Source organism: Sparus aurata, chromosome 3 (assembly GCF_900880675.1).
Source record: "Sparus aurata chromosome 3, fSpaAur1.1, whole genome shotgun sequence".
Lineage (NCBI taxonomy): Eukaryota > Metazoa > Chordata > Actinopteri > Spariformes > Sparidae > Sparus > Sparus aurata.
Window position 1 is genome coordinate 3,382,185 of NC_044189.1, and position 142,797 is coordinate 3,524,981.

The following is a 142,797-nucleotide window of genomic DNA, read 5'->3' on the forward strand; positions in this document are numbered from 1 at the left end:
TCAACATCCGTCCCTCTGAAATGAAGCCCACAAAACCATGACGCTGCTTTATGTTTTTGTCTCTGTGTCCTCAGCGTCCAGAGGTCAGTACACAGTGACTCAGCCTGGAGCAGTGAGCTCTGCTCTTGGAGGCTCTGTCACCATCAGCTGTAGGATCAGTCAGAATATTTATTCAAACTGGTTAGCCTGGTACCAACAGAGAGATGGAGAAACTCCTAAACTTCTCATTTACTATATTAGCACTCAAGCATCAGGGATTCCAGGTCGTTTTACAGGCAGTGGATCAAACTCTGCCTTCACTCTGACCATCAGTGGAGTTCAGGCTGAAGATGCAGCAGTTTACTACTGTCAGAGTGGTCACTATCCCAACAGTCAGCTTGTGTTCACACAGTGAAAAACCGTCGTACAAAAACCTCCCTCAGTCAGACTGAACAGAAACTGAACTGACTGCTGCAGCTGGAAGCTACTGCAGAGACTGATACACTTCACTGAGGACACACACACACACACACACACACACACACTCCCTCTCTCTCTCTCAACACCAGTAATTGGCTAAAAGGCCACATACATGAATCGCAGTGTCTCTTTTTGGATTGAAAATTGAAAATAACAGAGGATCCAGTTGTATGCAGATGACATCCTGTTACACGTCACAAAATCCTGACATTTCACTAAACTGAATCATGGTAAAACTCAAGAGGCAATGTTGAATTTCCCATGACTTTCCCCCATCCAGTAAAAAATATGAATGCTCCTAAACAGCAAACTTTTGGTGGCAAGTCCCAAAGGATCAGGTGATTTAGCATTTGTTGGCCAAAACAAAAATATGAGAAAGGATATGGCACACAGTTATTTGAATACAATTTTTGTCTATTTTTAAATTTTTAAATTTGGAACAGGAAAGAAATAACTGATACATGTTTGGTACTGTGAATCATTGTGAATGAAAATAAAGATGTCGTGTCAATGATCAGAGATCATTTTACAGGAAAAAAATGAAAAAACCAACAGAACTTAAAAGGTAACTTCATTGTAATTTTTTATATTGTGATGTGATGGTGTGTTAGGACTAGGTGGTATATGACGATGTGGTGGCAGATGGGAACGTGGTGGTATATGAGGGCAATTAATAGGTGTAATGAGGACATAGTGGTATATGAGGACATGGTGGTATGTGAGGACTTGGTAGTATATGAGGATGTGGTGTATGGGGACATGGTGGTATGTTAGGACTAAGTGGTATATGGGGATGTGGTGGAACATGGGGACATGGTGGTATGTGAGTACTAAGTGGTATATGGGGATGTGCTGGCTTATGGGGACATGGTGGTAGGATAGGTAAGGACTATGTGGTATATGAGGACATGGCGGAATATGCGGACATGGCGTATGTGAGGACTTGGTAGTATATGGGACGTAATGGTATATGGATACCTGGTGGTATGTGAGGACTAAGTGGTATAAGGGTATGTGGTGGCATATGGGGACATGGTGGTAGGTAAGAACTATGTGGTATATGAGGACATGGCGGTGTATGGGGACTTGACCAATGTGAGGACTAGGAAGTATATGAGGACATGGTGGTATATGGGGATGTGGCTTTATGTGAGGACTAGGTGGTATATGGGACTTAATGGTATATGGGTACCTGGTGGTATGTGAGGACTATGTGATATATGGGGACGTGGTGGTACATGGGGACATGGTGGACATGGTGATATGTAAGGACTATGTGGTATATGAGGACATGGTGGTATATGGGGACATGGTGGTATGTGAGGACTATGTGGTGTATAGGGACATCGTGGTATATGGGGACGCGGCATATGTGAGGACTATGTGGTATATGAGGTCATTAAGGTATGTAGGACGTGGTGGTATATGGGGGACGTGGTGGTATACCGGGACGTGGTGGTATATGGGGATGTGTGGTATACGGGGACGTGCTGGTATATGGGGATGTCACGGTATGAGTACTATGTGGTATTTGGGGATGTGGCGGTATGTGAGGACTCTTTGGTGTATAGGGACGTTGTGGTAAATGGGGACGTGGCATATGTTAGGAATAGGTGGTATATGAGGACATGGTGGTATATGAGGACATGATGGTATATGGGGAATTCACGGTATGTGAGGACTATGTGGTATATGGGGACATGATGGTATATGGGAACGTGGTGGTATACGGGGACCTGGTAGTATATGGGGACGCATTGGTATATGGGGACATCACGGTACGTGAGGACTAGGGTGGGAATTTCACGGCGGCAACGGTGACCATGGCCGCCATTGCCCCGCACTTTGGCCTCGATGTCCTGTGAAAATAAAATAATTGTATGGCAGTTCGCGCAGGTGGAGTCTCATCATCACGATGATCTCACATAAAAGCCTCTTACACAGCAGCAGCATCTCAAAACGGAAGAACGACACTTACAGCACAGCAAGCAAGCTCAGCCGGTTTTGATGTGATACGTAACTGACTTATGTGGTAGGATTTAGTTCGATAAATATATTCACAGATTTAAACCTCCCGGACCAATAACTCATAAGCAAAACATTGTTGAAACACAAATGATGACTCTTAACTACCATAGTAAGGTAGACAACGAGCCACAACCGTATTTTCCACAAAACAACCGCTCCTCCGGGTTGGACATTAACATTGGTCTCTATGGTCAGCCATCTGTGAGACGAGGGCGCAGGGACCGTCTACGAAGTGCAACACCGAAAAGACATTCTACAAAAAATATTCAATAACTTCACTATTATTTACTGTTGTGTCACCAAATTCACTCCACACATTAATGGTCTCCTGCTGGTTATTATACAATTTTGTGTTTTGAAAAAATGTGCTTTGCCATAATTTGGTGGAATTTCTATTGGGAGAAATATTCAATAACACTAATATTCAGAGTAGTGTCACCAAAATCACCTAAGCACAACCCTACTGAAAAAAACTGTATTCTAATGTAACAGTAACTTGATATTGGTATTAAAAATGTTCTAATACATGATACAGGTCTTATTATATATATACATACAATCTGAAAGGTAAATCATCGAATTTTACTCAATGGCTCTTGTGCCCATAAAAAAAAGTGAAGGCCAAATGGCCTTGCCCCTAAGGTGACGAAATTCCTACCCTGGAAAGGACTATGTGGTATATGGGGACATTGTGATATATGAGGACCAGGTGGCATATGGGGACGTGGTGGTATATGGGGACTTGCTGGGGAACATGTTGGTATGTGAGGACATGCTGGTATATGGGGACGTGGCAGTATATGAGGACCAGGTGGTATTTTGGAACGCGGAAGCATACACCAACATTGCTTTCTTTTCACCACCTTCCTCTTCCTCAGCTGGTGGTCTTGAAACTGTGAAGCAGACTAGAACATTTGGTCATGATGTTTTATGACATAATCAACATAAAATGAATAGTTTGTCTGTGGACCACTGATTTATCCCCATAATTAAAACTTGTCAACTTTAACAATTTTAGTGTCATAAAGATGATTCATTGTCATTTAAGAATACTTGTTTTTAAATTGATTAATGCAACATATTTGTGATTTTTGCTTCGATAACTGCACATATAGTACAGCCCAATTCAAGTTCATCAAGCTGCTGCAGGATTTCTAATTAGTTTCTCTGACTTTCAACTTGTCAGTTTAGAAAGTGAAAGCTTTCAACTGTGGATTCTACATCCTCAATGTAACCCTAAAAATACTTGACATATTCGCTAATTTGCACATGTTCAAGTGTATTGTAAAGTATCAGTTATGTTACAATTGTCGTGTAGACAAAACCATCTAAAATTAAGAGAATAAGCTTGTTATGATACATAATGGTCTTGAATTTGTGTGGCTTGGCCACTGGTTGCCATTTCTGAACCAGACAGTTGTGGTATTCTCAGGAAGATAGCATGGTATGTCACATGTTACAGATGGATTTTGTCCTTTTCTCACAATGTCAGGTTCTACATAGGCAGACAGATCTATGATACATTTGAAGAAACAGAGTCATATACACAGGGACATGGGTCATTCCATTCCAGCTCACACTGAATTTAAGTTAATTTTGTCAATTTTGTACAGTATCATGTTTATATGCATACAAGTCTATTCTATTTCTTACCTTTTTACTTATATTGTTTATTTTTTGCTATTGTTATTGTTTTTTGTATTATGTTTTGTATCATTCTTTCAATATATCAACTAGTTTTCACATTGTTCCAACAAATGCTGATTCTGTGCATCTAGAAGTTATTTGGTCCTGTTGCCACAGAACTTGGTATCAAATGTGGTTTTCCACCTACCAGGACTTGTTGTAGGAGGTGAAGGAACTGAAAAACATAATCTTTAGATTGTTCTGTTACAGTTACACTATTGTCTGTGGTAGCTTTACTTTTTGTTGAGCATATGTGAATCCCATTTGAAGCAAGCTGTCACTGAGGTTTCAGTGTTGAAAAAATAAATGAAGGGTGACATCTTCTGGTCCAAAAGTGACATTGCACATGTTTAGGAGCGCACTAATGATGACAGCTGCTCTGCCTTCAGATACTGTATGTGTGACTTTACTCTGTATTTTATTTCCTCAGTTTTAGCTCCAGTACTAGTTCTACTTTATGTTTGCATGGGCAAACTTTGCCATTCACACGGTGGGAATTTCATGCTGAAGGGTCTTCTTTTCAAAATGAAATAATACCAAGAAATACTTTTCGTATTTTAAAGATTTAAAAAGGTTCAGAGTTTTAAATTGCATTTCTGTTCATACTGTACATCTCGAAGGTTGTGAGACACTTAAGTGCTGTTTTACATCACTGCCACAATCCCTGCTGAAAAAAAACAGCACAGACCAGTCACACAGTATGTGAATGAAGAGCTGCTGTCATCATCAGTGCACCCCAAAACATGTGCAATATCACCTTTGGACCAACACAACATATACTGGTCTTGCTGGTGTCTGGTCACCAGCAAGACCAGCATATGTTCTGTTTTGGTGCTGTTTTTGGTGCTGGTTTTTTCAGCAGGGATGTGAGCAGTCAAACTACTAGAAGTCAATGAATGTCTTTAATTACCATATTCTTGTACATTTACACCTAAATTGTGTAGAAAGGAATTACAACTGTTATGGAAATCATGTTACATTAAAGAAAATAAACTTATAGGTGTTTTTCACTCAACAGAAATATAATCACCTTCCACACAGGTGTGGCATATCAAGACGCTCATTAAACATAATTAGTGGGGGGGCGCTGTGGAGCCGCGGACCAAGATGGCAGCTTAGAGCGGGGTCTCCTCACAGCTTTGCTAAAAGTTTGAAAAGTCCTAGTCATTAACGCTTCTACTTCTAAAAGATGTCTAGACAAACGACGCTTAAAGACTGTGAGAACAGCTCCAAAACCCGTGCCTCTCAGAAGTCCAAAACTACTCCGGTAGACGATGTTGTGGACGCTCCGACTAGCCCAGGGAATGATTTAGCCGCGGTGCTAACAGAGCTACAGTCACTTCGCTCTACTGTCACCGCGACTAACACCAAGATAAGTACCCTCGATGGCTTCGGGGCAAAACTTGACAACGTGGAGAGATGCATAGCTGTGATGAATAGCTCTGTTGATGCTGTGAAAAAGAGCTTTGCGGACCTTCAACAGGATATCACCGCTAATGCTAAGCGGCTCGCGGAGGCTGAGGGGCGCATAGGAGACACCGAAGACGGCCTGCAGAGTGTGAAAACGGAGATGACTGACGCCGCTAAACGTATCGCCTATTTGGAGTCCAAGACGGAAGATATGGAAAATCGTGCTCGGAGAAATAACTTAAGGTTGGTGGGGCTCCCTGAAAGCGCTGAAGGAACTCAACCCATGATTGATTACATCCAGCGTATGTTGCCGGTCTGGTTGGGGCTCGACGGCACCAAGTCGTTCACCTTGGAAAGAGCGCACCGCACACTGGCAAGACCAAGACCGGATCAGAACAGAGCTGTAATCATTCGCTTCCTACGATTTCAAGACCGCGAGTTTGTTTTCAATACATCCAAACAACGTTCGCTCTCTCTCGATGGTCACAAAATCTTTTTTGCCCAAGACCTATCAGCGGAAACCATTAAAGCACGGAGCCCATTCAATGCAGTGAGAAAAAAGTTCATTGAAGCGGGAAGCTTTCGTGGATTCACCTTGCGCCCTTGCAAAATGAGGGCTCTACACAACGGGAAGATAATCCTTTTCTCCACACCAGAAGAAGCTGAGAACTTTCTTCCAAACTCCTAAACTTCTAAACCCTGAGGAGTATAGGTAACTACCAAAAGACTGATATGGACAATATAGGTGCACTGCAGCTTAATACAGGTTAATTTTATATACATTTTGTACTTTTTTATTTATTTTAATTATATGCAGAGCTGCTACTACCATATTTGGTGGACACTTTATTTTATGCACCTACTATAGGCCTATACACTTGTGTATTTGATACAGGCTATTGAAGCAGTTAAATCAAGAAGCGTTAATAATATTATACTTCATATTTATCATTCTAGGACAGTAAGTGTTTGAATGTTCAGGTAGGGATGCGAGGCTGGGGGGGGGGACCGTGTGGGCTGTCTGAAGAGAAGTGCCTACAGTTACACCACTCCTCATTAGTGTGGATTGGTATTTGCCCCTATACGTTTAGTTAAGTAAGGGAAGGGGGGGGCGGGATTTAAAAGGTTAAGTGTTTTTATATGTCTAGTCCAGTTGTTATTACTTTTATTTACTCTGTGTTTTTATTTTTTGTCACACTCAACATGGTCATGTATCTCACTGCACAATATGGAAAGTCCAAAACTGTCTGATTTAGGATTTACAAGCTGGAATGTCAGGGGACTCAATAAGTTAACTAAACTGAAACAGGTAATGAACAGACTTAAAAACCTACATTCTAAAATAATTTTTCTTCAGGAAATTCATATAACAGTTACTGAAATTAAAAAAGTACAGCGTAGGTGGCCTGGTCAAGTTATACATGCTACATATAACAATTATGCTAGGGGGGTACTAATTCTTATCCACAAAACAATTCCTTTTCAACTTACTAATACAATCCAGGACCCCCAAGGAAGGTTTGTAATCGCCCAGGGTAGGATCCTGTCTCTCGCATTGAATTTGGTCAGCATATATGGTCCTAATGAGGACAACCCTAAATTTTTTGAAGACTTCTTCTTAACCTTGTCCTCAATGTATGGCTTAAACATTATTGGTGGGGATTTCAATTGCACTCTGAACCCGTCAGTAGACCGCTCTACGAAAAACGATCCCCATAAAAAACAATCTAGAAAAACAATTCTACAATATATCAATGATTTGAATTTATCTGAAATCTGGAGAAAACTTAACCCAGATAATTTGGAATACTCATGCTATTCAGGAATACATAAGTCCAGGTCTCGTATTGATTATTTTTTAGTATCACAAGAACTGGTATCCAAAATTAAGAATTGTTGGTATGACTGTATAGTCATTAGTGACCACTCCCCCATTTCCATGTCTGTACAAATGGAGAAATTTCATCAGTCTCCTCCTAATTGGCGTCTGCAAGTGAGATGGCTTAAGAGTCCTGAATTTGTTAAGTATTTAGAAGATAAGATTGATGTCTATTTTCAGATTAATACTAACCAAACTAATGCATGCATTAGATGGGAAGCCTTCAAGGCTTATATTAGAGGGCAAATTATTAGTTTCACTAGTACCAAAAACAAGAAACAAAAAGCAGAAATTAATGAATTAGAGAAGCAAATAAAATCTTTGGAAATAGATATAAATAATAAAGATGACCCTGAAAAACAAAAACAGTTATTAATTTTAAGAACAGAATACAATAAATTAACATCTGATAAAGCAGCAAAAAGTCTACTGTGGCTGAACCAAGCCTTTTATGACCAGGGAGAAAAGGCAGGCAAATTGTTAGCTTGGAGAATAAAAAAAATACAATCTGAAAGAGCCATTAATGACATAACTACTCAATCAGGGGAGATATCAAGCGATCCTCTGGATATTAATAACACATTTAAGGATTTTTATCAATCACTATACAGGTCAGAATGCTCCCCCATGCCCGCTCATAGAGATACCTTTCTTAATCAGCTTCAGTTTAAAACGCTCACAGAGGAAGTTAAAGTGGACCTGGATAAAGACATAACAATGGAAGAACTATTGCAGGCCATTAAAAGCATCAACTCAGGCAAAACTCCAGGGCCCGATGGCCTACCAATAGAGTTTTATAAAACCTTCCAGAAACAGTTGTTGACCCCACTTTTGGATATGTTTAACGAGTCATTTAACAATGGTACATTACCACCAACTTTAAGACTTGCTACAATAGTTCTTATTTTGAAACCTGGGAAAATACCGACTGACTGCTCTTCATACAGACCTATTAGTCTTATGGGAGTAGACACAAAAATATTGAGTAAAATTCTTGCTAAAAGGCTAGACCCACATATCCCTTTCTTGGTACATAGTGATCAGAATGGGTTTGTACAGACTCGTCAGGGATTTCATAACATAAGAAGGGTCCTCAACATAATCCACTCTAAAAATAATACCAGGGATACAGCGCTGTTATCTCTAGATGCTAGACAAGCGTTTGATAGAATTGAGTGGCATTATTTGTTCAATTTGCTACCAAGATATGGACTTGGGGGAAAATTTATGAAATGGATAGAATTATTATATACTAACCCTACAGCACGCGTAATGACGAATAACAATTTATCAAGCCCGTTAACGCTAGAGAGGTCAACTCGTCAGGGCTGCCCTCTCTCCCCACTTTTGTTCATTTTAGCCATTGAGCCTTTAGCCATGTCCATTAGAGCCGAAGCTAATCTATCAGGAATAACAATCGGAGATCATGAACATAGGATATCGTTATATGCAGACGATGTGATTCTTTTTCTGTCAAATTTATCAAACAGTGTCCCGACATTATTACATTTAATTAATAGATTTGGTCAGTTTTCTGGATACAGTATTAATAATACAAAATCTTCTATACTTTTCCTGAACAAAGATGAAAGAAGTAATCCAGTCATAACAACACCCTTTTTTAATGCGAGGGAAGGCTTCACCTATCTTGGAATTAAGATTACCCCCCAAATTAATACAGTCGTTCAAGCAAACTATGACCCGTTGATGAGAGAGGTACAAGAATTACTCGAAAAATGGACAACAATGCCAATATCAATGATTGGCCGGATCAATATAATCAAGATGACTATCTTGCCGAAATTCTTATATCTATTTCAATCACTTCCAATGCCACTACCAAACTTTTTTTTTAAAGAAATTAATAATGCATTCTGTAGGTTTATCTGGAACAATCGAAAACCTAGATTAAGACTCAGATTATTGTACTTGCCATATGATAGGGGAGGATTACAGATGCCCAGTTTACAGTGGTATTACTGGGCCGCTCAGCTGCGTAGTGCTATGTTTTATTTTGTCACACATTCTCCTCCAGCATGGGTTCATATTGAACAAGCATCAATAGCTAAGCTGCCACTAAGCCTATATTTGTATTCAGCAGATTTTAAAACTTTGAAGAAAAAAACAATAAATCCTTTCCTTAAGAACTCTATTGATATATGGTTTAAAGCTCATAGACATATTGGTGATACACCGCCCATCTCTCAATTTTCACCTATTTGGAATAATGCACGGTTCACTCCTGGCCGGGCAGATGGTGGTTTTCAAATTTGGGCCGACAGGGGGGTGCAAAAAATTGGAGACTTATATGTTCAGGGCACCTTACTTACATTTAATGAACTTTGTTTGAAATATTTAATTCCAAAAAAACACTTTTTTAAATACTTACAATTGAAGCATTTCATTTCATCAAAGTGTCATCAGGATACACAAGAACCGCCGCTGTCCTGCCTTGAGGACATTGTGTTAAAACACATGAATGGGAAACGCCAAATCTCTATACTATATACAGTACTTGTCTCACATGATGAAGAATCTAGTCATGACAGAAGGAGGGCATGGAGTTCAGATATTAAGGAAGATATTGAAGAAGCTGAGTGGGCGACAGCTTGTTTAAAAGCTCAAACACAAACCATTAATACTCGCATGAAACTGCTACAACACAAATGGTTAATGAGAACATACATAACCCCTGAGAAACTCAATAAATGGTCCCCTGACACTCCAGATACTTGCGTGAAATGTTTGACTGAGAAAGGTACTTTGATTCATTGTGTATGGGAATGCCCTAAACTGGTAACTTTTTGGAAAATGGTTGTCCACACTCTAAGTAAAATTACAGGTATTCAGGTACCCTGTGTAGCAAAACTTTGTATTCTAGGGATATACCCAGATTGTTTTTCTGTTAACTCTAAGTGCAAGACTCTGATTAACTTTGGCCTCCTGCAGGCCAGGAGGAGGGTTGCTTTGTCTTGGAGAGACACTGAAATATCATCTATACAATCTTGGATTAGAGAGATGGCAATGTATGTTACATTAGAAAAGCTAACCTATGTAATCAGGGGTAAAATACAAGAATTTGAAGAAGTGTGGGCACCCTTAATGGACTTTCTCAAGCAACAATAGATTATATTTATCTGTAGAGCTATTCTGTGTGTGACTATTGTTTTTAATTTATTTATTTATTTATTTATTTTTTTTATTTTAATTTATCTTATTCTATTTTATTTATTATTGTAATTATTTTATGTGGATATGTATGTTTGTGTGCGTGTTTATCTTTTCTGTATGTATGTGTATGCAGTGAGGTTCACCTGCATCTCATTGCGTAACTTGTGTGGCATATGTCAATGTGCTTTGTATGTTCTTATTGGAAATTAATAAAAACATTGTTCAAAAAAAAAAAACATAATTAGTGTGTGCTTTGGACTCAAACTAAAAGGCCACTTGGAACTATGCAGTTTTATCATACAACAGAATGCTACAGATGATGTAAAGTTTTGAGTTAGTGGCAGATTGGCTTCAAGAAATGACCATCGCAATACTTGGGGCAGATGGTGGTCACACCAGATGTTGACCCTCTTCGCCAACACATTGGAGAAGACTTGTTTAAGTGAAATCAACATTCAGTTCAGAGGCCACCATTCTCAACATGCCACATGCTCAAAACATGCATAATCTGTGGCATAGTGTTGTGTGATAAACATGCACATTTTCAAGGGGACTTTTGATGTGATGAGCACAAAGCACACCTGTGCACTAATCATGCTGTTCATTCAGCTTCTTGATATGCTACACCTGTCAGGGATCATTTTGGCTCAATAACATGGGTTTGAATGTATATGAGTGTATCTGTCATTATTTGGAGCCACAACTACAGGTGCAGTACTCAAAGATGACAGTGAGGTTGAAGGGGGCGCTCTTCTCCCTCTCCAGCTGGTTTCAGCTGTGTAGAAGATGGGACCAACCAGGTCTGAACTCTGAATACCAATGATGGTCAGCACACTGGACGTCCACTGGGCATCCTAAACACCCATGGAACAATAAAGAGACTGGATTAATGAGATATTGTTTGTTAATTTTCTGCTTTTCCATCAGGGTTGCAGGATGTTGCTGCTTTTTATCCCCCCTGGGGGGTTGCAGGGCTTACTGGGGCCAAATCCAGTTTGACTCATGGGCAAAGGCCAGGGTACACCCTGAATGAGTCGTCAGCTCGTTGCAGGATCCTTACTGATGGCAGTGGCTGCCCCACAGGGTGCCAACTGCACATCAGGAGCAATTCTGGGGTTCAGTATCTTGCTCATTGATACTTCGGCATGTAGCTCAGTCCCACCCCAGGGGAACAGGGGATTCGAACCAGCGACCTTCCGATCACTGGTCCACCAGCTCTACCCACTGAGCTACAGCCACCCCTAAATGAGATATCAGTTAGGATAATTATTCAGCTTCAATGCAGGAAATCAGAGAGAATTGAAACCTGATGAACAGTCATGAAGTCTCACCTTTTTAATAACAACTAATGTGTTGTCAGCCATGATGGGTGTGGTGAAGCTCATCTAAGTGAAATTAAAGAAGGAGCTCTTGGCAGAGCAGGTGAGAACCAAGGTGCTGTTAAGCTCGACAGTCTCAGACACTTTGGCCCTGATGGTCACATTCAACACCAGCTCTGCAGGTATGAAACACAGTCATTTGAATGATGATGTGCCGAGGTTAATGGTTCGACTCCCACACATCTATATTGTCACTAGAATCTTCCCCAACTATCAGTCGATGTTCTGAAAAGATTGGTTCTCTGTGTTGCATCTTCAGCATATGTAATAAAATGCCTCCTGTTTGAACAACTGTAGCTATAGAAAATAACAAAAGCAACAGGACACACCCTTGTGAGAACCAACGCTACTTTTTGTATGCGATGACAAGACACAACAAGCCTTGAGTGGTGAACAGAGGAGAGCTTAGAATACTATTAACACATGTGTCTATTTGACATCCTGGGAATGAGACTCAACAATCAACTGTCTTTGTGGTGCGTTCAGGAACAGCTGGGACAAGTCCTACTGATTCTACCTTTAACTTTAATAGTCTTTGAATTCTATTAATATGACGTGAGCTTCAGTTAGTTTTGACCACAAATGTCCTTCAGAGGGAGACTTTTTACTCTGATATTCTGAGTTAATTCAAGAGCCTGTACTCTATTACTTTTACTGGAGTAAAGAAGTTGAAACAGTACTTCTACTTTCACCAGAGTCTGTTTTTACATAAGTATCTGAACTTCTACTGGAGGAAAGGATGTGTTGACTGTTGCCACCTCTGCCTGCTGGCAGTGCTCAAGGAAAAGTCAGAGGAGTCACCAAAGTCACCCAGCGGTTGTAGAGGTATTATAGTCGGTACAGAAAGCAGACAACCCCTCGGGAACCTTAAAAATACCTTGAAGGTTTAACAATAATACCCTCAGAAAACCTTTAGGGAACATTCCCTAAAAACATCCAATTTTTCCTTATTTGTAGTTTTGCAGAAACAAATGTCACTAAAAATGTTATGCCAGTCGGGTCGAGTTATTACAATTCATCCTGATGTTGATATCAGTGTTTGAACCAAATTCATAGTAATCCATCCGACACTTTTCAAGACATTTCATAAAAAGCCACAACATGTCAAGCTGCTTCAGACAAAGTCACCACTGTCAGAATTGGATTCATCTTCTTGGGAACACGAGAGTCTGCATAAAACCTCATGGAAAGCAAGAACAGTTCTGTAAAAATCAAACTTACAATCAAACAGTTCAATAACTATTTTCCTCAAATATTCGTCCAATCTTTTTTATGTTTTCACCTCATATTCACCCAAAATGTCTCTTTACTGAGATGGATCTGATGACTAATTGATCATCAGTGGACTCTGTGACTTGTCCGGACAAGACCTGAAAGAATCTAAATGAGTCTGACACACAGATGTGCCTGTTACACATGTTCCCGTAAATCCCTCTAAATGTCAGAGGTTTGGGGCCTCGCCGTAAACACTGTGGGGATAGACGTCAGAGAGCTGCGTTATTTAACCCAACAGGACTGGAAACAGGGCAAACACACCTTCAAAATAAGAGCCCTAACTTAATCAAATGAATTCAAGTAGCTGCTTTCTTACCACTGATAAACATTTGTTTATTCAGGAAGGTATGTTTTCTTTAACGATATCAACATAATTCGAATATGTGTACAGTCTGAATGTTTGTCCAAACACTTCCAACACAAATAAACTAGTAGGAAAAATATATGTTACATTTAAAATAAGAGAGGAAAAGGTCTCCTGCGTTGCGTATGAAACGAATAAAACTACTGTTCAAGCATATTGGTATTCAGATCTCATCACACAAAATTGGCAGTAAAAGCCCATTAAATCTAATTAGACATGTTGTTTTTGATATTATAAGATAAATAAATCAGTTCTGCCCTTGAATATAATTTTGAGGAACCTGAACCTACTCACAACATTTACTTAACTGAATTTCCAAGGATAATATTGTACTCTTACCACAATTCATTTATTTAACTGCTGGAGTTACCTTTAATTTATATCAGTGCTTTATTTGTTGATCATCATTGGCCTTATGATGAAGGCTTTTAACAATCTGACAAGTTGTTGTTGTTGAAATTTCAAAGAATAGATTTCAAAAACCTGCTCCTAATTTAAAAAGCCCTGATTGGTTTCTGGTTTCTGATTTTGCTGCTATGTTCTGAACCATCCAGACCTCTGAGGTCGTCAGGTTCAGGTCTGTTTTCAGTCCCTGGAGTCAAAACTAAACATGGAGGAGCAGCGTTATTTTGTTTTGCACCTCACATCTAGATCAAACTCCCAGAAAACTGCAGGTCCGCTACAACTCTGACCTTGAGGCTGAAGACCTTTCTGTTTGCCTCTGCCTTTCACTGGCTTTGAGCTGCACCATGACTTTTATTCTTTAGTCTTGTCTCTTTTAAACAACTTTTATTTTAGCCTACTTTCCTATTTCTGAACTTGTTTTGATGTTTTGTTTCTTGATGTCTTCCTACATGTTTTTAACATATCTTAAATGCACATTTTAATGTCTTTTAATGTAATTTTCACACGACTGTAAAGCACTTTGAGTCGCCTTGTGCCTGAATTGTGCTGTACAAATAAACTTGCTTTGCCTTCTGAGTGTGCAGACTTTATTTTGAAAGTAGTAACAGGAAGCCCCCTCCTTAATGTGAGCTGCTTCGCCCCAGTTTAGACTTCAGACTTTATAAACAGGCAGAGGAGAGCAGAAGTTGTCATAGACGTTGTTTCCCACTTTCACTGAAATTTTTTTGGTTATCCCACCGCTCAGATGTCGACCACCAACGCAGCCTGTGAGGGGATGTACTCCAAACTCATAGACGACAGTCCATATGATGATCTCAACCACAGGCCAGATGTTGGACCCAGTGGTAAGAACTCAGCATAGAAATGATAACAACCTTCATTAATCTAACAGCTGTGTCATTGATTTTCTCCCAGGATGAGATTGGAGGAGCTTCTTCAGGTCTTTTCTCTCTTATTGATTTGAACCTGAACGCTAACTAAAAAAAACATGATGTAACCATGGCAGCAGTAATGAATATATTTTACTGTATACTAAATTATATATATTATATATTAAGTATTAGTCCTCAGGCAGATTACATGTTTTTAGCACATGAATTTGTAAAATCTCTGAATCAAGAGCAGTAGAAGACTTTCAGGAGTTATGCAATGTGTGAAAGGCCAAAAGGACAGTGTCAGGTCTTAATATGTTCATAAAAAGTGTCTGGTTTGTCTTTTAAAAATGCCTGATGTGTTGATTAAATCTGACAATTGGTTAATGGCAGGAATTCAAACCATTCATCATAACCAAAACTGAGTCAGTCTGCCACTGAATCTCCTGGGAGTCAGTTAATCCTGAACCTGACAGACTGACAACAACCACTCGAGTCAGTGTGGGAACAAATCTCTGTGACGGCTTCAGACCAATTAAAGTCATTTCCTTCACTGCTGCATGTTTAGTTTGATAATTGTAGTGCAGCCACATTTCCCACATCCTAGAACTGCTCCGACATGTTGTTTTTTGTTAACAAGTCTGAACAGAGCAGACGAGATTCCTCCACGGATAAAAGCTTCTGTTTGACAAACACATGATTAATCAGCATGAATGTTTTTCACCTTTTACAGTGGTGACAGGGCTATATTAGGAAGTTTTTGTTTTGTTTTTCAATTATTACACATTTTTTTGGATAGATTATCTACCCTTAGATTGTGTCTGAGTCTTTTTTAAAAGGTAGACCTTGGTAGTCCTCCTGAATATCTGTCTTTTGTGGCTCTGCAGTACACTGTATGTAAACTGCCTCCAGTTGCATTGTGGGTAATGTTGGTACCACATTTTGGAACATGTGGAGTAAGAAAAGGGAATATCTCTGGTTCTGCTGTATCGATTTTGATGAAGTGCTCATGAGTCCAATGGGACTGAATCAAATCAGTAGACTGCTTTTCAAATCTTAGCGTCTTCATTACCCACAATGCAACATGGCCACTGAGTTATGATAAATCTAGTAAACAAGATTTATTTATTTTTTTTTACTTAACAACCTTTCTTTCTTGTGACCTTCAGCTCACCCAGTCTCCCCAGTCAGAGTGATACCCAGGCCGAGTGGACCCGGGATCTACCGCCTCGCCACCATCTGCCTGGCGACACTGTGCGCCATCCTGTTGATCTCCATCATCGCCGTCGCTGCGCAAAGTGAGTACACGGACTGCAAACTGGTCTAAAGAATGCAGAAGTTGTCTGACACATGTTTAGTCTTGTTTGAATTTCAAAATGATTTGTTCAATTTAAAGTCTAAGAAGTATGTTTCATCTTTACGTTCACTCCATTATCACAATATTGACATATTTATTTGTAAAATATATAAAATATACATATATGATTTTAAAAGCTGAACACAAGTTTCATAGTTTGAAGTCTTGTGACTTGTTTGACGTCTGAATAAAAGTTAAGAGTAGAAAATGTGGGATTTCTGAGTTTTTGGGTGAATGAGTCACAGGAGCTGGAAGCTACTGAAAAAAATGACAACTTCAAATAAAAAAATCAAACATTCATCAAAAATATTAACCAAAAATAAAAGCAAAATCTCAAATATAGAATAGAAGAAGCACTAGATTCCAATAGAAAGAGCTCTGTCCGAATTGTGAAGTGTAAAAATGTATATTATTTAATTTGTGCGCTCATTTCTGTAGAGATATTTTGGCTCCAAATTAACATTATACCTGGTGTCAAAGTTGGTGGTGCTCTTGTCGTTTTGAAAGCCCATACAGCCAAAAGTGAAAGTCTGTTTGCTTCAATGCAAAATACAAACAACATTTTCTATGGATCTGGTGTATAAATTATGCGTGTGGAGTGAAAGTTTTGGGATCCAAATCAAGATTCAGAGAAATAATCTCAGATTTGATGTCGCCCACAGGCTGAAAATTTCCCAAAACTGTAGAAGCTATCAAAATGTGCATTTGTGCAAGTGAAGTTCCAACTCATCTGACTTATTGAAACTTTAAATCTAATTTCTATGTTGAGGAATGTTTAGACAACAAGGCTCCAAAGAGGGGTTGGTTTGAGCTCATTTCACAACGACTTCCCATTATATCTTTTGGTAAATTTTTTCCCATGTTTTGCAACCTTTGCAAAAAAAGGTTTGTCAGATCGCTACCAAAAGTTATTCCACACTAATTCTGCATGATTTGATGTATTTTTTTTTGTGAATGTGTAGGAAAAGCTGCCAAAAAGTTACACCGTAATAATACGTATATTGAATAATATATAGTGAACGATGTTCTTTGTACATCAGGCAAACTAAAATACATGTGACTGGTGCACACTGACAATATTAAGGCAGAAGCAGTGAATTTAAAATTGCTGATTGTGCAGAATAAAAGAGGAAGCAGCGGTTTGACCTTTGCCACACTGACGTTTAAGGATTGTTGGCCAATAGTTTTCCATGATCTTAAAGATATTCAGCAGATGTGTGTGTGTGTGTATGGAAACAGTCACACATTCAGGAGGCTGCTTCTGCTTTTGAATAGGTTTGTTAGCCAAAGTAGTGAAAGTGTGCAGTCTGTAAATGTGATAACTAACATTCTCAGCTTTGTGACAATGAATGTATGGATAATTATCACTCCTTAAGAGTTCTAACTATTTTCAGGGGAAAAGTGTAATAGGATTATGCAGTTCAGATGTGTTGTTGTTCAGTTTGTGGTGACAATTAGAGCAAAAAGGGGCATTATTATTATAGACTGCATTTTATAGAAGACTTGCCAACGTTTTATTCTGTCTGGTGTTTCTGTCACAACCTGTTCAAAACAACTTAAACAAAGAGGAAATACATTTGATTAACAGGATTTAGCATTCATATTTATGTCAAGTTTCTGTTTAGTTCAGTTTTACACATTTAGGTGCGCTTCCAGGTCTTGGATTGCCAATGAATGTGGGGAAAATAAGTATGTTGCATTGTGGGTAATGTAGGCTACAGTTTAAAAACAAATGATCGAAATCAATGCAGCAGAACCAAAAATATCACTTTTTTCATTCCACATGTTCTTCTTTCTTTTTTAATACCTGCCACCTACATTACCCACAATGCAGCTAAACCACTGAGCAACATCATTGGCTAAAATACCATTTTACAGGCTCAACCTCGAGGATCTGGACTTTGATACAGCAGCACAATAACCTATTATTACCTGAACAATGCGTATTTTTGGATGCCAATACTATCAATATCATAACACAATAATTCATCACACACATAAAAATGAAAGCACAAGTGACAAAGACACATCAGTGTCGTGTTCAGTCAGATTCTGAAGGTTCCTACTCTTGATATCGTTTTCCCACGGTGTTCTTCAAAAATCCTTTTAAATCACTTCTGCTGTGTCCATTAAGTTATGAGTCCATCCTTCATTTGTTCTGCAGATAAGAACAAATCTCAGGGTGGCGGTGAAGAGACCTCAGAGATTCAGAAGCAGACGCAGGACAAAAATGTGTCGGCTCTGGTCGCCTCCATCAGCAAACTGCAGGAGGAGAAAAAGCAGCTGCAGAAAGAGAAAGACGAGCTGCAGGAGAAACTGGCAGCCAAGAGTGCCACTAAAGGTAGAGTGTGTAGCACTTACTGTCATCCATCTGAATGAAAGATGTAAATACAGACAAGTAAAAGTTTATGCAGACAAGACTGTACTGTTTGCTTTGGTATTTGAATGTCTCTCCGGTTCATCAGCTCCCGAGGTGATCAAACTGACCACAAAGGCGACACCCGCCATCTCCTGCCCCGTGGACTGGTATCTCTTCAACAGCAGCTGCTACTACGTCTCCAGAGTCACCCGGGATTGGGCGGAGAGCAAGTCGTACTGCGAGAGCCAGGGAGGTCACCTGGCCATCATCCTCACGGCCGAGGAGCAGGTACAGTCGATGGCTGCTCAACACATTTTGTGTCAGTTGAAGTTTAATTGAGTGAATCTCCTGCAGAAGGTGTTTTATAAAGTAGAGCCACTTAATCCTTTTCAAAAGGTTTCTACTAATTTATTTATTTTAGAAATTCAGATTTATACACTGAAACGTGCATTTTTTCATACATACCCATTGGTTCCTATTGAAGACATAAATCTTTAAACACAACTTAGAAATATATAGTTTGATTGTTTTTTGGTATTTTCCTGACACTTGGTCCCCGTAGTTTTTATGAAACATTACTCAAACATGGAGAAATAGTGCATTTGTTGGGGACTATTTTCAGTGGCGGATTAATCCATATCTTGGTGCTCTACTTTAATAGTTTTTGAAGCACCAACAGGATAATAAGATAATAATACTAATAATATTGTTTTCACCAGCGTTAATTTTTCCTAAAAATCATAATCATTGAACACAGTTTGGGCTTGCTGTCATCATCATGCTGTCTGCTGATAGGGCTTGGGATGTCAGGCATTGAGATGTCTCTCCTTTGGTATATTAAAACATTTCACTTGTTTCTTGGCAGACATTTGTGTGGGGGCTCCTTCCCAGAGGCCACTGGAACGCCTTCTGGATTGGGATCTCTGACGAGCAAACAGAGGATCACTGGAAATGGGTTGATGGCACCTCGCTGGTCGGAGGGTAAGTATCAGAGTAAAAATAATTACTAAATAATAAATAAAATAAAAAAATAAATAAATAAATACAAATTAAATAATTTCCCAGTCTGGGATCATTAAAGTAATTCTATCTAAAAAGTCTCCCTCTGAAGGACATTTGTGGTCAAAGCTAACTGAAGCTCACGTCATATTAATAGAATTCAAAGACTATTAAAGTTAAAGGTAGAATCAGTAGGATTTGTCCCAGCTGTTCCTGAACGCACCACAAAGACAGTTGATTGTTGAGTCTCATTCCCAGGACGTCAAATAGACACATGTTGGGTTGGTAAAGCGTCCCGAGCAGCAACAAAGAGAGAAAATCAGAAACTTCTGCAGATACGAGACACTAACACGCCTTTTCTCCACATTCCAGTCTCCCTCTCTGTCTGCTTACGTCTTCTTACATCTTTTACGTCTTTGTCTCGTCTCGCTGCGTCTGCCGTGCGTGATGCGCTCTGATAGGTCCACATCAGTCTGGTGATGCTGGGACATAACAATCATCCATAATCCCCTAAAATGCATCAAACTGAAGTAACAAGTCTGTTTTGAAAACGTGAGAAGGAGAAAGTTCATTTATCTGTGTCTTAAATAAAGTTAATGCTGTACCTGAAAAATCTTCTCTACATTCACAAAGTATTTACACTTCATTACTTCCCACCACTACAAGAATGTGGCACACCAGTCAGTGTTTGATATGAAACACATGACCATGTCGCAGAAAGTTGAAACAGGCGTGTGGACGATGTCGAGTTCTGATTTGTGCCTGAACTGTGACTCCTCCGGCTCCAGACTGTCTGTGACACACACACAAACACACACACACTGGGACAAGCACACAAACACTGGGACAAACACACACACACACACAAACACACACACAGAATGACCGTTTTACCTCTGTTGAACATTGACCTCTTGCATACCTGCAGACTTTGGCTGGTGTTCTGGCCTGGCTGCTAAACAGTGACGGTCGTTTGGGCCAAATTAAGCGAGTCAGGTGGACAGAGAGAGGACGCAGACGGCGGAGGGAAAAGGGGGAAGTAGACGAGGCAAATGACTCGAAAGTCATCCGTTATTTTAGGTTGCACAACCCGAAAAAGGAGCTAAAATTCCCAGAGACCAAAAATGCTGTTGTTTTTAATCCACCACCACCATGTTGATGGAAAGTCTGTGAAGTTTTGCAGTCTGTAAAACATTTCTGGAGCTTCAACTCAAGTAGGTGGGGACAAAAAATACAAAACATTACAATAAAATGGCTCTAGAGCCTCTAGAAGTTTAGCTCAGCAGCTTTAAAAAGGGTGTTAAAAAAAACATCTTTTCAAATCAGTTTGGAGCTTCTGGAGAGTTAGATTACGTTGCATCATCTGCTGGGAGATGATTAACTTCAGCTGTCCAGCTGTTTTGCCGTAACGCTGTTTTGTTGTGAAGCTCCAGAAATGTTTTTTGGACTACGAAACTTCACGTGACTTTCCATAAGCATGGAGGAAGAAGAACATGACGACTGACTCTCGTCCCATTCAGTACAGCAACAATGAATGGGGAAGTCACTTAAGAGTTAAAGGCTCTAGACGTTCCAGATGTGAACTAACAGCTGGAGGGAGGTCAGGCTCATGTCCGCCTGCTAACAGCAGCTCTGAGCAGCGTTATGTAAGAGCTGCTGCAGGGCGCCGCTCTGCAGGTGAGCCCGAGCTCTGACCTCTGACCTCTGACCTCTGGTGCATAACAAACGTGTCAGATCCAAAAAGGAAACTGTGCGAAGCTTTAAAACACAAACTTTCTTATTTATCTTCCACGTTCTCTCTGGCTGCTCACAGAGATTCACTGGGTCGACTACAGAAACATGTCACAGTCTGTCACATTACAGTCATTCGTCCTCGTCTTGTTTTCCAGTGTATTTCCCATCTTCTTGCCAACTCGACAGCTTTTCCGATAACCATCTGATTTCTCTTCCTCATTTTGAGAATACTTGCTGATGACTAACCCTGTTAATCATTCCTCTTTTGTCTCCAAACATTCCTCCCCCTTCCTCTTTTCCTGCTGGCATGTTTCTTAATATCCCGGCCCGGCCAGCTCTGCTCAGCTGACTCCGAGTGATTCAAACAAGTTTTTACACCGTCTGCAACTTTCATGTTTATCTCTTGTGTCGAAAGTAGCGGCGTTAGTGTGTATTTGTTGTTTTGGACACTGCCTGCTTAAATTACACAGGATTAAAAAGGATCTCGTAGCAGGAAATATTCATATTTATGTTTTTATTATTGTATGATCACCTGAAACTAAGCTGTTGGTATTCAACAACCTGAGAATGGCTTAAAGATCGATTATCTTTCTTAGAAATTGCTGCAAGACTTAATTCACACACTCTGCTTTCTCCCTCCAAGCTACATTATCTGCTTTCGTTGCTGCGTGTGGAGGAAAGCTTGTTGATTATGTAGACGATCAAAACCCCTCGAGCACCCGAACAACAGCACAACCACCAGGTATACTGACGAGTTGCTTCTCTCTTCTGACCGTAGCTTTTGGGAGGTCGGCGAGCCCAACAACCACATCAACGAGGACTGCGGCTACATCGTGAAAACACGCGTGATGGAGCGAGTGGCCATCCGGAGTTGGTACGACGCCCCCTGCAGCATGAACTGGCGCTATATCTGCGAGAAAGAGGTCGGCCCCGGCACCAGCACCGCCATGCCACACTGAGGAAGTGAAGCAGAGTTAACAAACTGAGGCAGATATTTGTCTCCACATACGCCACCTCATTTTTAAAAAAATCAGATATTGAGGTTCATCTTTTTTGCAGGATGAACATTAGAGACATTTTCCCTGAAATTAATGCGTGGAGTGTTAGATGCATGGACGGTAAATATCACACGGACGGCTAAAAGTGTCTTAAAATTGGTTTAAAGTGCGAAGAGCTGAACACACTGCAGCAGTTACTGTGCTGTTGTCTTTATCAGCTCATCAGACAACTTTAATCCTTTAACACATCTATAATTTCCCTCTAATAGAATAATAAAAATCAGCGTTTAAAGAGGTTATTATGGGACTAACTTACTTAGTTTCAGCTCTTAAAAAAAACTCGATATAACACTTTAAAGTGCATGTAGGACCCCTGTATTATACAGCTTGTAATTCTACATTGATATTCTGTTTAGCGACATATTCGTTTGCACTACAGATAATTCTTTGCAACTAATTTAACGTCAGTGAGTTTAAGACGCGACTCAAGTGTCGACACTGAAGCCTGATTTAAGAAAACACAGTGAAACTCAGGAGGAACTAACAGCTGGTGCAGCTGGATCCTCTTCCCCTCTAATAGAAATGAGTTTAATTCATTCATTCGTTAGTTGTTCCACTTTATGACCTTGGCTGAGTCCCTTTCTGAAGTCTTGGAGGACGACTGTGGAGCTTTAATGACTTCATGTGACTGAATGTGTTTTATAGTCCTGGTCCGACAGTCAAACTGCGTCCAGCCACGTGAATAATATCATATTCTTATGATACTATTAATGTTTTGATTTATTTTTTTCAACATGTTGAACAGGCTTTTTATCAATGAATGGTGTAAGATTGTTATTGATTATACATAATGGGAGTGTGACGATGTTAATTGTGTGTGTGTGTGTGATTATTGTAACGTGTGATCAGTTTGAGTTTGATTCAACATAAATCCAATACTTGATGTCCTGTGAATCTTGTTAATATATAAAGATGATTGTTTTGTATCTCAGTGTGTCGTTCGTCATTTTCTTTACATTTCATGAAAGATTTTTTACTTAAAGTCGCTTTTTATCATTACAAGACAGTATGTAAGTAAGTCACAACACTGGATATTTTTAATGACACCTGGAGAACATTTGCGTCAAACTTTGATGTTTTTTTAGTGCCTGAACCCGAACAGAGTGTGAACAAAGTGTTTGTGTGACAAGAGAGAAATAGAAAATTCAGCCTAAACAAACCTAAACATGCAACATGAAGGAAAGTTTCACCTTTTCTGTGGTTTTGCAGAAACATACTTGAAGTTTTATTCTCCAAAGGCGTGGTTTTGCAATCGCTGTTCACTGTGTGTTTTTTATGGTTTTATTTCTGTGACCTCTTAATGTTCGGCAAAAAAAATTATCCGGACATTATTGAACACCATGTAGATCAGGAGCCGCAACTGGACTCCTTCATCTCTGGAACCCTTGTTGGAGTTTTAACTTTTAGATATTTAACACACTTGTATACATGATTGATTGATTGATTAATTCCTGGTTTAATGAAGTTCACGCAGATCAGTTTATACTGAGTTTCTAAGCCACAAACGGCTCATCAACATGCCAGTAATCAGTTAAATAATTGTTCAGTACGTGTTGTTAAAATGTCAATTTTTCGTCAGTCACTTGATTTGAGTCCATTTCATTTCTTCACAAGTTGCAACGCATTGAATATTCTCAGTCTCAGTGCTTTACACTTGTCATCACCAGTTATTTGTTTCAGAGATATGAATAAACAACTCGTCCTCATGAATCACGACATGATGGTTTGTGTTGCCTCTCGTCCTGTTGTTATTGTTGTTGTTGTTGTTGTCATCGCCCAGCAGGGGGCACTGCTAACACAAGCAACCTGAAGGAGCCTGCAGGACACTTTTAATAACAACAGAGATGAAGAATGACTTTAAAAATGTTCATACGCGCATGAAGAATTTCCTTCTGCTGCATTTTTTTGATGAGAAAGTTTCAGTTTTTCATCCAGAAAAGTAGAAAAGAGACTCCAAGTATTATTTATCACACAAACACAAGCCAAAACTTCCTGATTAACTTCTGATGAACTCGTTTTTTTGTACAGCTGTACAAAAAAAACAAAAGTAACACTGCAGTTTCTCCTAAAATAATATAAATTACAAAGATAATAATCCAAATGTATATGGTCTTTGAGTTATCCTACCTTGAAAAGCAAAGAAGCTGCATCCAGGAAAGTCTGCAGTTTTAATTAATTTGTCACTCAGTGCGTTTACATGACACTCAAGAAAACTGAATTACTGTGTTAGTCTGACTATGATCGGATTTTTAAGATGCATGTATACACCTTAGTCTGACTAAAATCGGACCGGATCGGATTTCTCATAGTCGAATTAAACCACTCAGATTATTCGATTGAAAGTCGCATTAACTCCTGCATGTATACGTTCCAGCGGATCGGATCAGATTTTGTGTTCTGCGCAGGCGCAAGATTTTCCCCCAGGGCCGTGAGCCGGAAGTAGAAGGACGTCGGCGTCTTTCCTCCGAAATCACCGCAAGAAAGAGCGCGATTGTGCATCTAGTTTGTGTAACTATCATGTACACCATATACGAAGTGTACAAAGATGTAGCTTCGTCTCGCTCTGCGTACGCCATCTTTCTTGAATGCCGAGGCAGCTGGTGACGTAAAGAGGTCAGCTGGAGGTGTTTCTGTTTCCACTAGTTGAAATGGGTACAGCGCCACCTAGCATACAGGGGGTATGACATGCTCCGGACAATAATCCGATTTTCTCACCGGCATGTATACTCGGACAATTGCAGTTGTCTGATTGAGTAGCAGAGTCGAACTATGGCTGTAATCTGACCAAGCTGTGCATGTAAACGCACTGAGTGAGTCGATCAAACAAAGTTAACTTTATGATTCAGGAAATTCAAAAAGCAAAACACACAACAGGTCGTTTTATCATTGAAATCTTTGTCGATGGTTTCATTCTCACTTCACATTTAAAAAATCAGTCTTCTCTGCTCTGAAGGACCGTCGTGTCACTTCATCCACTTCCTGTCTTGTCAAAGTGGGCTAAGAGTTGGCTTTAATGTAGGAGCCAAAGGTGGAGGTGGAGGTGGACGGGGGGTTTTCTGCTGAGTGCACGGTTTGTACGCATGCTTCCCTCCTGAGCTCGTTACCACAGGGAGTTATCAGGAAGTCAGCTAGCCCTCTTCTGTCACACTTCATTAGGATTACAGGCCGACTCTTACAGAGAGAGAGAGAGAGAAACGCTCGGGCTCGTTAGTAACGCCACAGAATAATGTCTCCCATCAACAAATCAAACAAACCAACCAGAGACACTGTGACGGAAACTGTCTGCAGAACGTTTCCCTTCTCTGAAATCAGATTAACTGTTTTTAATGCATGTGCATCTCTTTGTTTTCCAAAGACTTTAAGGGGTTTGTTCACAAGCTGCATTCAGAAACAGTCAAAATGTTTCAGTCTCGTCCCCAACAAAAAGTGCTGCTTTGGGATAGCAGCCGGCACGTCATACAATCCCAAAATGTCACTTTTTGACGGGTTTGAGACTCAGATATAATTCTTTCCTCTAAAGGATAGGTTCACAATTTTCTTTAAGTCTTTAAACAATAGTTGAGTGTCCACAGGTACCCTGAAACCTGCTTCTCTAATCATTCCTCCTGTTAATACTAAACTGATACTTAAAGATCCTCTGAAGACATTTTAGAGAAAGAGAAGTGTAAAAATATGTCTTTCTTCTTTGTAAAAAAACATGAATTCCTTCTTAAATTGAGTCTTTAGCAGTCTGAATTTGATAAATCAATAAGTATTTTTCCAGATGTTGTTATTGTTCCAGAGGGCGTTTCAACATTTGTAAGCATCACACCACTGGATATTTTAAACAAACCTACATGGATATTTTCCAGCCATGTTTGTTTCAACAGAACAAGGTGAACAAGGTGCCTAAACTCAGGCAGAGCAACCCAAAGCACAAGCAAACATGTTAAAACACATCCATGCTTTTGCAGGAATGTCTGTTAGCGACATTTATTCTACCGACTAGAAAACCCCCCCAAAAAAGTGAGTTTTTGCAAAACCACAAATAAATTTAAATTGATTTCTTTCGCAACTTTACGTCTGTTTAGGTTGATTTTCTATTTCTCTCTTGTCACAACACTGTACTCATGCTCTGGTTAGGTTTAGGCACAAAGACCACTTGGTCAGGGTTAGAAAACATCTTGTTCTGGCATAAAATACCTGGTGTGGTCGCAACAAAAGAAGCTGGAAGGAAGGACACCTGTCTCCAACCAAATATATAGACGGGACTCGAACTCCAGACAGTTTGTTGGAAGTATCTTCATCCTCTCAGCAAAAAGTCAGCAAATAAACGAATGTGAATGTGATTTGCACGACAACCTTGCACATGGTGGTTTGCAGAAACGTTACCTGCTAACATTATATACTGGTGGCTGGAATGTTATTATCTTTAGTAGTTTTGGGTTTTGGCGTTATTTCCCAAAGTTGAGCTGCCGTACGTGACATTTCAAGAAGGCAGTGGAGGATATAACTTCATATAAATTAAAAACAGAGGACCAAAAGTGGCTAAAATGGCCTAAAAAATCTCCTATACCGCCTCTGCATACATTAAAATAAATTTTAAAAAGCTAATTGTTTGAGTTAAGTACTGAGTGTATTCTGAATATAAAAACTAGCAGCCTGTAGGAGTTTGACACTCAGAGTGGATCCTAACCTGGGTGTTGTTTGACTTATAACGGAACCAGAAAGCCAACCGAGGCTGCGTAATGGTGATGCCGCCATACGATGTCACCAGACCTGTGCCAAAACCTGTTGCATCAATGACTAAAAAAAATGTTTGGCCGAGGCGAGGTTAATCTATTAGAGGAGGCCATCAAACATCACCGATGATCTCAGCAGGCGTCACATGAATACAAATGGAGGATTAGCGGGACGCTGAACCAATGAGGGGAGAGACCTGTGGCTTAGAGCGGCGCTGGAGTATTAGGCCACATTACCTGAGCCTGCGAGCAGAGGGACACATTTCCCTGCAGCGTGTAAATCAGCCAACTGGCAACTAGACATGAAGATCATCTGAGGATCTGAGTTTTCCCTCTGAAAGCTCCGATGTTGGCTGAAGAACAAGTTGGAGGGTTCAGTCTCCCGACGAAAAACTGCAGAAGTCGTTCTTTGTGTCACTTGACCTTGACATGTGTTTGAAACTCTACAAATCCCAGCAGACATCCTGAAGTCAGGACATAAAGCGACAGTTCACCCCAAGATCGCACAATACATATTCTTCCTCTCACCTGTTGGGCTGTTTTGGTTTCACAGATGTCTGTCCTCTCTCCAATATGGTGGAACTAGATGGCATTCAGCTTAAAAAACTCAGCAGCAATATCTCTTTTTATAAATCATGACTGGGTTACTCAAGATTGTCTACAGACCTTGTTGTGAGCAGTTTCATGTAGGAACTATTTTCTTTCCATCGTTGGTCCAGTCTCCAGGATATAATGTCAGAAATTAACATTTCTGCAGACCACAGATACGCCCAAGGTCGACAAGAAATGCTTATTAGCCGACTGCCACCCCTGCTGGAAGAACCAGCATAGACCAGCACCAAAACCAGCACCAGAACACAACATATGCTGGACTTGTTGGTAAGCTGGTTCTTCCAGCAGGGACATCTGGAGGTGGAGAGGAAGGTGGTGGCGTTAAAGAATCGTTCAGTTTTAACTCTCCTGTGGTTTTTGCAGAAATGCACTTGGCGAACGTCTATTGTGGTGTTTTTTCTGTTTTATTTATTGTTTCCTGTTTTATTTTGTAGGGTTCATCCTTGTGTGTGTCACGTTGTGTCTTCCAGCCCTTTGTCTTGTCTTCCCTCCCCTGTGATTGTCCTTGATTAGCTTCACCTGTCCCTGATTACCTTCCTGTGTGTTTGTTCCTCCTCTCTTTGTCTGTCTTTTGTGTGTACTTTCTATCCGCTATATGAGTCTTCATCTTTCTGCCAAACTCATACGAAATACTGGCTTTCTGTTTTTGAAAAATCAGCTCTTCATTTAGACACAAAGACTTCACAAATAATTTGTACCAGAGTTTGTGCAAATATACTTGAAGTGTAGTTTTTATATACTACATTTTATATACTTAAGAAAAGTCTAGTGAAGTATACTTGGCTTATACTGAAAAGTATAAAGAATAGTCTAAGACTAAGTACATTAATACTTAGACTTATACTTTAATACTAAAGCTTATACTTGTACTTTAGTATACTGTGGACTGTGGCGCAAAGACTCTTGGGTATTCTGTTGTTGTTAGTGTAATTATGGTTCCTGAATGTGTTTGTGAATAAGATGATGTGTAAGACGGTTGCGGGTTAATTCACATCCTTGTTCTGTGGTTAAATTGTGTCGAATTAACAAAGATGATAAAAATGTTGGCACCGTGAGTGAAGGGGTGTTTTCCGGGAGAGACTTCCCGTCCGTTAAGCCATGAGCATGTATGATAATAAATGGTGAATCTCTTGCTAGAGAGATACATTACAAGTGCTAATACTTATAATATCTTGATGTTAGTACAGAAAAAGGTTGAGTCATTGAGTTGTCCTTAACAAAGATCTGGACACTGTACATGAGGATTTTCTATAGACTCCCTTAAAACATAAGAGGGGGTTTGGACTCATACTACAGTGTAAAACTTCATCATCAATGGCAGCATTTTCATTACCATAAGAGGAAAGAGCTTTTCTTTGTATTTGTTACAGACATCCATAAAGTTTCAATCAAGTGAGCTCTCTGAAGGGCATGCTGGGAAATCGGCTGCAACCCCAGTTCCAAAACAGAAAGAGGAAGTGGAAATACAATCAGTCACTTATCTGTATTTTACTTGAATATCTGTGTGACTTCTCCTCTCCACATCTGAACACAAATATCTGAACTTTCTCCTCCTCACATTTTCAAAACCAGCTTGTTAATTTAGTTTAAAGCATTTGAGGTGAATTATTCTTATTTGGCGTCACGCACGGCAGACGTAAGAAGCCGTAAACAGACAGAGAGGGAGACTGGAATGTGGAGAAAAGGCGTGTTAGTGTCTCGTATCTGCAGAGAGTTTCTGATTTTCTCTCTTTGTTGCTGCTCGGGACGCTTTACCAACCCAACATGTGTCTATTTGACGTCCTGGGAATGAGACTCAACAATCAACTGTCTTTGTGGTGCGTTCAGGAACAGCTGGGACAAATCCTACTGATTCTACCTTTAACTTTAATAGTCTTTGAATTCTATTAATATGACGTGAGCTTCAGTTAGCTTTGAACACAAATGTCCTTCAGAGGGAGACTTTTTACTCTGATACTCTGAGTACATGTCAGAGCCTGTAATCTATTACTTTACAGGAGTAAACAAGCTGAATCAGTACTTCTACTTTTACAGGAGTAAAGAAGCTGTCAATCAGTACTTCTACTTTTACAGGAGTAAAGAAGCTGTCAATCAGTACTTCTACTTTTACAGGAGTAAAGAAGCTGTCAATCAGTACTTCTACTTTTATAGGAGTAAAGAAGCTGTCAATCAGTACTTCTACTTTTACAGGTGTAAAGAAGCTGTCAATCAGTACTTCTACTTTTACAGGGGTAAAGAAGCTGTCAATCAGTACTTCTACTTTTACCAGTCTGTTTGTACACAAGTATCTGAGCATCTACTGGAGGAAACAATGTGAGGACTGTTTCAGGATGCTGTGCGAATCCCTCCTTGTCTGTCTCTCTCTCCGATGGACAGTTCATGCTCCTTTCACACCTGATCATGATACTATCACCTGTTACCATGAACGTGTCCCGACTTGTGTGAATCATTTTGTTGGGATTGAATTCATAATAAGTTCTGACCAGATGGAAGTAAGGAAGGTGAAACTATTCCTTCGTAGGTGAAACTAATCTCACATCACACCAGATTATAACTCGTGCAGAGTTGATAACCAACAGCACCTAAAAGAAGAAAAAATCAGCTCAGATTACATGTTGTCAAAGAAGGCGGACCAAACGAGATCATCTCCCAGTGACGACCAATCGCTGCTCTCCTTCCTGTGAGGACCCGACCCAAACCTCCCTCCTGTCCCGTCTCACCGTCGGCATCCAAATATATCTGACCTCCCCCTCTCTCTCTCTCTGTTGTCCGATCTGACGGGAGAAGAAAAGATTTCCAAAAGACAGATCCGAAATTTGGAAAGAAAAGAAAAGAGGCGTGACAAAACTTTGACTGTTGATCCAGTTCTCGTCTCGGCCTCCGCTGTGTGTCAGGTGTGACGCATGTTTTGCCTGACCTGCTCTAATTCCCTAACGAGATTGCACGTTCCCGGATATCCCATTAGACCCTGATTAACCGGGCTCAGCTCATTAGCTCTGACAAACCAATTCACCCCTGTCAACCTCCGACTCAGACTATCCATGCATCCATCCATCCATCCATCCATCCATCCATGCACCAGAGAACAAAGTCACCTCTCTGATATCGCAGGACAATGTTCATACATCCAGACAATCAAACCAGGAATTACAATAATCTCTCTGTCCTCCACATTTTTTGTGCACAACTGGTTTCAAGTGATTTTATCTGCTTTTTTAAACAGTTTAAAATACGGTTAATTGCACCTTCTTCATTAGTTTTGGCTTTTGATTTGCTTTCATGCATCAGCAGCTCATCTAAATTGGTCGGCTGAGTCATAAAACACCAGAATATTCTTTAATTTGTTTTACTTCATGCATGATTGTTGTTACTTGTTGCTTATTTTTGTGCAACAGGTGCAACAAACCCTCCACAATCTTTTCTCTCTCCTCGGTCATATTCTCACATTACATCCCCACCTGTTCCCTTTCTCTTCCCGTCCTTGTTCTCTCATTTCTTCACCTGCTCTTGTCTTTTGACCTCATAACCTGATTTTCTCCCCCCAATCGGTTTACCTGCCTCCTCTCGCCATGTTCCCTCTCCCCGTCTCTCTCTCTCCCCTCTCTCTCTCTCCTTGCCTCTCTATTTCCATCTTTGAGCTTTATCCCTTCATCCCTTATCTCCTTCATCCCCTCCAATCCTCATCTGTTCTTCACTGTGGTGGAAGGGACAGAGAAAGAGAGAGTTTTTCACAAGTAAGCTGCTAGCAGTCTGCCGGGGGAGAGCGTCGGAGGAGCCAGCTCGCAGGTGGTGCATCCTGGGATTGTGGGAGTCTGAAGACACAGAGTCGGAGATACCAGGAGCTGCAACCGCTGCAGAAGAAGAGAAGAGAAGGTGAGTTTCCCTCTTTTATGCTCCTGAAGTTTCTTCAGGTGCTTCTCCTGCTGTTGGAGAAGATTTGGAGCGTCGTTCTTACTTTGAGAGATTTTAAAGAAAAAATCTCGAGGAAAGGATTTTTGTTTTTCTGTGAGGTTTGAGAAACAGGAAGTGGATCTTTCCTTCAATTTGCACCACGGAGATTGATGGGAAACTTGGTTGTTAACGGAGATTTTCCATACATGGCCGGCTGTTCGGCATGAAACGTAGCTGCAGCTGAAGTTTGTGCTTTTCTCTTTTTTTTGGAGAAGCATGAGTTTCCCTTCAGTGTTTACTTTCCTGTTTTATAAAACTCAGCCATTTCTCACGCAGAAAGGCTACCCCTGCTGTTTCTAACCGCGTCTTGAAGCATTGATTTCTCTCGTGAAATGATTCATCGTCCGATCTAACGGTTCCTTAAACCCTTTGAAGGTGATCTTTGGATTCTAGGGAAGCTGCCAAAGAGGATTGGTGCCTCAGGTGTGGCAGCAGTAAGCTGCAGCAGCGTCTATCGCACGAGGCCGAACGTCATCCACCTCTCTTTTGTCTGCACACTGCTACGCTGCAGGTTCGGTTGCTACTGGAAACGAGGCTTTGTTTCTCACTAAGTCAGACACCTTTTTCGACTGTTGGTTGTAGACGACACTTGAGAGCAGCTGCATTTATGTGTCAGAACAGGACGGTGGAGGAGAAGCTGCTGATGTTTGACCCTCCACGTCTCCCACCGCGCTCACCGCCCTCCCTCCTCCCTCTCTCTGATCCCGAGGTAAAGAGCAGTCAGTAATCGGATGACAGGAGATTTGACCGGTAAAGCTTCCCTTAAGATCTCCTGCCTGGGATTTAAAGCCCTGTAGCAACCGCCGCCACCGCTGCTGCTGCTCCTCCCGTATCCTCCACCCTCCTCCCCCCGTCCTCCATCCTGCATCCTGTCACAGGTTCAAGCTGCTACCTGCACAGCACAAAGTCCTTCACCTCCACCTCGACGGATCTGCTGACCTTTGACCTTCATGCAGGGACGAGGAATAATTGCTCGATTACTCTTTTGAGTCATTTTTCCAAACGATTGAAGGTAAAGGCTCAGAAAAACTGAGAGAAATGGAAAATTCTCATCACTAAAAGCACATAAAACAGATTTGTGCAGAGACTGAATGTGCAGATGTTTTGTGCTGTTGTAGTTTAAAGTTATATACCTGGTGAGCAGTGTTTTATCCTACTTTTCAATGCAACTTGATGCATTAAACTGGCTTATTTTGTCCGTTAGACACATAAAAACATATTTGCAATTTGCAATATGACGCCATCATCTACAAACTCGTCAACTCAACTCACAAACAGCAGCGTTGCGCCAAACTGCTAGATCACTAAATAAATGATAGATAACACTTCATTCATAGAGCACATTTTAAAACAGAGTTTACAAAGTGCTTTGACAGTCGAGCAAAAGCAGGAAACTCAGGAAGACAGTAACGGAGAACAAGTCTCGTCCAAGGTGAAGTTAAAACAAGAAGTCGATATGAATCTTTACAAGTTAAAGGGATAAAAGTGATAGCAGGGAAAAAATCACAGACAGGGAAGAAAGAGGGAAGAAAAAGATGCATAAATAATTGTAAAAAATGCAGAAATAGACATAAATTAAAGAATAGAAATAATAAAGGATGATTAGAAGACAACGAAACATGATGATCTGAAAACGTGTTGACAGAGCGTTTAAATAAAAGGAGGTTGAAGTTGTTTCTTTATTCATTCCGGCTCACTTACAACCGTAAAAAGTGTCTTTTTGTGTCTGAACATCAGGCTCAAATGCTTTGTAAGACTCTGAGGAGCAGCGTTTTACTTTGGGAAGATTAAAGATAACAGAAGATTCAACATTTTGTGTGGTCGCTCTCAGAGACGAGCAGCAGCAGAGGACGAGATAAAAACAAGATGGAGGGAAGAGTTTCCTCGTCAATTAGCAGAATCATGCTCAGAAGTGGTTAGAGTTCAATTAGCCGGACGTCAGTATCCTATTACAGAGTATTAGGCACAAACAGTGAGCTACTGCACGCACGGCTTCCAGGACGTCAAAAAGATGCTGAAGCACAAGTCAGGTCGTCAGTCAGAGTCACGGTCCGTCAGAGAAAATGTTCACGACTTAAATAACATTTCAGACACCAGATAGTCAGGAACGACAACGAGGGAGTGTAAGGTTTTAACTCTTGTGTTCAGCAGCCGTCACTCTCTCCATGTGACTGTTATTTATCGTGTCTGTGTGTTTTGGGTTCAAGCTAATGAGTCAATGGTAACTCACGAGAAAGTTATCCAAAAACTGAGCCGAAATGTTGAATTTCATCTGACAAAAACGCTTCACAGAGCTTTTGTTTTCTCTCAAAGTCAGAAAAGAAAGCATGACAGCTAAAATATCTGACGACTAAGATGAGCTGAGAGGAGAAAATCTGATGCAACGGCTCGAATTCAAGAACTTAAATCGAGTCAGTTGACGAAACTTAAAGAGAAGATTTGCTATTTGAAGTTTCTGGAGGAACTCTTATTGGATATCTGACATTAAAGATAAGAAATGTACAGATATAGTTCAGGGTCCAGGTGTCTTTTTATACCTCACAGCTCCACTTTGTAAGGAAGGAGATCTCTTGGTCTTAATCTCGACTCTTTTGAGATCGTAGGTCGGGTCGGTCGTCACCACACAGCGTCAGTATTTGATGAGCCTCAAACATCAAACATGGACCTTTAAGATCAGACTTTCCTTCACTTCTTTCTGTCTTCCATCTCTCTCCTCTCCCGTCTCGTCACACCCTGAACATCATATCTGAACCGGCGTTCGACCTGCCAGTATTACAACTCCAGGCAGGGATTAAACTCATCAGGTATGCGTCTAATCTTCGCTGTAGACTTGATGGTGTAACAGCAACCCAAGTTGATCCAGATCAGCGTATCAGGGTCACTGAGTGACGAGCAGCCTGGTCACTGGACCGGTGTGTACCTGGACGGTACTGAGCGCTGGCAGCAGAAGGATCCTGACAGCAGCTGTGTGGAGACAGCGAGGCAGTGAAATTCCTGCAGGAGATGTTTGTTCTGACTTGTTGATACTTTGAATAATTGACGAGTTGTGAGAGGACAGATGTTCTCATCGTGTAAATAACTCGGAGCTTGAATTATTCATCCGAGCTGTTCCCAAAGATCAACAGCGCACTGATTGTGTTCTCTCTCTCTTTTTCTCTTTTTCTTTTTCTCGTTTCAGAGCTTCGTTTCCCGTCAGTAACATCCCCGAGCAACCGTCGCCATGGCAGCTGAGAAAGCTGAAATGGATGCGCTGAAAAAGGAGTGCGATGGCCTCCGTGCACAGATCGAGGTGAGCGCCGCCCTTTAAACGATAACTTTGGTGGAAGAGGACGAACTGCAAACGATCAAACAGAGGGCCAGCCATCTTAAAATTAAAATACAGTTTGATGTCATGAATAATATCAAACATTACAGCAAATATAGAGATGTTTGTTGATATCTAACATCGGCCCGAGCCTGTCCTGTAACAAACAGCTCACAGTTTCATTTTTGGCGGTTCGTTAAAAAGTTTCTTTAGCTTCAGAAGTACAAAATACTTAAAATAAGCTCAAATTTGAGACGCAGGATTTCAACACAGGAGCAATTTAATCGTTCAGCTGACTATCTTTTATCAAATTATTATCAAATGCTATGTTTGTTTCAAAATACAGTTTTTATTGCTTATGTTTTCTCTTTATAATTGTAACTAACCTTATTTTATTGCTGTCTTGTTGTGCGTTAGTCTCTAAATCGCTTGTTTGAAAGGTGTTGTATAAACAAAGTTTGATCAGCTGAATATTGCAGAATGACTCATCCTCCAGCCTTTACGTTATTTAGAAAAGCTCCAACAAATCGATTGTAGTTGTTTTTAAATCTTTCTTTTCTTTCTTTTGAATTCATACCTCGAAAAAAGGAATTTAAAAGAATTCAATTTGTTTTCTAACTGTTCAAAACACTCCTGAACACAAGTAAACAGATCAAAATGTACCCGGAACGATGTAATCTTCTACAACTTCAACTCTTTTCTTCTTCTTCTTCTCTTCCCTCCATCATGTAATTCCCCCGTGTGGCCACCAGGCGGCCCGTAAGGCTGTGAATGACAGCAGCATGACCTCAGCATCAGGGGGCGTGGCCGCGGTGGGCCGAGTCCAGCTGAAGCTCAGGAAGACGCTGAAGGGTCACCTGGCTAAAATCTATTCCATGCACTGGTCAGCTGACTCCAGGTGAGGACGAGATCATCTGATTCACATTTTAGTCGACGAGTGTCCGACTGCAGCAGCTAAATGGAACCCAGCCGTAATTAACCATCACTCACACCTGAGATTTACCTGTGTGTTGCCTCAGTGCGTCAGTAGACGTCAGTCCACTGTTTGGATAAAGTTTATTCAAACTTTAGATAAAAACAAAATCCTTGTGGCGTTGAGGTTGTGGGACGCTCCGAGCTAAGACGCTAGCTGACTCGCCAAGATCGTTACAGACAAGAAAGGTTCAATTAAAAGGAAGAAAAACAATATTATATCATAATAACAGTCAGTTGATGCTCTTGTTAGATCGACATGCTCTTTAAACATGCAGGATCCATAACTGTTAATTAGATTTAATGACCTGAGTGCAGCAGAGAGTCAATTAAGGACAACTTTGGATCTTAAATGGCTTGTGTGATTATTTTTGTCTGAAGAAAACACACAAAATGTGACATTTTCCTCAATATGAAGCTAAAACTTCAGTGTGCAGTCTCACACTGTGTTTCCTGAAGTTATGACAAGCACTGTGCTCAGGTCCAATCACACTTATCACATATAAAATCACATATAGGCAAACGACGATCAATGACAGATCGAACCGCTTTTGTCCAAAGGGGGGCGCTAGAATCAACAAAAACGTCCTCGTCGTCACTTAAAACAACTTTCTTTCATACATTTTATAACTAGTTGCTAGAACAGAATATAAAAGTCATGAAGACAACATGTTGATCACTGGTGAGACTTTATTAATGAACACGTGTTTCTGTCGTCTCTCTCAGGTCAATGGTCAGTGCTTCACAGGACGGAAAGCTCCTGGTCTGGGACTGCTTCACAGGAAACAAGGTGAGCTCGACAGCACACCTGAAATCAAGTCTGTATTATAAAGGTCTCATAGAGGAGCTGCAACGAGTTTGTATCTGATGAATGCTGCATGAGTTTAACCAGCTGTGTGACTGCAGCTGGATCAGTTCTGGTTCTTTACCCACTGAACTGGTCCAGACAAACTGTGCTGTTCTTTCTTAAACAAATGAATATTAAAGATCTTCACCGTGATTGCAGATTTTCATAAGGTTAGGTAAAACTCTCAGAGGCACGTCGGCCAAAGTGTTGAATGTTTTCGGGTTATTTATGATTGTCGAGGCTTCAGGGAGTTCGTTATAATCAACGATCAGCTGTTAGAATATTATTTTCCTACTTGAAGTGTTTGTGTGACGGAATAATTCATATTTATCTGTTATTTCCTTGAGAGGTTAAGCTAAGAAGCAAAGAAACATGATAATGTGCAAGACGTGTGACCTTTTTTAACAAGTTTCTCTCAGTTTAGTCTTTTATGATGTTTTTTTTTTAAGTTAAAGGAGTTGAACCGTGGTTGTTTGGCATAGTTTGACCTTCCTGCAGGAGCTTCTTATCCCCAAATAATTAGATTAGTCTGGATTTCAGTGGTGAGTTAAGTGTCCGGTGGCAGTTTGACTTCTGATTCTGTCGTGTCAGGAGTGAAATCACGCTGGTTACTTCCTGATGTGTGAAGGCTGCGAATCACCTAAACTGAGATTTCTAATTTCTCCCTCCCAGATGGTCGCCGTCCCACTAAAGTCCGCCTGGGTGATGAGCGTCGCCTTCGCCCCCTCCGGTAACCTGGTGGCCAGCGGCGGTCTGGACAACATGTGCACGGTGTACAACATCAAGGCCGCCAGCCCCAAGACCCTCAGGGAGCTGGACGCACACACAGGTGAGGAGGATGCCATCTCGTCTCCCCGAGCCAACTCAGACGGACTCGCACAGAACTGACGCGTTCACTTGTTTCCTCTCAGGTTACCTGTCCTGCTGCCGTTTCCTTAACGACTCTGAGATCCTGACGGCCTCTGGCGACACCACCTGGTGAGTTTATTGTGATGACAACCTGTGAAACAACTGAAAAATATCACATTTCACAGGGAGGAGGAGGCATTTTTACAGTTTCTGTCGGTTGCAGCAACACAAACCAACGATATGTTATATTTTTCAGATTTAAATACCAAAAAGAAACAATATTATCATTCCAAAAGATTGACTTCCTCCTTAAAGAAGACTCTTAAATTTAAGTTGTACGAGCTAAAACACTTTAAAAGTTTAAAATCCTTTATCTGCTTTTCTGTGTAAATCTGAAATAATCCGTATCGAAAGTGGAGTTCGTGTTTTATTCATTACAAATCGAGGGATTGTAATCTGCATGCCGACATTATTAAAGGAACACTACAACATTTTGCTCAATAATCTGATTTACTGTCTTTAAAAGTTGTTAGAAGATAAAATCAGATATCTGAGTTTCAAAGTTTCCTCTTCACATATTGTGTTTATGTCTTGAACACATGTAGAAATGTTGTGCACATTAGTTTAAATTTAACCTGTGATTTACGGCCGCCTTGTTAACAGCGTACAGAGCTGATCATTCTGATGTTGTCTCTACTTTTAGAGTTTGTTCAGTCTCTTTAGTTTCTGGCTGGTTTACTGTTTTCACACACTGTCTCACATCTTGTTTTTTACCACAAACTGGCAACTACGAGACCGCTGACCACTGATGAAACAACCAAAACAATCATTTTGGACCCGAACGGACGTTTTAAAACCGTTGATTCACAATCGAAATAAAGTTTTTAAGGAAAAGGAGGGAGGAAAATAATTTTTAAGATGAATCAACAAAGTGATGTGAGATTTTTCCCTCTCAGTCTGTTCTCATGTCTTAAATGTACTTTTTTATATCCTGGTAGAGCTGTAACTAATGATTATCTTTTATTTTACTACAAACCGATCAATCGTTTAGTCTATAAAATGTAAGACTCTTCATTTACCTTCATAAATGACCAGGAAAAGTAGCAGATCTTCAGTTTAAGAAGCTGGAAACCAGCAAATAAATGACTTTTCTTGCTTGAAGAATTATGAAACAATTAAACGATTATCAAAAAAAGTCTGCACCTAATTCTCCTCATCGGTTGATCAGCTAATCGTGGCAGCTCTGCTTCGTTTGTTTGGGCGCTTGTGAGTCATCTTTGACACATAAAAGTGACCCGATACAATCGGACTCTGGGCTATAACGCTCCTCTCCTCTCTCCTCTCAGCTGTCTGTGGGACCTGGAGACCGGCAAGCAGAAGATCATCTTCACCAACCACATTGGAGACTGCATGTCACTGGCCATGTCCTCCGACATGAACACCTTCGTCTCTGGAGCCTGCGACTCCCTGGCCAAGGTGTGGGACCTGAGGGAAGGCACCTGCAAGCAGACCTTATCCGGACACACCAGCGACATCAACGCCATCTCTGTGAGGACTCACACACACACCTGAAGTAACACAAACGTTACACACCATTTCTGTGAGATTCTATAATTTCTCTTGTTTCCTTCTTCCCCGCCCGCCTCAGTTCTTCCCCAACGGAAACGCCATCATCACGGGCTCCGACGACTGCAGCTGCAAGATGTACGACCTGCGCTCCGACCAGGAGGTGAGCAACTACCAGGACACCAGCCTGAACGCCGGCGTCACGTCTTTGGCTCTGTCCAACTCAGGACGCCTTATCTTCGCTGGATACGACGACTTCAACTGCCACATCTGGGACTCACTGAAGGGAGAGAAAGTCGGTGAGTGTGGGGGAAAGGATTTACTTTTTTTTTTTTTTATAAAACTTCAAACAATAAATAAAGAAGGGCGACAGCTGGAACAAAAACCACAAGAAGGACGTGTTCGTCCAGCAGAAAACAGCTGACTTCTCTGATGTGATATTTCATGTTGCACATCCCAAATGTTGGATGAAGAGAAGCTTAAAACAAAAAAACACCATCAAGACCATTTACAATGTTTTAAAAAAAGAAGATTTTGCTGCACATAACTTGAAATATTAAACTAAACGTCCAGAATAAATGTTAGACAAGTTTGTGTCTGCAAAACGACAAAGGTCAAACCTGGATGGCTCTTCATGTCTGTGGTTTATAGAAACAGAACGTCCTGGAGGGTTCTGCTGCAGAACATTTACATCTGCATCATAAAACACTTAATAATTTACATTTTCATCCTTTTCTTTCCTTTTCTTTCCCATTCCACTTTTTCTTCAATCTACATTCTTTGCAAACTTTCTCCTCTTCCTTCATTTCCTTTCCTTCCCTTTCCTTTCTTTTCTTTTTCCTTTTTCCTTTCCTTTCCTTTCCTTTCCTTTCCTTTCCTTTCTTTTCTTTTTTTCCATTCTTTCCTTTAATTTCCTTTCTTTTTCCTTCTTCTTAATTTCCTTTTCCTTTTTAATTTCCTTTCCTTTTCCTTTCTTTCCTTTCCTTTCCTTTTCCTTTCTTTCCTTTCCTTTCCTTTTCTTTTCTTTCATTTCCTTTCTTTTCATTAATTATCATTCTTTCCTTTAATTTCCTTTCCTTTCTTTCCTTTCTTTAATTCCTTTCCTTTTCCTTTCATTTCCTTTCCTTAACTTTCCTTTCCTTTCCTTTCCTGTTGTTATCCTTTCATATATCATGATTCTTTCCTTTCCTTTTCCTTTCATTTCCTTTCCTTAACTTTCCTTTCCTTTCCTTTCCTGTTGTTATCCTTTCATATATCATGATTCTTTCCTTTCCTTTTCCTTTCTTTCCTTTCCTTTCCTTTTCTTTCCTTTAATTTCCTTTCTTCCCTTTCTTTAATTTCCTTTCCTTTTCCTTTCATTTCCTTTCCTTAACTTTCCTTTCCTTTCCTGTTGTTATCCTTTCATATATCATGATTCTTTCATTTTCTTTTCTTTCCACCTCTTGTCTTTCAATCCTTCGTTTGATTCCATCTTTTCTCCCTTCCTTTCCTTTCCTTTCCTTCCTTCCTTTCCTTTCCTTTCCTGTTACCCTTTCGTTTATCATGATTTTTTCCTTTTCTTTTCTTTCCTCCCGTTGTCTTTCAATCTTTTCTTTTCATTCCCTCTTTTCTCCTTTATTTGCTCTTCTTTGTTCCCTTTTTCCTTGTTTGTTTCCTTTACTTTCATTGCAAACTGTCTCATCTTCCTTCCTTTCCTTTTCTGCATGCCCTTTCCTCTTCACTTCCTCCTTCTCCCCTCCTCTCTTTCCTTCCTACCTTCCTTCCTTCCTTCCTTCCTCTTTCCTCTCCTCCTCCTCCAGGTGTGCTGTCCGGCCACGACAACAGGGTGAGCTGCACCGGCGTCCCTGAGGACGGTATGGGCGTCTGCACAGGATCCTGGGACAGCTTCCTCAAACTGTGGAACTGAGGCGTCCCGGCGGAGGAGAAACACCGGGAGGAGGAGGAGGAGAGGAGGAGGAGGAGAGGGTGAAGATAGGGAGGAGAGGAAAATAAAAGGAGGGTGGAGCATTGTGATTCAGAGGTTTTCCTCTTCTTTCTCTCTCCCTCTCTGCTTTTTCCTCATTCACGTATGCAAAAAAAACCCACTGAGAGGCTGTGAGCGAGTCGACTTGTATAAATGACGTCAGGTAGCCGGAGCTCGATGCGTCCCGCGTTACGTACACCACAGTTTTGTTTAAACGATTTAAACACTGAAAAAAAAATAATAAAAAAACATAGCACGTTTATTCACAAAGAAGATAAGCTCTTACCGAGAACGTCAATTAAAAAAACTCATCTTAGATTTTTTGACAATAAAGACAAAAGAGAAAGAGCACGTGAATATTGAAAATAAGACTGTAGGCGTACAGATTTATTTTTATCGTATTGAAGAGCCCTGCACTTATTTAGACGAAAGATCGATATGTACATTTATTTGTATTTTATAGTTTAACACTTTAGGACGGAGAGTTGATGTACAGTGTCTTTTTTTTTTCCTTTCCTTTTCTTTTTGTTTTCGGGGGCTGCACGTATCCAGAGTACGTGCATGTGCGTTTGTGTGTGGTAGAGCCGCCATCTTGGGTCCTCTGCTAACAACCTTGCAGACACTGTGTTGATCCAAGATGGCTGCTGCTGTTCCCCCCCCCACTTCTCTCCGTGGAAAGATCTGAAGAAGAATGGAGGTTTGGAAGGTGGAGCCGGGCCGCTGTGAGGACCGGCTGCCGGCTGTTGGGCGGTGTGACCTGTGAAAACGCTCTGTAAAGACCTGTAAACTTTATTTTACTCCCTCTGGATTCAGCTGCATCTTGTAGTACTTTTACACTCGTGCAGTTCCTCTGTAAAAAGACGAAAAATGTTTGTTGAAAATGTTTCTAATAAACATAGAATTCTGCATTAACACAACGTCACAGTCTCGGTGTTTGTGTCTCTTGAAACCTCACGGACGATCAGGAATAAAGAATTTAATATCTAATAAAGCTTCAACAGCAGGACGACACATGTTGGTATAAAATGTGCAATCTAAAGATGGAAACTAACACGGTTAATCTGTAAGTATATCTATTTAAAGTACGAAAACATGGACGTAGAAAGTTTCACATCATCCTGAGCTGTGGAGGAGTTTTTTTTAACAGCAATTGGTGGATATTTTATTATCTAGTCTCATTAATGTATATTTCTTGGCAGTTTTCAGTATTTTTATATAGATAATATATATAATTATTAATAAATGGTGTTTCTCACTCATTTATTCCTGAAGACAGATTTGATGTTTTTATATTTTACAAGCATAATTATCAAAAATGTAACTGAATGAATGTAAAAACTCTTTTAGCTGTTTTATTTTCGGTGTCTGCTCAAACTCTTTGCAGTGGTATAGACTGGTTTCAAGGTTTACCATAGTAGCATATGGGAATTTAAGGATTTTACCTACAGGACATGATATAATGTGAAATTATAGTAACTAAAAAAAGAAATAAATGTTTATATTCATTTAAGGATGATTGGAAGATGGTGCGTGGCATGAAGCGTCATTACTGTACACAGTATTTATTAAACATTTACGGTATTATGAACATCAAATGCAGCTTTCCAATAAATAAACAGTATATAAAGCATTTTAATGATTGTTAACGGTGAAATAACTATTAACTAGAGTTTAATTAACTGTAAATGTGCATATTTTATTATATATAATAGTTTATTTTAATGATATGACAGATATTATATCATATAAGTGTAACCAGATATATGTTGTAAGATATGAAAGACTTTGATGAAGGTAACTAGTAATATGTCTGGTTAAAAGTGCGCCTTTTCTTTTAAGCTGCAGTCTACAGATTATTTCTTTATTTAATCTATTAAAGAGTTTTACGCCTGCACAAGGTTTAAAACCCTGCAGCTCCGCTCCAGGTGGGTTAGAACTGAAGAACCGTCTTCAAGAAACTCAAACACGTCCAGTTTCCTTTGATACAACACTTAGAATTAATCTATTAAATTACTGTATTAGTTGTTTTGTCTGTAAAATGTCACAAAATGGGGGAAGAGCGGTGGAGTAACTATGTCACATGAACGCAGTGGATAGTAAACATCAGGTGAAAGTATCTTTTCCCTCAGAAATAAGGTGATGAGGCATAAAACAGAAAAGGAAATGACGTCAGAACAGAAGAGGAGGACGGTGTTCCACCAGCAGGTGGCGGTAATGACACGAAACAATATTTAACTTTCTTTATAAACCCAAAGAAGAAGAAGGTTGTTCGTCAGTGTTGATGCTCATATTTCCGACGGCACCTGAAGCGCACACAGCCGGACCCGTCCTCCCCTGCAGCAGACAGAACCTCCGGACCTCCACCGTTTCCTCACCGCCCACCTGTCCCCGTCAGAGGCTCTCCTCACCGGCTACCTGCCCCCCGTCAGCGGCCATGGCGCTCCGGAGGTTCTTCGTGGGAGGAAACTGGAAGATGAACGGAACCAAGGAGAGTCTGGAGGAGCTCATCAGCACCCTGAACACGGCCAGCCTGCACGACCAGACCGGTGAGTGACATCATCATCATCATCATCATCTGTTCTGATCCACCAATCAATCAAATAATCGATGGATCATGAGAGTCAGAGAGGAAAAACACTGCTGCTCAGATCACATAATGACCTGAAGTCATGTGACGAGGATGAGCTGCGGACAGGCCTCTGACGTCACTGTCCTCTACTCAGAGCTGCAGAGTAACTGAGTACTTTTACTCGAGTTCTGTATAATGTAAAGGTACTTGTACTCTGTCCTGTTTGAGTAAAAGTGCAAAAGTATTGGCATCAAAATATACTTTTAGTTATGAAAGTAAAAGTACAAATTTTTGATAATCACATTACTGGAATACAATTCATGATTACTTTAATGTTGCATCCGGTTTTAGTTACTTTAGAGTATTCTGCTGGATCTTATGATGAAATGTAATCCATTACATAATATATCAGTATTTCTGCAAAAAGAGTATTTTCTACTCTGATACCTTTAGCTGATCAGCAGTGGAATGTAAAGAAAGTACATTTACTCAAGTACTTGAATACAGTTGTGAGGCAGAAGTTACATTCCACCATCTGCAGCTGTTATTGATTAATCCATCGTTTCATTTTTACTAATCAATAAAGTCTAACATCTACAAATCAACCAGCCAAGGGGGCAGTTTAGTGTGTTTTGCCAACCAAGAGGGCACTTTGGCATGCTTTTTGGCTCTCAGGAGGGCACTTTAGTGCGCGTTTTTTAACAATTGGGCGACTGCCCCCCCCCCCCCCCGTGCACATCACTGGTGGAATGTAACTAAGTACATTTACTCAACAAGTATTTAAAAAGGTTGTGAGGTCGTATTTCTAATCTAGTTACTTTCTACGACTGGAAACGATCCTTGAACAATGAATTCTTTAGTCTGTGAAATATTTTTTTAAAAAGCGGATAAATAAGTTGTTCCGTCCAAAACCAAAAAGTAATCGATTACTAATCAATATAAAACAGAGAAAAGCAGCAAATCGTCAGATTTAAGCAGCAACAAGCAGTCATGATTTTGCTTGATGAGCAACTTTAAAATATTGAATTTAATTTAATTTTAGTAGTTAAGTAGTTGTCGAAAGAAATAAGACTTATTTTTAATTTTCATTTAGATTAAAAGAATATTTTTAAACAAACAAAACACAAATATTTCCACAAGTTCCAAACATTTTAGCCATTTTCTTAGTTTAAACAATCAGATTTACCATTTTAAATGTATTAATTAATCTTATAAATATTGGAAGTCAGGAATCCAACTTATTTTTAATTTAATTTAAATTAAATTACATTTTAAAGTGTTCATTAAGCAAAGTCATTAAACATCCTCCGGTTGTTGCTGCTTTAAAATTTTAATTAAATTAAATTTAAATAAAAAATAAGTCAGAAATCCGACTTATTTTTAATTGAAATTAAATTTAATTTAACTTTTTAGAGCCGTTGAAAGAAATAAGACTTATTTTAAAAAATATATTTTTAACTAAACAAAACACAAATATTTCCACAAGTTCTACATATTTTATTTAATTGAAATATTTAAATTAAATAATTTCCCAGTCTGGGATCATTAAAGTAATTCTATCTATCTATCTATCTATCTATCTATCTATCTATCTATCTATCTATCTATTTTATCCATTTTAAACATTTTAGACAGTTTAAACAATCAGATTTAACATTTTAAACATATTAATTAATCTTACAAATATCACAATAACAGTTATTTAAGTCTGTTGAGAACTTTGAACATCAGCTCTTGAAGTTGTTGTGATTTCCAGTCACGTGTGCTGAGATTTAAGTGAATTTAAAACATTTACCTGCATGTTTCTTTCTGTTTACAATCATTTACATGTCGATAAATAACATTAAAAGCCAAATGATGAGTTCAGGTGCAGTCGGTGTGCGGAGCTCTGATACAAGACGACGTGCAACGTGTTTAGAATGAACAAATGAACCTAAACGTGCTGTTTTAGTGCTTCAACGTGACGACGGCCTCACAGCCACTCGGAGGTTATTAGTACAGGAACTAAAGATAAATGTAACCCAATTAAATTTAATTAAATTAACCATTTCAGACCAGAGCACATCTTCACTTCACTTTCCTGCAAACTTCAGATACAGAGTGTTTTCTTCTTCAGGACATTTAAGACGGTGATGATGATGACGATGGCGCAGTGAAAGGTTCATAAAGAAGTCGATAAATGTAAAATTGAAGTCAGGATGAGCTTGAAAAACAACTTCCTGTTTCAGAGGTGGTGTGCGGCGCTCCATCCATCTACCTGGACTTCGCTCGCTCCAGTTTGGACCCCAAGATCGGCGTCGCGGCCCAGAACTGCTACAAGGTGGCCAAGGGAGCGTTTACAGGGGAGATCAGGTATCAGCTGAGAGGACACACTCATGAATTGTTGAACAGACTGATGAATATTAAAATAATTTAATCCTCTCCTCTGAACATTGTTGTCTTGTCGCTCCAGTCCGGCCATGATAAAGGACTGCGGGGTGGACTGGGTGATCCTTGGACACTCTGAGCGCCGCCACGTCTTCGGGGAAAGCGACGAGCTGATTGGACAGAAGGTGAGACGCTTCACACCGCACAGATTTGTTTTTGTCGAGTGAAGTCAGGAAGTCAGATTCGAGTTGTAGGTCAGAAATTTGCTGCTTGAGTCTCGTTAATATCAAAAGAAAATGTTCGACACGTTCAGACAGTGGCTTGCACAGACTTTTTGAAGGGAAGGGGCGAAAAGAAGGGCACTTTAGTGCGTGTTTTGGCTCCCAAGAGGGCACTTTAGCGCACGTTTTTGCCACCAAAGAGGGCAGTTTATCATGTTTTAACCAGCCAAGGGGGCAGTTTAGTGTGTTTTGCCAACCAAGAGGGCACTTTAGCACACGTTTTGGCTCTCAAGAGGGCACTTTAGCACACATTTTGGCTCCCAGGAGGGCACTTTAGCGCATGTCTTGGCTCGCAAGAGAGCACTTTAGCGCACATTTTTGCCACCAAAGAGGGCAGTTTATCATGTTTTAACCAGCCAAGGGGGCAGTTTAGTGTGTTTTGCCAACCAGGAGGGCACTTTAGCACGCCTTTTGGCTACAAAGAGGGCACTTTAGCACACGTTTTTCAACAATTGGGCTACGTGGGGGTCCAACTGCACCCCCCCCTTTTGCACACCACTGCTTTCAACAGTCAGAAAACCCAACGACTCGTCATTTAGTTTCATAAACAACAAATAATAATCCTTAAAATCTAAAAAGCTGGAAGCAGGAAATGTATTTGGGTGTATTCGTACACAGTGTTGGGAAGATTACTTTGGAAATGTAGTTGGTTACAATTACAAGTTACCTTCTTGAAAATGTAATAGTAGTGTAACTATTTCAATTACTTTCTCAAAGTAATGTAACTAATTACATTTGATTACATTATGATTACTTTTCTTAATTTTGAATGAAATCTCTCAACTGCTAACCATTTTCACATTTTAAGACCTATAGTGTGATAAGCCTTTCAGTTCAAAGGTTTAACCATATATTATGAGTCTGACCTTAGGCCTGTACTGCGAAGAGGCTCACTTCCTCACTAAGTGGAGCGACAACGGGCTGATTTCAGCCAAGAGGAGCAGGTTGTTTTAATGGAGAGAGTATGAGCGATACAAAAAAGCCTGATCACAGCCTGAAGCAACAGTGTTGCTGCAAATATGACAAGAGGAGGCTGATTTTAATTTCTGACAGCTCTACATTGAGCTGCTTTTAAATATGAAGCTTTAGAGCAACAACAACTGTTGTTTTAAACTGTGTTTTATATTGTTTTCAAATATTTCACTGATCACAATAATAAAATGCCAGTGTGTGTTTTATTGAAAGCGAGGCTGGTGTGCGTATGAAAATAGGTTACAGTGGGTTTTTTAGGTGCTGTAGGTACAAGCAAATCTAATGTTGTCTCTGTACAAAGACCTTTTTAAATGTCAGAAAACAGAGTAGACCTACTTAAAATGTGCGTTTGGGCAACACATAACAGGCGAAACAATTAATTTATTCATGGCCACATTAAGGTAAATGATCTGTCCTGCTGCGAGCGCACAACTTCTTTCAGTGGTGACTGACTGTATATAAAGTAAACAGGCTATAGCCTAATAAATGACCTCCTGAGGCGAGTCGGATCAACAGCTGAGCAGCGTATATCCCCTCAGCTGAACATCTGTAGGCGGAGACGCTCAGAGAGAAAGTAAACAGCAGCGGATCAGCGCGATCTCTCCCTCCGTACAAATGCTCCGTGCTGATCCAGCTCCACTGGACTTTCAAAGTAAAGGTGACGCCAGCTGTAAATGAGTTAAATAGTGAAACAGCGGCGCTTTTATAGCCGATTTTATGATTAAACTCTGAACAGAACCTGGTCGGGACCAGGTTATGAGCTAAGCATAAGTTACCATGGTGATCTAGCCGGGTTAAAAGAGAGCCACCTTTGTAATACAGGGAAGCCTGGCTTCTGTCTGTATGAAGTGTTTTTTGTATTTCCAGCCCAGGAACATCTTGTGTGCCGCTGACACTGTTGCTGCCGCCTTACGGTTTGTCGGTTGAGTCGAATGGCACATGACCAGAGAGAGCCAATCACAAGCGTCAGTTTTGGCAGGAGGATGTTGATATGAAAATAACTAAAAACAAACATGAATCCAGGAGGGCGAAAAACTATTTGATAAATCCAAGCTTTTGCGGCGATTTTTCAAATGTAACTTAAGTTGTAATCATTGAAATTTCCAAAAACAACTGTAATTTAATTACATATTTTCTCCCAGTAATGTAACGGATTACAATTACGTAAATTTTGTAATTAAATTACGTAACGTCGTTACATGTAATTCGTTACTCCCCAACACTGTTCGTACAGCAGCAGCAGGTAAAGTTCTGGTTCTGTTGGTCTCAGGTGGCCCACGCTCTGGAGAGCGACCTGGGTGTGATCGCCTGCATCGGGGAGAAGCTGGAGGAGCGCGAGGGAGGCACCACAGAAGAAGTCGTCTACGCTCAGACGCAGGTCATCGCAGGTAAACACAGGAAATACACATTTTTACCACCAGTTTATTTTCTGTATTTTTTAATAACTCTGTTTATTTTCATGATCTTATTTTCCCTTTCATAATTTTTTAATTTGTGTTACATCACGTTTGATCTTGTCTCTGATCCAACACATGAATATTTTTCTCCTTTCTTTGATTGAAACTGAAACACAATCAGGAAGCTTTGATTAAAAAAACAAAGTCAAAATAATAAAAAGTCAGATAAAACAGTAAAACCTGAGGAATAAATAAAGCAGCTGAAATGTAAAAACATTGATATTCTTATTTTCTTCAGCCGTCATATATCAGCTGGTAGAACGACCAGCAGTCTGCAGTCACAGGATGCTATTGATGATCTTCTGCCCACTTCTGCACTCTAACTAGGCTACACGCTGATATAAAATGTAAATGGGTCAGTGGACTCTGCTGATGGAGATTTTCCTTCAGACGCCGTCGTCGTCTTCGTCTGTTGGAGCTGAAAACATACTACAGAATCTCAGCTCTGCCTTTAACAGACACACAATCTGCTCATTCTCAGGCGTATCATTTTACTTTGTTGCTACTAGAACAGGTTGTTGTTTTAGCTCCTGTCTCTTTAAGGCCCCTCCCCCTTCTGAACACCTGGCCTCCTCTGATTGGTCAGCTCACACACGCCTGAGACAGCACCGCTAACAACAAGAGAGCAGCTGTGTCAAATCAGCTCTTATCTTACAAATAGATATTGAGTGGCATGATGTGATGTCACAATGTCACGGTATTTAAGGCGGGGCTACTGACGAGGCATTCAGGAGCAGTGTTTTCTGTGGGACAGAGGAGCTTTCCTTATGGTGCAGACTTTTTTCAGTCTCCTTTAAGTTACGTTATCCTCTGAATGAATCACCGATTTGTACCTTTCAGTCGTCTGACGGAGGGATGTTGTTGTGTTTCCAGACAACGTGAAGGACTGGGGGAAGGTGGTGCTGGCGTACGAACCCGTTTGGGCCATCGGCACCGGCAAGACGGCCTCGCCTGAACAGGTGACGATGACTCACCGCGTCAACATTTACTGCTAATTCATCCGACGCGACACGGAGCGTAAATCAGAGGAGGATGACTCACATTGTGTTATTTATAGTAGCAGCCTGGTGTGTTTACTGTGACGGAAGTGATGTGTTCAGGGTTTCAACATCGACTCCTGCAGATCCAGTTCCTCCAGTATGAACTCACCTGAGGCTGCACATTCAGCAGCTCACATTGTAAATTTGACTCCTTCAGGGCGTCTGCAGGTCCTTTGAACGCCTTAAAATGTCTTAAATTTTATGAATTTTAGCCCCTAAAAGTCTTTAAATAAGATAATATTTGAATTATTGAGGTCTTGAATGTCATAAACATTCTATCTAATTCAATTTACCCCTCTTTTGATTTCTTTTTGTCAAGCTAGTCCACTTTTCTGATGTTACATATCTAACACTGATCATACTACTGACTTTTTACTTTATATTTGTGTTCACCTGTTGGCAAAATGTAGATTAACTCGCTCTAATGAACTGTATTCCTACAAAAACCTGCATCTACACTCACTTGCATGGTTGAATAAGAAAAACATGCCTTATTTGTTTAAAAATGATCTTAAAAGGTCTTAAAAAGCAACTTGTTTAAGTGTCTGATGCCTGTAAAAACACTGAATGGAGAGAATTTGAACAACAGGAGCATTTTTCCTATTATCAGTGTGTTCTTTTAACATTGCGGTTATCACAAGATTGCAACACCTTTAGTTTTGCTCATACAGGAAGTAAACACTTTAAATGGTTCCTCTGTTTGTGTGTGCAGGCTCAGGAGGTCCATGAGAAGCTGAGGGCGTGGATCAGAGCCAACGTGTCGGACGACGTGGCCGACTCCCTGAGGATCATCTACGGAGGTCAGTGGGGCTGCAGTTTAAACTTTAACGTGTTTTTAATGTGGATGTCCCGTGTATCAGTCTGATTTCACCACATCATCATCTCTCCGTCCTCCAGGCTCCGTGACGGGAGCGAACTGCAGAGAGCTGGCGTCTCAGGACGACGTGGACGGCTTCCTGGTGGGCGGAGCCTCACTGAAACCCGAGTTCATCGACATCATCAACGCGCAAGCGTAACAGGAATCGGAAGACAAGAAGCACTCGGCCCTTTAGATCATCACCACGTGTCTGCAGACCGGGCCGACCGATCCACAGAGAGTTTTATTTTGAAAATATGCATTGGATGAGGTAGTGTTGTGTCTTTATTAGAGCAAACAATCAAACCGCTGACTGTGTTTCTTCTTTTTACCATCAGCTCTGTTTCGAAGAGTGTTACAGTACTAGATACATTTCAACATCTTGAAAACAATCAGTCCTCGTGTCTTCAGATGATTTAATGTCACTCGGAGGAAATCAGCTCAGCTTCAGGGTAAAAACGAGAGTAAAATCTGTTTTCCATTTCACCGTTTCTTTGATTTCCTCCTCGTCAGACTGTGATAACGTTCCTGAGCGATATGAAACGTTGGTTGGTCGCCCGGTGGTTTCGTGTGTGTGTTGTGATGTTGTGTATTAATGATGCACCCTCTCTCTCACTCAGCTGCACTAACTGTTACTTCAGGGCCCTTCACAATAAAAGCTCTGGATAGAATGTACCTAAATATAATATATATATGAATGGAGGCTTTTATTGTGAAGTAGTCACAATAAAGCTTCACGTAGTTTCGCTGCACTTTACTGCTGTACGTTCAACACTTGGTTCAAAGTGTCACGTTAATAAAAACGATATGAACACATGAAATAAAAACATGTCACCTTTTTTTCATCCAAACCTGGTGCCTACATTACCCACGATGCAACTGAGCCACTGAGTGACATCACTGGACTTTATACTACTTGTTTTAACACATGCAAACATAAATTCATGTAGGTACCCTTTAAGTACAAATTCAAGGTCATTTTAATTCATTTTAACCGTCTACTTCTAGTTTATTACATCTCAGAGACAGATATTGTTCTTTGTACTCCACATTTATCTGTTAGCTTTAGGAACTTTGTAGATGCAGGTGTAGATTATTAATACAGACTGTTAATAAGATGATAAATGATGATGTGTTATTGTAGATTTAACTACCATAATACATGTTGTAACAAGAAACACAGACACAAACCAGTCAGCTGTGATTGAAATTGTAAATTAACATCTTTTTATTTCACATATTTTCACATTATTTTCAATGACAAGCGTTCTCTTCTTTTTTTCTTTTTTTAATTGTCTTTCGTCTTTTTTTTTCGACACGGCTATTCTATCGACATTCAGGAGGAACAGAAGGAACGAAGGGAGTCGAGGGAGGGGGTTCAGTTTTTTTTTTTTGTTGTTTTTGTTTTTCTCTTTTTCTTTAAGACTTCAAGCATAAAAGACAAAGAATCAGAATCACGTCGGGGGGGAAGAAGAAGGTCTGAAACCGAGAAACAGACACGACGAGAAGAAGAAAAAAGGTGGGGCGAAAAGAGTTTTTGGGAGGAGGACAGAAGTGGTGGAGTGCAGGTGCTTCAGTGTCCAGGTGAGAGTGTGTTCAGGTGTTTGTGTAGTGCTGCTGTTTTCTTCACTCGGTCCCTGAAACTGTTGTCTTTGTGTGTCTCTCTGCGAGTGCATCGTCCTCTTTTGGTGATAAAAGTCATATTTTTCGTATCTCTTGCAGTTGCGTGCGTCGGTCTACGTTAATCTATTATATCTCTACGTATTTATCTCTCTGTTTTTTTTTTCTTTTTACAACAATAATCTTTATTTTTGCAGGTCTGTTCTCTGGCTGTACATGAACTATTCCTTTAAAACTACAGTAACAGTGCATGTCTGGCTTAGAAATTAGATATTTTTTATAATATTCCCCTGCATGTGCGTGAGCGCATTTTGCATCTGCGTATTCTATATATGTGTAAGTGTGTGTGTGTGTGTGTGTGTGTGTGCATACAGCATCACCTCCCTACCTGTAAGTGCATAATTTAATTTATTTAAATCTTTTTTTTTTTGCTCTTTTGCACGTTTCTTCGTTAATCTGTGTGATCTTTCATTCGACATGGCTCGCTCCATGTTTGTCGTGTCTGTCAGTTTAAGTGTGTGTGTGTGTGTGTGTGTGTGTGTGTGTGTGTGTTTGTCAGTGTGTGTGTGTGTGTGTGTGAGTCATTCGTCTGTGTCAGATTCACAGGGCGCTGGGGTTCCTGAAGTTATGGCCTGCAAAGCGAGCCTGGTCGCCCAACTCCTCCTCGATCCTGCAGAGACGGAAAAAAAAGAAGAGAAGTTATTTTAAAGCTTCGAAACACATCGTGTATTTAAACATGTCCCGTGACCAGGCGTTTAATGGCGACCAAAATCTTCTGTTTCTCCACGGGAAGTCGGACCGGCTACGTCAGAGATTGTGACGACCACAGCAGGTGTTTTAAGCCGAACTGTGATGTTCTCCAAACTCTGACCAAGTGGTTTATTGCGCCTCAACCTAATCAGAGTATGAACACAGTGTTGTGACGAAAGAGAAACGGAAAACAATTCTACGTAAACAAATGTAAAGTTCTAATGTATCTGTGGTTTTGCCGGAACGTACTTAGCCAACATTTATTCTCTCCGTCAGCAGAACTACAAACTGCTACAAGCAACATTTACGACGTAAAGCTGAGGCTGGAACGACGACTGGATGTCTCATATTTTGTTTTTGTTCTTGTGCCGAGTAGCCAACTGGTCATAGTAACCATGGTAACAGCGTGAGAAGACGCCGTAGTCAGTGCTCGGCTCAGTTTGTCATTTGCTAAGTGAAGGTTTCACATAAAGAAAAGAGGCGTCCTGCGAAGATGCTCCTCCCAAATACTTTCTATCGTACCTGCGATGCCAAGTCCTGGTTTTATCTTTAAACAAAGTCTCAAACAAGAGGAATCGTTGGGGACTATTTTCACTGGTGGATTAATACACATTTGGTGCTCTGTTGAGTGTTTGGTGCAGCTGGACAAATATATACTCAGGGAGACTTTCTAGGATCAAACACAAATACAACACACGTTATTATTCAAAAGAAACGAAAGGAACTGAAACCAAACAGATCTAAAAGTCCAGATATGCTTCGAGTTTGACTTTCGTTAAATCTGTGAAACACTCCTTTAGTAAATCACGTCTCCCGGCTGCCACCGCGTGTCGACGCTCTGCAGTATAAATAACTCATTTCTCTGTGCTGCGTCTGCACGTGTGCACGCTCGGCTGCACTGATTAGCGTTTATCGCTGGTTAATGCCGCTGTAAGTCTCTCCACCCTCCACCTCTCCCGCGTCTCCTCAGCAGTCCGATGGGATTACAACGCTGAGCCGATCCCACCTCCTCCTCCTCCTCCCCCTCCTTCCTCCTTCCTCCTTCCTCCCTCCTGCTCCCGCTCCTGCTGCTGGCTGGCTCGGACACATGGGGTGACACCGGCGCTGCTGTCGCCTGTCACGTCAATTAGCCCTGTGATGCTAAGCGCTAACAGAGCGGGGCACCTAAGGAGTCGTGTTGCTGCCAGATTCTTAACTAAAGACGATACAGACGGGACAAAAAGTGGAGGATTAGATTTAATTAAGCAGGGACTGATTTCAGCTCAGTTTCCAGTGGTCATTATGTGTGTAAACTAGTTTTTACGGCTGGTTTTAATGAGTCTGGATGGTGTAAAGACAAAGTTTACAACCTGGACTTAAAGTTCATGTAAAGTCTTGTTGAAGAGATGATGTCATTAATAAGCGCCACAAAAATCCAGTCTTTACTTTTCCTCAGAGAGAAGAAATAATCCAAACACTTCAGTCCACAGGTGTGTTGTCAAGGTAACTGGTTGCACCTGAGAGATGGGCGGAGCCACGAGTAGAAATGCTCTGCTGCCCTCATTTTATTTCAGCTTCCACATGAGTTTCCGAAGGCGTTTAAGGTGATATGTCGTCCCGTCTTTCCTCTCTCTCCACTACTTTTTGATTAATATTTTATTTTGCTGTGCAATCACATGAAACAAGACTATAAACAGGAAATGATTCATGAATGAGAGGTCGTTCCTTAAAGCCTCTTTGACCAATTCTGTATGAAAAGACCATCAAAAAAATGGAATTAAAGTGTAACAGGTGTGGAGGGAACATAGTTTATTGTTTTTTTATTTCTAAATACTGTGAAACAGAATTTGTTCTGACTTCTGAGTTAATTTAACCTCTTACAAGTATCAATAATTGTTCAAACTCCCAGAATTTCAATCTAAGATCACATCGGGGGGGATTTGGGGAAAATGTGTTTTCAGGTAGGAGTGATGATGGAAAGGTAGAACCATCCATGACACTTGTGCTGCATTCAAATGTTCGGACTTCACCACACTTGCAGACTTACGGACTTCTCAGGCGCGTTCAGGTACAGGAGCAGACTTCACCGTTACTTTATTGAAACTTTACGTGACTTGTGTGGGCAAGAAATAAAATCTTACCACATCATGACACAGAAATTGAAGAAGGAAAGGTTAAAAAGGTAAACATATTAATTATATTGTAGTCACAAACTCACAGACTTGATGTGATGACAGTGAACACGTCACAGTACGTACAACTGAAGTCTGTGAGGGTGGAGATTTGGATGCAGCATTGATAGATTGATTAGAGGCTGTACATAGAGGATGTAGTTCAGGTGTGAGCAGAAACCTGAGCGCTCTACAGGCAGCGACTGTTTGTCCCAGCAGAGTGAAAATATATAAAACAGCTTCACCGGTTTTCTCCATCAGCCTGCGAACCTCAGCTGAAGTGGATCCTCCTCCGAGTGTTTGCACATCCAGCATTTATCACATTACTTAGTCGACCCTCAGCTTCATTAAACTGACGATTGTTTGCGTGTGGGTGTTTGAGGAGAAAGGCTGACGATTATGTAAGCAGCACACTGACCTCATGAGCTGGTTGTACTTGGCCAGCCTCTCAGATCTGCAGGGGGCGCCGGTCTTAATCTGCAGCACAGAGACGGTGAAAATTATGACGCACAAGATAAAGAGAATATGGAACCGTGAAATGTTAGATTATGAAAACGTCTGGCGATAACGTTTGCGTACCTGTCCAGTGCAGAGTCCAACCACCAGGTCAGCGATGAAGGTGTCCTCCGTCTCTCCTGAGCGATGGCTGACCATCACGCCCCAACCGTTCGCCTGAGCCAGTTTACACCTGAGAGACACAAAGAGAGAGAGAGGCAGACTGCTGTAATCATAGAAATTCAAAGAAGATCACACAACAAATAGCACCTCCTGTTGCTGTGAGTGTAAAGCTGCAAAGATAGAAACTATTTCAAGCAGCGAGCGACGCAGTGAACACGTGACCGTAACCCTCAGAGCTCCTCTTTGATTTTATAGGTCACGTAACAAAACCTGAGAGCCTTTAGCTTCACGTCAGGAGTCTACGGTTCGATGTTTGATTTCCAAACCCAAACTGAAGCACAGACAAGAAGAGGGAGGGCAGAAAGTCATCTAACAGTTTCCTGGATAGATATCAGGGCTTCAACATCAGCATCCTGCAGCTTAAACTTAAGACATATGACATAAAATAGCTAATTTACTCTCTTTAATAAACTACGAAACAGCGATCCGTCGTGAGAGAGATCCTGAATGTTATCTGGCAGAATCTGTGCAGGTTTTTAGCTTCTGAGAGGCTTCTTGCTCATCTTTACAATCATATCACAGCCCCTGATTTATGTTCTCATTTACATGCATAAATTATGATGATTCCACTTGGAATTCCTGCAGTAAAATGCAGAAACATCCGCATAAAAAAATCAACATAACGCAGGAAATCAAGTGTTTGATGTTTGAAATTCACTACAAGCTACAACTCTTGTATCCGAGAACGAGTTCCTGCGCACATCTCAGCGTGCAGACTGTGTGTGTCTCCTTAACGAGATCACTCTGAAAGTTAATTAATCTAAACGTGATTTATTCGTAACTGCAACTCATCTGTCTTGTTAACCAGCTAACGACATGACAATTAAGGCGCCGCTGTTGCCTCGGGGTCAAATCTGAGGTTGTAAAAAATGATCAAGCCTTCATTCAGTTTCCTCGCTCGGGCCGGCTGAGCTGTTAGAGGAAATATATCAGATTAACGACGCGGGAAGGTTTTTCCATGTGGCGGGAACGATACATCATCTTCACTGTCATCGACTCTGTTTCTATCATTTTATCTTCCTCTCCTCCTCCCGCTGTAATCCAGTCACACTGTCATGACTGATGGCTTCATAATCCTGAGTGACGTTTTGTTAAGTCTGAGATTGATGACACACATTGAAGACAGGAGTTCATGCTCTCTCCACCGTTCCAGAATGATAAAAAAGGCGAAACAACTGCGGCATCCTCTGTTTTTACACATTTTGCTGTGTGTTATTTTGGATAGCGTGCCACCGTTGCAGAAGCAAACATGTGACACAACAACGTCAGCAGCTTCTTTGTTTTTGTTTTTTTATGTCTGCCATACAAAAAGACGCCTTCATCACGCCTGCATTGCTTTTTAAAACTGACCCACACAATTAAAGCACGATGGAACCACAGTGTGTGATTTTGGATGGCATGCCATCGTTTGCAGAAGCAAAAAAAGGGAAGCCGCAGTGTATCACACAACAGCAACATCTTGTGTTTTTACACTTTTCTTAAGTCTGACATGGATGGCATACCCATCTCTGCAAAAGGTCAACATAATGCATCCCCAGTTTGTGAATTTGAATAGCATGCCACCGTTGCAGAGGCAAAAAAGGCGCGGCATGACACAACAACATCTGAATCTTCTTTGTTATTTGTTTTTTGTCATGTCTGCCATACAATAGGACACCAGCATTGCTTTTTTGAAACTGACCCACACAATAACAGCATGATGGAACCACAGTGTGTGATTTTGGATAGTATGCCATCGTATTCAGAAGCTAAAAACAGGGGGCGGGGTATCACACAACGACGACATCTTGTGTTTTTACTGTCGTAAGAAAGACGCGTCATTGTGCCAACATTGTGCTGTTGTGCTTTTTAACAGTGAAACACCGAATTGCATCCCCAGCTTGTGATTTTGGATAGCATGCCACTGTTGCAGAGGCACCTGGTGTTTTTACAATACTGCCGTAAACAAAACCTCATCATTTAATCCACGTTGCTTTGTTACGCTGATCCAAACTGAGGCAGTGTGAAGCCCCAGTGTGATTTTGGATAGCATGCCATCGCTCTGGAAGCATGAAAAAGGCGCATCGTATACACACCTTCCACGAAAGACCCTGCAACACTACCGTTAAAAGACCAATCACTACACCAGCTTAGCGTGTATAACAACAACCTGAGATGGTACACTCTGTCTCCACCAAAGATCAAAAGATCATAATTACAACAACACCATTATAATGCTGCCGCAGCATGTGGTTTTTCAAAAGCATGCTCAGATCTGGGAGGAAACACAACAGCGCTGTCTTCTTGTGTTTTTACACAGACGTTGATTCAGCTACATTATTTCCTTCTTTTGGCTAAAAAGCACAATAACAATCTGTTTTGGAGCGTTTTAAACAGAATGACGAGGTGGAAATGTTGCAGCCTTGAACAGGCTTCATAAAAGGGGATAAAGGTGTCAACATCAATGACATACGTGTACACAGCAGTCCCAGGAGGCGGCTCCAAGATATTTGATTGACAGCTAATCTTCATACTAAAAACCTCCTGTCACTTCCTGTCCTCCATTAATCTTCTGTAAAGGTCTGTCTTCTCTGGCACAAGGTCAACATGGCTGACAGGTAATGAGTGATGTGACTGACAACATGCTGACTGTGTGTGTGTGTGTGTGTGTGTGTGTGTGTGTGTGTGTGTGTGTGTTTCCACATCTGTGCCCAGTAGCAGAACAGCTGTGTCTCTGTGTGTCCCTGTAGGCGTCTCTGTCGTCTCAGCTGAGATGGACGACCTTCTGTGGCCCATCCAAGTTCACTGTCCTGCCCGAGGCGGCCATATTTGTTTCTTTTTCTTCAGACTATGTAACGTAAACTAAAGAGCAGCCGCTGAACATCGGACTGTTCATCCACCTTCAGTCATGTTTATGTAAATAAAGCAGACGTACGCCTGTATGGCCTCGGTGACGGAGCCGATCTGGTTGACTTTGAGCAGCAGGCAGTTGCAGGCTCGCTCCTCGGCAGCTTTCTCTATCCTCTTCGGGTTGGTCACCGTCAGGTCGTCTCCAACGACCTGGATCCCCACCTGAGCCGTCAGACGGGACCAGGCCTCCCAGTCGTCCTGGTCGAACGGGTCCTCGATGGACACCACTGCCACGGGGAGAGCAGAGGTGAAAAGTTAATGAAAGATAATTTGTCTCAACATCAAAAGATCAACTAAAATGTCGTCCACCTGGGTAGTTGTTGACGAAGCCCTGGTAGATGTCGGCCAGCTCCTCTCCAGAGATGTGTCTCTCTGGATCCGGTGGGGATTTGAAGTCCAGGTCGTACTTCCCGTCGCGGTAAAACTCTGAGGCGGCCACGTCCATCCCGACCACCACCTTGTCCGTGAAGCCGGCCTTCTCGATGGCCGTCTGCAGCAGGTCCAGAGCTGAGGAGGCGGAGAGGAGACGTGAGGTGAGAAACAGAAGATCGAAATAATCATCAGTTGTTTACTTTTGTGTCCTGAGCTTCGTCTCTCAGGCTATAAACAGCTGCAGACACAACTGAGGCCTGAAGACTCCTCCAGACGCTCACAGGCAACAATAATCTAATAAATATTTTAATAAAAAGTTGAAAATAGTTTTATTAATTTTAATAAAGGCTAATACAACTGAACAACAATCAAAGCCACAGCAGCAAAGTACACTAGTTGTGTTGTCATCTGATGAAGAAGAAGAACAAAAAAGAAGAAGAAGAAGAAGAAGTGGAAGGAAAATAAGAAGAAGAAGGAGAAGCGGAAGGAAAAGAAGAAGAAAGAAAAAAAGAAGAAGAATCATAAGAAGAAGTTGTCATCTAAGTTGTACAAGTGATACATGAGTTCTTCCTCCCTCAGAGCAGAAACACCTGATCAGTCATGTGGTGTAAACGTTTGAACCTCTTCTTCAGGAAGTGTTTCTAAACACATGAACTCATAAACTACCTCAGGCGAGAATAAAAACAGTTATGAAGGATCCGAGATGAGAATCTTCCTCCTCTTCCTCACCCTCACTGTTCTCCAGGATGTTGGGAGCGAATCCTCCCTCGTCTCCCACGTTGGTGGCGTCCTGGCCGTACTTCTCCTGGATCACCCCCTTCAGCGTGTGGTACAGCTCTGCTCCTATCCTCAACGCCTCCCTGAGAGTCGGACCGACGGAGGAGGACGCCATCAGAGAGACAGAGAGGGACAAGGTGGCAGAGACCAACATCAGCAGGAGGACAGAAAGACAAGGTGGCAGAGACCAACATCAGCAGGAGGACAGAAAGACAAAATGTTAACTTGTTTAGGAGATTGATTCTTACTTGAAAGATTCGGCGCCTACAGGAAGGACCATGAACTCCTGCATGGCCAGTTTGTTACCTGCATGGGAACCTCCATTTATCACATTAAAGGCCTGCAGAGGAGAGGAGACGAGGAGAGGATAGAGGAGAGGAGAGGAAACAAAGAAGAGAGGAGAGGAGAGGAAACAAGGGGAGGAGAGAGGAGAGGAGAGAGGAGAGGAGACGAGGAGAGGAGAGAGGAGAGGAGAGGAGAGGAGAGGAGAGGAGAGGAAACAAGGGGAGGACAAAAGAAGAGGAGAGGAAACAAGGAGAGGACAAAAGAAGAGGAGAGGAAACAAGGAGAGGACAGAAGAAGAGGAGAAGAAACAAGGAGAGGACAAAAGAAGAGGAGAGGAAACAAGAAGAGGAGAGAGAAGAGGAAACAAGGGGAGGACAGAAGAAGAGCAGAGGAAACAAGGAGAGGACAGAAGAAGAGGAGAGGAAACAAGGAGAGAACAGAAGAAGAGGAGAGGAAACAAGAAGAGGAGAGAGAAGAAGAAACAAGGAGAGAAGAAGTTTTAGCAGCTTAAAAACCTGTAGTTCACATGTAAAACACTCTGTGTGACGTCATGATTCCAGATTTTGTCACAGTTCAAACATGAAATCATCAAATATGTTAATGTAACAAAACTAAAGTTTTCAATCTAAAGCTAAATGATAATCACAGTCTCTGTGCAGATGTTATTGTTTGTCAGATCAGCAGCTCGTCCTGATGAAACAAAGTTACACCCTCAGTGGTCTCATTAAGGTCCTGTTTGTCAGACAGGAAACTGTCCAGGAGTGTATTCATCAGTGTGTGAACGCCGTCATGTTGTACACCGTCACCGTGAAGGTTTTGCAGCTGCAGGTGTGCAGGTGTGCAGCTGTGAAGGTGTGAAGGTGTTCAGGTGTGCAGGTGTGAAGGTGTGAAGGTGTGAAGGTGTGCAGCTGTGAAGGTGTGAAGGTGTTCAGGTGTGCAGGTGTGAAGGTGTGAAGGTGTGCAGCTGTGAAGGTGTGAAGGTGTGCAGCTGTGAAGGTGTGCAGCTGTGAAGGTGTGCAGCTGTGCAGGTGTGCAGCTGTGAAAGTGTGAAGGTGTTTAGGTGTGCAGGTGTGAAAGTATGAAGGTGTTCAGGTGTGCAGCTGTGCAGGTGTTCAGGTATGCAGCTGTGAAGGTGTGCAGGTGTGCAGCTGTGAAAGTATGAAGGTGTTCAGGTGTGCAGCTGTGCAGGTGTTCAGGTATGCAGCTGTGAAGGTGTGCAGGTGTGCAGCTGTGAAGGTGTGAAGGTGTGCAGCTGTGCAGGTGTGCAGCTGTGCAGGTGTGCAGCTGTGAAGGTGTGCAGCTGTGAAGGTGTTTAGGTGTGCAGGTGTGAAGGTGTGCAGCTGTGCAGGTGTGCAGCTGTGAAGGTGTGCAGCTGTGAAAGTGTGAAGGTGTGAAGGTGTGCAGCTGTGCAGGTGTGCAGCTGTGCAGGTGTGGTGCAGTGTGAGTTTGAGTCTTACAGGAACCGGCAGCACCAGCTCTGTGTTTCCGGCCAGGTCGGCTATGTGACGGTACAGCGGGACTTCTGTCTCTGCTGCTCCGGCCTTACAGATGGCGAGAGACACGCCCAGGATGGCGTTCGCCCCGAACTGAGCTGTGGGGACAAACACAGGTGAGAAAATAACAAACTCAGTTTGTCTTTTTTTAATTCCAGTTTAATTTAAACTTCATTATAATGCAGATTTCATTTAATGGGGAGGAGACAAGGTTCAGGTTCAGTTTTAACATTTATCTTATGTGTTTGTTCTCCAGGTAGTTAATTTATTTATTTATCAGTTTAATTGACAATATACAGAATTGATACATCTAAATAAAATGTAACTAATTCAATGTGTAAAAAACTAAATAACTCGGCTGTGGCTGATCTGCTGTCCTCGCCCCTTATAATATAGATAATAAACTTAATTCTTACTTTTTTAATTTAAATAAAATAATAATTTTGACCAAAACAAACGAGTTTTAACCCAAAAGTTCTGTATTTTTATCTATAATCTATATATTGTAATTTTTTACATGTATACATATTTAAATACCCTTCACATTTCCCCCCTGTAGGTGATGGATTTAAATTCTCCAACCATCACAAACTTGTTGAAAGGATTTTAGTCGTCTTAATGAGAGGAACGACTTTTATAGTCATTAAACAGTTTGTAAGTAAGTATTCAAAGAACTTACTAATGATATCGTAGCTGCATTTTGTTGGTAGTTTAGATTAAATATCTTATTTTTAAGATAGTTTATTTATGAGTCTCGTTAAATATTTGTCCGGTTTCAGGATTTGTAAGACGGTATCTGCAAGCTGCAAGTTGGGATCGAGAATCTTACAAATAGGATCTTTAAGTTACCAAACTTCTCTATTTTCCAAATCTTACACAACAGTATGAGTTGAGGAATGAACTCTGTGCGAGGAGATAACCTCGATATGTTGCTGCGCGGACAAAAAGTAAATTAAAATCTGTTCACAACACCATCAGGTTTCTTCTGTGTGGCTGATTCATTTCATTCCTCTCTCTGCCTGAAACGACTCGTCGGCCTGATCGTAGATTAAAATAAACAAACAGAGCGTTTATCTATCGAGGAGCAGCGATCTGTTCGCTCCGTCTGTTTTTTTATGCCTCGGGTTGTGACTGACGTGGTGAAAACATTTGGACTTCATGAGAGTCTGAGCTGCTGGAACGAGGAGGTTTGTTTTTGGGTCGTCACGTCTCGTTTTGGACTCACATTTGTTTTCTGTTCCGTCCATCTCGATCATCATGTTGTCTAGCTGCTCCTGCTCCACCACGCTGATGCCCTGCGGACACACAGCGAAGATTCATTGTCTTTAATTTGTTTATTCATCTCCAGAAATCAGAGTTCTGTTGGAGTGTGAGCTCAGGACCGATCCGTCTCTAATGTCATGTTCAGGAAGCTCGAGCTGCTCGTCTGTTTTTTTGTTTCCCGCCTGACTGATCGCTGAAATTCATTTCCCGGCAAAACATCTGCTGCTGGATGAGATTACCCAGACTGCACTGCTGCAGATATCTGAATCATTCTGTCGCACACACACACACACACACTTTTCTTCAGCATCACTGATAACCGAAGTCTTTATCTTATTCTCACAGCTTCCGGTCGTTCAGTCCAGATGTGATAATCATCCGCACATCGATCGAGTGAGTTCCACCTGCTGGTCAAGGTCCAATTTGTTCACATTTAAAGTCACAAAATTGCCTTTTTTTTTTTTTTCAGCTTCACCGACTGATTCAATCTGAGCACAGACTGTGGAGACGGAGTTCGTAACCTTGACTTCTACATTACCGAAGCCAGAAAAATACAAATGTGGTGAAATGTTCTATCCAGTTTAACTCACATCACTTTTTGTAAACTTGTTACAACCTTCAAATCCCCAAAAGTTGTGTTTTTGACAAAAACAAGAGCATCAGGTTAGCTAAATTCATGCAGAACACCAGTCAGGCGTTGTGTACTTAGATAAAGCTAATGACAACAGTTCAGTGACTTACAGAGGCTATGAGTGCCGGTCCCAGAGTATCGTTGATGTGCCCGACTGCCTTCAACACACCTGGAAGAGACGAGAGTTGAATCAGAAGAAGGGAAACTAAAATCCTGCAGAAGTATCGGACACAGCTGCAGCTTGAAGACTGCCTCTCACAACTGTTTTCAGCTCTGTTAAAAGAAAAGTTTTGCACTTTCTTAGCTTTATACATCATTGTGTTCTTGCATAGACTTATAAGATGGATGTTAATGTCGTGTCTGAAAGACAAACAGCAGACAAAGCTAGCAGCTAGCAGCTAGCAGCTAGCCGGTGAGGAAAAATAGAAGATCTCGCCACTAAAGACCATTTTTAAACTTCACTTCATCGAGAGGACACAAACACAAACACAACTCTACTGGTTGACAATGTTGCTTTACGTCTACGTCAGCCTTCAGCAAAGAGCTTGTGGCTACGTTAGCCTTTGGTCCAGGAGCCTCAGTAGATACAGTAACTTTTAGTTTTTTGGATTATTTCTTTGGCATTTCAGTCTTGAGGGTCTGTCTGGTCTGATATCTTGAGGCTGACAGGCTGTCGGGTCAGGAAGGAGGCATGACATGCAACAAAACAACCCAGAGTCAGAACAGACAAGAACATAGGCGGCTATGTGGCGTGACTTCCACCAAGAAAAGCACCAAAAATTGTGTTAGCATTCCCCGTTAGCCTCTGGCCCACCAGCTTTGATAGGTCACTGCTGCACCGGACAGTAAAAGTTGAACTTGGGTACATTTTAAAGGTCGTAACCGAGAGAAAACAACATATACGTTTGTTAGCATTCAGCTGAATATCGTGCCGTCGTAGCTGAAAATGTTCATATTTGTAAATACGCAGATGACACAACTCTGTACCTTTGCCCTTGTAGCGACTCTTGTCTCCATCTCGGAGCTCCAAAGCCTCGTAGATCCCTGTGGATGCTCCGCTGGGCACCGCAGCCCTGAACAGACCTGAACATCGAACACAGAGAAGACAAAGAATTAAAGATTTAAATGACATTAAGGGACAGTTTTAAATCTGCTGACTTCTGTTTGGAGCGGGACTGTGATTGTGACATTAATAAAAGATAATAAAGAAAGCTGGTAGGAGGAACCCACTCAGCAGACGCATGACTGCCAGCATCCTTTAATTGATTAATCATATACACACATCTACACATGCACAACAACAACAACTACATTTCACCTCGTGCGTTTCTGAGAGTGAGCCAGAAGTAAAAAACTCCCCGTGGACGATAATGATCTTTGGGCAGAAATTCAGCTCTAAGACGAAGCGGAGCTCGGAGGGGGGATGACTAAAAAACTGTTTGCAAACAACTCGCGTGGCCAAGTTTAAGTGCTACAGGGAAACATGGCGACGACTCTCAGCTTCCATCTGAAGGTGTCACCGTGTTGGGTGTTACTCAGAGGAGGAGGAGGAGAGGCGACCCGCGGTGCTACCTGCCAAAAGATTCTGGAGAACTGTGCAGAGGATTCTGATGATTCAGTGAAATAAAACTAAATCTGTGAGAAAAACAAACTGCAGCCACGTTTACAAGTGTTTACTTTACTCACTGCTGTTTAACCAGAACTGTTCATTATATAGATTAATACGGATGCATATTTAATAAGCCTTTAACTCTTTCCAGTGTTGTTTTAAGTATTAGCGCCCCCTTTAGACATTAGCAGCGCCTGCCGTTGTAACGATCTTTGTTGGTGAGTATTTGTACGTGATATATGCGATCGGACCCGAGAACAGGCGTTAATAAAGACAGCAGTCTGTCCGCTGATGGTCTCGTTTGCTGTGACGGGTCCTTTATAATCATCAGAGGAATCACAGACTGTTTGATAAACACTTAAAAGTTCCTCGTAGTCACTTTAAATTGTATTAATGACGTTAGCTCATCTAGAAATCATGTCTATGGAATCAAGCTAACGCTAATCACGAGGCTCATTGTCAGCCATGTTTTCAATTAGCTTAACGATGCAAGAGAAGAAAGTCCTGGATTTTACTCCAAAGTAGCCAAAATCAGAAATGGTAAATTAGGCTGGTGTGTAATTCTTTGGGAGGATTAATGACTGATTGCTTTCTTTGTAATATGAAATTGTTGAAGTAGCCTCACAGTCAGTCAGAACGTAAAGAAAATATTAGTTGTTTTAGTAAAACGTGTCAATATCCGAACTTGGGATGAAGGAAAAGTTGTCACTGGGCAGCTGTAAATAGTTTTCTTTCGCTTGTGATCTGAAGATTAATTCTGAGCTCTGTAAATAGTTTTATGATAATAATAATAACAAATAATAAATACAGCTGCATCTCACCAATTTTAGTCTTTTAGTAACAAGGTCCAGTCTGTCAGGCCCGTTTCAGGATTGACCCGGGTCCATTACGAGGACAGATATTGGTTCAGATAATGTCCTGCAGGTTGTTCAATGGTGTATGTATCCCTCTGTTTTTTCTGTATGTAACATCCACATTATAGACTGTATAAGTTTTGTTAAATTTCCCTGCAGATGCTTTGTTATATATATTTATTAGGTTTTGGTCATTTTAAAACAAGTATATTTAGGAATACGCACCATGTCAACACAGTATCACCTCGTAAAACGTGACGTAGAAGTCATCATAGCATCATGTATTTGTGACTTTACGTGACTCAAACATCTGGATTTTGTAAGAATGCTTTTTCCCAGAATGTGATTGTAACTTTATTCATCATTTCAATTTAATGACACTTGATTTGGGATTATGAAAGCATCCTTTTTACTGCCTATCTTCAGTTTACAAGACAACTCTAACCCTCGATCTACTCTCAACCGAGAGCTGATTGATCTGGACGGAGGTCGAATGAAGGTCGTCTGATGTCAGGAACGATTTAAAGATGCTGTTGCTCCGTCGAGCTTTCTTAACGCTTTCCTGACAAGATGAATCTGAGCAGACATCATCGCGGGGGGGAACATCATGTTGTTTTTCATTCCTCTGCGGCGCTCACCTTTCTCCGTGCGAAGGTCCACTTCCACAGTGGGGTTTCCCCGGGAGTCCAAGATCTCCCTGGCAACGATGCTGACGATCGACATCCTGAGAGACACGGAGAGGAGAAGAGGCTTCGTTAGGAGCGCCTCGGAAGACACGCTGCATCTTTGACAGTTATGATGGAGAGAAGAGTAACGTAGAGATCTCAGACGGGTAAAAAGATTGTACACACACACGTAACGACCTGTCAGGGGAGCCGATACACAACGTCAGATTCACCATGAAAATCAAAGCTCACACACACACACACACACACACACACTGCAGGTCGCAGTAAAACAGTAAATTATGCATCTGTTCACTTTCATCCAGGCTGAAATCTGCCTGATTTTACACTAACAACCGAAACTAGCGTGTCGTAGCAGGATATATGTGCATGCTTTGTGCTATACATCGCGTTTTCATTACACCTCCTGACATTAACGCCCGAGATGATCACATCACAAAGTGGAGAGCTGTGAGTGCAGGTGTGAACGAGCTCAGGACACATTCAGGACACAACGCGGCGACGTCCCTCCGCTTCCTGTGAACCCTCACATGATCTCATTTCAGAAAGAATTTGTACAGCGTTGAATGTCGAGAGATATTCTTGTCTGTTGTGAGTTTAAAAGATAATTTTTCAACTCAAGAAAGTCGCAGTTCATCATTGAACTGCTGAAAAATAAGACTGTGAACAAACGTAAGAAAAAAGACGACACAGCCAGCATAACCAAAACCTCCAACCTCACAAAACTGACTAACTCTTTTCACATGATTTCTGCTGACAATATGACCAGAATTGTTATGATTTTCAGCTTTTTAAAAAATACTTGTTGTGTTGACGATGTAAAAACGACACTTTAGTATCTTTACAACAAACTGAGACCGCCTCGACTTGAAAATGAGCTTTTAAAGTGACAAAGGTGAAATTTATGGCTCAATTTAAGGGGCTTTGTTGATCGTCTGTCTGACGAAGGATCACCTGCTCAACTGAAATCCTCAGCAATGAGTGCTCTTGACTGCTTTTGGTGCCCACATTACCCACAATGCATCTCAGCCACTGAGTGACATCATCAGATTATTCGCAGCTTTCTCTGGAGCCACAAAAAGACTTTCTACTACATTTCTCACACATGCAGCTTCACTCCCCAAGACCTGTGAGCACACTGAAATTGGTGGAGTTGCCCTTTAAACAAGACATGTGCTGCATTAATGATGGTTTAATCAACAAAATGCTGTTTCCTCGTTCAGTCAGCTGGGAATAATCAGCTAGAACATCAGCATCCTGCTCTGATGACCTCAGGACTAACAGACACCAGATATCCTCTCTGCACTCTCAGAGACTTTTACCCGGTTAAACAAAGAAAAAGAAAAGACGAGAGGTTTCGCAGGTGCGTTTCAGAAATCAGTCCGACCCTGGCGCCGCCTCACAGTCACTGCAGCTTCTATTTTAAATCACTGCTGTTTACCGATGTTGCGTCTTCTCTCCCGGGAGACTCGGCTCGGAAAATCCTGCAGCGCTAACGCAGGAAAGATGCATCTCCGGTTGCCATCTGAGCATTCGCCCTAAGTAGGTTAGTGCACGGCTGCACCAGTCGTGCAGGCAGAAATCCCTCACAGAGGAGCGAACAGCATTTACAGGATTATATGTCGCCTTTATACAGTTCTGTGTGGCACCAAGCTGCGTTTTCATGTTTCTGCTCCAACCTTCCCTCAGTTCAGACCTCTCTGGAACTGTCGTCTCCGAACTTTAACAGTTTCTCGTCACTAAAATTGGATGTGTAACACGCTAACGTAAGATGCCCTTCGCTATATTTATCATTTATTTGGACATCTATTCAGAGAACAGCTTCGGAATTTATTTAAAGATCAACGTCTGTGATCACAAGAGTGAACAACCTCTTACGTAACAAGTTTTTTATAAACTTCAATGAATAAACTTCAGTCAGCCACAAAATGAGGATTTTTCTCCTGTGCTATTAGCTAACGAAGCCAACCGACAGACTTTATCAAAATCTTATTTAATCATCACGTAAACTGGAAAAAGATTAAAACGCCCCGTAAACTTCATTAGCATAATCAGATTTCATGAACTGGATAAACACTTCTGCCTCTGGAACACAGATTTGGGAATTTTAGTCAAACTTTCATTCACAACTGAATTATAATTTAAGTAAAATGTGACGTTTCGTTCCCTAAAACTGTTATTATTACAGCTTGTGATGGCAGAGTAACTTCCTGTTTACATAGACGACTCCAGGAAATAGATTTACACACGACTAAAATCTTTACAGCAATTGGAAAATCGCCCGTCTGAAGGTGAGCTAGCTGGCTACTAATGACTTAAAGTTTAAAACGATCACTTTCTGTTCGCCTCAGAGTATCAACTATCAACAAAACAGGACAATACATGAGTTTATTGATTCATTTTGTCGATAATGTACATGTGAAAGCAGACAGAAATGGTGCCAGGCTGCCAGCATGGCTTCATTCTCCCTGGTGATTTTAATCGGTGACACTGGTGATGTGTTTAAATCCCCGGTCAAAATTTACTTTATATGAGTTAAATCATAAAACGTATCTACTGCCGGTTTAAGAGGGAGTTAAAACTCAAACTTACTGATGTATTTTTAAAGAGCTGGTGAAACACATTTCTGAACCGCTGCGTGACGTGACGACACATTCAGGTCGGGTTTGATCTCAGGACCAGAAATCAGATATGGATTTAAATTAAAGAGCGACTGTGTGCTGCTGCTTGATGTCCAAAACAAAAAAGTCATTCCACTGTCCAGCCCTTTGTCAGTCTCACTTATAATTATCAACATGAAAGGACGTGTTCCTCTTGTTCTGTCGGGGACTGAACTGCTCCACATCACAAGATTAAAACGGCATTAATTCTGTTTGATGTATTTTAAATTTTTCCATCGCCCTGGCATCATTAACGGACACGAACCGAGTCTCCGAAACACCAGGAGCTCCATCATATTGTCATTTCTCTTATCATCTGTGTTAATCTCTTGTGTGGGTGTTTTCCCCTCTTCGCCCTCATTGATATTCCAGGCACGCAGCACTGCAACGATATGTCAGAAAAAAAAGGTCTTTTATGCCTCGTCCTCGTCTCCGTACCGTATGAATACTTTATCGATCTGTGAGGAGCTAAATCCGGCTCGCTGCTAGCGTGCAGAAAACTGTCACTGTACTGAGGCAGCAGAGGTTCATAGTAGAGGGTGTGTCAGCGCCCGGAGACACATCTTCTCTGCAATCTGATGGTACGATGATTTAAAGGTTGATTTCTTTTTCCATTTTGAGTTACAAGTTCAGCTGCAAGTTATTGATGGAACAGTTCCACTGTCATGCATCAAAGAGGTCTGATTACACCATTTGGGGTTTTGTGTTTCCTTTATTTTGTAGCATTTTGAAAAAGTCCATGCTAAAGGTAGCAACTCCTTGCACCAAACGTATCTTTGTCAAAATGTAAAAGGCGTAATATAAATATATATATTTATGTATTTATTATAAAATAAATACACTCCAGTCAGTCAGCAGACATACAGTTTCTACTTCTGTAACAGCGTTATTTTAGATCACACTACCTTGCTCGGTATGACCCCGCCCTACTCTGCCTCTGAATGGCAGTTAACACTTTAGTATTTTAACAACAATCTGCCCGCGACCCTCACGGATAAGCGGAAAAGAAAACGGAACGGAACGGAACAACAATCTGAGACCATCTGGACTTGAAAATTAGCTTTTAAAGTGACAAAGGTGAAATTTATGCACAATTTAAGGGGCTTTGCTGAACTTCTATGTGTCAGGGCATTATACAAATATATATATTTATGTATTTATTATAAAATAAATACACTCCTGTCACTTCTGTAACAGCTATTTTAGATCACACTACCTTGCTCGGTATGACCCCGCCCTACTCTACCTCTGATTGGCTACATTCCACAAATTACGTGTTTTTTGATAATTAAAGTATGTAAACCTCTTCTACTAAGGTGCCTCGTGATGTCACTTGTTTTAATTAATGCTGGCACCCTCTACAACAATTATGTGGGGCAAAGAAAACTGAAATATGAGAGCTGTGATACCATCATCAAATCAGAGCATATCAGACATCTCAACGGCCGATACCTCCAAGATTTGGCGACTCACACCAAAACAATCTAGACTGATAAGAAGTAGTAGTGGTCTTATGTAAATATAAGATTGTTCCTTCTGATAAACATTGTAAAACTTATTAAAACTCTGTGTAATATATGATGTTTTTATTCTCCCTCTCTGTTGTTTCTCTGACTCACGACACCTTCACCTTCCTGAAGACATTAAACGTTCCACATTTCATTTCCTTCACTCGTCTCTCTGCCACCTCTCGTCTCTTCCTCTGGGACATAAATCTCCCGCTGCGTTGCTTTTAACCTGCCACGAAAATCACATTACTCCTCCTCCTCCTCGTCTTTCCTCCCTCTCCACTCTCCGTCCTCTGACTCCTTCGCTCAGCACTCCTCCATTGTACGTGATGCTTCCAGAGCGACTCAGGAAACCTTGTTCGCCTCTCCTCGCTCGTTGGTCGATTACAACGCCGGCGACCTACAAATTTATGCTTATTCAGTTCTTGCGCTCGTTGTAAGTCACAGAGGGATAAAAGTGTCAGCAGAATGTATAAATGGTACTCAGCAAAAGAAAAAAACAGCAGATAAGGTGGCTGACTCGCCGCCCGCATACAGAAACTTCCACACACAGTCGAGGGGATTGATGCGTGGGTGAATTTCTCTACTGGCCTATATTAATTTTATAGGGTTTTTTCTCTCTCTCTCTCTCTTTCTTGTTGCTGTTTTTGAAGCCCCACCCTAGAGTACTGCAGATGAGTTCCTCCTGAGGGTGGAGCAGCAGGAAACACGACGCACGAACCGTTTCTACATCAGAAATTCTGCAGTTTTTCTTGTTTCCGCTCCTCAGAGCAACAAAACGAGCGCTTCGACAGTAAAAATGTTACGTAGCCTAACCAAAACTAAAAATATATTTCATGTGATAAAATATAAATATCAATAAACTGCTGCTTAATATTGATATCTAAATTGTGCATAGTACATAATTCCTGCACTCTTTCGGAGTATTTTGTGTTCTTCAGTCGAACATATCGTGATGACGTAGGACGATTGTTTTGATTTCGTATCAATGATTTCGCCTCCGCCTCTTCACCGGTAACATTTTCAGCATTTTATCAGATTGGAGGTGTCTGTATTAGTAAGAATGGTGTGAAAATGATGGCAAACACCACTTTGTACATCTAGTTTTACAGTTTTTGAATACGAACGACAAACACAAGCTAGCGCCACCTGGTGGTGTGACGCGATAGCTTCTCTCGAGGAGTTCGAGCGAGTTGGCCGTCAGCTGTTGTGTTTGTGGTGTGTTCAAGTGCAGCTTTTTTTTCAGCGTTGGCGTCGGTTACTTCAGTCATGGATGAACACTTCTTCCACCTCCAGCTGTTTGAATGTCAGTCATGAACGCAGGACACCAGCAAACGGTCTCTCGACATCAGCTGCACATTTTTCATCTCGTATCCATAAAACACATGCTCCTCTTATCCAATCTGTCACCACCTCAGTGACTTTATCTCCTCATCTCCATCTCCATCCCTCTCTCCTCTCTCTCTCTCTTTCTCCATCTCTGCCTGTCTCTCGCTCTGTTGGTGCTGTGAGTTACGTAAGCTCTACAGCAGCAGCAGCAGCAGCAGCAGAGAGGGAGGACACCCATGAACGCACCACACCACACCTACCAGAGACTGCAGTGCTCAGCAGAAAATATACCAGCGCTAGAAAAAAAACACGTGAGTGGGCGAGCGAGCCAGGGAGAGAATGAATGAGGTGAGAGAGAGAGAGAGAGGGATGGAGGCACGCAAGGAGAGGACGGGGAGGACGGCGGAGGTGTAATCATTATGTTTACAGTCTCTCTGAGGACGCAGGAAACAGAAAATCATCCGGCCGTAGATAAACGATGTGTAGAGATGCTGAATCTCTTAAAGATTAAAGAGGCATTTTACAGATTTTAGATACTAAGATCAGTTTATCTCAATGTGAGTGTGATTTTACAGAAGAATAAAAACACTGGTGATGGTAATCAGGGTAACCTCAGCTCGGAGATTTGAGCCGATGAAGCCAACGCAGAGGTGCAGAACAACAATTTTATAAGCAAACTGTCTTCTTTTCCTAAACCTAACTGAGGAGTTTTGATGCCTTTATTCTAGAAAATGTCACTGGACGTTGGATATTAAATTCACCACAGAAGAGTTGCTAATTTTTTTTATATTTTTTCATTAATTCAAATGATATGAACCCTGACTGTTATGCATAATTAAGAGTGTAGGCGTTTTAAGCAGCTGTTAGCGGCTACCTGTCAGCAACCAGGCTTCCTTCTGTCGGCCTCAGCTCCAACACACTCCACCTCTTTGCCCATTTTAAGTTTTAACCGTGCTTCACAATGGCTTTTCAGTTAACTATGCTGTTAACTATACATCAAAGAGATTATCCATGTTTTACAGAGAAAGCTTGCAGACGTGGACATTTTCCTAATGAGGAAGTTCGAACAAAAGATGCAGCGAGTTGCAACTGTATAGAAAACAGCTTGAAGTCAAAGTCATGGCCTGAATTTTAAACACACGTCAGTAATAAATAGCTCGCAAATTAATAATCCCCTTGTGCAGTTTCCTTTAAATTATATCTATTTAACACTTCTACAGATTTATGTTATTTATGGAGCATTTGGGTTCAAACAATGGCTTCATAATTGATGAATTACTTCAACTGCATCATCACAAATTGATCAGGAATTCAAAAGTAAACTCAAGTCAACTCCACTGGAACTACTTTGATTGTTGATTGATGAGTTTGAGAGATTATTAAAGGAGAAAAAGTCAAAATTATCTGATTCTAGCTTCTTAAATTTGAATACTTTAATTTTTATTCCTCCACGATGACAAAATAAACTGAATTATCTTTGTGTTGTGGACGTTTGATGAGGACATCTCAGGCTTTCTTAGATATTAATCAACATTTTTCACCACTTTCTGACATTTTATTGAACAAACTAATATATCAATCGAGAAAATAACCAACAGATTAGTCAGCAATAAAAGAATAATCGTTCACTTCTCTTTCTCTTCTCTTCTACATTATTCTGCACGTTAACTTGAACCTCTGAGTCTCTTATTTATAAACAAATATACACATTTTAGTAATGACGTTCTTCTGTTCTTTCTTTGCACTGACGAGAGTTTCACATCGCTCACCTCAAACAGACTTAGTGTTTCGTTTAGTTTGACACCTGAAATAACTTATCTGAAAGTAATTATCTATTAAAAAAATATTATAAAGTTGAGCTATTTTCAATAAATCACCACAGACTTAATTTCAATTTAGGTGAGATCGAACGACGAGTGTCAGAATTTAAAGAGTCGGTAACAGATCAGTGGACTGAAAATTGTAAAAATCAGTCTTTCGTAACGAGTCCTGATAAATGTACGTGAGGAGAAAAGGTAATGGATGGAGAGAGGGAAGAGGAAAGAGGACGAGAGGAAGAGAGGGAGAAGGAAAGAGAGGTTTAAAAATAAGTATATGCAGAGAGAGAAAGAGAGAGAGAATGGCCAGGAGGGAGGAGAGTAAAAACGAGGCAGGGCGAGCGAGATAGAGAGACATAGAGGGGAGGAGGAGAGAGAGAGAGATAAATAATTAAATGACCCTATTTGGCTGCAGAAGAGAGGAGAGATGGAGGGATGAGGAGGAGCGAGGATGAAGAGGAGGAACAGAAGGCTGATCGGTGCACGCATGGCACACACACACACATGCACAGACACACACACACACACACAGAGGAAGTAGAGCAGTCTCACACATGCTAATAATTCTCCAGGTTTGCACAAACAAACACACACAGAAACACACACAAACACACACACGTATAGCTTCATCTCACAGTTACCACACACACACTTCACATCCACCCACACATCACACGCACACTGCCAAAGATGCAGACATCAAACACACACACACACAAACACACACACACGATATACCGAGGACTCAGCCGTAATTGACTCAACGATCCTGCTGCCAAAACACACATAAATACACATCGAATATCACACAAACACACACATTCCCACACCTGACATCAACCATCAAACACACACACACACACTTGACCATAATTGACTCCATGATGAAACACACAAACACACACTTGACGGCCATTTTCCCCAAAAAAATCAAAGAGGAGGAATGCAGGACACACACACACACACACACACAAACACACACACCATTATAAAACAGCCACCATCTAACACACTTGATATACCGAGAACTCGACCTCGATGTGATTGACTGCCTGATCGCACACACAGACACACACGCACACACACACACACACACCTGACAGCCATTTTCCAAGTAATCCACCTGAAAATTTGTGCAACAAAATCACACACACAATATTTCTGCGACCAAAACAAGCACACACATACTGTAAACACACTTGACTGCCGGGTTCACTTGTACCCACACAAACACACACAAACACACACACGCTCGAGTGGCATCCATATTACAGCACATCCACCATCAAACACACTGGATACACCGACGACTCGACCGTAATTGACCGCCTGGCCGCAACACACACAAACACACACACATACTGTAAATACACACACACACACACACACACACACACACTTGACAGCCATTTTCCAAGAAATCCAACTGAAAATATGTGCAACAGAATCACACACACACACACACACACACACACACAGATGACTGCAGGACCCACTCGTACACACATGTAATATTAATGCTGGCAACACACACACACACATACACACACACACATTGCTGTGCCATCCATGTAACAACACATCTACCATCAAACACACTCGACCGGAATTGACCGCCTCGTCTCATCACACACACACGCACACACACACACAAACACCCACACAATATTTCTGCAGCCAAAACACACACCTAGACATAGACACACACACATACTGTAAACACACACACACACTTGACAGCCATTTTCCCAAAAATGCGACTGATAATATGTGCAAATAAAATCACACACACACACATACACACACACTTGACCGCAGGATCCACTCGTACACACATGTAATGTCTCTGCTGCCAAACACACACACACACACACACACATCTTCTGCTTCCTCTTCACACACACTAACATTTGACAGCCATGAAGCAACATCACATTCACACATACACACACCCAAACCCCACACATACACACATACACACACACACACACATGATTTCCTGTCTCTTCTCACACATACACAGGACAGCCATTTTACATGAAGCAAAATCACACACACACACACACACACACACATGCAGTTACACCTACATCTGAATCATTTGTGTCTCACACACACACACACACACTGCATCATTCTGCATCCTTCCAGTAGCCAATCAACTCCAGATACTAAGAGAGAGAGAGAACAAACAACAACAACAACAACGGCTGCAACGTCTCTTGTGTGGATGAAAAGAGGAAGAGAGGATTTCCTGTCTTTACCTGCCGCCTGTGTGTGTGTGTGCTCTGCCTTTCAGGGCGACCGAGAAAATACTGGAGAGGCAGAGAGAGAGAGAGAGAGAGAGAGAGAGGAGGGAGGAGGGAGAGGAAAACAGGAGGGGAGGGAGGGGGTGAGATGTGTGACAGAGGGGGGGAGGGGAGATGACTCAGAGGGGAGATGGAGAGAGGAAGAGGAGGAGAGAAGGAGGGTTAATTAAAAAGGAGGAGACGGACTGAGGGTTGGGATGAAGGGATAAGGACGGGGTGCAGAGGCTCGTCGGCCGTCACGGGAGGTAAAAATAGACGAAGGGAGGACCGCTCGTCTCTCTCCGGTGCTGCAGTGGGGTTCAGTCGATGTATATGCAGTTACATAATCCATCCTCCAGCACCACACTCAGACATGATGCTCCTCCAGAGTGTGTTTGTGTGTTAGCGCTGAAACAATGCAGCAGCAGAAAGCCGTTTAAAAGAAGAGAAGACGCCGTGTTTTAACGTATTCGGATTCTTTTTTCTGCCAACTTTGTTAGTCCCGTCACCTGTAGTCAATCCAGGTACAAGCTTGATGGTTAATTCATTTATCGTCCCAATTTTAGGATATATATCGCAACACATGATATGTATCATATTATTTGGAACTCCCTCAGAAGCACTGCAAGGACAGAGCGACAAATATTGACATCATAACAACATTGTAGGGATGTAGGCGGAGTAAAGCTGCTGTCAGAGTTCCTGTAACATCTAAGCCGCGTTTTAACGTCTATTCAGATTTTTTTCTGTTGATTTTGTTAGTCCCGTCACCTGTAGTTGATCCAGGTACAAGCTTGATGGTTAATTCATTTATTGTCCCAATTTTTAGGATATATCGCAACACATGATATGTATCATATTATTTGGAACTCCCTCAGAAGCACTGCAAGGACAGAGCGACAAATATTGACATCATAACAACATTGTAGGGATGTAGGCGGAGTAAAGCTGCTGTCAGAGTTCCTGTAACATCGAAGCCGCGTTTTAACGTCTATGCAGATTTTTTTCTGCCGATTTTGTTAGTCCCGTCACCTGTAGTTGATCCAGGTACAAGCTTGATGGTTAATTCATTTATCGTCCAAATTTTTAGGATATATCGCATCACATGATATGTATCTTATTATTTGGAATTCCCTCAGAAGCACTGCAAGGACAGAGTGACAAATATTGACATCATAACAACATTGTAGGGATGTAGGCGGAGTAAAGCTGCTGTCAGAGTTCCTGTAACATCGACGCCGTGTTTTAACATATTCGGATTCTTTTTTCTGCCAACTTTGTTAGGCCCGTCACCTGTAGTCAATCCAGGTAAAAGCTTGATGGTTAATTTATTTATCGTTCTATATTTTAGGATGTATCGTGACACATATCTTAATATTTTGAATTCCCTCAGAAGCACTGCGTAACTGGCTGAGAGATGTAGGTGGAGTAAAGCTGCTGTCAGAGTGCCTGTAACATCGACGCCGTGTTTAAACGTCTGTTCGGATTCTTTTTTTCTTTTACAAGCTTGATGGTTAATTTATTTATTGTTCTACTCACAAAACTAAAAACGTGCTCGAGTAAAGATGGCCAACAGCCCAAAAAGAGGCAAGATGGAAACTAGCATCAAGTCAACAAAAGAATATAAAGGCTGTAGTTTTTAAAACATTTAATTGGAAATATGCTGTGATGTGACTTCTTTTCAAATAGTGAGATAAGAAAGACAGATATCACTTTCATGTTTGTGTGTTATGGAGGGGGGAGTGGTTAGCTTAGCTTAGCATAAAGCCTTGAGAAACATGGGGCTACAGCGAGCCTGGCTCTTAAATATAACCACCTCATCAATCAACACGTCTCCTGTGGTTCATTCGTGAAGAAATAAAAAGTAAAAATAAATAAAAATGACAAATGCAACTGGACACGGTGACTCAGCACAGAGAGGTTGCCAGGTTTTGTGTCGACGCACCTGAACAGAGCACAAAACCAGCGTTCCGCAGCTGTGTCCACACTGAAGCCACACCAGAGCTGCAGCTGCTGAACGTTAACAAAGCAATATGACAAAACTTGGCATGACAGAGTGACTTGTAAGTTGTTTTCTTGCAGTTTCAGAGAGGTGTTTTATTTTGCTTTGCCTCGAATTATATGAAGCAAGTGGGATATTTGTCTCAAGGTGACAGCAGCTTTTAGGAACAGCTGTTATTTGGTGAAGTTAAACCACCACAACCTGTCCACAGTTATGTCGATATCACCGTGTATTTCATCTTTCTGTTGCCATCTAAACGATAAATAAAAACAGAGTTTACAAAGTGATTTGACGATCAAGCAAAAGCAGGAAACAATAACACAGAATAAACACAACAACAGACGAGACAAACATGAGGAAGTTAAAACAAGAAAGCAGAACTGAAAATGTCAAAACACAAAAATTCTGTATGAGTCATTACAGGTTAAAGGAATAAAAGGATGGCTTCACATCACTGGAATTAAGAACAGATAAAAAGATTATGAGCTGTAAAAAGAATAAAAGACAATAAATAAAAGCAGAAAAGGACGATAAGAAAAAAGACTAAGGAGGAATTAGAAACACATAAAAAGACCAAGAGCAGGGAAAAGGAATGAAAGATGCCTTCACATAAAAGCAGGTCTAAAAGTGGGTTTTAAGAAGTTATTTAAAATGTAGGACAATGTAGGTACAAATCACCTGTGCAGGGAGATCAGCTGCTTCTGCTGAGAGACGACTGCCACTGAAACAAAATGGAAGATGTTAGCAAGGAGCCGAAACAAATCAACGCTTCAGGGTCCAGTGATCCACAGTTTAATCATCTGTTCACAGACATGAATCCTCCTTTTGTGTTGTGAACTGCTCATAAACCTCGACCTAGCCCCGGGAACATACAGGACCATGTGTCATGTAGCTAGGAGCTAACAAGCTAAAAAGGAGGCTAGCTCACTGTTCCCCATGGAGAAGCAAGTCAACGGCTAACAACACTATTATTATGTATGATTGTAGGTCAATGTCAGGAACAGGTATTTCTCTTTAGCCCAGACTCATTGGATTACAGTAGTATTACTAATATAATGAATACCATGGCTGAGCGATATGACCTTAAAATGAAAATATGATATTTTAGGAAATTTCGCAACACATGATACATATCTTAAAATGTTTAATTCCCTCAGAAGCACTCCGTAATTTGCAGGGACAGGGCAACAAATATTGATATCACAATGACATTGTGAGGATGTAGGTGGAGTAAAGCTGCTGTCAGAGTGCCTGTAACATCCTGCACGTTCAGCGTGTTTAGCAGCTTCAGTAAACTGTGTTTCAGATGAGATTCCTTTTGCCTCCTTTGTTCGCTGCAGAATCGTGTCCTCGCTGCTCTAAAAACAGGCTGGTGAAGTTGTTAATGCCGACTGGAGGCTGATACTGATACACATTGACAGGGCAACGGGGTGAAGCCTGTGTGTGTGTGTGTGTGTGTGTGTGTGTGTGTGTGTGTGTGTGTGTGTGTGTGTGTGTGTCTGTGTTCATGTCTCTGTGTGTTACCTTTGTGTATTACAAAATATCTCTGCATGGGCGAGAGTATCATCACGGTGCACCAGTTCCTGTATTTTTGCGCGTTGATGTGTGTTTCTGCGCACCTGCTCGTTTCTAGATGATTTTTTATGTGTGTGTGTGTGTGTGAGTGTGAGTGTGTGAGATAATCTATAATTAAATTCCTGAGTTTAATGGGATTATCTTTGGGAGACAAGCAGCACAACGTCCTTGACATCCATCCCCCTGGTTAGTCACGGGTGAGCGACTGATAGAGACACACACACATCCAGAGAGAGAAAGCAAAGAAGATGAAGAGGAGGGTGAGGGAGAGGGAGAGGGAGAGGAGAGGAGGGAGAGGGAAACAAGAAGAAGAAGAAGAAAGAGCAGCGAGCAGAGATCAAAGTGCGATGAAATGCTTGTGAAGTAGGAGAAGTAGAGGAGCCGTCCGGAGGGGGAGGCTAACGGAGAAGCGCCTTGCATTGTAATTATCTCATTTTCTGCCATGTTACCGATGAAGGTCGACCGGCCTTCACCTGCAGCGCAGCACGGCCAAAACAAACACTTTCAAACCCTGTTGAAGAGATAATAAACAGGGCCTTTATCATTCAGCCCTCCATAGACCTCCACTGATTTGTTGTGGTTGAACTCTTCTCGGCTGTTCATGATAAACTCTCACACTATGACATCTTCTATTGACACGTTTAGATACAGTCCTGACAGAATCTATCAGACGTATTAGTGTTAAAAGTAATTCCTGCAAAATGTGATACTAGACTGCTCATGTAAAGTAAAGTCTCCGATGAATCAAGAACGAGATACATGTCATCTTCTTTCTTCTGGTAGATTAGTGGTTGGTTGTTCATGCTGTCTTATAAAAACGAGATACAAACTAGCACAAATTGAGAAAGTCTTCTTTGGTCACCAGTTGACTTCCATACATCTAAACACAGGCGTGTTTATCGGGTAAAGTCAGTTTTACAACGTACAAGGTACACAAAAAAAAATGTAAAATCCTTTTGTGCAACATTAACAGCAAAAAAACAAACAATGTATTTAATAAAAGGAGTGCTGAGGAGTCTCACAGCCTGATGAAGCCATTTTTAACTCACACTATCCACCAGTTTAGCCAAAATATGGCTCATCTTGATTTAAATTAATCCAATATATCACAATTAAAAGCTCCAAAAGCATTCAATTGCAGTTATATATTGAATTTCCGCATGCGTTTCTGGCTGAATTAACAAGTCACAGGATATCTTGAATGTAAACAATATTTCTTCTACAAATATTTTGTTGTTAATCACTGAATTACTGAATTTAATCTGTGTGCAAACATCGGTGTGCTGACAGTTAATCTACGTGAGGACGGAGGAGTTCAGCGAGGACAGCGCTCAGAGGAAAGAAATGCTGTGTAGTCTCCCTCAGGTTGTGCTAAAGCATCTAGAATGTCTTTGTGCTGTTGGTAATGTAGTGACCCTGAACTCACCGACACTCTGCCCTTCACCTCCCTCTGCTGGTCGCTGAAACACCGACACATGTTTTAGTCTTGAGTCATCCTCCACACAGTCAGGATGATGGTGGAAACACTCTGGATGCCTGTTTATGTTGTTTGTTCTCAGAAATAGCTCATTAATTTAATGTGTAAATAGAATTAAAGGTAGTTTTTAATGCCAGTAACAGGTAATCTACTCAAATAAACACAAATGTTTGGTTTAAACTAACAATAACATACATCAAACCTTTAAATGTTAAATGGATTCACAGATGTTGCTGACCTGACCAGCCCTGATGATGCCTTCAGGGACTATTCGATATATATAACATCAAGTTCAATGTGGAAAACTGTCTTTCTGCGCCTGTCTTTGTGCCCAGGGAGGTTTTTGTTTCAGAGCTTAGATAAAAATATCATATCTGCTGCAGCATTATGTTTCAGAGTGAAGGCTCGTTTTTGACCTTGGGAACAAACAGCTGTAGCTCAATGTTCACTTACTAGCTTTTCTTCCTTTTGCCTGCTCAGGAACGTGTTTATCATATAACAAATGGTCTGATATTACCTTTTTTGTCTGCCATTGTTGATACAAATATGAAATATATAGGGGATTGTTATGATATTATGTTATTAAGTGTTAAAACATTTAAATTAATCATCATGCAACTGATAAAAGAAAAATACAAATGTACCACATTCAGTGCAAAACATATTCCATGTCAAAAACTGCCATAAAACTACTATATTAATATTATTTTAAACTTTAATGGGTTTCATCTTTCTACCAACATCAGTCCTGATAATACTGACCAAATATTCATTCATTTTCTGGATTTTAACCCTTTAAATACCAGTTTGTTTACATGATGCAGATGTCTTTTTTAATTTTATTATGAAGCAAAACCCTCTATAGGACACGGGGCAAAAATAAACTGCTCTATCTAGTGGAAAATAGTAAAAACAACTCATCCAGGACCACAGACTGAAAGTCCGATAATGTGGGATGCTTGATTTTGTGCTGTAATGACAGTGGGATGAGAAAAAAAAAATTCTAATGGGTTTTAATAGCACTTGATATGTAAAGTAACATGTAATAGCTTTAATATGATATTACATCTAATTTACACAGTGTTTTATAGGCAAATTGTATGATCTGAGGTTCAGATTTAAAAGGAAAAAACGAAATATTTTTGTCAAAATGTATGCAATATGTTTTAGTACAGCCAAAATAATAATAAAAAAGAACCATAACATGTATCAACAGTTGCATGAGGGTTAGAATAGTATGACTGTTTAAATTCATTTTTTAGTTAGTAGGTCTAATAACATAAATATTAAGTCTGAGTTCCCGTAAAACATTTTAAAAAATTACGGACACCGGAAATCACTAAATTATCGCACACATTAACAACAATATATCTGGAGGAACATGAACACACCACACGTCATATTTCCGACTTCCGCAGTGGATGAAGGTGTGGTTTACGGGAAGCACCTGAACGCAACACAACATTACCAACACTCCGGCGGCTGGGAACAGACAAGGTAGTCTCTGTCACTGACTTTAACTTCGATTTACTGCCGATTAATACTGAAATACCAGCACAGAAACAACATTTTACCTTAGAGCGACTCTTTTCATTGTAAGACCCGTGACTGTTAGCCGGCTGACGGCTAACTATGCTAACCGGCAGCTGTCAAAACAAACGATTTCCTTTAGCTAACTTTGCTAGCTCGCCTCTGAAATCTCTGCTAAAGTTTTTACCGGTGTGATTGTTTTAGCTAACCAGAGCAACTCCATGACTCAGTTTTACCACTTGTGGAAAACACATCTAGCTCTGGAAAGTGTTGTTTAGTCGTTGTATTATATTTAAACTCATTAAAAACTGGCATTTTTGTTGTGGGTGCGGGTCTGGCGGATGTAACTTCATGCTAGCTACCGACTCAACGTAGCTAACGTTAGCTAGCCTCGCAGGAGTAGCCCAAACTTTTCATCATGGAGGTTTAGCAGCCAGTAAATGCTGTCAACAGGTTATAACATGATCCTGTCATAACTTTAACTCTGCGTAAACAAGCTGACTAACGAGCTGGCCTGGGAAAAAGACTATAATTAGGCTTTAGCAAAGGTTTTTGACTACGTTTTATATGCGGAAGTGACTAAAACTGTATGAAAATACAATAATTCATAGTTCAAAAACTTAGTAGAGTCACATTTAACCCAATAACTGAGATAACGGGTAGCTTTCTATTAAAGGAATGATTTTATTTTGTTTCTTATTTACTAACCCTGACAGAAAATTGATTTAATCCAACTTTGATAGTTGATTTAATGTTTGTTTTAATGACTTAGTTTCTGTTTGCATAATGAATACTTTGAATATTTAGGTCTGTGTGTAAGAATAACTTCCGGCTGGGATGAGTAGTTGATTGATAACTGATTAAGCACTAGTATTCTCTGGTCACAGCTGCTTGAACATATCGATTTGCTGTATTTATTGGCTTATTATCAGCCTAAACATTTTCATGTCTTACAGGAGAAATGTGTGTCTCCATATAAATTCATTACAAACTTTAAAATTAAGACTGCAAGTAAAGAATATTTTAGTATGTAATTATAATATATCTGTTAATTATTGTCCTGCTCATAATTTCTTCGATGTCCAAACAACAGTCTGGTTTTGCTGAACAGTTGATTGATTAATTTATCAAGAAAACAATTCTAATTTTGAGACACGACTTTTGTTTCTATTGATTAATCTGTTACTCAGTTTTGTTCTTAGTATCGTTATGAAGAAGCATGTTGTGACAGAACATTTACTTTCATTTCTCTCTGTTTATCATAATGAGTGCTTTGAGTGTTTTGGGCTGTAGGTGAGAATTAATTAGAGCTTAAATGGTTACTCAACTTAGAATTCATTAATCACTAGCATTAGCTGATAATAGCTTCTTAAAGATTAATTGCTGTGTATGTGTCTTTAATGTAATTCAAAGCTTAATTTAATTTGGGTTGTAAATGAATAGTCTTGTCACAGGAGGGAATAAAAGTCAGATAAAGTGCGTCGCCTGAAGAAATTACTGATCAGAGGAATAGATATTCAGAACGGTTACAGATTAATTCTTAATTCTGTCGTTCGACTAATTAAATGAACCACACACTAAATCTATTATTGACTGTTGTATCCAACAACATGCCAGCTGCTGTGTTTAGACGAGTCTTATTAATCATCGGTGTGAAAACCACAACTCGTTTGTCGTCCTTTAACTTCACACTTGACTGAACTTTGTCCACCAAAGCTCAAGTTAAGACGAGACTTGAGGAAGTCGAGTCTCAGGGGAGTCGAGTTCAAGTCAAATTTCAGAACTTGTAACTTGTAAGATCAACTTGAGTCAAAGTTTCAAGTCCACATCAGTTTTGTTGTGATCAATACTTTTCTTCCTGTTGTGGTGAACGTACAGAAACACTGTGGGTCTTAACACAGCTTCCCTCAAGGAAGTTACCCACAAGACAAGAGGCAGCAACTAACAGCTAATTTCATTCATATGAATCAATCTGTTCAGTTATGGTTGTATTGATTGTACTTTGTATACGGTGCTGCAACTTTTGATTACTTTCTGTTGTTGATAAATGTCGATCAGCGTGTCTGAAAGCCAAAGACGACGTCCTCAAATGTCCACTCTCCAAACATCTTCAGCTGACCGTCACAGACAAGGAAAAAAACGAAAATATTCGCATTTTAGGAAACTGAAATCATAGATTTATTATCTTCTAGATTTCTCAAACCGATGAATCAATTATCTAAATGAGTTATTCCTATTGTAAAGTTTATAAAATGAGTCTACAGAGCCCAATATGACATTGTCAGACATCCGTGTGTTGTCTGAGCAACAGTCCAAAACTCCAAAATACAGTAATAATCTGAAAAAAGCAGCAAATCCTCACATTTAAAAAGAAGGGGCAGCAAATATTAGTCATTTTCTCTTGTTTAATGACCTGGAAGAATGATCATACTTGCTGTATGTAGACAAATCAGTTGATCTTTTCATAGACGCTTCTATCAAAGATGAACCGTCACAGAGTTGAAGAGCAGTACGGTAAAGATATAAACCGATGCATTCATGTAAATAATCAGCTGCTTCATCTCTAAAGGCCGCTGATGTCAAAACAGGATCAACTGGATGCAGATAGCAGCGTGTACAAGAAACAGTAGAGCGCTGACAACACATTGTTGCTCCGTTATCCAGAATGATCTGCATGTGAACATCTCCTGAGGAAGGAATTATGGAGACACAACCGGTGTCATGGTCCCTGCAGATGACCAGTTAACTTGTGCCTGACTCAGCAGAGTTCAGCTGCCCAAAGGCCCAAACAAAGAGGCAGTGATGAAGTGGCTGCAGAGTCCCCCTTCTGCCATTGTCCCCCTTAATGAAGCGGCAGCCTGGGTATGTGAGCTGCCCGGCGTCTGGATGGTCACAGGATCTCCAGCCAGTGTGTGGTAAACACGTTGCCTCACACAGCTGCCAGTGTTTGTGCTCACGGACGCTCAACCTGTCACCTGATAGACTCAGACTGAAGGCTGCAGGATGTTAACGTGTGGCTGAAACACACAAGAACACAAAAAGGGCAGAAGTCTTACTTTTGTGGTTCTCAAGGTGAATCGGCACAGAAACCATTTAATAAGCAGCTTAAAATGACAGAATTATTATCTTTAACACTATTTATATATACTGTAGTGTTTTATTCCCATTATCAGTTCAGTTGAAAGTAATTTCCTTGGTTTATAAAACTCATTGACTGATTTTTTTCCTCCCCAAACAAACTGGATAATCAAACTCTTTTCCTGACTGAATAAACAAACTGATCAGAAAGAACAACACAGTTTCATGCTGGCGGACCCTGCCACCTTTTTCTAGCTTCAGACTGTGTTCTGGGGACCTTATTTTCCTCTGAGAACAGCTGGTTTATTCTGTCGTTGTTCCTGAGTTTTTTTTTATTACCTCATTAACCCCTTAAGGAACACCGTTCCAACATAGGAACACCCTTGTTTTTGGACGGAAACCAAAACCTGTGTTCCCAACCTCTGTAACTCTGTGTCAGTATGTCATAGAATCACAATTACACTTCTAGAAAAAACTCAAGGGCGTTACCTTTCCAATGGTACCAAGCACATCCCTGAGTCTCAACGTATGTGGGAGCTGTCATGCTTTTAATTTCGGTATGTCCTTTTGGAAAAAGAACCTTAAAATGGGGGTGTTCAATAAGTGGTTAATATTGTAAACATCTGAAAAGAATTACACACTGCTCCTTTAAGATGTCACTTGTAAAACACCTGAAGCATCTTTGTTGGGGCTTTTCCACTCACATGGAACTGGTTCCGTTCCAGTTCGCTCACCTAATTTTGAACCACTTGGAGCATTTCGACCGAAAATAAAAATAAGAAGGTGTTCCAGTGATTCTGTCAATAACCAACGACTTTCTCCGTCTCCCTCACCTCCCTTCCTCCTCCTCCTCCTCCTGCTCCTCCTCCTTCTCCTCCTCCTCCTCCTCCTCCTCCTCCTCCTCCTCAGATGCAGACTATAAAGTGTGTGGTGGTGGGTGATGGCGCTGTGGGTAAAACTTGCCTCCTCATCTCGTACACCACCAACAAGTTTCCCTCTGAATACGTCCCCACGGTGAGTAACTGCGACAACACCAACACCTCCATGTTTGACTTTCTCCTTCCTGTCACACAGGAAGTGACACTGTGACTGTGCAGTTAATACGAGCAGCGATCTGACAACAAAACTAAAATCTCTCTCTCTTCAACGAGGGATTATTAATGAACTTCCAGGTCTGCTAACTTGTGGTTTAACCTCCAGATACATTGAGGTTGTCTCTTAGTAACAACCTGTTTATAGTAAACATGACACGACACATTACATTGCAAAAACACAAAACAAAGTTGTGTAATCAACTTGAGTGTTGCAACAAGTTGAATGAGAAGATTAATCGTGTTCTCATGTCTGTACACTGACTGTAAACTGCAAGATGATTAGCTTAGCTTAGCATAAAGACTGTAAATAGGGGGAACAGCTAGCCTGGCTGTGTCCTGAGGTCACAATCTGCCAACCAGCACCTCCAGAAAGAGAGAAAATGAAAACACAACTGTTGGAACTGTTCCTTTAATGTGTTACTTGGAGACATTTGGGGTTCAGAGGGAATCAAACACACCCTGCTACTGTTTCTGACACGAGTCCAGCAGCTTGGAAAACAGAAGTTGTTGTTTGTTTGTTGGTGACGACGACGACTCAAATGATCTGGTGCCTTCTGCTTGGGTGGATTCTGAGGATTGCAGCCCTGTGCGTGTGTGTGTGTGTGTGTGTGATTGTTTGTGCGTCTGTTGCTTGTTTTCTGGTACCTGCAGCTCAGAGAATCGGAGCCTCTCTGCAGTCCGTCTCCTACACTTCCTGTTTGATCAGTCACTGTGTCGAAGTGTCGTGTCATGCTGAAGCAGCGCGATGTGGAAGCTTCCTCGCAGGTTCTGCAGTGTGATATAAAATGTGATGCTCGGCGTGATGATCCTGCACACTTTGACTTTTTTAGGGGGGTTTGTGACAGCAAACAGCTGACTGACAGTTGAGTGGCAGGACTGTACCTTTTAAAAAATACCTAATTGATGGGCAGCTTCTCTGACTGCTGACTGCTTTGATGAGTAATTCTCTACTGTTTTCTATCGGTGCTCTCAGTCTGTCCGTCGCTCGTCAGCACAGTTTGATCAGAGCGCTGCAGAACCAACAGTGCTGACTCAACTCCATCACCCTCTTCCTGTCAGTCGCTCACACCTCCCTCCCCCCCGCCACCATATTTAACCATTTACTATGAAATTATCAGAACTATCTGCCTTTTTCTAACACGATATTTAACGTAAGCAGATGTAGGAACATCGTTGGCTGCTTCTGGGCACGAACTACCCGCCAAATCTAAGTAAGCTATCCCAGTTATGTGAAAGTCAAAGGTATTTTTTGGTATTTAAAAACAAGCCTGTGGGATTTATGAATTGCAATTTGGATTGTTTCAGACAAGTTTTTGATACTTACAGGTTTTGTTCATAAAGATAAACCTCACACATGAACATCACTGCTGTGAGTTTTGGAGTGTAATTTAAATCTGTAGCAGTAAGAAGCTAATGTTAGGCTACAAACTGACGACATCACGGTCACATGATTGAAACGTCACCACCACAGATCGTCTTACTGCGCAATTACCATATATGTTTTCTATAAACTGATCAATGTACAAGTTGTAAAGTTAAAGTTAGAATAGTTTGTAAGTAAAGTAGGGCCCTATGATTTCCGTGATCGCGGAATTAGCCGGTTAAAACGGAATCTAGATTTTAAAGCGGGATATCGCGGAATTTGACATAATTTCACTGACATGCCGTTTTCGTTTGGAAGAAGAACATATGTCTGGGGAAAACTGCACAGAGGGAAGCAAATCTGGGTGGCACAACAAGCCTCCTCCACAGACTGAGCTTCCCTGTCAGAACAATGTAAGCATGGAGATGTGGCTGTCCACGGCTCCGGCTCCATCGGTGATAAAACTGAGAAACTCGTCATTAACCCCTCAGTACAGAGCCGAGCAGTTCCCGAACGACTTGTATGTATATTATTGACATAACGTCACAAGTATAATTTCTCATTTTGTTAGTCATCTTTGCAATTTTTAATATTTCCAACTTAAATTTTCAGAACAATTTTGGTATGCAAACATTTACTGGATCTGCCTGAGAGCTGACCATGTTTTTATTCAATGAAACCCAAACGAAACCCATAAAAACACAAAATATACTTTTGTATGAAGACATGATGAAGTCAAATCATGTTTTTGATGCCCTTTAATGTACTGTATAGTACAGTATTGAGGAAATGTGTTTGTCACCACAATAAATTTAAGGTAATTTCTATTAAATGTGTGTACATTTTAGTCATTTACATTAAAAACACACAGTTTTAGGTAGTATAATAAAAGTAAAAGGTAAAAAAAATGAAATTTCCAAAAATTAAAACGGGAAAAACGGAATTCAGGAAAAAATAAAACAGATTTTATAGGCCCTACTGAAGTCGGCCTGTAAAGACGAGCTAGTGAGTCGATGAGTGTCCGTGTTCGCAGTGAGGACGTTTAATGTCTCCGACAACCTCTGTAGTCTCATTTAGACACTCGTTAGCAACCGGAGGAGCTTTATAATTAAACTGTGGGACATGTAATGAGGTATATATTTTATGTCGGAGAACAAAACTTGTAAATATCTTATTTCAGACTTTCAGACGAGGGAACCAGACGTGCAAAGATTCAAAGTGATTTCCAGGTTTCGGGACTCGCAGACATGCAGTCGTGTTTTCTTGTCTTTGTTTTGGTCGCTGTCTCGTTGGTGTCGATTCGTCATCTGCTCTGCTCGTGCGTCCTGTCATGAGGCTTTGATCACACCTTGCAGAATCACGCCTCGCTCGTTTTAAAACCCACCGCAGGTTCATTCACGCTCGCTCTGGTCGTCGCTTTCAGTATGAAACATCAACAGCTTCTGCGGGGTGAGATGTAAACCAGCAAACATGCACGAACTTCCTGTTTCATCTTTGTTGTGTTGTGTTGTGTTGTGTTGTGTTGTGTTGTGTTGTGTGTGTGTGTGTGTGTGTGTGTGTGTGTGTGTGTGTGTGTGTGTGTGTCGAGCATTTTCCTGTCAGTCAGCTGAAAATCACACAATAAGAAATCAGGAGAGAGGAAGTCTCCTGCAGGAAGTTATCTGTCGAGACAGACGTCGCCTCCGTTTAATGTCACATCTGTAACTGTTAATCTGCCGTGTCGTGTCAGACGGGTCATTTCAGGCCGAACACAGGACATCTTAACACAGCATGTGTTGCACAGTGACGGGGCAGAATGTAAATCAGTAATGCAGGTTGGTGAATTGAATGACACGAGCACTTACTGACCACTTCTCCATACAGCCGCAGCTCTTTTCCACAGCAACCGCTGTGCTGGGATCAGTCTGCTTCCAGCAGCTTCTGCAGTCTGAGCTCTGTCCAAACACATCATCGTCACAAACCTCTGTCTGTGTGTGTGTGTGTCTGTGTGTGTGTGTGTGTGTGTGAACAATGAGCATGGTTTCTATTTTATTGAAGTATTTCAGTCCGTCTCTGCGGCTCGACTCCACTTCGCCTCAATGTATCACACTGTGTTTCAGTCTCTACTTGAACTGACGAGCACGACTTCCTGTGTGTGTGTGTGTGTGTGTGTGTGTGTGTGTGTGTGTGTGTGTGTGTGTGTGTGTGTGTGTGTGTGTGTGTGTGTGTGTGTGTGTGTGTGTTACATCCTTGACTACGTTCTTGTCTCTTAGTTTTAGAAAAACAAAACAAACACAGTTGTTAAAATCCACTGTAACATATTTGATTTAAAAAGACTTTTAGCACTGATACATTTCCAAATTATTCTTTTGTCGATTGAGCGCCGAAGCCACGCCCCTTCCTGTGTTCTCCATGGGACCTTATTTCATAAAACCTTTGTCTGGTAGTGAATGAAGACAGACAAATATTTTCTCCATCCTGGTTGAATTATTTCATGAATCAAACAGATGATGTTTGTCAATTTAAAAGATACATTTTCCAAGTCATCAAAGTGTCAGTTTGTTGTGATTAAAGTAAAATCTCATGTAGTTTTGCGTTAAACTGTCGGTGAGCTACATCGTCTCACTTCATCACACGTCACCGACACCAATATGGCCGCTCACTGGGCTCGTTACATGAAAACTACAGTTCTGTGGAAGGAGAGCTGGTTCTGGTTCAGTTCTGTGAGCAGCTCTACGACGTCACTCACGACACTGTCGGCTGTGTCGTCTTTGTAACGACGTACTTTCACAGTCTGATGTTACTTTAGACTTTATTGGCTGACGAACATCATCCGTGAGATTCATGACACGACTGAACAGGATGGAGAAATGATTTGTCTCTTTTTATTCACTGCCAGACAAGTTTGTTCTGAAATAAGATCCCCTGAGAGAAGGCGGAGGAGGCGTGACTTCAGCTATCTATACCAGATGTTTTGCTCTTGCGGCCATTTAATGCATCAGAGCAAATCAGACCATCTACTTCTACTTAAAGTGCTTGTTTGCTGCTGAGCTGCTGATAGGCGCAGATTTGATGCCACAGACACTTTTCAGTCAGCACCAGAACAGTATTCCAGCAGGTTTCCTACGACGAGCGCTTCCAGTCACCTGCTGTGAGTCTGCCTGTTTTAATACAGACTAAACAGACCCAGCTTGAGTCCGTGTTTGTGCTGCTCGCCGTAACTTCCTCTGCTACAGGCTACATCCTCCAGTTTATCTGGAAACCTCTCTTTGCATACGGAGCTTCGTTAAAAAACCAAAACCGTGTCCGCAGGCTACAGCAGACCGCAGCAGGCCGACGTGTCGAAGCCATGTTGTGTATTCAAGCAGGCACAGCGACTATAAAACACTCCCTGCTCCAGCTCGCTTCAGCAGCCACAGAGCGGAGTTAGCAGGCGTGTTGAGGCCGCGCTGCTCGTTGTTGCACGAGCCTGCAGGTACGAGAGTGATGAAACAGGAGGAAGTGGGGAACTGAGAGCATGTGTTCACCTGAACAGCAACAAAACAAACCTCTCTGTTGCTGGAGGAAAGGTTGTGTCACCTACCTCCACATGCAGCTTGGATTATATAACAGTGAAGCAGCAAGAGTTGAGAGTTTGACAGTTGCCACGGAGACGGCGCCGCCAATAAGACGTGACCAGACAAACGCCTACACCGACCTGGAGAAGTGTCCCGGCTCCAGACCTCTGACTCGCTGCCCACGTCTCGGGTTTGTTCAGAGAAGATGTTCTGATGTTGTTGGTGTGAAACCGATCATGTGATCAGAACTCTGCTGGCAGCGTAACGACGATGTGTCATCGCCCTGAACGTAGTGACTGAGAAATGTCAACAAACACGGCAGAACAGGGCCTAAATCGATTGATTATTTAGTCTATAAGATGCCAGAACATGCTCATCATTTAAAGCTTCACGGCATAAACAGCGATTTATATTCTTATTCTTTAGAAGTGAAACATCTGGAAGAAAAGAAACATCTGGCAGGACAACTTCTCCTGGAGCCGTGTCAAGCTGTCAACTGTTAATGAAATGTGCACAAACGTTGGGATGTCGGAGACGTTTTTGTAAATATGAAAGATTACTGCTGTGCGTCAAAGTATCTGTGTGCTGTTGAACGTAACAAACAGCTTCTCCAAGGCTTCATGTCCGTTCTTGTTGGAGCCCTCCAACCTCTGACATGTGCAGGGTGACGAAAAGAAAAGAAATGTGGCCTGAGTTTTGACCCTGAGAGCCAAATTTAATGATTTCTGTGTCCACGCCTTCAGCTCAGCGAGAGAAAACAACGTCCTCACATCACTGAAGGGGCTGAAATGATGTGGAACCTTTCATTTTGTCCTGGTTTGACTTTCAGAGGACATTTTTAGACACAGATTGGAAACTGAAGAAGTTTCTGTCTGGTTGTCACTTCTTCAAAGGGCTGCTTGGTTGCAGAATTAGTTTCAGAGAATGTGCGTCGTTAAAAAAGTTCAGAACAGAACGTGAGCGCGTCTGTCGTTGGACGCTCACCGGCCTCGTAAAGTCGAGTTTTTAATACTTCCTGTTTTGTTTTAAAGAATGTCTGAGATCATTTTGTCCTTCTGATGAGTTTTGACTTCCTATTTCCTACCTTCCTCTGTGCCTCCCCTCCTCACCCCTCTCTCCTCACCCCTCTCTCCTCACCCCTCTCTCCTCACCCTCCCTTTTAGGTTTTTGATAACTATGCAGTGACAGTGATGATCGGCGGGGAGCCGTACACTCTGGGACTGTTTGACACAGCAGGTAAAAATAGCTAAATCACTCTGCAGCCTAATGTTTGTAGTTCTTGGAGCAGCGACAGGAACAGTCGTAGCAACACGACATCGTGTGGATGATTTTTGTTGTTTTCTGTCAGTCACAGTGTTTGTGTGTCTCCCCCTGCAGGTCAGGAGGACTACGACAGACTGCGACCCCTCAGCTACCCTCAGACCGACGTCTTCCTCGTCTGTTTCTCTGTCGTATCACCTTCTTCTTTTGAGAACGTCAGAGAGAAGGTGAGTCCAGCTACAACAAGCGAGAGATTTATCAGCCAGTGTCCACTGTTAAATTAATTGCCGACTGTTTTTATAATCGTCTGATCAGTTTGCGTATTTTTTTAAGAGAGTAAAAGCCCAAATTCTTTGATTCCAGCTTCTTAAATGTGAATACTTCCTGGTTTCTTTCCTCCTCTGTGACCGTAAACTGGATATCTTTGGGTCATCTAAAACTTTGGGAACCATTTTTTCTAAAATGTAATAGACCAACAACAAATTGATTTTATAAGATATAAGAATCTACAGAATGAAAATATAGAATAAAACCTGAGATTTAAAACTGAAGCTTCCTCAGTCTAACTTAAAATAAACATCACGAAGGAAACTTTCCTCTACTCGACACTCGATATCCAAGATTGTGATTTTGATTTGGGAGGATTCATTTAAGTTTTACTGACGTATAATCATCAGTCAAATATAATCGAACACTGTGTGTCAGAGAAACTCGTTTGTATTCAACAGAAGTGGATTGAACTGTGACTTTCAGCTGGTCAGGTGTTTGTTCCTCACCTCCTCACTCTTCTCTTGGCTTTGCTTCTTCACAGTGGGTGCCGGAGATCACGCACCACTGCCCGCGGACACCCTTCCTGCTGGTCGGGACTCAGGTGGATCTGAGAGACGACAGCAACACTCTGGAGAAACTGGCCAAGAACAAACAGCGAGCCCTGACCTGTGAGAGCGGAGAGAAACTGGCCCGGGAGCTCAAGGCCGTCAAATATGTGGAGTGTTCGGCTCTGACGCAGGTACGCAGAGAGAGGAGGAGGAAGTCCCGTGTTTTATAGGGAGGTCAAAAGACACGTGAGCGGCTTCAACACAAGAAATTATGACACTTCTGTGAGATAAATTAGCAGATAATTCAGATTTCAGAGGCTTGTTTTACACGTCCAGATGTGGCTGTGATTACTCAGTCATCTCACGTTTGCTTCGCTCAGTGTTGTGATAAACAGGAAGTGGATTTTTCTTTTTCTTTATTAATCTGGAAAAAGGATTCTGAAAAATGACTGCGTCTGCTAGAATTAGCGCAGAACATGTGAGGAGTAAATGCACAGACACAGAGTATGTAAGCAGATGTTCTTGTTAATGATCGTGTAGTGAAATAAGAAAACATCAGACATGATAAAATCTTCTTTTTTTAGTTAAAATGCCAAAACTTTCAGACTCTAAAATGTGAGGATTTGCTGATTTTCTTAGTACATTGTATCAACTGTCCAGCATCTTTACTGCACAGAGGCGGGACGTTTCTGGAGTCGGCGACAGGATGTGTTGTGATCTGCTGCAACTGTTTGCTTTTGGAAAAGTAAAAACATCGTAGCCGAGGGTTTTATACTGAACGTTTACTTGCTCTGAACCAGAACAGTAAACTTTCTGTCCTGCTCACATGTCAATTGGAGCGAATTACAGAGAGACTCCTTTCATGTTTACCTTCCACAATCCCGGATACACCAGTAAACACTGTGATCAAACTCTGAAAACACATTTTGGCAAACATGCAATAGAATTTTCCAATAATTCGCAAATGTTTCTTGTAAATTACAAGTCTTAGAAAGAAAGAAAAGCAGAATCTGAACCTGCAGGTTGGACATTTAAAGAATTAGAATCGGGGCATCTGATTCTGTTTGGTAGCATTTTTTTCTGGACACCATTTTTAAAACGAGGCTGCTTTTTCATACATCAGCGGACTGCTTTGCCTCGTCTTCGGGGGTCTTTAGACGTGGTAAAAACGTAGAAGACAACAACTTCACAGTAGTCCCTTGAAAAGTTAGTTGCTTGGAGTAAAAGTTCTGGGTTCTCTGGGTGGAAACAGAGCTGTAGAGTTAACACAAAGCCTGTGCAACCAGGAACGGCACAGTTGCATACACAATTTATACTCAATGTTTTCATCCTTTCATGGAGGCACGTGATGATCAGTGGCAGAAGAAGAAAAATAAATATGTGACTCTACTCTCTGAATATTTCTGGTGTTTCCGCTCAGTTTGTTTTTGTTTTCTAACTGAACAAACATGCCGGCTGAGATGGAAACTCACGAGTTGTTTCCTCTTTGTGTCTCTTTTCTCAGAGAGGACTGAAGAACGTGTTTGACGAGGCCATCCTGGCCGCTCTGGAGCCTCCAGACAACAAACCCAAGAAGCGCTGCGTCCTGCTATAGACGCCACGAGAGGAAGAGGAGGTGGACGGGAAGAGAGGGCGGGGGGAGTGCCGGGAGGAGGGAGGAGGGGGGAGGGGAGGGTGTGAAGGTGGACGAGTTAGACACATGTTGAAACAGTGCCTTCAGCCGTAGAGACCTAACGTGGGTGTGGTGTTGGAACAGACGGGCTTTATTTTCATCATAGATTCATGTCGATGTAATATGACTAACACATGTGGACAACACTCCTCATAAACCGGGAAACGGGGTTTAAACTGTGGGAGGAGGCAGGTGGAGCGATGGAGAGGATGGAGTCACGCAGTCGCAGCTGACACAGAGTAGTTTGAATCTTTTTCTTGCATGAAGTCCAGAGAGCTGATGCAATATTAAAGACGTTAGCCGCCCGAAAAAAACAAGAAATTCCTCCAGCGAAACTAAAAGACAGCGACGTAAACATGCCCCGGTTGGTGAGCAACTCTCCCTGCAGCTCTGAGGTTCATCTGGAGTTCAGCGGTCGTGTTGACTCGAGGATTTTCAGTGTTGTTGCCTTAAAAAAAAGAAAACCAGCGGTGACTGTAAGCGGACTCCATCCGTACGGGTGGAAAGATTCAAATGACTCAGAGCGGAACTGGAAAATTTAGAGTTTCAGCAGAGCTTAACTGACCTTTGTTTTGCGGTCAAGTGGAAATACAAACATACGAACATATAAACACATATGCACAGGCTGTAGTTTAAAGGGACAGTTCACCCCGAACATACTTTCTTACCCGTCTTCTGTTTATCCCTCTAGATTGTTTTGGTGTGAGTTGCAGATCTTTTCTCTCGAATGTGAAACTAGATGACGCTTTGAAAACTCCACAGCAACGTCTCTCTCCAGAAACCACAAGCTGGTTTCTCGTGATAATCCACAAACCGTGTGGTGCAAAGTTTCATGTAGGAACTATTTTCTTTCAGCCGCCAACCGGATCGCTGCACGGAAGAAATCCTGCATCGACTCGAGGACGCTCGTTCTCGTGACAGCGCGGGATGTAAACATTAACGCCGTCCTCCTTGGCTGAGCTGTACTGTTAGCTAGCGTAGTTAGCTAGCCTCTAAGCTGCATTATGTTGAGGCCGACATCTCTACGGCGATATTTCCAAAACTCTGTAACTCGAACCAAAACAATCTTGATGAACAAACAGCACTACAGATAAGATTTTAGGGTAAACTGTCCCTTTAAAACTGCCAAGATTTGATGCAAAACAACAAAACGATGCTGCTGAAAACTGAGATTTTGTCACAAATAAATAATTCAGGCTTTTATTTGGATCATAAATGGGTGATTGTGTTTCCTCGAACCATCCGGCAGAATTAACAACACGGAAGAATCATCAAATTTGGACGTAATAAAACATTTCATTGTTATTCTGTCTTCGCTAAAAGTCCTTTCCTCTGCAGTCGCGCCGCTCTTTTTTCCACTCTCAGACTCTCAGACTCATCATCAATAAATCAATACTACATTCATTCAGACACGATGACACGCTGGTATCAAACTAACGGACTGTCACAGAGACGAGTGGAGGGCTGGGTTCAGGGCTCCGACCAAACTGCCTTGTTCCTCTCGAGTATTGAAAAACGACTCGTCATTCGATATCAAATTTCAGTATCTGAGGAGCTGATCTCATCACCGGCAGTCAGCCAGTAATCACGCAGCAAAAAACACGAGGTTACACCCGGAGACGGGACTCAACACGCGTGTGTGGAATGTGATCTTTTGTTAAAACGTCTCTCATAACATTGGTGTCGTTCAGGAACCGATATCGAAGTCAAGACGACCTGAAGCTGTCGGATCATCTGCTGATGAAGACGAGTGAAAGCCCAGAATGAAACCGTTCTCCAAAAATAGAGGAAGAAAACAATGAAATTGAAAGATCTCAGTTAAAAGGACACTGACATGATGTTTAAATGGCTTCATGTTGCACCTTTGAACACAAAAACCTTCAGACGCCTTAATTTCACTGCAGCATCGACGCTTGACTTCACCTCGCCGAAACCTCCGGCTGCTGCAGTAGTCGACTTTCACTGCCTTATATTCAGTTTTCTTACTCGAGCACGTCGCTGCCTTATCGCTTAAAGTCTAAATTTGCATGGTGAAATGTAAAACAAAACATGGTGTGCTTTAAGTTGTCACCATGTTGTGTAGAAAGTCGCGACACCGGTCCAAAATGGCGATCGTCACGTGATTCATGGAGACTTCAGATAGTTCCTGGAAGTTCTCAGCAAGCAGTTTTGATTTATGATGGATTAACTTGCAGCTCCTCGTTGCAGCCAACATTTAGGAACTCTTCACAGGCTCCACCAGCTGCCATTGTTAAAAAAAAACATGGAGTAAACACGGATGACGCAACTCTCTACTCAACTTAAATATGATCACTTCAGTTCTCAAAATACGACTGTGATGCGGAAATTAAAACCCTCACTGTGAGTTTAGACACAGGCTAGCTGTTTCCCCTTGTTTCCAGTCTTTATGCTAAGCTAAGCTAACCAGCCGATTGTTCCAGCTTCGTATTTCCCCTCTGTTGACCTTCTCGGTGCAGCCGGGATCTTACTTCAGTTCCTCCACAGTTCTTTTTTAAAACACAAAGCTAAATGTGAAGTCAGACCTCAGTGGCTCTCCCTCTTCAAGTCAACTCTGATATCCGTGTGGACTAAACCGTTTATTAAACTGTTGAATGGGATCGAAACATTTCACACACGACCTCCTCTGATCGTCCTCTCCTGCGTCTCCTGCGGTCCTGACTGGAACCTCAAGTGCCCGACGGTGTGCTAGCACCTCCTGGAGGCCTTAAAGGGGAATACCGCTCAGTTTAAAGGTTCATTTGTGTCCTCACGGTGGCCAACAAATAGATTCTTTAAAAAGTCTCAACTGAACCCCAGAAATTTGACCTCTAATATCATCATTTGCTGTTAAAACAAAAGAAAATCAAGACGTTTGACTTCCCTCTCTTCTTTTTTCCTGAATTATCTGTAAACAATCACTTAACTGGTTCTCTGAGGACGAGTTTCACTGTTTAATGATGATAAATCATACGTGTGTATACAATATTATAGTTTCTTAGTCTTTAATACTGATGTTGGACCACAGAAAGAACAATTTAAATCATTAAACTGAAGGTATTCTCCATTAAAATGAACTAAAAATTCCACTTTGCTCTTTTTTCCCCCGTGTTTTTGGAGATTACAGAATATTCTCATAATGTATGGATGATTACAAGTATTATTATTATATATATTTTCTTTGCTCCCTTATTGTTTTCCTGGGGAACATTTATTTTAGCAGATTTTGTTTCCGGACACTTGAGTTTTTATTTTTCTTTTCTTTTTAGATATTTGTACTATTACTTGACGGTTGAGTGCCAACGGTTTGAGAGAGAACCGGCCTCGCTCGGCCGGCTCTGACGGACTTTTACGATCCTCGTGATAAGCTTCTAGTGGCAGAAACAAAACAAAACAACATGATAACAGCTGGAGCAATAAATACAGATGTGGACAACTGCTCTGTATCAGAAGATGAATGTTGGAACTGGTGGGTGTTTGGAAAATAATAAAAACAGTACTTGAATGTTGTTTCACTTTGACTTGATTTTATTTTTATTCCTTCACATTTGAGGCACTTTCTTCTTCCTCTGCTCGGCTCGTTCTTCCTCCTGTTGTTCTTTATTCTGAATAAAGTTGCTTTGTCTGGAATAAAAATGCATAAAATAATAAAAAGAAAAGAAAAACGTACAAACTATCCTGTAATTAATGGGGAGAGATCTTCATATTCAGGGAAATTTTGCATGTTGAATAACTTTCCACAGCAGACAAATGGAAAAGATATTGTACATGTGCGGCTTCAAAATACATTTTCAAACTTTAATTATACTTTGCTTTTTTTTATATTGACAAAAACAACTCCTGTAGACAAGCAGCAACATTTAAAAAGAGGTAATTATGAAAATTAATAGATTGGCTGGCAAAAATACATTTGTAAGAGAATTCAAACAAAAAGTTTTATTCAGCTGAAACTTGTTTGTCCTTTTATTTTCTGGATACGTTGAACTTGGAGCTTTATGTAACAACATAAGATTTATCAACAAATAAAGGGGCAATATGTAAAATATGACCACAAGTTTAGTTACAACATTGACTTGATATTTTCATATCAAATATGTCGGCTTGGAGATTTACAAACCATGAGTTGACTATTTAGTCCAACAAATAAACAAAACAAACTTCTATTTTCCTTCTTAAACAACAGAAATACAACCGCACACTGTCTGAATTCAAGTTTTGTGAAACACACTTCACTCAAACTCGACTGAAACTGAATAAAACTCATCAGAAGAGTCTTGGTTTGTGTTAATGAAGGCGATTCTAAGTGTCATATCGTCGGCAATTGGACGTGTTTGTTTCTTGACAGAAATGACCGTCTATAAACAGAGGAAGTGGAATAAGACTTTACTTATCACCCACCTACAATGCAGTACTGAGTTCCCTCCACAGACGGCTTAACAACTATTCACACCTGGACTCACCTGGCCTTAGAAACCCACTTGACGACTGTAAGGACACTCCCGCACAGAGTTTAACACCTGCGACTCTCATCCAGTTAGTCAGAACTGAAGAAACCTCTTGGATGAGAGGTGAAACGTCTTGAACAAACTGAAACGAGTCCAGTTGCCTACGATACAGAACTTGTGGTCAAATGTTAAATTATAATTATGATAAAATAAATATCTTAAAGCCGAAAACAGCTACAGCGAAGAACACTGTGAGCAGCAGTTAGCGGTCATGCTGCCCTCTATAGTTTTGACACAACCTTCGATTTATGGCCTTTTCTTATTGATTACACCTTTTAAAAATGGCAGAAAATTTAAAATGCATAATACAACTTTAAAGAATATAACAACAATGCAAGATACAATCAGAAAATAATAATTATAGACTTTATAGCCAATCTCCTTGTGCATTTTAGATTATATTTTAAGTAGTTGCTAATTTCACAAGATGATTTCAGCTCCAGATATTTAAGACTTCACAAAATTAATAATAGTAAAAAATCTCAAAAGCTTCCATGTAAAGATATTTTATTTTGAAAGGGTAAATCCTTCTGTCTGATTGTATATTATAATTCTGAAAGTGTTCTTTTACCTCCTAGAGATGATAAATTATTTTAAAAAATGATTAATTGTGTTTTTAAATTATAAATATTTAAGTAGGTGCTAGTTTTAGAAGTTGATTTCTGCTCCAGATGTTAAAGACGTCACAAAATTGATAATAAAAAATAAACAGATAAATCTCAGACGCTTCCATCGGCACCATGTGAATATATTTTATTTTGAACGGGTAAATCCGTCTGTCTGATTATATATTATAATTCTTAAAGTGTTCTTTTACGTCCTAGAGATGATAAATTACTTTAAAAATAATGAATCTGTCAGTATTTAAAAACCTTTAATAGCACCATAAACATGTAATATAACTACATTATTTGCATCATAAGAACAAAATATGTACATATTTAATCATGACCTGATTATAATTATTAAATTTAAAGTTTATGTATTCCAGCGGCATGTTTGGGACTCCGTACCGGCTCTGCTGTCTGCAGACTTGTCCACGTTGCTGCAGTTCCTCCTGGTGGACACTAGGGGGAGCCGGTCTCCTGGTTTTCAGGGGCCCTGGTGAATACAGTATATGTAAATGACCCGGGTTCATTTTGATTGGCAGACTAAAATGGATCCTCCAGACCGACGTGTCATGGAGGCTCAGAGCCACTCGATCCTTTTGTCTGACTGACGGCGGCGAGACGCAACAAAGGAAACCGTTCAGTGTTGGCTCCCATGATCCTCTCTGCTCCTCTGCTCCTCTGCTCCTCCTCACCGTGGAGCCTCCTGTCCTCTCAGCTGAGGTCTCCACTGAAACATTTCACAACACGCTGTAACCACAGAGGAGATATTGTGAGCAGGGAGCGATCCTCATTGCGACATTGTTCACTGGCTTCTTATTTTAACTTGAAGTCTGAAGGCTGTTTAAACCCAAACAGCCGGGTCACCTGCAGGTTCTGGCTCTGAAACACGACCCAGAACCTTTGAACAGGTTGAGCTTAACACACTGATTTCACAAAAGCAGCCGTATGTTGTGTTTGTTCAAAATGTATCTGTTAAACTGAGATCTTAATGTTTTCACACAGTCGTTTCTATCCCGCCAGGTGAGCTGCTCTGTTAAAACGCACCAGATCTCATTCAGTTTATAGTCATTTTTAGTTTTTACACGTAAACAATCACATCTTTAGTTTCATGAAATTAAACTGTAGACAAAGATCTCGAACTTGATGAGAATTAACTTCGTCTTTGTCTTTTTATCAGGCAGATTTAGGTTTCGTTGTCCAAATAATTAACATCCACGACACACAAGACCTCATGAATGATCTCTAAAAGCTGTTTCAGGTCTAAATCTCTTAATTTGTCTGAGTTTATTCAGTATATTTTTCTTATTTCCAGTCGTCTGTTGACTTCCATTCATTTAGTTCAGTCCTTAAAACTCGATTATCAGACTTTGGGAAGTTGTTGTGTCATATTAAAGATCAAAACGTGGCCTTTCAACCTTCTACGTTACCTTTTAAGTACAATTTTAAACATACTTCTACCATTTCAGGCAACTTTAGATGGAAATATTGAGCTTTTTTACTTATTTTTTATTGTTGTTCAAGAGTTAGTGCAACTAAAGATTCAATATTTTGCCCCAAAATGTGTCATTTTAGAAAACAAAATGCATTAATATTGATTAAATCCAACATTATTAAAATAGATGGAATTCCAAAAGTCATATTTGAGTAAAAGTTACATTGTATTTAAATATTACTTTGGTAAAAGTTAAAGTCACCAATATGAGGAAGTCTTAAAGTAACTGATATTAAATGTACTTCAGTGTCAAAAGTGAAAGTAAAACTATACAAACATTTACGTACGTGTTCTGTATGAGTCAGCTGATTACCACATGTGATATTCTGATCATCAGAATTAGACAAAAAATATCTGATTAACCGTAAAATACTTGAAACGTGAGCTGCTGTGGCTTTAATGCAGCATGTAATCTGCAAAGTAACTAGTAACTAGAAGTAATCAAGTAACTGTAGTGGAGTTAAAGGTTTGTCTCTGTGGTGACTGTCAGAAACAGTTGAATCAGCATTAAAAGGACTTTAACTTTTCATACTTTACGTACATTTCTCTGATAAACTTTGTACTTTTTCTAAAGTTACATGTTCAACTTGTAATAGAGTATTTTTCATGGTGGTATCAGTACTTTTCCTTTAGTGAATCAGAAACTGATTAAGATTTAATTGTTCGTCTGTAAATTACTTCATTTTATAACTTCTTTAATGAAGTTTTCTGTTTGGATCCGTCGGGTCAAACTTCTGGACGTCCGCACTCACCTGCCCAGCAGGTAAATAACAGCGGGCTGGACGGAGAATGATCTGACTCGGGATCAGTTTCAGTCTGACGCTGTGTGACCTGATGAATCAGTGCCAACTTTCTTGTGTTTACGCGGCGGCCATCTTGTCTGGTTGCTGATTCAGCCTCTGACACTTTGACTGCTGTCTGTCCCAACACGCCGCGCCCGCCGCTGCTTGCTGGTTCGGCTGGTGAATATTATTGGATGTCCATCTGACCTCATTATAAGTGCGTTGCCACTGGCAACCAGCTTGGAGAAGAAGGAGGGGAGGGAGGGAGGGAGGGAGGAGGGAGGGGGGGGACAAGAGAACAGTTGCATCATGGGATAGAAACCTGACCTCTCTTTTTTTCCTTCCCTTTTTTTTCTCCTCCTCGTCTCTCAGAGGACGCACACGTGCACTAATGCACATGTGTACACGTGCACACATGCAGCACACACACGCACACACACACGCACACACACACACACACACACACACACACACACAGTTTGCCTCAACAGAGAGACGTGAGCGAGGACGAGAGGAAGAACGAGTCCGAGCAACAACAACACATCTGTTTACTGCTGAATGTAAAGAACAACACGACTACACACACGGACTCACACACTGAACACTGCTGTCGAACATAACAAACACTCTGTGTGTGTGTCTGTGTGTGTCTACATGTCTGTTCATGTTGAGTATTAATTTAAAGTTTATTTAGAGTTTAGTTTCCTGTTAGTTGTGATTGACGTGATCCTCCTGAGGTCCAGAAGAAACTACAAACACTGACGCACACAAACAACAAACAACAAACAAACACACAAACAACAACAACCGTCAGCAGCCATGAATTACACAATGAATGGACAGAAGTTATAAAGCCGACAAGACAAAACAAAAACATAAAACATCGAGTGAACTGTGTTATTGATTTATTTTATTGATGCATTTAATCATTTTGTGTGTCTGTCTTTGTCGGGTTTAGTGTCGTATCTTCATGTCAGATGTTGTGTTTGTGTCTTGACTTGTGTAAGTGTGCGTTGAGATCAGATTCATGTCGCTCACTTACGTTGTGTGTCTTTAATTTTGCACTTTCTACTTCCTGTACTTTTGTTGTGTTTGTCGTCTTTCACTGTGTGTGTCTGTGTTGTTCATGTTGAGTTCAGTGTTGTCGTTTTGTGTCCATGTTGATGTGATGACTCGTGTTCAGTGTGTGTTTAACATTGTGTCACTTTTTTGCGTTCCCGCCGCGGCCAACGTTGTGTTTGTATCATGAGTTGTGTGCATCAGTGTGTGACAATTCAGAACAGTTGTGTGTTTATATTTGTGTATGTGTGTATTTCTGTCTCCTACAGAACGTGTTGTGTGTCTGTGTTTGTGTCCATAAATAGCAAACGTAGCACACAGTGTGTTTCACTTTGTGTGCGTCAGTGTTCACGTTTGGTGAAGTGTATTTTGAGTACACACCTCGTGTGTGTGTGTGTGTGTGTGTGTATTTCTGAGTTTGCACTTTTGTGTCTCTGTGTTGTCTTCATGTCTGTGTTTGTGCGTTAAATCTTTAGTTTGTGTTCGTATCTTTCACCTCATGTGCGTTTTTGAGTTTCCCTTTTGTGTGTTTTGTGTCGACACGTTGTGTTTGTTCCTTTTATTTTGTCAGTGTGTGTGCATGTTTGTGATGCATATTTTAGTGTGTGTGTGTGTGTGTGTGTGTGTGTGTGTGTGTTTTCATGTCTTTTGTGTTTGTACATTAACTCTTTTGTTCGTGCTTCCTTTTTCATTTTGTGTACATCTTTCAGCTCATGTAAGTGTGTGTGTGTTTTTGAGTTTGCACCTTTGTGTCCACGTGTTGTGTTTGTACCTTTTTGTGTGTCTGTGTGTTGTCTTTGTGTCTTTTGTTTCACTTTTTGTGTCCAATGATGTGCGTTAAATCTTTTGTGTCGACATAATGTGTGTGTACCTTTTACTTTCATGCCTTCATGTGTTTTGTGTTACTTTTTGTGTCCGTGCTTGTGCGTTAAATCTTTTGTTCGTGCTCCTTTTGTGCGTTTTGTGTCTCCATATTGCGTTTGTGTTTTGTGTGCGTGCACGTTTCTGATGCATATTTTAAGCGCCCGTCTCCGTGTCGTCTTCATTCGTATCTTTTCTGTCACTTTCTGTTCGTGTTTGTGCGTTTAATCTCTGCTCCTGTTTAATGTTTCATGCCTCTTTTTGTGTGTGTGTCTGTGTGCGTGTGTGTGTGTTGTGTACTCCTCTCTGCCTCCATGTTCTTGTACATGAACATCATTAATTATAACAGACTTTTTCAGGTGTGTGTGTGTGTGTCTGCATGAACCCCTGTGTTTAAGTGTGTGTGTGTGTCTGGATGTATACCAGTTAGCCTGTAATTTTGTGTGTCTGTGTATGTTCTCGTGTGTGTGTGTGGGAGGTGTGTATACATGCGGGGTTTGTGGAATGTTTGTGTGTAATTTTGTGCGTCCTCATTGTGTGTGTTTACTTATGTATGAAGTGAGCGCTCTCTGTGCACACACACACACACATGCAGCTGTATGAATGTGTGTGTTCATATATATACAGTGACACACACACACACACACACACAGACACACACACGCTCACTCACAATGCCTTCATCTCTGACATAACTGGTTACCATGCATACTGTGCGACTCCGACTATTATGGGGTGTTCTTTGTTTTGTCACGATGTGCCCTGGTATGGAATGAGAGGGGGGAGGGGAACAGGGTGTGTGTGTGTGTGTGTTAGCGTGCACGAGTGTGTGTGTGTGTGTGTACTTGGAGGGGGGTGGGGGGGCATACGTGTGTGTGTGAGGGGGAGGTATGTGTGCTTTGGTGTGTGTGTGTGTGTGTGTGTAGGTGGTGGGGGGGGCAGGGAAAAGGGTGTGTGTGTGTGTGTGTGTGTGTCGAGCGGAGGATTGGGTGGGGGTTGGGTGTGCGTGTCTGCGCGGACGTGCGAGCACATAATGTGTGCATGAGGGAGAGTGAGCGAGTGCACGCATGTGTTTTTGAGAAGGTAAGATAAAATGGCGGCCGGTGTGTGTGTGTGTGTGTGTGTGTGTGTGTGTGTGCGTGCAGGCCTCCGACGTGGAACTCAAGTTCTTAAAAACAAAATCTGTCTTCTTCTGATGACATCATCGACTCGTCACTCAACATCTGCTCACTGTGTGTTTTGTGTTTTTAACGTATTTGCTGTTCGGTTTAAATCCACGACGGGACGATTACCGCGGCAACAACAACAAAACTTAAAGACGCTCAGGGAGCGGAAACTTGTCGAACACCTGAACGCATCACTTCCTGTAACTTCAGTCTGAGGTCGAAGTCCATTTAAAGAACCCGTCTGATGATTCTGGTTCTTTCAGACTGAGGTGGGACCAGATTTTGAAACCAGGAAATGGTTTGAATTGTGTAATTACATCACCGGGTCACCACAACCCTCCTCGAAATGACCCGTTTCTCTTTTACAGTTTGATTAATTCTGTCCGATAATGTTTAGACGAGTCGCGAGATGAAACCGTTTTAACTCTGTTCAAGATGGAAACCGTCCCGCAGGATGTCAGAATCAAGCCTCTGCTGTATAATTGATCTGTTTTAACAAACGACACACAGACGAGGACGGTCGACTTCGTTGGAGCAGCAAACATCGTCTCATAAACAGGCTGAAAGTAAAAGCATGTGATCGACTCCTTTCCCAGAGTCGCGCATGATTTCACCTTTTTCGTATTTTTCTTGGTTTCTTGTTCGACGTCACATTCGCTCGATCTCTTTCAAACTCTACACCGACTGGTCCGTGTTCCAGAGATGGTCTCCTCCGTTAACGACAGCAGAGAGAGAGAAGTCCTCGTCCTCATCAGCGTCACCGCTCTGACAATACTTCCCATCAGCCACTCTGCCATTGATCTCCTGCAGTGATCAGTATGTGCAGCTCTGTACGTCCTTGTACCGCGACTTTGACTTATTGATGAGGCTGCAGACACACAGTGAAGTTACAGTGACTGGACCTGAAGCTCTGATCAAGACTGGAGGTTTGATATCAGGCAGAATCACATCAGAAATGTTCTGATTCTAGAGAGCTCAGGTCCGAAGAGATTGTAGCTCACCGCTTTTACTTCTTTAATTTGGCCGTATGATGTCGTTCAAAGAGTTGATTTAAAAGGACCTGTTCTCTGCAAACAGGTAAGTACCTGGTGTTTCCTGGGCCCACTGGACCCACATGAGGTCCAAGATGATCTGAGAAGGAAGAATAATGTCCTGGCAGGTCACACCGAACACAGGAAGTGGGTCACAAACTCATGAGTTTGGATCAACACTGTCGGATTGTCTGATTGTATGTAAGCTTATGAGAAAATTAGCCTACTTCTCACTTGATTTACTACCTCGATCAACAGTTTCCAAATTAGTTCATGGTCTCAATCTCTAGTTTCAAGACTTCTTCAACACAAACTGGTGTTCATTTTGTACCACAGCCACGTCAGCGTTAGAACCAGCTCAGAACCAGCACTCGGTACCACCACTGATTTCTTTACTGCTTTTTTAAAGAGTCGTGTTTGGCGTTACAGTCGTCGCCATCTTGTTTTTTTTGTTTTTTTTATGGAACCAGAAGTGACCATATTTGGATGAGAGGGTGGAGCAGGTTGAACCAACTCTGAACCAGTACCAGAACCAGCACCAGAACCTGAGGACGCTTGACTCTAAATGGGGCGACAGTTTACAAAATAAACATCGTGCTGCGTTGACGAAGACTTGAAACCATAAACTCATTAGTGAGAAGTAGGCTCTTTTTCTCATAAGCTTACATACAATCACTTCTCGGAACTGGACGTATTTTATAGAGTCTGGATCCAAACACAGGAGTTCTTATCCAGGCCCGTGGGTTTGCGCTGAGAGCCTCCTCAGGTTATCTCACTAGGACGATTCGTAGCAGCTTGAAATCCGTCAGTCTAACAGATTTTTCTCCCCTTTATCGTCTCGCGACCTCTCCGGTTTATCTCGGGGACCCGGAACAATCCCGTATCGACACCTCGCAGCGACTTTATTAAGCGGATCCGGCGTCTTGGATCGAGTTTGTAATAACCGAGAAACGAGGAGATGCAATGAACTTCCCCCCCCTTTCTGCGGTTCACAGCGAATAAACAGCCTGCATCTCGTATCTATTTGTATCATCTGTGATGATCTGTAGTACTGCGAGGCTGTGGGAGAGCGAGGGCGAGCGAGGTAGAGCGAGAGACAGAGAAAGAGAGAGAGAGAGAGAGAGGAACTCCTGGGTTGACGAAGTGCGATGAGGACGTCACAGATAGGAAGGCTGGGTATTTCAAGCCTCTATAAGTGGCTGCTGTTTGGAGAGACATACTGTACTCTGCACTTCAGGAACCTATAAGACAGGAAGTGATGATGATGGTGGCGGTGGTGGCGTGGAGGGGGGAGGAGGAGGGGGGGAGGGGGGGCGAGAGAGAGAGAGAGAGAGAGAGAGAGGAGGCGAATTAGCAATGTGATTATTATGGAGTGGCAGGCCAAGAAGAAGAAGAAGAAAGGAGGGGGAGGACGAGGAAGAGGTGGTGGTGGTGGTGGTGGGGGGGGGGGGCAGGCACATGCTTATTATGGGATGTCTGTGTTGTCAGGATGGGGGGAGGGGCAGAGGCGGTGAAGGAAGGCGAGGGGGGTGGTGGGGGGGGGAGTGAATATTATGGTCTGGCCTAGGCCTGTTTTTGTGTGCGGTGGCTCCCCCACCTCCCTCCCCCCTGTGAGTGTGTGTGTGTGTGTGTGTGAGTGTGTGTGTGTGTGTGTGTGTGTGTGCGTGCGTGCAGCTCGACGTGCACAGACTGCGATGTGTATCAGGGAAGTGTAGTATCTATCTTCAGGTGCAGAGTGACTCACATACAAGGGAGGTACGGCGGTGAAGACCCGAGAGAGAGACGAGGCGGCACAAAGACACCGAGGCAGAGTGGCAGCTGGGAATTCATCAAGAAGAAGAAAAAAAAAAAGAAAAACTTCCCCGGCAAAGTATCTGAGCGGCGGCGTGGCGAGGAGCACAATACACTCCCTGTCCGCTGTAATGTAAATTATTGAGGCAGCAGTGGAGACGTGTTTATGTGGCGGAGGTTTGACTTCTCTACTGCCCGAACAGCCGTACGTTTATACATCAGGTGCTCATCACTTCCATAATAATCACTGCAGTTAGACGCTTTATATAAAGGTCCTTATTATAAGCTTTAGTTAATGTTAATATGACTCCAGAATAATAGTAAACCTGCTGATAATCAGCTGTTCACACCAGATAAACAGGGAGCAGCAGAACACATCTAAAAGACGTGAAACCCACTTAAACAGATTTCAAATATCTTTTACTTCATCTTCTCTTTTTGAGATCAGCACCGATGTTAAGATGGATGGATGGAAAGATGTTAACACCAAAAAAGCCCCTTTAAATCAGAACACCGGGCCTGAAAAGGGGAGGAAATTAGCGTGTCCACCCGGCTGGAGCTTCACAGCAAAACTCTGACTTGTTTTTCAATGTAAGAACTGAAAACTGATAAAAGGTCCGGTGTGATCAAAGTCTCTGCAAACTCTGAGATCCCAGATTATCCCCAATTATTAAGCTGAAGACTGTGTAGCTGCTATGCTAAACACGTTAGCGCTGACCTCGTCTGAAGTGGGTGCATGAGCTCGACCACACATTGGTGGTAAACAGCATCTTTTTAAATCAATGAGAGACCTGGATTATGCCGGATGAGCTGCATGGAGCCATCATCAGCCGATCAGGTGCATTATGTTTTCAGGTTGTCCGTCCGTCCGTCACATTTTTGTGAACATGATACTCACAAAAAGCTCCTTCAGGGCACAAATGTCCACTTGGACTTCGAGGATGAACTGATTAGATTTTGTCGGGAACAGATCGAAGGTCGCTGTGAACTCACAAAACATAATCGTGGCCATAAATCAAGAATTCATATATCCACACAGATGACCTATATCCAGGAGGTCAAAGGTCAAACCTCACTGTTACTAAATAATGTTCTGCACAACATGTTCTGGCCTTTTTACGGACCCGACTTTCGACATGGAGGTGTGTATATGACTGAATTCTTATTTTTGAGTGAACTGTTCCTTTAAACATGTTGATAAAAGTCTTACTGATCTCTTTCTGTTTAGAACAACATCACAAACAAACTGACAAACTCACCTGTTTTTGCTTTTTGCAGCTACAGGATCCAAAGTAAGAACAGGTAATAATTCCTTTTACACACATCACAAGGAACTTTTATGTGACCCGGTTTGGAAGCGGTATCAACTCACAACTGGATCTGGGCTTTCGGCCCGGCTGACTCGTCCTCTGTACGGTACCAGTCAGATTGTGACCAGAAGGGACCGCGGCGCTGCAGCCGTGACAGAAAAACATTACAACAGACTGCCGAGTCGGAAAATTTCCAATCTCTGTGTAATTAAGCAACAAATGCCTGGAGATCTAATTTGCAGATATTCAGTTTGTAATTATAGGACACAAAGAAAAGCAGCAAATCCTCATATTCTGGAAGCTCGGATGAGCAAATGCTGTGATTTTTTTTACAGCCGCGATGTCGTTCTTTGGGTCGGTCTACCGCAGATTAATCTTTGTGACTTCTGTGATCTGCAGACTTTTTTATTTAATGCCAGCAGCAGGTCAAAGTTTTCACTTAATCCAGTGAAATGTCTCAACATCCAGCACGGAGAACGGCACAACGTTTTATACAGACATTCAGGATGAAGCTTCCAGACTCTGGTGATCCCCTGACATTTCCTCTAAAGCCGCCATGAGGTTGGCATTTGTGGTTTTAAGCTAAGATAAGATAAAATAAGCCTTTAGCCTATTGATTCCCAGGAAAACACATTCAGGTGTCGCAGCGGCACAAGGACAGAAAGAAGGACGCTTAAAAGGAAAGAAGTGTGTGAAATAAAAATAAGGATTGGAGTTTTAAACTATATAAGAGGAAAGTAGAAGAGTACTTTGATTTATTATCTCATGTTTGATGCTAATTAGCAAATATTAGCATCTTCAACAAAACCAGGCGCAGCCGCAGAGCAAAAGAGTCTTCTGTAACTTTGGTGAGCTTGTATTTTAACCAAAAACATGATTTTCCTGAACATAACCAGGTGGTTTTTGTGCCCAAACCTAACCAGACTTTCACCACGGCTCTGTCACAACATAAAAGCAGAAATTAAATCGTAAGGTTCCAACTTATTGGCACAAAATGAAGCGCGTACGGGTCGACGATAGGTTGGATTTATTCCCCGACTTTTTGCAGTTTGGGCAAATCCACAGTCCGGCTGTGCTAAACGTTAGCTTGTTTTTTTTACATGTTGTAGCTAAAATTAGTCTTCTTCCTACTTTCTGCTCATCTTACATGCAGACAGGTAACAGCTGTCTTTCTGTCTTTTCATTAAGATTGGTACAGATGGTTTTATCTCGTTGAATTGATTTGTAGTTTGAGCAAATAAATCACAGCTCGATCTGAGACGTGTTGCTAGAAATGTGACGGCAATAAAACCAGTTCGTTAACGCGTATGAAAATGAAAATACTCTCATCTTTCAGCGCGTCATGCTACAGCGTTTCTGAAGGAGCCTGTAGCGACGCGTCTCCGTGTGATTGTGGGCCAAAGATACGTTGTGTGATAGAGTTAACACGACGTACACGATTAATAAAAACGCGGTTCTCATCCAGTTTATGTCTTGTAAACAATAATCAAAACTGTCTATTCTTTTGGGTCAATGAACAGATTATTTGAGCATCGCTGTGACGATGACACAGTTAGGAAGGACGACGGGATGAAAAGTTCACCGGGCAGATTTGAACTCAGCATCAGCAGCTCGTCTGAGCCGTCTGGGACATCCGGGACGACCTCGATCTAATTTTCTTCTATTCTCTTTTGTTGTTTTGTTTCGTGGCGTTTCCTCCGTCTGTCAGCCGCCGTCGCCGCCGCTCTGTGTGTGTGTGTGTGTGTTATCTGGCGTGGCAGACATGTTGGGTCTGATCGAATCCATATGCACTTTGTTATCTGCTGCGGCTTCAGAGCGAAGCGCTGTGGGGCAGCAGGATAGGTGGAGCGGAGATGGTGTCTGTCTGAAGCGAGGAGGTGGAGGAGGTGGTGGAGGAGGAGGAGGACGGGAGGGGTGAGCAGTCAAGAAGTATTATGGTATGCATTTTGACTTACATGATAATCTGACCCCGCCTGTAACCCTCCTCCACCACCACCGCCACCGCCACCGCCACCCTTCTGCTTATCTCCATGGCGACCAGCAGCACAGGAGCACTATTATGGTCTGTAGTCCCCCTCCCTCCCTCCCTCCCTCCTTTTTTTTCCCTTTTTGCCTCAGAAATGATATTATTATCATTATGTGATATGCAATTCTGCGAGTGTGGTGGGAGGGGCCTCGAGAGCCGTGCACGAGGTTTCTATGACAACTGCCCCCAGTTTCCTTCTGATTGGTGATTATGGGATGTCCCCCCACCACCACCACCACCTCCCAACCCCTCATCCTACACCACCACCCCCCACCCTCCTCCTCCTCCTCCTCCTCCTCCTCCTCCCCAAATGCACACATGAACACTGTGTCCATAGTCAAGGAAAAGGGAGAAGAGTGGGGGAGGGGGGGAGAAAGATGCACACCGAGGTCGGAGAGAAAAAGGAAGAAATGGAGAGGAAATATAAACAAAGAAGTTTAAAGTCGGTCTTTGTGTCGGACGGTCGGAGGGGCACAAAGGGAAAAAAAAACGGCCAGGAGGGACAGAAAGAGTCAAAATAAAAAGGTGTGCTGAGTCAGAGGCGGCTGGAGATCCACTGTAAGAAAAGAGGCCAGAGGGAGGGAGGCCTTCAGCTCCGAGCCCACAGAGAGACGGGACAGGAGGGAAGCAGCTTGAAGCGGGTTAAGAGCCAAAATGTCAGGGCGCTGCAACAATATGCTGACATGAATAATTTGTAAGCACGTTCATAGATCCTCCGCAGATTGGAACAATCTCGCCGCCGCACAAATATTTCCAGTTTCGCGTTGGGGAAAAGAAAAAAATGATGCAACGATGTTCGCGAGCGTTGCAATATATCGTGATTAATCTGTTGTTGTGGTGGTCGAGGAAACTGGTTTACTGCACCATCAGTCAGACGTAATGAGCGAACAGCACACTCACCTCAGGAAATCACCACCAGCTGTCGTCTTCTGCTCGTTCTCCCAAAACTGGATCCTGTAGATGCTGAAACATACATTAAATTGTAAAAAAGTACATATATTATGTTTTTTGACTGATTCAACGTGACAAAATGCCCCTCGTGCACAAAAGGCAGCTCCGTTAAAGACGGCTTTTGTTGCCAGGTTTGGTGTAGAAGAACTCGACTGTCCTGAGCGACGACCTCAGCGAACACCGCTGGGATGAAGCTCCATTGTGAGGTCTGAACACGACCTTTATTTCGTGATGTGGGCCGATAAGGTTCCGGCTCATATTACAGTTCATCCCAAAGGTTCTGGTCGGTCAGTAAGCCTGCAGCTAAACGTTAGTTTCATTCCTGAGTAATCAATGTTGATCTGTGTTCGATCAAACGCCCTCAAATATCTTTTTTTTTTTGTCCACAACGCAAAATATATTCAGTTTACAATCACAGGAGGAGGAAATATTCACATTTGAGAAGCTGGAATCGATTAGTCGCTCATAAGAATAGTGATAAATACAATTAATTTAGTATTTGACAACTAATCGATTCATTGATTAACCGATGCAGCTCTTGGTTTAGTGCCTGAGGCTTTGTCACGATGAAACAGGAAGAAAAAAGTCAATCAGAAATAATCAAATATGTCCGCTGAGAGCTGCGGTGATGTATGATTGTCTTCAGGCTCCAGTTTTTTCTGGATTGATTAAGTTTTTATTGTATAATTCTTGAATTATCCATCATTTTGAGATGTTTACACGCTGAGGTGGTTTAGATTATTTACACCTGTCGACATTACAAACTGATACATCGGTCTGGATCAATATATCAATACCATGTTTTGTTTTTAATGTCTTTTAGCTTTGTGTCTGAATTGTGCCAAACAAATAAACTCGCCTCGCCTTTAGCGTTCTTTGACAGAAGAGGTTCATTACGTCACAAAGGAAGCAGGTCCGCCATGACGCGGTCGAAACAGGAAGAGGCGTCGTTTTCCCCGGTCTCTCTCCACAGGTAACAGTGGAACAACTGGAATAACTGGAAGAGAAGAAGAAGCGTGTTGATGGAGGCAAAGAAGGAGAATAAAGGTGAAACAGGAGTGAACAGACGCTCAGGTGTTGCGTCAAAGTCTGTTCCACGAGGACGCGAAAGTTGGAAAGATGATGCTTTGATATTAACATATGCTTTTATTTTGAAATTCCTGTGCCACCATTTCTGGCCAAACATACAAAACGCGAACGCTCGTTATCCGTCACTGTTTCATTTCCAGGTTTTTAAGACATAATGAAGCTGAGTTCACGTCAACAACTTTGTTTTGGTAGGAAGTTTGCTTTGTTTTTGTGTTTTATGGTGATATAATCATCTCATATTGATCGCAGGACCTTGAGACTTGTAATTTAAGAGCCTCGTCCTCCGGTGTTTGGGTTTGGACCTGAGACGCGTCCACATACTTTTGGCTACATGTCGAACTTCAGCTGTTGATTCTGTTTTATTTCTGCGGACCTGTGTGCGACTCCAGCAGCATCAGGAGAGCAGATTCGTCCTGCGGCGCTACAATAACAACACATAACTCATCCCGATGCTTCGCAGGCCCTCGAGGACGCGTCTCCCCGTTAGCCGACGTGAACGCTGTCCGTTCCCCTCGTCATTCAGAAGCTTCTCCGCCGCAGTTCTGCTTTTTTACCCCTCAGACTGAATGTACTACAGACAGTCAATGGTGGGAAAAAGCTGTCTAGGACCCAGACGTTTTTCCCACCATTGACTGCAATGCATTTCCAGGCAGCCTGTGGAGCAAGCCTGTGTGAGTGTGTGTGTGAGTGTGTGTGAGTGTGTGTGTGTGCAGACAGCTTAACTCAGCTGTTGGCTTGGCTCTTGTACGTTCTGGGCTCCCTGTTTCTTGTTTTGAGGGGTGGGGGGCGCTCGGAGCAGCAGCACTTGAAGGTTTTGACTACAGTTTGACCTCCGTGACCTCCTCTCTCTGGAGGGGCCACGCGTTGCACCCCTGCACTTTTTTTTTTTTTTGCCAGCCGTGCAACCGACCCTGAAAACTTTTTAACTCCTGGAGCTATTTTTTTTTTTAGGGGGGACACACACACGACACGCCGGACGACTTCCCTCACGTCCAGTCGCATATATAAAAAGATGTACATTTTTCAGGGGTGACACCTGGGTCACCTGGTGTCTCCCCCACTTTTCCGGTGACCTTTGAGGTTGTTGTTCATGCCTGTTTTATTCCGCGGCGCAGCCCTCGGGATCATGTGCGGCGTGCAGCAGCCGGGCTCGTATACAGTACAGTGCCTGCGCATACATGCAAACATGCACACTCAAGTTAAGCAGTCATGTGGCACACACAGTTGCCATGTGACGCTTTTTCCTTTTTTCCCCCCCCTCCTTCCTCCTATCTCGCTCTCTTTTTTTGGAGTTATGCTCATTGAGGGATGTCAGTGACTGCGCTCATTACTATTATGGGATGGCCGCACGGGGGTGGGAGGGGAGGGGGGGGGGGGGGTGAGCGTCTCCATGGTAACCCCGGTTGCTAAGGGAGGGGGTGGAGGTGCAAAGGGGAGGGGGGGTGGGGGGGGTGTGCATGCATGGAGGAATGGGGAAGAGACTGTAGGAGAGGGAGGGGTGAGTTGACTATTATGGTCTGTACGTTGCAAGGTAACTATGCAGAGTGGGGGAGGGGTGACTGAAGTGTGAGAGTGAGTGTGTGTGTGTGTGTGTGTGTGTGTCTGTATGAGAGGGGGGATATTATGGGATGCCTGCCCCCTGATCTCTTTGTGTGTGTGTGCGCGCGCGCGGGGTGTGTGGTAGTGTGCGAGGGAGAGAAAGAGGAGACGGCGTCGTGCGCACACGCTGCCACAAAAACACGGAAATATATTTAAATTGTATGTATACCGTTAGCTTAAACAGAAACAGCTTCCAAGTATTGATTGATAGACAAAGTGAGCCTGGAGTTACTGTTTTTGTTTTTTTTGTTTGGGGTTTTTTTTTTTTTTTTGGGTGAATCTCAAGTTGTGAGTATCCTCAGTTTCTTTTTTTTTTTTTTTTATTTGTGGGTTTTCATTGTTTGATAATCTACTCGAGGTGGTCGTGGAGGTGGTGGGGGGGGAGATGGCCTCGGATGCCGGGTTGTTAGCACGAGATATTTCACGATTAACAGCCAGATATGTGTGTTTGTGTGTGTGAGCGGCTCAAATCTGAACCTGGCCGCCGGTCAAGCTTCGGCTAGCACGCATGCTAATGGCACGGAAACTAACGATAGTGGCAAGATGGCATGTCAGCTGAACGCAGGAGAGATGGAGTGAGTGTAGGGTGCTAATCTTTGTGAGCTGTCCAACTTAATAGGCAGATAAAGTTCAGATTCATCGTCCATGCTGTGAGTGTTTTAGGTGGCTCGGTTGTTTTACCGGGTGCTTGTGTTTTGAATGCTCTTTGCTGCTAAATATTCACTTCCGTTTTCTTTTTTTTGTTCTTATTTCCCTTGTTGAAACCTGGACGGCTGCCCCCCCCCCCCTTCTTTCTCCTAATTACACAACACACACCACGACTTGGACCGACTCAAGACTGGGTCAGAACTCTGGATTACCCCCACGAACAAATAACTTTATTTAGTTAGCTAAACTGTTAGCTAACTAAATAGAAAGTTTTTCTGCTGTCCGCTATGTCTGGAAGCGAGGATGACAGAGATGATTATGGAGCCGCGGATGACCGGTTGATGCACGGTAAGACAAGGCTCATTTGTTAGCCGAAATTGCTAATGTTCACACCGCTCGTAGGCTAGCATGAGCAGATGTTTTTTGACATTCATATCAATCATGTTTCGTTAGCAAAGCGCCCGCTAACTCAGTGCAGCTAACTACCGGGTAAGCTAACGTTAGCGGCAACATTAGCAAACACTTCCCGCGGCTTGCAACTGCCCGTTCGGCATCTTTAAAATAAACAAATCACCCGTTTTTTACCCAAAACCACAACCAAGAAGCGGTGTGATGGCTGATGGGATGCATAGTGACGAAGTCACACGCCGACTGACCGGCATGTTCCCGGGGCCTAACGTTAGCCAGCTACCGGTATCTTTTACGTGTCGATGACAAGATGGAGGCAGCCAGTTAGCTTGGAAGCTGGCGGATGACGTTCAGCGGCTCTTCCCCTCCTCATGGCCGGCGCCTTCGATTTGAGTGTGGGAAAAAGTACAAATAATACCACACAGCTGAAACACATCTCCACACCACACCTGTATGTTTTATTTTAGCAATTTATCGTGCTTATTGATCACTCGGGCTCGTGCGACCGAACAACGCATTGTTTACAGTTTGTATGATTCCGACGAGCACGCGCGCCGCACGCATCGGAACCATTGAGAACAAATAGTCCTACAAGTTAGCAGCGAGCGCTAAGATCGACCCAGAAACTGCTTCTTTATTCAACCAAAACCAGCTGGCTTTGTCTCCAGCTGACAGGTGATGCTGTGTAAACAAACTGTTAACACGCAGGAGCAGAAAAATACCGAAAAGTGTGGAAAATGGGGAACATTTTTTGGACATGAATGCAGGTTATTGTTCCCCATGAACAGCCTCTTTAATTGGATTTCGCAGCCATGACATTATATTTCATGTTTGTTTTCTGTCCTGTTGATGATATCAGACTCCAGAAATGCATGTTAACGTGGTTTGTCACAAGTGGAGCTGCAGCTAATGATTAGTTTCATAATTGGTTAATTAATCAGTGGATAAATTGGCAGAAATTAATGATATTTTTCCCCATGCAAGATATTTTCAGATGCTTTGTTGTGTGCGGCCATCAATACAAAGCAGAAATCAAATCAATTTTATGCATACAACGCTAAATCTCAATCACATCTGTAGAATAAGTGACATCCTCCGTCCTTCAAACATCGATTCAAGTGAGAATAAACTCGCCATATTGGGGAAAAATACCTTTTATAACAGGTAAAAAAGACTAAGAAACCTCAGGAGGAGCCACAGAGAAGCGTTCCCTCTCCCAGGACAGTCAGACAGACATGTAATAGATGTCTTGTGTACAGAACAACAAAGTCACAGGTCATATTATGTCATCGACATCGTCTGATGCAAGGAAATTATATTAGGAATATTAATCTTCTGCAGATATCTTAGTGTTTCACTTGATTGTCTATTCTGTGACATATCTGAATTTTCTATTTTGTGTTGCGTGAATACTTCTCACCCCCAAAAATTATGCAACACATTTAATTTGACTTTCATTTGACCCCTATCACAATATCCCTGACTAATCTTGAGTGGTACTAAAAGTGTCTTAACCTCTCATTAATAAAGTTAGAGCCAGGAAATGACTGATGTTGCTTAAAACCTCAATTATTATACGTAATATGAATAGTCAGATTCATTTTCTGTTGCCTTAAATTTGATTGTTTCCGCTCGAATTGAGAGTTTTCATAAGTAAATTGCAAATCAGTTGTACGTCGTCTCTGCTGCTCATATTGAGATGACGCAGTATTTTCTTTTTATAGTGTTAGTTTTGTTAATGTTCTGAGTCTTTCCCACACACATTTAAGGCTAAAAAGAATCTACATCTGCTTTAAGTTTATGAACAAAGATCATTTTGGCCTTTAAGAGGCTTTTGGGAAGCTACAGAATCAACATCACGTCAGAGACATTCTCATAGAGCGCCGGATGTTATTCAAACGGCACTAAAAGATGGTTTTTAACCTGCTTGAGTTTACAGCTGTGCAGCCGCCCAGCCGCAGACACGGCCCCGTCTCCTTTAGACGACCTAAAATCTCATCACATTAAAGCGTCTTCCTTACCAGGTGCATCTTCATGGCAGCTTGCCATTTACTTTTTTTACCATAGTCAATTACATTAATAGGCTCTGAGTGCCGAGCCACTGATGCAAACGCTGGACGGTGCTCCCCTCCGTCAGCAGGCCTGCAGCACTGTAGTAAATCATAATGACTAATCAGCTGTAAACGACAGTTTTAACCACTAGAGCAAAACTGATTCGAATCACCCCCCCAGGGGCAACTTGTTAAATGGGTTAGGAACCCAGACCACTAGCTTGTCCTGTACTAGTCCTGGTTCTCCGGCCCCCCTTTACATCACAGACCACCTTCATATCATTTGGTACTAGGTGAATGTGGTTGCGGCCTCGCAGCGCTCCGACTTGTGTTTAAAACCAAAAAGTAATTTATTGGAAATGTGGCCTCCTGAAACGTATAATTACAACATCAGCCCTATTAATCAATATCTCACACATTCAGTGATGTTTTAAAGCGCATGAAGGTCATTTAACTTCCTGATTGAGCCATGACATCATGTGGTGAGTAAGATGAGTTTTGCAGTGGTTCACCAAAAATATAAGTAAGCGAAAGGCACTTTTATTTATATCGTGCGTGTCATACCGCAGGTGTCACACAGATGAAAGTGAGAGGAGGAAATGGGGAACATGATAAAAGACGGCACAGAAACGCAAAAGGAATAAAACATTAACACATGAAAAGGAAAAGAACTATAGAAACAAAGAAAAGCACACGAGACAAACTAACAAATATATTTGACCTGAGAGAAAATTAATTCAAAGCAGTAGTAAACAGTTTGGTTTTAAACTTTAAAGAAGCTGCTGAATCGACAGTAAGTAACCAAACTAAACCACATTCAGAATTCACCGCCGCGTCGCTCGTGTTTTGGTTACAGCCCGATATGCGAGCGTCTGCTGATATACATGCTAAAGTCACAACTCTTTGTTCAGTAATGTTATCACTGGCACACAGTCGCTCCTCTTCATATCTAAACCATGAAATGTCTCCACTGGTCCCATTTGTAGATGATGAGGAAGAGGAGCTCTCGGAGACGGAGACTCCGAAGGTGAAGAAGAAGAAGAAGGCCAAGAAGAGCAAAGAGAGCAAAGGCAGCAAGAGGCGGTCACGCAGAGAGGTGAGGATGCAGGTCATCGTGTGTGTGTGTTTCTGGACGCTGAACTGTATGAAAAATATCAAAAGATTATAAAGTTGGAACAAAACAAGTCGGACACTCTTCATGAAGCTTCACACTCAGTAAAAAGCACGACTGTCTGCAGGATTGTTAATCTTCTCGTGCAGGCAAAACAGCTGATAAAGTCAAATTTGCGGAGAAGTCGTTACGATTGTAAAAGACGACCTGACCTCGTCTGGTAATATTTAATAGACACAAGATTTTACTTCTTGCTTATCTTTACTTTTTTGCAGAACAATGTTCAGCATTTCAAAACCTTTATACAGATCGTTTTCATTTTACTGTGACTTTTTCTGAAGCATTTCTATTTTATCATTAGAGAAGAAGCTGGATTTTAAAGAAAAAAGGCTGAAAGTTAAAATGTGGATCTCAAATTTCATCCTGAGAGCCAATGAGTCTTCCTTTCCTTTTATGATATGTTTTATCTTGCAGTATTTTGCGATCTTGTAAGAATCTAGTTGGTTTATAGAAGGAAATGTGTTCCTGACGTCCATCTTTGCCCTCCTTGTTCCAGGAGCTTCCCATCAGCTCCCCGGAGCCCATGGACATGGGCACGGTGGAGGAGGCCGAGGACAGCGTCCCCGTGCAGCGCTCCGACAGCGAGGGCAGCGACTACACTCCAGGACGCAAAAAGAAGAAGAGGGGGAGCAGCGGCAAAGAGAAGAAGAGGAGCAGCGCCGGTGCCGAGAGGAGCACCTCCAGGAAGAAGGAGCCAGAGCCCGAGGAAGACGAGGACGATGATGATGACGATGGCTCGGTGAGGGACACATGAATGTTAAAGAGTTTGTCAGCACACAACTCTTTTCACTGGACAGAGAAGTCTTCAGTGAACCTCAGGGAAACTCGCCCTCAGCAGATTTTAATTGTCCCGCCACGAGTTGTTTCGTCAGTGTCTACAGTTAATTATATTCACACCTTGCTCTCAAACTTGCGGCAAACCGCACAATAAATAGTTTGCGTTTCGCCCACATCTGCAAACGCCACCCAGCCAAACCTGTTTCCAGGATAATTGAAATGTTTACTGGTATTTAGCTCATAAACGTCTATACTCGCTGCCATTTTCTCCGTGTGCGTGGTGCGACGCTCAACAGAGATGTAAAAGAAGCGAGCTGCTCATTTTAAACTGCTTCCTCAGTCTCTCTCCAGGAAACACAATGTGTTTGATTATTGGAGTCACTAGATTAACTGGCAGTATGTGGATTTTTACTTGCCCAGTTCAATACTTAGTGGTGAAACCGAACAATTATCACAGCTTAACAAGATTTCTGGTTTGCTTCTGCGTCGCTCCCATGTAGCCATTTGTTCTAGTTCTAGTCTCTTAATTTATGTCGGTGTAAACGTGGTTAAGAACCGGCTGAATTAAAACTCTGCACTATGTTAAACAATCAAAAATATCCCTCGACAACGAGGAAACCTGCTTGATAACGCCTCCTGTGCAAGTTTAAATCTTCTGATAGATATTCACGACCAGAGTAATGAAATATACAGTTCAGAAAGTACATTAAGATTTAAACAACCCAGCAGTGTCGTCAGCAGAATAATGAGCTGTTATGTAAAGTATGTGTAAGGTGTAGTAAATGGGCCAAACCACTGCGATGACCCCCTTTTTTTTTAAACATGTTCTAAAATGTTCAGCACCTTTCTGCTGTCGTGTTAATTATTTTCTTTTTTTTTTGGGACCTAACTTTTAGTCGCAGTAGCCTTTTGTTTGCTCCGTGACGAGCACATATTGACTGTGTCACCTGTAATGGAGTCTATGTGATATGAGAGGTGCTTAAACAAAGAGCTGCGCCTGGTCGACTCAGAATCCGGCGGCCAATAGGGGGCCGTGTAGTTAATGACACTTATGCAAGGGGTGGTGTTGGGATGTGTGTGTGTGTGTGTGTGTGTGTGTGTGTGTGTGTGTGTGTGTGTGTGTGTGTGTGTGTGTGTGTGTGTGTGTGTGGGACGGGGGTGTGTAAGGCATATATGCTGTTACCATGGCAACCCCGCCTAGCGCCGCTCTGCACTGCGCTCTTGACCCTTTTTTTTCTTTTTGGTTAGATAAACACATTTTAATTCATCGGCTGCGTCGCCCGCCATCCTTTTTTTTTTTTTTCCGCGCTGCGTTCTGGAAGACGGCGGAATGGGAAGAGGGGTTTTTTTTTGTTTTGTTTGTTTGTTTGTTTGGTGGAAGGCTGGAAGAGGAAGGTGTTGGGTGGGTGTAGTTTACCTGGCTGGAATTACTGCTCACCTGCTCAGGGACCTTTTTTTAAAAAAAACTAACTTGCAGTGAATTGGATTTATTGACCAGTTGTAAAGTTTATAGAAGGAATCCATTCTGAAAGTTTAGTTTAACGATTGGCAAAATATAATTATAATTGCAGGCATCTCACTCTGATTATTTCATTATTGATTCATCTGCAAATTATTTTTTGATTTGTTTTAAACATTAAAAACTGAATTCTAGATTCTCATCACAATTTCCCTGAGTGGCGTCTTCAGGTTTCTTCTTTTGTCCCACCAACAATCCAAATAAACACCAAAGATTCTTCATGAACTGTCATAAATAACAGAGACGAGCAACAAATCCTCATATTTAAGAAGCTTAAACCAGCAAATGTTTGATATTTTTTTGCAAGGATCCATTAAGTCCCATTAACTGAAACATTTAAATCATTTTTCAAACAAATATACCTTTTATATTCTGGGGTTTTGCTGCTTTTCTTTGTCTTTCTGTGACAGTGAACTGAAAATGTTTGTGGTTTTTAACTACAAGTCGTACAAAACAAGCGATCTGGAGAGAATAATGATGGTGAAACATTGTGATTTTTAACCATGTTCTCATATAAATCTATAAAGATGCATCATAAATTATAATAATTGTTAGTCGCAGCCTTTTTTCAGTCGCTCATATCAACACAAACAACCAGAAATTAAACTTATACAGCTTGGACAAAGTTTAGAATCTTTTTAAGCCTCCAACTAAAGTGTTTTTATTAATATTATACGTATCTATATTATTTTGATTGCTCATTTACTCTATTGAACGTCAAAACTAACGACACATTTCACATCCTGTCAGTTTCCTGTAGCCTGACAGGATGTTTACGTGTTTTGATTGAACCAGAATCAAGAATCACATGAAACTAAACTTTACAATCACCGACCGCAATCTCATCTTAACCAAACTGTTCAGAGTAATTATCTTTATAACAACTAAGTGGTCAGTCAGACAGGAAACTTAATGGACTTATTTTTAAGCATCTGTTTGTTAATTTCAGATTCTTTTCGCCTCATGATCACGCAAATGTCGTCATCATCTCTGAATGAACAAAAATCTCTATTAGTTCCAAATGAAGTCGTCGTGTTCGGACTCTGATTCCGCAGATAACTTCAGCTCCTGCGACACATTATTCAGTTGATTGTGGAGTAAAATAACAGCTGTTGCTGACACGCAGGGAGGGGAAGTAAATGTTTTCGTGAGAGGTTGAAGGTTCGGCTTTTGTGATGATCGAGGGCACAGCGGCAGCGGTCGTTCCTGCGTGTTTGTCACTCGGTCAGAGTGTGATCAGCTGTGATCGTCCTGCAGGAGCTTCTTACATCACAGAAGTTTGTTGTGAATAATAACGTTGAGTCATTTTGTCTTTTTAGCACATTTTGAATTATGAGCAGAACAGCTTTACATGTGTTTGGGCTCGTCTGTAAACCAGGTTCTCCAGATTAGTATTAATGTCTGTGAGAGATCAGAAGATGCAGTTTTCAGATTCTGATACTGAAAGTTATTTTATTTTTCTCTAAAGATCGTCGACTGTATCGTCCTGCTGCCGTCTGATGTCATGTAAAGTTTTTACCTGTGACTCTTCAGTTGGATCGGACTGTCTTTGAGCGGACGGTGTAATTTGTTGTTTGTTTACATTCTGAATTTTGTTCTTTGCGGTTTATATTATGTCACATTTTGTGTTGTTAACTTGTGTTCCTTAAGACGAACAGCGAGTGGTCCAGGTTGTTTAACCTGCAGGTGTTTGAGACGTCTTTCTGTGCTGTCAGTCTAAATGTATTAGTTTATTTTTAGTATTAGGGGTGTAAATCAAAAGTTTGATTATAATATGTTGATTCTTTGCACAACAGTAGAATATATGTTGATATCACAAAGTCTGCCATGACAGTTTTGCTTCATGTTATCAGACTGTGAGTGAGATGCTCCGTGCGTCTTGACGTTGTCCCGTTCCCTACAGTCTTTATTCAGTGGACAGTTTTTTTATTAATCTTGGGTTGTAGAGTTTTGTCGCTCTGATATTAATGAAGCTTGTGGTTGTTTGTTTCCTGCAGGAGCCCAAGTCGTCGTCCCAGCTGCTCGATGACTGGGGCATGGAGGATATCGACCACGTCTTCACCGAGGAAGACTACCGCTCCCTGACCAACTACAAGGCCTTCAGCCAGTTCGTCAGGTAGATACACAAAGAGACTTACAGATGGGACACACCGGTGGTGAAAATATAATATCTCAAAGTCCAAATTTAGCTCAGTTTACCGAATTTTAATTTCTGGTATTTGTACTCCACCATAATTTGGAGGCAATTAATGTGCTTTTTACTCCCGCATTTATTTTAGAACATAAGGCACTTTCAGATTCAGATTGATGTAGTTTTTACAGAAGAGTTGGTGACCAGCTTTAGAAGGGAAAATGGGCTAAAATAATACCTTTAGAAACCTGTAAAAAAGTGTGTCAAGTATTCACTGCAGCCCTGTTTGACTCATGCAGAACAAAAGACGGTTTGAAAACATGAATCAGACCGTATTTGAATCTGACTTCTTTCACTCCAGGCCCCTCATCGCAGCCAAGAACCCCAAGATCGCCGTGTCCAAGATGATGATGGTTCTGGGCGCCAAGTGGCGCGAGTTCAGCACCAACAACCCCCTGAGAGGAGCTGCTGCTGCCAACGCAGCGCTGGCAACCGCAAACGTACCAGCCGCCGTCGACAACATGGTGGCGGAGGTCGCCCCGGCCGCTGCAGCGCCGCCGCCGCCGCCGCCCCCCGTAGAGCCTCAGCAGCCCCCTGCACCGCCGCTACGCAAGGCCAAGACAAAGGAAGGCAAAGGTACAGTGAGGAGGAGACATCACTCAGTATTCAGCTAGAAGGAATCAGAGGGGATTGCTACCGGGGGGAGCTGAACGAGAAATAAAACGAAGTGATTAATCCAGACACTAAGTTTCAGTCTAACAAGTGTTGGTTTTCGCCGCGTCCCTTGTATCCATTGTTTCGTTAGTCACCTAGTTTGTGTTTTTAAGGCAGCTCTTTGTTCTGTATCTCCTCGGCTCTGTGCGTGACTCACACCCACCTTTTTGTGTTGTGTTGGCAGGTCCCAACGCCCGCAAGAAGTCAAAGACCACACCTAAACCACAAGAGAAGAAGAACAACGCCAAGACTAAGAAAGTGGCTCCTCTTAAAATCAAACTGGGAGGCTTCAACAGCAAGCGGAAACGTTCATCGGTAGGAACCGTCTTTCCTCTCTGTTTTCTTTTGTGCACACATCACTACATACACTTGAGTTTTTTATATAATGAGTCTGTCTCTCATGATGCACAGAGCGAGGAGGATGAGCCTGACGTGGACAGTGATTTCGAGGACGGCAGCATGAACAGCGTCTCGGTTTCAGAGGGATCCAACAGCCGCAGCAGCCGCAGCAAAAAGAAGCCATCCAAGAGCAAACCCAAGAAAAAGAAAGGTACGTCTTCACCGTGACGCCGTTATATTCACAGCAGCTATTGTGTAAACTCCGGGAGTTGAACCAATCGCTGAGTCAGAGCTCTACCTGTGTTAGCTGTGAGCGGCCTCACGTAAAGCCTGCAGATTGCAGGTTAAACAAACAGCGGTGAATGGTAATAACTGCATGCAGGGTGAAGCCTTAAACGTCTTAGGAATGAACAACAACATGAGGAGGTGTATGCACACACACGCATGCAAACACACACACATTAGTCACTGTGACTGAGTCAGCACAGTTTGGTATATTTAGAAGGACGACATCTTGGTCGCTGCTGACTGACGCATCCCCTGGAGCTGCTGTCACAAGACCGAAGCGCTGCTCAGATGCGTCACCCGTGAATTTAAATCGGCAACTGGAAGAGGCCGCTAAGTCCAAATGGATCCGATACACAGCTGATTCAGCGTAATTTGAACTGTTGTGATGTTTTGTTGGCTCTCTGAGGACCTGAGGTGAACAGTTCGGGTTAGTTGCTGAACATTTGGCCCCTGAAACCAACCGAAACACATTTTAGTTTCTTTGTTTGTTTCCAAAAAGTCAAACACATTGTTGAGAAATGTTAAAAAGTCTCTGACAAAATGTAAAACCCGTCATTGTGCATTTATACTGTTTGGAAAGATTTGAGAAGTTGGCGGTGAAGATCAGATTCACCCGCCGAAACTAATATTTATATTTTCCCTGTGAAAGACTTCCGCTGAAGCTGTTGATGTTTCTGTTGTTGAGGGGAAAAAATGACTCAGCGAGTGGGTTTTTTTCCGCCGACAGACAACATAAACACACAGCAGCAGAATGTCATGAATGCCGAGCCGGGATCCGAGCACGCATCATAACATCCTGTGTTTCAGTCTGTCAGATATGAAAATGTCAGGAGGCGTTTTTGGTCATCGTGTTTTCTGTTGCACCCAGAAGCAGAGGACGGGGACGGCTATGAGACGGACCACCAGGACTACTGTGAGGTCTGTCAGCAGGGTGGAGAGATCATCCTGTGTGACACCTGTCCCAGAGCGTACCACATGGTCTGCCTGGACCCCGACATGGAGAAGGCCCCCGAGGGCACCTGGAGCTGCCCGCACTGTGTAAGCAACACACATATAACATTGGTTTAATAGAAACAAGTGTTACAGTCTAAGATCAGAACCTTCAAAAGCAAAACTGGAAGTATAAAACCTGAATTTTTCCTCCTGATTCCAGGAGAAGGAGGGCATCCAGTGGGAGGCCAGAGAGGAGGGCTCAGAAGCCGAGGAGGACAACGGCGACACCGGAGAGATGGAGGAGGACGACCACCACATGGAGTTCTGCAGGGTGTGTAAAGATGGAGGAGAGCTCCTCTGCTGTGACTCGTGCCCCTCGTCTTACCACATCCACTGCCTCAACCCGCCGCTCCCAGAGATCCCCAACGGAGAGTGGATCTGCCCCCGCTGCACGGTGAGCTGCATTTATTTTAGTTGTTTAGGAGGTGTGAGCTGGAAAGGAAGACATTAAATGTTCTAATGTTTCTTTGGTGCCCCTGCAGTGTCCAGCCATGAAAGGGAAGGTCCAGAAGATCCTGACGTGGCGGTGGGGCGACGCTCCTTCTCCCACGCCGGTCCCTCGCCCTCCAGACCTCGCAGCCGACGCCCCCGATCCCGCCCCGCTGGCAGGGCGGCCGGAGAGGGAGTTCTTCGTCAAGTGGTCCAACATGTCGTACTGGCACTGCTCCTGGGTCACAGAGCTCCAGGTGTGTGGAGCTCACGACGAGAAATAAACAGTTTTTATTTCACAACTTTCCTCTTTTTAACCGTCGTCCTCTTTCGTCCGTGCAGCTGGAGCTCCACTGTCAGGTGATGTTCAGAAACTACCAGAGGAAGAACGACATGGACGACCCGCCTCCCATCGACTTCGGCGAGGGCGAGGAGGACAAGAGCGTCAAGAGGAAGAACAAAGACCCCATGTACGCACAGCTGGAGGAGCAGTACCTCCGCTTTGGCATCAAGTTGGAGTGGCTGATGATCCACCGCATCCTCAACCACAGGTCGGACAAACACGTTGTGATGCTCCAACTTTACTTTCAAACTTTCAAACAAGCTGAGGATGTTTTTCAGAATAAAACGTCTCCTCTCTTCATGAAATGTTGGTCCAGTTACTTCCAGTCATAACATTGAAAGTCTCTCTGCTTGTAAGGTGTTCCCTTGAGAAGAAGCACCACTCAATCTGATTAAATGTAATAATCTGATCTAATTATATAAAAATTCCTTAATTTCGTTATTTATTCAGCCTTTATTTTACAAGGATTCTCTCTTTGAGTTGGCCTTCCCCCTTTAAGTAAGAATTTACAAGCAGTCTGAAGGTTATTGAACTCCGAGCCGAATGCAATATCATCAAGATACTGCGATAAACGGAGTTTGTGGCGCTGCAGAGATGTTTGTTTGTTTGTTTGGTCGCAAAAATCACATCATCCTTCTGTGATGCATCTGGATCTCAACTTCTGTCAAAAATAATGATACTCTTTCAGTAATCGAGTGATGTAAACTTGTCATAACATAAAGTTCAGCACCATCTTTGAGCCAAATCAAACAAAAAGTGACTGTTTCCGTCTTTGCTGTGTTTCTCAGCGTGGACAGGAAGAACAACGTGCACTACCTGATCAAGTGGAGAGAGCTGCAGTACGACCAGGCCACCTGGGAGTCCGAGGAAATGGACTTCCAGGAGTTTGACGTCTTCAAGGTGCAGTACTGGAACCACAGGTGAGAGAGAGAGAGAGACATCAGAAACAGAAACACAGAAACACAAAACACACCTGCTTCACTGACTGTGTTGTGTTTCAGAGAGCTGATGATGGGAGAGGAGGGGAAACCAGGGAAGAAGATCAAGGTGAAAGGAAGAGTGAAGCGGCCTGACAGACCTCCGGAGAACCCCGTGGTGGACGTGAGTGAAGATTTACAGTCTGAATACTTTTATACTGACTTACAGAGGAAAACGCTGCAACCACAGATGATCACAACTCGGCATTCAGACCAGACCTGAAACATTACTGAGCAGAAAGTCGTGTGGAGTTCAAGAGACGGAGAAACTCAAGACATTCTGCTGCTCTTACACGTGTTTACTGGGCGAAAAATAGGATTCTATTCATTTACATAATTAATTGACAAGACTGTTAAACTCACAAGTCATAACATTTATCACCAGAAACTTTAAATACAGAAATTATCACCAGAATTTCTACATTTCGACGTTCCTCAAACAAATTCCGTCTCCGATCGAATGGAATCCTAAAACAGGGATATTATTCTACAAGTTTAATTTAAACTGTCGGCACAAATAAACCGTTGGCAGGAAGCAGATCCTGATAAAAATGTTAAATTCTGCACAACTTGGAAGCTTTGAATGACTGGATAAAGACGGACAGACTGCGGCGTGTTGACGGAGCAGATGAGAGACGGACCAGAGAGGTTGTCAGAGGTTGTAAAATGTAAACAGTTCAGCATGTGGAACCTGTTTGTCCTCCGTGTTGGGAACATTTGTGGGTCCATTTCTGTCCAGTTGTGGCTGAGAAGCTACATGCAACGTGCACTTTTAACACTAATACTTTCAGTTGTCCTCTGTAGTTTTGGTTATCTTGACCTTTTCCTTTCCTTGCTGATGTTGATTGGATTAAACTCTGAATGAATAATGATACAAGTTGCAATAAATTGTACGAATTCTGTCGTGACGATCTTGGAACCAAAAAGGACAAAAGTCTTTTAAAGTTTCTGAAAACTATTGATCTTGAACAGTCGTGTTTTGGAATAAGCTAGAATGTGACTCAGTTTCTGTCCCGTCTCTCTTTCTTCCTCGCAGCCGACGATAAAGTTCGAGCGCCAGCCGGAGTACCTGGACAGCACAGGTGGGACGCTGCATCCCTACCAGCTGGAGGGGCTCAACTGGCTGCGCTTCTCCTGGGCTCAGGGCACCGACACCATCCTGGCCGACGAGATGGGTTTGGGAAAGACGGTGCAGACGGCCGTCTTCCTGTACTCGCTGTATAAAGAGGTGAGTGCTGGGAGCTGCTGCGGGTCTGTGTTCTGGTTCTGGTTCTGTGGTGAACTGGGTTGTTTGAAACAGGAGCTCAGCACAGAAAGTTGTTCTCACTTTGAAGTTGATCCTCTTCATGATTTATTATTATTATTAAATTACTTCCATTATTAGTTTACAACTCATTATTTTGATCTGTGTTCATGAGCTGTGTTTGAGCTCTCCCTGTGTGTGACTGCGTCTGGATAGCCGTCATCCTATTGGCTGGCAGCCATTCAGCCATTTTGTATTAGTCAGGTGAAATCTGACGACATTAAGTTCGATCTCAGACAGTAAACATTCACACAGCAGACGTGTGTGCGGCTGCTGCCACCTAAAGGCGGGAGGCCAGAACGCACTTCCTGCCAGAGCAGCAGGAGCTCGTCCCCGTTCATAAAACTGAGTGGATGGCTTGTTTTCAAACCACAGGTATTAATTGATCCCTGTTAACGATGTGTATTGTTTTATAAATGTAGAGCTGGAGGAGGTGATGCGTTCATGGGCAGCAGGATGTTTGTTAACTAGTTCTGACATGTTTTTGTCTTCTGTGTTGGTAGATTTAGTACCTTTTGGTTTCGACTGATGTAAAAACAAAACTAGAATTGTTCTAACATTAACTTTGACAGTTTTAACGATCGTCCTTTGTGCTTTTTGACATTCAACAAATGAATCAATTAACCAAGAAGACGGTCGTCTGATGAATTGCTGTTAATCATAATTAGCAGAGCTGCATATTATGATTGTTTTAATTATGTATCGTCCACAAAGTGACTCTTCAGTCTTCAGATTGCTTCTTTTGTCCAACCAAACAGTCCAAACTCTTCATTTACTGACAGAAATGACAAAGAAAAGCTGCAGATCTGCACGTTTAAGAAGCTGGAAGCAGAAAATGTTTGACCACTTCCTCTTAAAACACACATTAGCATTTATGACGAGTAGTTCTTCAGTATTTAAAGTCTGTTTGAAGCCATCAAAGTTTAACTGCAGATCCTTGCTGCGATTTTTACGGATGCTGATGTTTTTTACTTTTCACTCGTGAAGTTCTGCTCCCCTAATTCAATTTGACATCGTTTCGAATCAAGGAAAAATGGCTTTTAAATCTCCTGGGATCATAATTTGGATGCCTCGCAGGTTTGAGTCAGCTGCAAGATGAAACTCACAAAAGAATTCAATTTAGAGTAATTCGTCTTGTGACAGTGATGCTAACTTGTACAGTTTTTATTGCATAATACGTTCCATGCAAAAACTTCCAGTTGCATGTCAGAGAACCGATGTGATCTGTGGGACATGTTGAACTGACTTCCTGTCTCCCCTCAGGGTCACTCCAAGGGGCCGTTCCTGGTCAGCGCCCCACTTTCCACCATCATCAACTGGGAGAGAGAGTTTGAGATGTGGGCGCCCGACATGTACGTGGTGACGTACGTCGGAGACAAAGACAGCAGAGCCGTCATCAGGGAGAACGAGTTCTCCTTCGAGGACAACGCCATCCGAGGAGGGAAGAAGGCGTCCAGGATGAAGGTGAGAGGAGGCGGGACGGAGATGAATAAGTCCCGGATGAGTGAAGCGACAGAATGGAGCGGGTTGAAACTTGTTTTAACTTGATTTTACGTTGATTTCATCCAACAGAAAGATTCGTCGATCAAGTTCCACGTCCTGCTGACCTCCTACGAGCTGATCACCATCGACATGGCGATCCTGGGCTCCATAGACTGGGCCTGCCTGGTGGTGGACGAGGCCCACAGACTGAAGAACAACCAGTCCAAGGTACAGACGCTCAGGATCACCTCATCAACAATCAGGTTTCATAAACCAGCTGAAGTTTCTGTTGTTGACATGTTCCTCTTTGTTTCTCCTTTTTGTAGTTTTTCCGGGTTTTGAACAACTACCCTCTGCAGCACAAACTGCTGCTGACTGGAACTCCTCTGCAGAACAACCTGGAGGAGCTTTTCCACCTGCTCAACTTCCTCACGCCCGAGAGGTTCAGGTAGGAGAACAGAGTCCCGGTCGTCAGTCAGCAGTGTGACGATCCCACCTGACAGCGCCTCACCTCTCTGCATCGTCCTTTCTGTTCGCAGTAAACTGGAGATCTTCCTGGAGGAGTTCGCCGACATCGCGAAGGAGGACCAGATCAAGAAGCTGCACGACATGCTGGGTCCGCACATGCTCAGGAGGCTGAAGGCCGACGTCTTCAAACACATGCCCTCCAAGACGGAGCTCATCGTCAGAGTGGAGCTCAGCCCCATGCAGAAGTGAGTCAGGAGGAGGGAATGAACGCTACAGTGCCTCAAGTTGAAGTCTGTATAGTTTGAAAATGGAACAGCGGGAAAGAAAAAGGGTAAACGTGTGTTGTCGTCCGTTTGCAGGAAGTACTACAAATTTATCCTGACGAAAAACTTTGAGGCTCTGAACACGAAAGGAGGAGGAAACCAGGTGTCTCTGCTCAACGTCGTCATGGACCTCAAGAAATGCTGCAACCACCCCTACCTCTTCCCCGCGGCTGCTATTGTAAGACTCAAACGTCTGATCTTTCAGAGTGTTTTCGTTTAGATGATATTTCAAGCCACGTTTTGTAGAATTTATTTGGAGAAGAAGATCTGTTATCACTGGAAAATAGCAGCCAAGACTCTGAAAAGAAGCGTTGAATTACTTTAGAGGAAGAGAGTTTGAATGTTTTTGATTGTTCGCCCCAAACAGGAAGCTCCAAAGATGCCCAACGGGATGTACGACGGCAGCGCCCTCACAAAGGCTGCTGGGAAACTGCTGTTACTGCAGAAGATGATGAGGAAGCTGAAGGAGGGAGGACACAGAGTGCTCGTCTTCTCTCAGGTGAGGAAACATCTCCACGTCCTCTACGTGACACTGCTGCTCTCACAATGTTGATATCCACAGTGGGGTTAGTGTCCGAGAAATCTCACATTGTTTCCTAACAAACCGTCTCCTCTGCGTTTCTGCTGCAGATGACGAAGATGTTGGACTTGCTCGAGGACTTCCTGGAGAACGAGGGCTACAAATACGAGAGGATTGACGGAGGCATCACAGGAGGGATGAGACAGGAAGCTATCGATCGCTTCAACGGTGAGACTGAGAGCACAAACTCCACCTTTCACCCTCCGTCTCTGAGTCCTACTTTCTATTTCACGTGAATTTGATTAGTTAATGGGGTTTGTTTGGCTTTTTACATGGAAGCTGTCGATTGAAGCGTTCTGTAAAGTGACTGTTCCTTCCTGTTTTCTCTCCCTCAGCTCCTGGTGCTCAGCAATTCGCCTTCCTGCTGTCGACGAGGGCCGGAGGTCTCGGTATCAACCTGGCCACCGCCGACACCGTCATCATCTACGACTCTGACTGGAATCCCCACAACGACATCCAGGTACGGCAGGATTCACTGCTTCATGTTCGAGCCAGGAAAGATGGCGTTGTGTGACGTGTTGTACAGTTGTTTTGACGGTGAAAAGCTCTTTGAGGGTCAGCTGATGTTGATTGATGACTCCTCTTCCTCTGCGTCCAGGCCTTCAGCAGAGCTCATCGTATCGGTCAGAACAAGAAGGTGATGATTTACCGCTTCGTCACCAAGGCCTCAGTGGAGGAGAGGATTACTCAGGTGAGCACGACGGGAGCAAACACGGATCTGTCGAGCAAATGTCGCTTAAAAGACATTTGAAGAAACAGTTTTAGTGAAAGCAGTTTGTGATAAATGTCTCCTCTCGTGTTCTTGTGTCCAGGTTGCCAAGAAAAAGATGATGCTGACTCACTTGGTGGTCCGACCCGGCCTCGGATCCAAGACGGGCTCCATGTCCAAACAAGAACTGGACGACATCCTCAAGTTTGGAACGGAGCAGCTCTTCAAGGACGAGGCGATGGAGCGTAAGAAAACTGCACCGATGTGTTCTTCACTGCTGTACGAAGACGCTGAGAAAACACGCGACATGTTGTTTAACCGATATGTGTTTTTCAGGTGAGAACAAGGAGGAGGACAGCAGCATCATTCACTACGACGACAAGGCCATCGACCGTCTGCTGGACCGGAACCAGGACGCCACGGACGACACGGAGCTGCAGAGCATGAACGAGTACCTGAGCTCCTTCAAGGTGGCTCAGTATGTGGTCAAAGACGAGGAGGAGGAGGTGAGTGGATGCAGATGTGAAGCACAGCAACAATTAATTAGTCGTCATCCACGACGCTGTTCTTCTTCACCCTCTGACTCCTTTCCTTCCCTCGGCTCAGGAGGAGGAGGTTCAGCGGGAGATCATCAAGCAGGAGGAGAGTGTAGATCCAGACTACTGGGAGAAGCTGCTGCGTCACCACTACGAGCAGCAGCAGGAGGATCTCGCTCGCAACCTCGGCAAAGGCAAACGTATCCGAAAGCAGGTCAATTACAACGACGGCTCTCAAGAAGACAGAGGTACGAGGAGAGGTGATATTTGCCGTCCAATTTTGGAAACTTCTCTCTCTTCGTGGTGTTTTTGTGGATGAATGTGGCGATCATTTCATGTTTCACCAACACTTGGTCAGCTGGAGGGCATTCATTGTTTCCTTTGGGGTTTTTCTTCTCTTACAGCTGATTGGCAGGACGACCAGTCCGACGGCCAGTCGGATTACTCTGTGGCGTCTGAGGAGGGAGACGAGGACTTTGATGAGCGAACAGAAGGTAAAGACCAGCGGACAGAACTGATTTCAAGCCGTCCCTCGCTCGTTCTAACACCTGAATAAAGAGCAAATACAGTGAACAAGAACTCAAACGTCCAGATAAAGACGAGCGAGCGGCTTCATCGTGTTTATACACAAAAAATAAAGATGTAATTGATGCAGCTCACTCGCCTCCCTGCAGATCGTCTCTTATTATCTGTGTAATCACCATCTGTCCTCCTCTCTGCAGCCAACTCTCGCAGGCCGAACAGGAAGGGCCTGAGGAACGACAAAGACAAACCGCTGCCCCCCCTGCTGGCCAGGGTGGGAGGCAACATCGAGGTGAGCAGCTCCATCAGCTGCTCCATCAGCTGCTCCATCAGCTGGGACAGTTTGTTAAAGATCCGCTGGGTTGTTGTGGGTCAGAAGTGTTGTGCTGTGTGTGACGTCTGACACTTTCCGTCTCCCAGGTGTTGGGTTTCAACTCTCGGCAGAGGAAGGCCTTCCTGAACGCAGTGATGCGTTATGGGATGCCTCCCCAGGATGCCTTCACCACCCAGTGGCTGGTCCGAGACCTGCGAGGGAAATCTGAGAAAGAGTTCAAGTAAGAAGCGGCACGATGAACGCTGAAGACAAGCGGATGAACTTGAATTCTCTTCTTGGATTATTTCAGTTCCTCTCGTATGTTTGTTCCTTCATCACCTCCTCCCTCTCTCTTTCAGGGCGTACGTCTCTCTGTTCATGCGTCACCTCTGTGAGCCCGGAGCCGACGGAGCCGAGACCTTCGCAGACGGCGTCCCCAGAGAAGGGTTGTCACGGCAACACGTCCTCACCCGTATCGGCGTCATGTCGCTCATCCGCAAGAAGGTAACGAAGCACGGCAGCTTTTACTTTGGCCTGACTCAAAACTTTTGTTGCTAGAATACAAAAGAAAGCAGCGATGATGAGAAGTGTTGTGTTCACTGACCGCGTCGTCTTCGTGTTTTCCAGGTCCAGGAGTTCGAGCACGTGAACGGTCAGTGGTCGATGCCCTGGATGGCCGAGCTGGAGGAGAGCAAGAAGGCCGCCGCTCAGCCGGACTCGCCCGGAAAAACCCCGTCCACCGGCACGCCTGCCGACACACAACCCAACACACCTGCTGCAGGTAACACACGCTGCTCAGGTCGCTGTGCACGAGACGAACTTTACAAACCACGTTAAACATCATAATGAATGAACGTCGTTTGTATTTGTAGTTGACGACTCAACAAAGACTGAAGAGGCAGAGAAGGAGGTGAAGAAGGAGGGCGAGCCGGAGAAGAACGGCAAAGAGCCGGTGAAGACCAGCAACGAGGTGAAGACGCGATGTGTTCAAGTGACGTGAATTAAAGTAGGATGTTTACACTCTGAACGTGTTAATTAACAAGTTGACTTTGTCCTCCAGGTGATCGCCATCCCAGACGACGACGAGAAGAGTCCACCGGCGGAGCAGGAAGCCAAGAAGAACGGGGAGGAGCCGATGGAGACGGACAAACCGAGCAACGGAGAAACGGAGAGCGTTAAAGAGAAGGAGGGGGAGAAGGAGAAGGAGAAGGAGAAAGAGGAGGCAGAGGGAGAGAAGAAGAGTCCAGAGGGAGGAGAGGAGACCAAGTCGCCTTCAGAGGCCAAGACGGAGAGTTCAGAGGTCAAACCTGAAGACGCTGAAGTCAAAGGTACAAAGTCTGACTCTTTGTTTTGGTTTGATTTAGTCAGAAAAGCTGCTAAAGAAAAAACAGTTGAAGCAATAATCGACACTTTAGAGGTGTAACGTTCTGAAACTGTGATTCAAACGTCAGATCTGATCTCTGTCTTTTAATATTTCTTTGTGTTTGCTTTTTTTGTAGCAGAAGAAAAGAAAGAAGAAAAGACAGAAAAGATGGACACCACACCTCCTGCTGACGAAAAGAAAGGTACCAAACTCACAACACACAAGGTTTATTCTCTCGTGTCTTCGTGTTCTGTCGTCTGGTCGTTAATCGTGTCTCCTTTCACCTCCTGCAGCAGATCTGAAGGAGGAGAAGGAGGCGCCGAAGACGGAGGAGGCGACCAAACTGCAGAACGGAGACAGCAGCAAAGAGAGCGGAGCGTCAGCCGCCACCGCCGCCGCCGCCGCCACTCCTCCTGCTGCCGCTGCCGCCGCCACCGCCGTTGCCGGAGCTGCCAGCGAGGAGAAGAAGAAGGCAAAGACCAGATTCATGTTCAACATCGCTGACGGAGGATTCACAGGTACACACACACACACACACACACACACACACACACACACACACACACACAGGTAGTTTAAAGTTGTTTTCATTTATTCATCATCATCTTCTTCTTCTTCTCCTCTCTCTCTCAGAGCTTCACTCCTTGTGGCAGAACGAGGAGCGCGCCGCCACCGTCACCAAGAAGACCAATGAGATCTGGCACCGTCGCCATGACTACTGGCTGCTGGCCGGCATCATACAGTATCCTTTGTTACCAGCTGTGATTGGCTCGCTGCTCTCTCGCTGTAAATGGAGGATTGTCGTGTTTTAGATGTGTTTGTTCGTCCGCTCAGAGAAGTTGTCGCTCTTAACCCGCCGCTCTCTCCAGACACGGTTACGCTCGCTGGCAGGACATCCAGAACGATGTCAAGTTCGCCATCCTCAACGAGCCTTTCAAAGGAGAGATGAACCGAGGGAACTTCCTGGAGATCAAGAACAAGTTCCTCGCCAGGAGATTCAAGGTACGAGTGGAAACGCCACCAGCTCCTCTGGCTCCATGACTTCTGTTTGATTTGATGACGTTTGGATCAGGATCGGCAACTTTGTTTACGAAGGCCTGAGAGCTGAAACGTTATTAATTAATTTAAACAATGTGCAAACCAGAACGTGCAAAACTTCCTGTGTTCAGCACCTCATCACGTTACCTCTCCATGATACAGATTACAGAGTTTTGTAGTTTATAAGAGCGCATCGTATTTATCTGACCTTGTCCAGAAGTGATCCTCTTGTTCGTGTAAATACAGCGATCGGTTTCCTCTGGAAGCAGGAGAGGATGAAATGAGGGAGCAACGGAATATAAAGTCTGATCTATAACTAAACTATAAGTTGTGTGTTTGCTGCTGAAGCTCGCAGCCGTCCTGCAAACGTCAGCCCGTCATGACTGCAGAACGAGTTGTGATTAACGACCCGATGATGACGTGTTTACTAGAGACAGACTCGTTATCGCCTGAGCTGATTTTCTGCAGGTTTCCAATTTATTGGCGCTTATAAAGTTTTGGTTACTCTCCAAATATCAGTTATTGGTCTCTCTTATTGCTTAATTAAATTAAAGTGGAAATGAAGCAGTTAATAACAGAACAAAGACCGCGAGGAGACTCCAATGTTTACAATTAATACATCATAATTATCACTGACACTTTACAATTATCTTTATACGTCTGGTAAACAAGAATCTAGTGAAGACTCGGATGTTTACTGATGATAAAGTAGATTTTTTGTTGATGCTGACCCTCTTCTTCCTCCTCTTCCTCCTCCTCCTCCTCCTCCTCCTCCTCCTCCTCCTCCTCCAGCTGTTGGAGCAGGCGCTTGTGATCGAGGAGCAGCTGCGTCGCGCCGCCTACCTCAACATGTCGGAGGACCCCTCCCACCCCTCCATGGCCCTGAACACCCGCTTCAGCGAGGTGGAGTGTCTGGCCGAGTCCCACCAGCACCTCAGCAAGGAGTCCATGTCCGGGAACAAACCGGCCAACGCCGTCCTGCACAAAGGTGAGACGCTCGCTGTGATCGAGGTTCTGGTTTCAGCTATGACTTCCTGTTAGCATCTTAGCATTCAGGATGTCTTAAAAGCTTTCAGAGATGCTTTTAATTTGGTAAACGGTGACTGTGAAACCTGGAGGTAAAATCTAACGTAAAGGAAGGAAATAAAACTGCTTTGAGAAATAAAAAGTTGCATGAAACAACCATAACTCTGTCGTGATGACTTCAGTTCCTCATCCCTCTCTTCCTCTTCTTCTCTCTCAGTGTTGAAGCAGTTGGAGGAGCTGCTGAGCGACATGAAGGCGGACGTCACCCGCCTCCCAGCAACCATCGCCCGGATACCGCCGGTTGCCGTGCGACTCCAGATGTCTGAGAGGAACATCCTGAGCCGGCTGGCGAGCCGAGGACCCGAGACACAGACACAGGCACAGACACAACAGGTACGGAGCTGAAGCTATCCATCATCAATCAATAACTTCTAGTTTAACCTCTGAAATCTGAATTTTAGTGTCTTAAATGTGAGATAAGCTGAATAACTAATGCTTAAAAACGTTTTTGTCTCTGTTCTCCTCCTCCAGATGTCGCAGCAGTAGACTGAAACTCTGCTCTTTACCTCGAAAACCACCCCCTGCCTCACCTCGACATTCCTGATTGGTGCACAGCAGAAATAACGGACAGCGCGCTCCAGCTTGAAGCCACGCCCACTTCACTTTTTCCCCCCTTAAACAGACTTTACAGAGTTTTTCTGGAGGATCGAATCCTTTCCCCCCGATAACCCAAGTTTGAGGCTGTGGACAGAAAAGCTATTTTATTTTATTATTTTTTTTCCTCCTTTTTTTCAATTTCTGTATTAATATTATTGATATAATGTTATTATGATGGTTTTTTGGGACCTAAATAAAAAAATGTAATAAAGAAGTTGTCTGTGGTCCGTTGGGCAGAAGGTCGCCGACGACGAAGATGGTTTAAATTTGGAGACTTTTTCCCGCCAGAAGAAAAAAAACCAAGAGAATCAAAACACGTCGCTGCAAACTACGTGAGAGCGTTCACGCTGCTTATTGGTCTGATGTGTCTGAGGCGGGAACAAGAACATTAATACAGGAAGTAGGTCGAATACACGTCGCAAACTATGCTGCTATATTCCTGCTGGCTGCTCTCCCAGAATGCAAAGCGCAGGTGGCTTCAGGAGCTCTTCAGCTCTACATTTCACCTGGAGTTGGATCTGACCCATTCACACCACAATCGAAGCGTGGTTGTTTTGGTTCAGCGGTGAAAACTTCTTAATTTAGTTTAAGTAGACAAAGAAATGTTCCGTGTTTTTTTGCTGTTTTTAAAGGGACAATTTAGTATTTCAGTGATGAATAATTAACTGTATGGGTCATTCTTACTTGCGGCAATTTTGAAACAAAGCTTTGATAAACGTGTGAAACTAAAAATCATGAGGTGGTTTATCCCTGGAGAGTTTTACTGAATTCATCCAGAAGAATCCGTGTGTGCTTTCATGCAACAATCAGACCAACTTCACAAAGAGAAAAATGTTTTCCAAAGTTTGAATGAATGTTTCGTGCTCACCGGTTTGTCTGCAGCTGACAGAACATTTAACTGCAATGGATTTAAAAATGCCTCTGCGCTGGTGATGGCCAAACAAACGATGTTATCGGGTTGTCCGTCCTGTTGTTGTGAACGAGGAATCTCAGGAATGTTGTGAGGGAATCTTTTCTAATTCGGAACAAAAGTCCACTTTGACGTGAGCGGTCAAAGGTCACTGTGACCTCACTAAACACATTTCAAATGAGGATTATGAGAAACAATTACACACAAATGTCTAAAAGGTTAAAGTGATGAAGTGAGGACATTTTATATTGGAGAGGTCAGAGGTTAAACACACTGTGATGTCATGATTATTCAGCCCCAGCTCAGGAACAACAACACGACGGGTGGACGGAGGTGAACGAGTTTTAATGTTTCCTCTTTTAAAACAATCGTCCTGATGTTCAGAGAAAGACAGCAGCTGTTATGTGAATTCTGGATCCAAAGTTTTTCTTAAATGTGACGTTCAGTGAGAAAATATTTACGTCTGCAGCGTCTCAACATTAAGTGCAATGGATTGAAATGTTTTGCAGTCTTGAGCAGCTCCTCAGTTCCTTTTGTGAACTGTGTTGGGCAGCTTTTTGTCGGCGTTTTGACTATTAAGAGTTACAACAAACTCAACAAATGTCAGAGTCATTGTTATTTTCTAGCAGTGCGATAAAATGAAAGAGCTTGAATCAGCACAAACACCACATTTCTGTTGCAAACATGAATTTATTTGAAATCTCAGGCCACAGTCGGAACAACGCTGCCTGTAATCTTTTAAATGTCAAATGTAAAGTTCCTTCATGTGTCCAGAACCTTTTAACATCCAGCAGGATTAATGCTGCCACACGTTCACACTTTTAACTCGAGTATCTTTACGTTTTAAAGTCAAACCTTTTCAGATAACCCACACACTCGCTCAGAAACCTTCACACAGAGGAGTCACATTCAAGCAGAACATAAAAGACTTTCAAGACGATGAAACACGAGTCGGGTCGGTTCACGAGACAACGAGAATTTAAAAACCAGGATTGATTCTGCAGCACAAGAGCTCACACTGAGGCTGGACGGACAAACGGACAGAGAAGAAAATAAAAGTCTAAAACGTTTTCCTGGAAACACATCAGCAGCAGTACCGATACTGACAGCAGGGGGGCAGCTTTCCTCAACAATACTGCACAAGTAGAGGGAGACTGAGCAGGATCCATTAACCCAGGTTTAAAGTACTGATCATCACCATCAGAGTGATCAATTAAGAAACAGATTAATGTTAAAATCACATGTTGAAATGCAAAAACAATCTAACACACATTTACTGGATTATTTTTATAGAAACTGGGTGAGAATAAAGATTTCTACGTCTTTCTTTTCTTTTTTGTACATCTTTACTGTCTTAATTTGACCCGGAGAGATGTCAGATCACCTGATCAATACCTTTGATTCGACTGAACCTGGGTTAATGGATTTTACATTGTTTCACAGGACAACACAGCAGGTTCCAGGAGGACAAAGGTCAGTTTAGTTCACATGTCTGATCAATTCAAAGCGTCCTGATGCTGTAAAACCATCAACAATCACCAAACAAAACTTTTCATCCACTTGTTGTTGAACTCAGGATTTCTGCCTGGAGACGAGGAGGCACTGGAGCACGTTACAGATCATGCGTGGAAGGATCTGAGGAAGGCATCTGTGAGGAGGAAGAGGAGGATGAAGAGCAGGCGGAGCGCTGAGGAGAGGCTGGATTTGGCTCGGTGGTGTCGGTGCGGACTCGTCCTGCGACTTGTGTGTCGATTCCTGAAGAGCAGCTCAGTAGAAGAAATACACTGAGGAGGAGGAGGAGGAGAGCAGGAATGAACAGGTGAAGTTCAAAAGTCAACTTAAACCAACACGACATCAACACCTGACCTGCTCAGACACAATGATTTAGACTTTTACAAATCTAAACTCTTGTATGAAACAGTTTTGCTGATTTAATTAGTTTAATAATCCTGTTCTGCATGAAACTAGAGAAAGCTCGTTATCTCCATACACACTTAGTTGAAGTTGAAAGGAAAATATACAAATATAAAATGAATATCTCCCTCAGACAGGACTGAAAGCCTTCAAACTTTGCCTACAAACTTCATGTACATCACACTCAATGTGTTATATTCATGCACATATCTGCAAATGTTGAGTTATTAATTTTGCACATTGATCCGTCAACATTTTTTGCATGTTTTATCCTCTTATAACAAACATTTTTGGATATTTCTTTCTGTAAAATTACATGAAACATTTGTGATTGTTGGATTATTCCTTAGTTTTTTCTTTCCTCTCACTATTTTATTTTGATCGTTATGAAGCAAAACATCAGGTTAAATTCCTCTGCTGGAAAAAACGGCATACCAGCACCAAAACACAACATATGCTGGACTTTATGGTGAAAAGTCACTTGCAAGAGCAGCATATGTTGTGTTTTGGTGCTGGTCTATGCTGTTTTTTCCAGCAGGGATCCTTGTTTGTGAAAACCTGATTCTGTTTCAGATTTTATTTTATTTCTAAGAGGAAACTTGAGTCTGATCAGAGCGTGAGAGGAAGACTAACTGGTCAAAAATCACACTTAAACACACTAATATCAGGTTTTTGTGTGACACGTGAAAGTGTAAACTCAGCTTTTACATGAACAGGCTAAATTCCGCGGCGCGAAGTGATGACGTATTATCAACATCCGGTGTAGGCG

At 42.2% G+C, this 142,797-nt stretch overlaps 7 protein-coding genes and 1 long non-coding RNA gene across 15 annotated transcripts in view; 5 read left to right on the forward strand and 3 right to left on the reverse strand.

The window, feature by feature from the left end:
- The first annotated feature begins 14,707 nt into the window (after positions 1-14,707).
- On the forward strand, positions 14,708-23,361 carry LOC115577058 (CD209 antigen-like protein C). The gene is made up of 6 exons (XM_030409853.1): positions 14,708-14,901; positions 16,098-16,226; positions 18,450-18,626; positions 18,751-18,932; positions 19,510-19,625; positions 22,156-23,361. The coding sequence occupies exons 1-6, from the start codon at positions 14,802-14,804 to the stop codon at positions 22,334-22,336; spliced, it is 885 nt and encodes a 294-aa protein (XP_030265713.1). The 5' UTR covers positions 14,708-14,801; the 3' UTR covers positions 22,337-23,361.
- Positions 23,362-31,446: 8,085 nt separating this feature from the next.
- Positions 31,447-42,137, forward strand: gnb3b (guanine nucleotide binding protein (G protein), beta polypeptide 3b). Of its 3 annotated transcripts, XM_030413133.1 has the most exons (10): positions 31,447-31,641; positions 34,490-34,523; positions 34,898-35,008; positions 35,776-35,921; positions 36,722-36,785; positions 37,515-37,671; positions 37,754-37,820; positions 39,038-39,239; positions 39,340-39,556; positions 41,057-42,137. In XM_030413133.1, exons 3-10 carry the CDS (start codon positions 34,940-34,942, stop codon positions 41,161-41,163), a joined length of 1,029 nt encoding a protein of 342 aa, XP_030268993.1. In that variant the 5' UTR covers positions 31,447-31,641; positions 34,490-34,523; positions 34,898-34,939; the 3' UTR covers positions 41,164-42,137. The 3 variants fall into 3 exon arrangements, with proteins under 3 accessions (XP_030268993.1, XP_030268992.1, XP_030268994.1); XM_030413132.1 differs by lacking the exon at positions 34,490-34,523 and having other exon boundaries at positions 31,448-31,641; XM_030413134.1 differs by lacking the exons at positions 31,447-31,641; positions 34,490-34,523 and adding an exon at positions 32,546-32,731.
- Positions 42,138-43,455: 1,318 nt separating this feature from the next.
- Positions 43,456-51,583, forward strand: LOC115578697 (triosephosphate isomerase). Its single transcript, XM_030411787.1, has 7 exons — positions 43,456-43,766; positions 46,018-46,141; positions 46,242-46,341; positions 48,680-48,797; positions 49,740-49,825; positions 50,619-50,706; positions 50,804-51,583. The coding sequence occupies exons 1-7, from the start codon at positions 43,502-43,504 to the stop codon at positions 50,920-50,922; spliced, it is 900 nt and encodes a 299-aa protein (XP_030267647.1). The 5' UTR covers positions 43,456-43,501; the 3' UTR covers positions 50,923-51,583.
- Positions 51,584-51,961: 378 nt separating this feature from the next.
- On the reverse strand, positions 51,962-76,537 carry eno2 (enolase 2). Its single transcript, XM_030411786.1, has 13 exons — positions 76,398-76,537; positions 66,772-66,857; positions 64,658-64,753; positions 63,781-63,839; positions 63,002-63,071; positions 61,741-61,874; positions 60,247-60,338; positions 59,951-60,081; positions 59,159-59,356; positions 58,875-59,076; positions 55,862-55,970; positions 55,701-55,759; positions 51,962-53,052 (listed from the first exon to the last, which is right to left on the reverse strand). The coding sequence occupies exons 2-13, from the start codon at positions 66,854-66,856 to the stop codon at positions 52,983-52,985; spliced, it is 1,305 nt and encodes a 434-aa protein (XP_030267646.1). The 5' UTR covers position 66,857; positions 76,398-76,537; the 3' UTR covers positions 51,962-52,982.
- Positions 76,538-82,873: 6,336 nt separating this feature from the next.
- Positions 82,874-99,328, forward strand: LOC115578553 (cell division control protein 42 homolog). Its single transcript, XM_030411569.1, has 6 exons — positions 82,874-82,972; positions 86,993-87,097; positions 93,240-93,312; positions 93,454-93,563; positions 94,148-94,345; positions 95,659-99,328. Exons 2-6 carry the CDS (start codon positions 86,993-86,995, stop codon positions 95,746-95,748), a joined length of 576 nt encoding a protein of 191 aa, XP_030267429.1. The 5' UTR covers positions 82,874-82,972; the 3' UTR covers positions 95,749-99,328.
- Positions 98,928-103,438, reverse strand: LOC115578558 (uncharacterized). Its single transcript, XR_003983482.1, has 3 exons — positions 103,184-103,438; positions 101,342-101,686; positions 98,928-99,447 (listed from the first exon to the last, which is right to left on the reverse strand). It is a non-coding gene; the product is annotated as an uncharacterized LOC115578558 (long non-coding RNA).
- A 12,642-nt stretch (positions 103,439-116,080) lies between these two features.
- On the forward strand, positions 116,081-139,415 carry chd4a (chromodomain helicase DNA binding protein 4a). Of its 5 annotated transcripts, none has more exons than XM_030411559.1 (41): positions 116,081-116,384; positions 116,934-117,092; positions 120,190-120,299; positions 120,871-121,113; positions 124,668-124,786; positions 125,163-125,437; positions 125,700-125,830; positions 125,927-126,065; positions 127,011-127,180; positions 127,296-127,529; positions 127,618-127,821; positions 127,907-128,115; positions 128,696-128,827; positions 128,909-129,008; positions 129,921-130,112; positions 131,451-131,651; positions 131,760-131,897; positions 131,996-132,117; positions 132,209-132,382; positions 132,497-132,638; positions 132,828-132,959; positions 133,091-133,208; positions 133,376-133,500; positions 133,639-133,731; positions 133,853-133,994; positions 134,086-134,255; positions 134,356-134,545; positions 134,690-134,779; positions 135,008-135,099; positions 135,228-135,361; positions 135,480-135,624; positions 135,748-135,901; positions 135,993-136,090; positions 136,181-136,448; positions 136,620-136,685; positions 136,780-137,001; positions 137,117-137,225; positions 137,353-137,485; positions 138,314-138,509; positions 138,765-138,940; positions 139,079-139,415. In XM_030411559.1, the coding sequence occupies exons 2-41, from the start codon at positions 117,032-117,034 to the stop codon at positions 139,091-139,093; spliced, it is 5,964 nt and encodes a 1,987-aa protein (XP_030267419.1). In that variant the 5' UTR covers positions 116,081-116,384; positions 116,934-117,031; the 3' UTR covers positions 139,094-139,415. The 5 variants fall into 5 exon arrangements, with proteins under 5 accessions (XP_030267419.1, XP_030267420.1, XP_030267421.1 ...); XM_030411560.1 differs by having other exon boundaries at positions 134,356-134,533; XM_030411561.1 differs by having other exon boundaries at positions 127,014-127,180.
- Positions 139,416-140,784: 1,369 nt separating this feature from the next.
- LOC115578555 (vesicle-associated membrane protein 2-like) overlaps positions 140,785-142,797 on the reverse strand; it is an 8,788-nt gene continuing 6,775 nt past the window's right edge. For both annotated transcript variants that reach the window (XM_030411574.1, XM_030411573.1), the window contains exon 5: positions 140,785-141,898. In XM_030411574.1, the coding sequence (XP_030267434.1) occupies positions 141,882-141,898 (17 nt within the window). In that variant the 3' untranslated portion in view covers positions 140,785-141,881. The remainder of the gene's footprint in view (positions 141,899-142,797) is intronic.

Coding starts and splice junctions, on each gene's coding strand:
- LOC115577058 (XM_030409853.1), top strand. CDS start 14,802: ATGTCGACCACCAACGCAGCCTGTGAGGGGATGTACTCCAAACTCATA. Junction 18,627..18,750: donor AGCCAAGAGTGCCACTAAAG/GTAGAGTGTGTA, acceptor CCGGTTCATCAG/CTCCCGAGGTGATCAAACTG. Junction 19,626..22,155: donor GGCACCTCGCTGGTCGGAGG/GTAAGTATCAGA, acceptor TTCTGACCGTAG/CTTTTGGGAGGTCGGCGAGC.
- gnb3b (XM_030413133.1), top strand. CDS start 34,940: ATGGCAGCTGAGAAAGCTGAAATGGATGCGCTGAAAAAGGAGTGCGAT. Junction 36,786..37,514: donor ACTGCTTCACAGGAAACAAG/GTGAGCTCGACA, acceptor TCTCCCTCCCAG/ATGGTCGCCGTCCCACTAAA. Junction 39,557..41,056: donor ACTGAAGGGAGAGAAAGTCG/GTGAGTGTGGGG, acceptor CTCCTCCTCCAG/GTGTGCTGTCCGGCCACGAC.
- LOC115578697 (XM_030411787.1), top strand. CDS start 43,502: ATGCTCATATTTCCGACGGCACCTGAAGCGCACACAGCCGGACCCGTC. Junction 46,142..46,241: donor GCGTTTACAGGGGAGATCAG/GTATCAGCTGAG, acceptor TTGTCGCTCCAG/TCCGGCCATGATAAAGGACT. Junction 49,826..50,618: donor AGACGGCCTCGCCTGAACAG/GTGACGATGACT, acceptor TTGTGTGTGCAG/GCTCAGGAGGTCCATGAGAA.
- eno2 (XM_030411786.1), bottom strand. CDS start 66,856: ATGTCGATCGTCAGCATCGTTGCCAGGGAGATCTTGGACTCCCGGGGA. Junction 61,875..63,001: donor GGACGGAACAGAAAACAAAT/GTGAGTCCAAAA, acceptor TTGTCCCCACAG/CTCAGTTCGGGGCGAACGCC. Junction 55,760..55,861: donor TTGGACTCTGCACTGGACAG/GTACGCAAACGT, acceptor TCTGTGCTGCAG/ATTAAGACCGGCGCCCCCTG.
- LOC115578553 (XM_030411569.1), top strand. CDS start 86,993: ATGCAGACTATAAAGTGTGTGGTGGTGGGTGATGGCGCTGTGGGTAAA. Junction 87,098..93,239: donor CCTCTGAATACGTCCCCACG/GTGAGTAACTGC, acceptor CCTCCCTTTTAG/GTTTTTGATAACTATGCAGT. Junction 94,346..95,658: donor AGTGTTCGGCTCTGACGCAG/GTACGCAGAGAG, acceptor CTCTTTTCTCAG/AGAGGACTGAAGAACGTGTT.
- chd4a (XM_030411558.1), top strand. CDS start 117,032: ATGTCTGGAAGCGAGGATGACAGAGATGATTATGGAGCCGCGGATGAC. Junction 121,114..124,667: donor ATGATGATGACGATGGCTCG/GTGAGGGACACA, acceptor TGTTTCCTGCAG/GAGCCCAAGTCGTCGTCCCA. Junction 132,383..132,496: donor GAGCTCAGCCCCATGCAGAA/GTGAGTCAGGAG, acceptor GTCCGTTTGCAG/GAAGTACTACAAATTTATCC.